Here is a 128,420-nt window from a genome sequence, read left to right on the forward strand (position 1 = left end):
AAGTTTCCTAAAAATATGACATAAAGTTGACGAGTCAGGTTATAACATAGGCTACTTTTAAATTTAAAGACTTAAAAATTAATTCATTTAGATTTTTTCAATTAATGCAAATCACAACAACGATCAGCTAAACTTTGCCAACAACCAAAGTTAACATTAAATGAAATCCTAGTTCGCCGGGAACTCACAGCCATAGAGGAGAACTAAAGAACAAATGAAAACTTTATGTACAAATAACCTGCAGTCTGCACCCATTGCATCTCAGACGTGTGAAAATTGCAAGACACTCCGACCCTCGTGTCGTTGTTCTTGTATCTTTGATCACAGTCTTTCTGTTTACGGAACGACCTTGCGCTATTAACACGAAATAATTGCGCTTAAAATTACGTTATAAACACGTTCAAACCAAACCAAAAAAATGAACTGACAAAAAGAATCTACAAAACGATGCTATACGAAAAGAACCGAATAAACCTTCTGTCAAAAATGTACTCGGTTGATCACTAATTAAAAACAATAATAAAATAGCGATATGTGCACTCACCGAAGTTTTGTCGGGCGGCTTTTATAGCCTATATAGGCTACTACTTTTAAAATAAATTCTCAACAGATCTGGTAAGCCTGCGCTTGTGTGGGCTCCTGTAGGCCTACCCAAGGAATGTTACATTAAAATTCGAAACTTGCCAGGAGCAGACATTATTTATGGTATGAAAAGAGAAATGTTTATAATGACAGCGTCATACACAAAGATCACAAGTCGTCTTCGCCGGCGTTCACACATGACAAAACAAGGGCTATTACGTAGCTGCTTCAGCATAAAAATATATTAATTAGTTGAGGTCAGGGAGTCGAACCGAACCCGAACCGGATTTTTGTAAACCGGTTTTGGTGCGATTTTGTCTGAACCTTAACCGGAACTGAACCGAAAATTTGAGTTAGCTTAAACCCTAACCGAACCCGAACCGGTTGAAAAAAGCGGTTCACTCCAGCATTACGTCATTGTTCGCATTGTGGTAAGTGAAGTTGTACGTGGCATGTTGTTATCTTGGAGGCCACATTGTACGGATGAATTATAGCCTATTCCGTAACACACGATCCACTATCATCGATGCTTTGGAGAGGAATTTTTTGAGGTAAGCAACTTCTGTTCTGTGACATCATAGACAATATAGTTTGATTGTAACTTGTGCAACAAACAACAAAGGCAAGTTAATTGAGCAAAGCATAGTGTTGAGATCAGTGTTAATGTTATCAGACCCGAACCGGAACTTATTAAACCGGTGTTGAGACTATTTTTGTCGAAACCGAACCGTACCCGAACCACAAATCATTGTTGTTGAACCGGAGCTAGACCGGAACTTTTAAGTTTCTTCGAACCCAAACCGGAACTGAACCAAATTTTGAAACAACCTTTGAACCAGAACCGGACCCGAACCGGAAAAATCAAACGGTTCGACTCCCTGGTTGAGGTAGGTCGGCTAAAACTCTACTTATGGCACAAAAATTACACTGGTCAACAATTTGAAACCAATTTTCTGGTGCATAAACAAAAAGATTGTTTTTAGGGTAAATTTGGATTGCTGTGTTTGAAAATGAGGTCAAAATTTGAACATTTAAGTTCATTTTTTCATACATTCTGGAAATATTTTTAAATTGAAGGCGTACGCAGTATTACGCTGGGATAAGCTACACGACACTTTTGGCTTAGTCTGCCATGCAAAGTTTAATGACATACAGGATACTGCAGCGCAAAGAAAAAAGAAACACCAAAATAATTCGTATGATTCCACAGCAGCGCTGGATGGTATTGGTGTGTTGTATTTCAAAAACAAGCCTTGAAAACGTTTACGCGGAAAGGTATCACTGTTCCAAGCGTGCTGTGATGGTTTAGCATAGGGTGGTCCAAACCCTGGCACGCAGGCCGCATGCGGCCCGCGTAAAGCTTTTGTGCGGCCGCGAACACTTTGTGCATGCCGGAATTATCAGTGCTAAATCCAAGGTTTAAAAATACAACTACGTTTTATAAATACATGACATTCGACACAACCTTAAATAAGTCGCGCATAATCGGGTCAATAGGTAACTATGAGAGAACAATGTCGGTTTTTGACGACACAAACGTGCGTTGATATTTTGCTTTTGTTGCTAGTAGTGATGCAAGCCAGGCCGTGCCGCGTACGCGGCCGCTTTTGACTTTTTCGCCGCGTGCCTTGCCGCGCCGCGTGGAAGGTTGAAATGACAAAGCCGCGCCGCGTGCCGCGTAAACTTTCAAGAAATTAAACTTTCGTAAACGTAAACTTTCAACTTTTCAAGAAAATCAGTTATGAAGCTTCAAATTTAAATTGGAAACACGGATCAATTTTTTTCCTTTGGAAACCCTAAGCTGGAAAGCTGTGCAAATGCAAATTGCATTTGCACAGCTTTCCAATCAAATGCAAATGCAAATGACTTGCAGTTGACAGGGTTTTGGTGGTGGCTTGTCAGGGAAGCTGTACGAATGTTTTTGGTTAATAGCCTAGCTGATAAGCTCAGCTCCCAGTTACCAGGCTATGGGCCTAGCGCAACTATCGCATTAGTTAGGCTACTATAACAGTTAGCTATAAGTTTTACTCTTGTGTGTGTAGTTCATATAGCCACTGACATTAAAATTGCATTATTGCTTACAAAAAGTGTTCAAAAGTCCTGATACTGGATCCAGGAACATTCTATTTGTCTTAGTTTGTGTTATGTTTTAGAACTTAGATGCATTGCTGATAAGAGAATATGATCTGGTTAGCCTAGCCAATCAGTGCACAACTGTACTGGTAGGTTACCAGTTATATGCCATGGGTGCTTTTTGCTACAATTGACTTTTTAAAAAATAACGTGTTAAAATATTTTTTTTTAATTTTGTAATTTGCGGTGTGCGGTGCAGTGTCAAAGTTCCAGATAAATTGCGGTGTGCGGATAGCTGAGTCAGTTGTGGTGCGGTGTGCGGATAAAAATTTTGGGTTCGCTGCATCTCTAGCACAAATGCCAGGCCAAAATCTTGTTGACATTGTGCATGCTGCCAGTAGCAAAAAAGTAGTACTGTACAAAATTACGTCAAATATAATCAGTTTTTATTATTAAAAATTGTAGAGCGAAAATGCAGTTGTACAATTGAACTACAGTTGTAGGGCGAAATGCATTTGCCATAAATAGGGCTCTGCTGATTCTCCATGCATTTTTAATAATAAAATACTGAATTGGTAGCCTACTTGATGGAGAATCGCTGGCCTGCTGCTTCTTAGTCAGGAGATTTCCTATCCTTAATAGAACTCAATAAATACATAGTCAGACTGTATTTATCAACTACAACTCAGACAAGACAAGCAGCTTACGTTTGTAATTTAGCCTGTGATCAAACGCAAACAAGTCCGCTATTGATCAATTGCCATGATTCAAATATTCTAAAGAATGTCTTAATTTAAATATTTATCATATTCTAACACAACAATGACTTTGTCACAAGTTTTTTTTTTAACTTTCGTCTTATTTTTATTGAAGCTGCTGCAGCCATCAAACCTGGTAACCTTCGTTTGGTTACTTCTGGTGACTCTGGTCTGGCAGAGGGGCCCCACGAATTACCCATAAGCACCATAAGTACCCATAAGCACCATAAGTCGCGTCAAATTACCCATAAGCACCATAAGTCACATCGAATTACCCATAAGTAGCATCGAATTACCCATAAGCCTGTAGAGTGTAGTCTATAGCCGTCTAGTAGGCTAGTCGGCTGGATAGCCGAGTGGTGAGGAGCACTGGCTCGGCGTTCCAAAATATAGTTCGACACCGCTCAAGAGCAGGACACTTGAAGGCATGCCTAAAGGTGGACACGAAGATTGGCTTCGTTGCCTTCCCGTCCGCTTATGTGTAATCTGCAGTTTGCTGCAGCAGATGGAGTATTTTGTCCGATAAAACACTTTAACATAGGACAATTCCCTATGAACCAAGTGACTAGTGATGCAAGCCGCGCCGTGCCGCGTACGCGGCCGCTTTTGACTTTTTCGCCGCGCGCCGCGCCGCGTGGAAGGTTGAAATGACAAAGCCGCGCCTTTCAAGAAATTAAACTTTCGTAAACGTAAACTTTCAATTTTTCAAGAAAATCAATTATGAAACTTCAAATTTAAATTGGAAACACGGATCAATTTTTTTTTCCCTAAACCTAAAAGCTGGAAAGTTTATGCAAATGGAAATTATGGCTTGCAGTTGACAAGGTTTTCGGGATGGCATGTCAGGGAAGCTGTACGAATGTTTTTGGTTAATAGCCTAGCTGATAAGCTCAGCTCCCAGTTACCAGGCTATGGGCCTAGCGCAAGTACCGCATTAGTTACTATAACAGTTAGCCCAGTGAGTTCAGGCTATAAGTTTTACTCTTGTGTGTGTAGTTCACATAGCCACTGACATTAAAATTGTATCATTGCTTACAAAAAGTGTTCAAAAGTTCTGATCCTGGATCCAGGAACATTCTATTTGTCTTAGTTTGTATTATGTCTTAGAACTTAGATGCGTTGCTGATAAGAAAATATGATATGGTTACCTTAGTCAATTAGTGCACAACTGTACTGGTAGGTTACCAGTTATATGCCATGGGTGCTTTTTGCTACAATTGACTTTCTAAAAAATAACGCGTTAAAATATTTTTTAAAAATTTTGTAATTTGCGGTGTGCGGTGCAGTGTCAAAGTTCCAGATAAATTGCGGTGTGCGGTGCGGTGCGCGGCTAGATGAGTCAGTTGCGGTGCGGTGTGCTGATAAAAATTTTGGGTTTGCTGCATCTCTAGTTGCTAGCACTTTCTCCGTTATGAAGCGATTAAAAAGCGACACACGGAACAGAATGGCTGATGAAACCCTGGATGCCTGCTTACGTCTGTCGACCACTTAATTTAAACCAGAGATCGACACTATATGCAAAAGCAAAAAACAATAAATTGTTTTGGCTTGCTAATTTTTGACGTGTTATGCATCGTATCTTTTTTACAAGCTGAAAATCACTTTTGGAGTCGCAAGCAGAGATTAAAAAGTGAGTTAGGCGTGCAGCAAAACATTAGGTCGATCAGAACAGCAAACTCAGTCCTTTCATTGCAACTGTATTTTGTCAGCGACAAGATTTGTTAATGTTCATTGCCTGCGAACAGTAAGAATGTAGCTAAAACAGATCGAAATCTATAGAAAAAAAGTTCAAAATCGCAACCTAGTTAAGTTTTTATTTAACAACGTTTCTACTTTCAGCAACGCGTTATCATTTCTCACTATGCGGCCCGTGAAGTTTTTCTCACACCCTAATGTGGCTCTTCATGTTCGCAGTCTTAGACCACCCTGGCTTGGCATATATAAATCTTTTAACGAGGTCCACTGCACCAACATCGGTCTTTTCAGGGGCATAGAGCTCTTAAAATAAAGTATCTTCAACCTCCGCGATGACATTCATTGATTTTTCGCTTTCTCTCTCTGATCCCTCGTTCTCGATACTGCTCACGACATAAGTGATCACTATTTGGTGAACTTCCGCTTGTATTCCAGGTAACCATTCCAACTGAAGCGAAAGCCGGTAATTCGGATGAGTCGCGCTGGCCAGAATACATTGTGAAACGAGATTTTTCATGAAAAAAAAAAGACGCATAGCGCAAGACGCTTAAAATCAGCAAAATATTTGACGGCGCTATCACTTCCGTCAACTAAAAAATAAACTGACTGCGCTAGCCTCAGCGTCAACAAAAAGTTGACGGCGTCAACGTACAACACTGGAGTTTACTGACAACTTCAGCAAAAAACATCCATGCATGTCCATTACTCCGATAGTTCAGTTGGTTAGCGCAAGGCTTCATGAACGAAGAAGCTTGAAGATCAAGCGGCGCTGGTTTGACTCTTGGGTTGTGTGCTTGAGCAACGCATTCTACGGACTGCTTTCAATTCAGTAAGGGGATGACAAAGTCTTCTCAACAGAAGGTATGATCATTGTTTTATATTGATTTTGGCCTTGATAGTTGTTAGCCATTTGTTTTCCAGTAGATCGAGCATATTGTTCAATAGCGTAAAGTAAAGAATTTTTTTGCAGGGTTGGCTGATTTAAATCAAATGATTTAAATCATTGATTTAAATCATGATTTAAATCAAACAATAAAAATCAAAAAAATGAATTGAAAAAATCAAATGATTTTTTATTTGCTAAAATAAAAATAAATACATCAACAAACGTTTCACTGCTTCTCTGTAATACAAAAGTTATATTTAAATACTTAAGGCTGTAGGCTATGCATGTTTCGAAAGGCAACTTAGTTTACTTGGCAGTTCACAAACAGTGTTGTTCACTAAACATAGTTTTTGAGCAAGTTTTTTCCACTTTTGGTCTGGTTCAATCAGAAGTTCGAAATCGATTAAGCACTGCAAAAGCTGGCGAGCTTGTATTTATGTACAAACTTCTCAATGCAAAATAAACTGCAATTTTGTGTCATCTGAACTTTTATTGTCTTTTATTGAGCAACAAAGTAATGTGTGCTCAAACGTAAGGAAAGATTTTAGTGTAGTGAGATGACAGTCTGAGACGTACCTCAATCTCGATATGCACATTATGATTTAGTATAAAGCAACATATCACACCTACTTAAAAATAAGTGCAATAGCGTGACGCGACAATTTATTGAAAGACAATTTATCGAACGACAGTTCATAGAACGACAGTTTATCGAAAGACAGTTCATCGAACGACAATTCATCGAAACGACAGTTCATCGAACGACTGTTTATCCAAACGACTGTTTATCGAAACGACAGTTTATCGAACGACGAAGCACATATGCAATGGAATACTCAGGGGTTAGGGGCTAGAGGATAACGGTTAGGGATTAGGGGCTAGGGTTACTGGTTAGTGCTTAGGGGCTAGGTTTTCGATTAACTGTCGTTCGGTAAATTGTCGTTCGATAAACTGTTGTTCGATTAACTGTCGTTTCGATAAACTGTCGTTCAATTAATTGTCGTTCGATAAACTGTCGTTTCGATAAACTGTCGTTTCGATAAACTGTCGTTCGATAAACTGTTGTAGTACCGTGCAATAGACACTAGACAGGCTAGCCTACAATGTGGTAATAAAAATGATTAAACACTTGCAAAGCAAAGCCTTTCAATCAATCAAGGGGTTAAAAATAATTCTGCTATCTTACTAAAATGATCTCTTCTCCCAAGTAGACTCGACACTTTTTTATATAAAAAAAATCAAAAAAATCTGATTTAAATCAAAAAAATCCGATTTTTTTGATTTTTTTAAAAAAATCATGATTTTTTCCAACCCTGTTTTTTTGCAAGTTCTCTTTTCTCATTAGGATAAAAGGCTCACCTACAGTTACTAAGTAGGCTATAACAGGTCTTTCCCCGTGCCTTTCCTGCAACTAGTCTCATTTCACTCTTAAAATTAATAATTCGTCGTTTAGTGGCATTTTTATAATAGCAAGTTCAACAACTCTACAGCCTATTTACAGCAACATCTTTACTACAGTACCTTTGGACTAAGGTTTGTGATGAACTAAGTGACTGATCGCTATTGACCTTTTCTTGCTCAAGCTATACGCTTTTCGTCATAAATCACTTTCTACATTTTATTAGCTACACATCTGTCAACCGAGCTGCAACCAGCTTAGCAGACAGGAAGGGCTTAGACGAAAGGCTTCACGAGATAGATCGTCACCCTATGTTATTTATCGTGATGATAACTTATCAACTCTATGGCAGTTCTGGACCGTTTATTTTACTTTATAATTTCACTTTTTATGACGTACTACCAATGCGGCTGTTCTTCAGATTTTTTTCCTTCTTTTAAAAAAAAAATTGCTTTACTGTTTTTCCATCTCAAAACACGCTACTATGTAGGCTTAGAACGTAACGTAGACAAAACAAAAATTACCTTTGAAAGTCGCGACTTGTCATCATACCAACACTAAAATCAAAAGAACCCTGCAAGTCACTATAGTGATCGAAACGATAGCATATTTAATCCTAGATACCAATAATCAACAATGAAATTTCATGTTTTAACCATGTTGAGATTTTTGCAATCAAAACATAAATAAGAATGTTGTTATCAAATCAGAACCTAGTTGCTTCAGCACAATTAGAGCAGTCACTTTTCAACTTCAGCCGAGCTTTAGTGAAACCGTGAAACTATCTAAAATTTACTAGTGCTTTTTCTTTGATCTAGGTACAGCAATAAACTAGGTTTAAAACAAAAACGCTGATTTTATACATCAAAATCAACTCTGATGATAAATTATTATCCATTTCTACAACATTCTTCTACCAAATACATCGAAAAGGTATTTTAACTATAAAAATAAAATAAATTGCTGTTAATTGTATTATCAAATGAATGTTCCATTATTCTCCTCACTAAATAAGATAAAGAAGCCCTTTACGGTTCAACATACCCACTCTCCTCAAATCTCTCAACAAAACCCAAGTTATTCAATTTCTGCTATCTTAACTTCTCAGTCCCACACTATGTCGAGCCATGAAAACTCTATCCATGAAGACGACGCTCAAGACAACCCAGTATCATCTTCCGGGAACATAACCAGCAATGATCATGATCAGCAGCCAGGTCCAAGCTCGACATCACTTAGTGTGACAACACCCGAATCTAATCTGTTCAACACAGGTTCAAATTTTCATGCAGAAGCTATACTCTATAACAGCGGTAGGCCCATATCAACTCCTTCAGTCAGGTTTCAAACTGCAGAGTTAGGCCTATCTGACCAATCGAACCTCCAACCGCTTCTTTTCATGGATATCCTCAACCAATAGCACGTCACATGGACTCCACCTTAACCCAGGGAGAATCATATCGTACACCCCATACCAGCCAGAAGACAACGACTAGTCTTCCATCCTTTTGGGATCAGGATGTCCTTGTATGGCTTCAAGTCGTAGAAGCCATCTTCCATCAATATGGAATTTCAGAAGAACAAGAAAGGTACGATTTTATGATTTCCGGTATAGATGCTCAACATCTACGTAGGATTAGTCAGACAATTTTTCATCCCGACCCAGTCACTCCATACAAGGCTCTTAAGGCAGCTTTAATTAACGAATTTAGGCCATCACAATCAAGCCGATTGGACAGGCTCTTCAGGTTTGGTTCGTTAGGTGACATGGAGCCCAGTCTTTTGTTACGTCAAATGCGTGAATGTTTGGAGCCAGAAGAGAGAGGGCCTACAAATAAAACCACAGAGGACATTATGAAAAGTTATGGATGGAAAAGATGCCGGTAGAAGTAAGAAGGATCTTAGCCAGCAATTTATCTGATAGCTTAGATACGTTAGCGAAAACAGCTGACGCTGTACTACTCACAACCGGATGTACAAGTTCCGGCAGTTCTAGCAGCAGCTCAAATCAGCAAGCACTAATAAACCAACTGTTAGAACAGGACATACAGAAGTTGTCGAACAACGTAGATCGTGTGGTGTCTTCACTTGAACGTAACAAGGAACATCGCAATCAGAATAAGCCTACATACAACTGGGTATCATTCGGAAGTAGAGGCTTCAACGAAAGACGTCCACAAACGAATTGGCAAACGGAAGGAGACCCATTCACTTTCACCATGAAGCACATTGCACTCCAGTAAACCTATATGCACGCCACGGCAGGACACAGAATGACCGGTTCTGCTACTATCACAACACCTTTGGGACAAACGCAAGGAATTGCACTCAGCCATGCCAATGGCGAAACAACCCTCGACCAAAAAACTAGATGACCTAGTTAGAACGGTGGCACTAACTGGGGATTTGAATGGTAACCATATATTTACTATTTGTGACAAACTAAACAATAGTAGCTTTCTCATCGATACAGGTTCAACGTCTTCCTTTCTTACTGCTGATAAACACGCACTACTACCTTAGTCTACCTATAACGTCCAACTTTAGGGCGGCTAAAAAAATTCCTGTCCATGGCAAACAGGGGCAGATCTAGGAGTTTTTTTGGGGGGGGCCAGAAAATTAGAAAATGAATTAAAAAGTAATAAAAAGATAAAAACAGATATGAACAATCAGTGGCGTAGCCAGGAATTCGGCCGGTGGGCGAAGCCCGACGGCGTGTTCGCCAAAGGCGACATCCAGCGGCGGGGGGTCTGGGGGGCCTCCTCCAGAAAATTTTGAAAAATTGCTTTGAGTTTGGTGCATTTTGAGAGCATTTTCAACAAAAATATGGGTATAAATATTCCTGTAAAATGGTGCTGTCCGGTGGCATAGCAAAAGGATAAGATCATGTTTTCTTCGGCATTTTTTCGGTAATAAATCTTAGTCTCTGTGTTTTCTTTTTGCTAATTCCTGGCTGAGATGTTTGAATGTTTGGTATTGGCAAAACTCGCTTGTTTAATGCAGTTTCGCTTAAAATTATGCAAACTTTGTTTTAGAGACATAGAGACTGAAAGCATCATTCTCAATATCATGACGTCACACGCGTGCCAAAGGGGGGTTGTAAGTCCGCTGTGGGACTAATATCAGCTGTTTAGAAGCATATCAAACCATTCAACAATTTCTCACAAAATTTCGGGGGGAGAGGCGGGCGCGAAAAATTTTTTCCCATGAGATTTCTGTCTCATTTACATATGTTGGTAAAAGTTTGGATTAAAACCGTGTGAATGCAACAATTTGTCGTTGGCACGGTTGGTTCAGTGGTTTCATCCTCGCCTAGTGATCGTGAGAACGAGGGTTCGACGAAGTCAAACTTTTTTTCTTCTTTAAATTAATTTTTGCGGTGCACAAGAGCCTTTCAAAAAAAGTAGGGTTAGGGAAAGCTTATATTTTATTATCATTGCAGAATTTGATTGGTAAATAGTTATTTCGCAATCTAAATCAACCAATCTCTTAACACTTTCGGAAAATTTTACTTTTAGAGTGACTAGAATCAATGATACAGAAATCTCGTGGGAAAAAAAATTCGCGGGCCGGGCCCCTTGGGCCCCCCCCCCATAGATCCGCGCCTGATGGCAAACAACAGCTCACAGTATGTTTAGGACTTCCCTTCAAATTGCAATGGGAGTTTTATCTTGCTACCAATCTACCATGCTCTATTATAGGTAACGATCTGCTGTCTCACTACAACTTACTCGAAGATGCTAAACAAAAACGCCTCATTACTCAACACTCTTTTCAACCGGCGCCGGACTCCCGCAAAGCGCAACCTCAATGCTCTACGGTTGCGACTCTCCTTTGTGGGCAATCAAGAGGGAGTTACCTTTTCTCAACAATCGCACTGCGATTCTTCAAGGTGTTTGACATATCAACTTACTCGATGCACGTCATAGGTAGCCTACCTAACGTATTTCATTATATCTTGACCACAGGTCCACCAACACGAGGCAAGCTAATTACATTGTCACCTGACAAGATGACAGCTCTACGACTAGAGATCAATAAACTTCTAGATTTAGGAGTGGTTTATCAGCAGTTTTATTAATTGCCAAAAATGAGTAGATCAGTACAGACTGGTAGTAGATTACAGAGCCTTAAACAACCAAACTCAACCTGATCGTTACAGCTTGCCGTACTTGCATGATTTCGCAAACAACCTCCATGGGAAGCATGTCTTTTCTAAACTTGATAAAGGAATTCATCAAATTAAGGTGTCACCACAAGATGGCAGCGCTTATTTACAAACTGAGTTTTATAAAAATTACCACTCCGATAGAACATCCACTTTCAAAATAAATGATAGATTTTATACTTATCACAACTATACATTAGCAGGTACAGACTGCAAAGTTATTGCTCTTTCTCCCTCTCTCAAATATGTTAATGGTGAACTTCATTCATTTGACTACTCCGAACTTACTTCAGCCTTACCTACCGTAACTTATCCCTTTGGCTTAGAAGATATGAGAGAAGTTTATAATGTGTTAAGCAAAACCAGAGCTTTGCATGACCAAATTCAGAATCTATTCCCTCGCACTGATCAAACCACTATCTCCACCTCATCCTTGACCGGAGACGCAGATACAGCAATTAAACATTTGTCTCTACGTTTACTATCGTACATCACGTCACCCGTCGTCAATGCTTTATTGTCAAATTTATTAAATACAGCTTTAGTTTGGGGCGTGGTCTGGACAGTATGGCTGTTTAAAATCACTATCTCCACATTGGTTTCAGCCATACGCCACCGCTCTTCATTACGACAACGTTACTTTTCATCTACCGCTCCGGTTGGGCCAGCCGAATCGATGCTAGCCGCGCATCAGACCCCCAATAATACATGAGATTGAGATCTTGTATTTCCCTTTGTAATTGTATTAACCAACTTGTAATCAAATATGTACGGTGTATCATGATTATTGTAACCTAAAATCGCCTAGGCCTAGAGATATGTAGCCTATTACAGAAACAGCCTTTCCACGGTTTCATCGCAGCCGTCAAGGACCTTTTATAATCGACTGTTACAACACTGATGTTAGGCCTACCGATTTACGGACTTCTACAATCACTGCATATCCTCTGCAGTCAGCTTCAGCTAAAGACATTTTGTTTTCAATCAATATTACAAGAGGATGCAGTATATGACCAAATGATCAGCAACGCTTCAATCATTGCGGATCACAATCCCTCATGCAGTTCCACAAACTTTGCATATGTGCGGAATCATCGACCACTTATGGAATCACGAAACTTCTCATCCAGAAGATACTAACTCAAGTGTTACCTATGGCATTAATGATGATGATTTAAGAATCGAATTACCGCCGGCACTATCGCGGCAGGGTCTTGCAACCCTACCACTTTAGCGTCGACGTCGATTCTAGGTGAGATATAATGTAACAACCCCATATCATCAGCTACAGTACCCAGCCTACGTCACAGCTTGATAGAACTGGGTTTTGTAAAAACTATACGTGGCTCATTATTCATCTTAGTATTTCATAAACAAATGATGGTTTCCTAAAAATAAATAATGTTGATGCCTCGGAAATGCATGCGAAGAGTGGCCCATAGACTATATACAAACAGAGTGTTGTTATTTCCCCTGATCATTTATCGGAGATTTATGGTCAGCGATATCGTGTTTGAGTTGTTGAATCGTTTTATATAGCGGTATGTCGGAACTTCCGTAAACATATAGGACCCATTCAAGATTTACTCGGAGGATGTCACGACAACGTCGGATTAAATTACTTAATTACAAAGTGATAAATTGTATAAACTTTCGTAATTGAATTATTTGATTGGTCAATGAAGTGTCCACGTGGACCTATTCGTGGATTTCATTAGCTGGACCAGACATATAAGCAGGTGTTTGCTTGCCAAGGTTTAGGTAGGCTAAGTTGGGTTTGATTGGATTTAATTTGGGTTTTAGATTGGGTTTTCATCTAGACCAGCTCAGATGCGCGGCAAGCATCGGCACATGTTTAGGCTATATGGCTGGTCCTAACTCCTAATGTGTCAGACTATTTCAGTGCATTAAAATAATCAATGAATGATATAACTAGTGTTGTGGTCTTGTCCAAAAAAGTTAAGCCAGGGCAGTAATCAGGACTCACGAACAATTTAAATAAAGAACTCAAACCCCAAATAAGTTAATTTAAGTAATCACGCTAATCGGAACTATACAATAATTTATATGAGCACTCTAGGCGACATGTGGGTGTCATAAGTCCCTGGATAAAGATTCAAAACCAATCAACCAGTTTGCTCTTCAGTTTTCGTAGTTCATAAACGTTGAATCATGGCCACCTAAAGATACGGCCTGATTTGTCACATTTTGCAGAAATTTCCACGTTTTTCTAACTTTGGGCGAACGTTTAAATAAATTTTTCTAAAATTTAGATTTTTACGCTTTCTTTATTCTTTTCCCCAGATAACACAATAGGTTTTAACATCTTCACATGTTGAAAAACAAAGAAAATTTGATTTCGAAGATTTTAGTCAGACTGTTAATTTTCAATAACAGTCTGATTTTGTGTTTTTCAACTTACTTTTTCTCATTTGCTACTGCTTTCCCAAGGCAACAAAAAAGTTTTATGTCATTAGGAAAGCGCAAAAAGTAAAAACATCTCAAAAAATGTCAGTTAAGCACTAGCAGTAGCTGTCATCAAAATCTGCAAAATGTGACAAATCAGGCCACATCTCCAGGTGGCCATGGTTGAATCTTTCTGAGGACGTCAAATTGGAAGACTGTTAGAAGTGCTATTTTTTTACTCTTGCAATTTGACACGGATAGGAAGCGGCAATGTGCCTTCTAATACATTATTAATGCGCAAGCTAAAATGTTAAGATGACGTCATCATGACTTTTATGGCGTCATCTTGGCGTCATTGTTAAAAATAAATCTCAAGTTCCTTTGTGTTAGATTAAACCCATTGAGAAATTTTAAAGATGTATAGCCTATGTTGCCTGAAACAGGCAAAATGCCTTTTCACGACTAGTAGGGATAAGTGCTGCCCCTTAAACCCTTTCACATTTCCCAAAATCATTTCAAACATTTCAGAAATTGATTTTGCATGATGAAAATGTTTTCCGTTTAAATATAGAGTTTTACTGTCAGGATCATGGGTTAGGCCTAATGGGTGGTCACAGCGGAAAACCATAATATCTCCGTGGGAAAGTTGTAACATAAAATTCCCGAATCCTTTCGTCTGTAGCCTATGCGATAACAACCAGCGAAACACTTCTGAAAGCCTCTTCACGAATTGTATTTCAAGAAAAACTCAGCAACACGGGCTGTTAAAAATTAGTGCAACTAGTAGGCTATGCACTAGGCTACGCAGTAGAAAACTTGTCACCACAATACAGATTTCTGGGATAAAAGACGAAAATTTCATCTAGTTGGTAAGCACAAGCAAAACAGTTTTAATATTTGACCAACCTTTACAGCGACAATTCTAAAATGACAAAATTGACTTGGGATATTTCAAACCACATAACTTGTGTCTGTGACGTAACAGTAGATATATGCATTGTTAAGCAATTCCACAAGTGTTAAAAAGAATGATGCAATGTTTTACAAGGTGTTACAAAGAATGATGAAATCTCTGCTCTTTTTTTAGCAATATTTCATGACGTAAGACGCCAGGTTAAGCGGACTTTAACGTTTTTATCTGACGTTTGATTTGGAGAGCAATTGTTCGTAACAACGGGTAACCCATGATCTGTGAGAAAAATGGTTGTCATTTTTAGATTTCTCATAGTCAAAACATGGGAATCAACGATAGGCAAAAATTTGTGAAAATATTTAATTTTAAGCAGGTCCAATCTGTGGTATCCTACATATGTGTGCCACTTCTGGTTCTCAAAGAGTTAACGTGTAATGGCTGCAGCGAAAAAAAAAAAGATACTGGAAAACTGACTTCATTTTTGAAATCCCCCAAAAACTCTCTTATCTTTGTTGCACCAAAATGTGTTGACCAGTGTTATCAACACAGAGAGAGTGAAAACTTTTTTTCTGTCTGTCGCGACAGTAGTAAGCGTATGGTAGCCTATAATTTATAATAATTATAAACAATACAAATAAAAAAGCATCATAATAATGTAGATTCTACAACACTATCATTGTCAACACTATCGAGGATAATCAATGGGAAGGTGTTGTTTTAAAACACTACATTTGAGAAAAAAAAAAGACCTCTAGTTGCCAAACTTTTGCATGAACTATGTGACAACCTAACTTGCCAGATTATTTTATTAAGCAAAATGGCACAGGGTAGCTATGTTTGAATGTGGAGCTATGCCGAAATAAACTTGATTGATTGTAGGATAATATTATTCTTCTGAGACTAAGGTCAATCCCTAGGTAAATCACAATGGAAAAATGCTGCCACAAATTTAAATTTTAGAAATAATTTTAAATCGGCATAAGTTTTCTTTCAGGTTAGAAAAAAATGATACAAATAAAAAATATTATTTTTATTATTTGTTGTATAAATTAAAAATATATAATGCTCAACCCTGGTGTATTGTTGTGTCTTGCCTGTCTTTGGTACAAGAAGCAAACTCTCTCCCGAAACAAAATTAAAAAAATAATTTGCAAAATTTGTTTGGCATCTGGCAGCTTTGTTTGCAAATGGGTGATCGCGCTGATCAAGATGAGCAAGCAAAAAGGAAAATAACTGTGTATTGCTGGACCCCTGAAACTAGGTATCTAGACTGAATCAAGTTTGAAGCTGTTGTTGGAAAGATGTGTCCTTTTTATATCAGGCAGCGCTGGGTTAAAAAAACTACAGTATATTTCTGGGATAGCATGCTTGCCTCCAAGTTTGGAGGGTGTTTAAGGATGCAGCACATCTGCTGATACATATACGATAGCTCAATTGGTTGGCGCGTCACTTCTGGAACGAAGAAGCTTCAAGATCAAGTGGCGCTGGTTTGACTCTCAGGGCGTGTGTTTGAGCAATGCACGTTAAGGACTGCTCTCCATTCAGCGGCATCTAATGAATGGAATTATTCCCCAGCAACAAGACTTCAACAATCGGAAACTTCACTCATGTCAATCTCGGTGACCGGGCCTGCGTCAGTGATTCAAAGCCTCTACAAGTAGGCTATGCGAAACTGCCAGGATTAAGCTCTGCAAGAAGCTTTCCCAGTCCGATGATAAAGATTCGATCAATCAATCAAGGAAGTGGCTGCGTTTACGGCGCCGTAAATACAGACGTTCCATGCCTTTTTTCTAGTCTTTACGTCGCTTTTAGTGCGCATGTGCGTTGTTGCTGAAAAAAGCTGGATGTATAACTAAATTCAACTGTTTTCACCAAGTGATTCAGTGGCGCATGCGGTCTGCGTCAGATTCATACTCCCAAGGATATGAGTTCGATACTTCCAAGAGGTGTGCTTTGTTTTAAGCTAAATTCTCACCTGAAGTGACTCAATCGTTAGGCTGCGCATCACAACGAAAAAACAGTATATGACAAACATAGCAGAGATCTAGAAAAAGGTAGAAGCGACAAAACGCGGACGTTATACCGTGCATGATACCAGATAGCCGAGTGGTGAGAACGTCTGCGCGGCGTTTGAAAGGACGCGGCTGTGTCTCGGTAACGACACTTAATGGCAAGCCAAAATAAGGGGAACAGCTGACTCGAAGACTAAATGTCACTTTGCTGCTTCCTGTTGCCTGTTGTATCGCATCTGTGATCGCAGTGTAGGCTACTGTGTGTTATCGCAATGGGCGCAAATGAAAACACGATTATTATTATAAAGCAGGACAATCAGTTTAAAATATGGTGTCGTCGTCGTGTGAGCCTCTGGGGCCGAGGGTCTATCCTTTTACCACCCCAGATTCACGATGTTCCCGGACTACACTGGAAGGCTACTAGAGAGCAGCCAGTCTTTGGTTTCGTCATCCATGACACGCAGACCTTAGTTCAACTCTCCGTTAGGTGGCTTGAAGATGGAACAGTCATTGATGATGTGGTCTGCGGTTTGTTCCTCGGCACCACATTCACAGAAGGAGGAAGAGGCCATTCCCCATTGGTGCATGGTTGAGCGGAAAAGCCCGACGTCCTGTCCTGGTATAGTGTTAGGCCGATTGGGCGTGTGTCGGCGTCGGGGATGAACGAATAGTTTGGCGGCGCTTGACTTCCATTCAGAACTCCATTTATGGTCCGCCCAAGCAGCCGCAGAGACGTCTTGTTCTCAAACCTTTAGTTAGGCTACGTTACGATTCAATCGTTAGGCTACCGGTACCGTACCCATTTTTATGGCCGTTTAGTTTGTTTTTAGTTCTGACCATCACAACGAAAAATCAGTTTAAAATATGGCACGGTCGTAAACACCTAAAAATTTTATGAATAAGTTATAGAATTTTAAAGAAAAAAAAACTCACTAGCCTTTTTTTTCTTTCTAAATTTATAAAAAAAATTATTAAGGTGTTCGACCGTGCCGTATTTTAAACTGATTTTTCGTTGTGATGGTCAGAACTAAAAACAAACTAAACTGTTTCTGTTTTTGTTTTATTTTTTTGCTATTTGTTTTTTGGGTTTTGTGGCCGTGCTAACTACTGATATAGCCTACTAGCCTACATAATTTTTCATTCAGGCACGTTTTAAACCTTTCAAGGTTTTGCCACCTTTTCCCGTTCGTTAACGTGCTGGTAGGTTTATATTGATTTTTGTAGTTAGTATCTTTTTCGTCCCGGACGCGTTAATGACGAAAAATAAAATGATTGATTGATTGAACGGCCACAAAAATGCGTAGCCTAACGATTGAATCGTAAAGTAGCCTAACTAAAGGTTTGAGAACAAGACGTCTCTGCGGCTGCTTGGGCGGACCATAAATGGAGTTCTGAATGGAAGTCAAGCGCCACCAAACTCTATTCGTTCATCCCCGACGCCGACACATGCCCAATCGGCCTAACACTACCAAGACAGGACGCCGGGCTTTTCCGCTCAACCATGCACCAATGGGGAATGGCCTCTTCCTCCTTCTGTGAATGTGGTGCCGAGGAACAGACCGCAGACCACATCATCAATGACTGTTCCATCTTCAAGCCACCTAACGGAGTGGAAGGTCTGTGTGTCATGGATGACGAAACCAAAGACTGGCTGCTCTCTAGTAGCCTTCCAGTGTAGTCCGGGAACATCGTGAATCTGGGGTGGTAAAAGGATAGACACTCGGCCCCAGAGGCTCACACGACGACGACACCATATTTTAAACTGATTGTCCTGCTTTATAATAATAATCGTGTTTTTATTTGCGCCCATTGCGATAACACACAGTAGCCTACACTGCGATCACAGATGCGATACAACAGACAACAGGAAGCAGCGAAGTGACATTTAGTCTTCGAGTCAGCTGTTCCCCTTATTTTGGCTTGCCATTAAGTGTCGTTACCGAGACACAGCCGCATTCTTTCGAACGCCGCGCAGACGTTCTCGGCTATCTGGTATCATGCACGGTATAACGTCCGCGTTTTGTCTCTTCTACCTTTCTCTAGATCTCTGCTATGTTTGTCATATACTGTTTTTTCGTTGTGATGTTCAGAATTAAAAACAAACTAAACGGCCACAAAAATGCGCAGCCTAACGATTGAGTCACTTCAGGTGAGAATTTAGCTTAAAACAAAGCACACCTCTTGGAAGTATCGAACTCATATCCTTGTGAGTAAGAATCAGACGCAGACCGCATGCGCCACTGAATCACTTGGTGAAAACAGTTGAATTTAGTTATATATCCAGCTTTTTTCAGCAACAGCGCGCATGCGCACTAAAAGCGACGTAAAGACTAGAAAAAAGGCATGGAACGGCTGTATTTACGGCGCCGTAAACGCAGCCACTTCCATCAATCAACCTAGCATCACAATAAAAGTAGAAGTTTGTGAGAAATAGCACCAAATTTTCTGAATTTAATAGCCCAGTTTATCTTACATTGATATATCTGTGCTACCCCATTGGAACAGAGAAAAAGTGTGTGCGGATTAGAGATGCAGCAAACCCAAAATTTGTATCCGCACACCGCACCGCAACTGACTCAGCTATCCGCACACTGCAATTTATCTAGAACTTTGACACTGCACCGCACACCGCAAATTACAAAATTTTTAAAAAATATTTTAATGCGTTATTTCTTAATAAGTCAATTGTAGCAAAAAGCACCCATGGCATATATATAACCGGTAACCTACCAACACAGTTGTGCACTAATTGACTAGGCTAACCAGATCATATTCTCTTATCAGCAATGCATCTAAGTTCTAATACAAACTAAGACAAATAGAATGTTCCTGGATCCAGTATCAGGACTTTTGAACACTTTGTAAGCAATAATGCAATTTTAATGTCAGTGGCTATATGAACTACACACACAAGAGTACCGTTAAACTTATACCCTGGACTAACTGTTATAGTAACTAATGCGGTAGTTGCGCTAGGCCTATAGCCTGGGAGCTGAGCTTATCAGCTAGGCCATTAACCAAAAACGTTTGTACAGCTTCCCTGACAAACCAGCCCCAAAACCTTGTCAACTGCAAGCCTACTGTTGCCACTTTCTTGTACTGGAAAAGTACTAGATTTGACTGAAAAAAAAACACTAGTATCATAATTACACGATCATTTACATGCACAATATACAAAAATTACAGCCAATGGCGTTAGTGAGTGTTACAAGTCCTTAAAATTTTAAAATAAAACTGAATTTCCTTGAAAGTGAGACCCCTGAAGTCATAGCCATAGGAGAGTAAAACATTTTGGGGGAGCAAACAAAATTTTTTCCAAATTTGGCCTTTGCAAATATATTGTCAAAAACGCAATATTACTCACAATCATCTCTTAGGTAGTGTAGTCTAAGAACTCCACACTCATTTAATGTAAGCCGACGAAATGTAAGCCTCCGATACCATATGGTAGGCTATGCTACGCTACCTACTTTAGTCTACTTTGAACACTTTTCACAGTCATTTACGTGTATTTTTTAAAGTATTTATGCTAAATATCTCAAATTTGGTCATCGTTGGGTGTAACTAAACAAAAAACTCATGTCCAAAAGCACTACAAACACATTGATGCAGCCAAACAAAAATAGGTGGGGCTACTTTGAACACTGTCCAAACTTATGCAAACCAATCTAAAAAAACACAAAAATCTAAAAAAAACACTACATAGCAAATAAAAACACTAAAACACTAGATGCAACCAAAAAACACTAGATCTAGTGAAAAAAAACACTAGGAGTGGCACCACTGTGCAAGCCATTTGCAATTTGCATAGCTTTCCAGCTTAGGGTTTCCGAAGGAAAAAAAAACTAATCCGTGTTTCCAATTTAAATTTGAAGGTTCATAACTGATTTTCTTGAGAAGTTGAAAGTTTACGTTTACGAAAGTTTAATTTCTTGAAAGTTTACGCGGCGCGGCTTTGTCATTTCAACTTTCCACGCGGCGAGGCACGTGGCGAAAAAGTCAAAAGCGGCCGCGTACGCGGCGCAGCTTGCATCACTAGTGCGGATGCTTTGCAGGCACCCACTACCCAGTGGATGGAATAATTCCCTGGCAGCAACATTTCAATAATGGGAAGTTCACTGTGCCAATCTGGGCAACCTGCCCTGTGTCAAAAGCCTCTAACTACAGTAGTCTACAACTTTCAAAAATACCTACAGTCACTGGCGCCGACTTACGGGGTTATGGGGTGGCCACGCCACCCCGTAACCGCTGTGGCGGGGTGGCAGCCACCCCGTTTAGGTTACATTACATACTGCAAATAAATGTAATTTGAACGGACGTTTAAATCTTTTTTTGATCATTGGTTTTCGCTTCAAGCAAGAGGTGAACCAATACAGTATCGCGAAGAAAATGATTGTTTTTGTCACAAGCATGATGCTCGCGTAACATCAAGCAAACTACGTGAAGATTAAGCAACACATGGCTACGAGTTTTTACCTTGTTGTTGCGATCGTTTTATTTGTTACTTGTCATAAGTCATTGTTACATTTGTTAGGTTTACAATGGAATTTATTAATCAATAAAATACGATCTTTCCATTGCCTCCCTCAAAAATCTTTTTTGAAAAAGTTTAAACTGCTCATAATATCGCTATAAATTATGGCAGCTATAAAATACTTGGAAATAAAATTATCTCGATGATTGATAGCTCCACCCCCTAAATGAATATCTATTTTCAAATTCATTAAAAAAATGCAATTTTCGAAACTTTTTGAGTTTTATTTAAAAAGTGCACTTAGTAAAGTAGCAGTTTTAACGTTCTGCAAATTTACACGTTTACATGATTTTATTCGAGGAAAGCTATACTTTTAAAAAGAAAGTTTTGAAAACATACTTATTGTTGCCTTCCACCACCTGCGAGGCGGAGCGATCATTTAGTGCACTCAGGCGCATAAAAACCTACTTGCGATCTACCATGACGCAACAGCGATTGAACCAATTCCTAATTTTAAATGTTTATCAAGCTGAAGCTTCACGGTTACAACTTGACCAGTTGATTAACAGCCCAGCTAGCAAATGAGTCCTTTTTCACATTGATTCAACGTCTGTAGACGTTGAATCATTGTAAAAAGGGACTGATTTGCTGGTTGGTAGTTGGATTGACAGAGCTGTTGTTCGCAAAAATACTTTTGCCAAATGTTAAGTGTCAGAGCAGCAACGTAACAATAAAATTCACGACATACCTCCTGTGCTTTGTTTTAAAGTTGCGTTGTAAAATATCGAGCTACAAATCAGGTGTGAAAAGACAATTGCCTCTACGAAACACGCTTAGTAAAAATCAAACAAAAACATGCAGTTTGAAAGTTTTTAGATTGCCATATTGTGCTATCCGCCACCCCGTGCAAAAATAAAAGTCGGCGCCTATGCCTACAGTAGTCTACAACTTTCAAAAAATACCAGGAATTTATCAGAGGTTTTGTCAGTCCAAGGATAAAGATTCAAAACCAGTTTTAGTAAAGGAAAAAAATCAAATTGTCCAGTTGCAGAAAACTTAACTTGACATTTCTTTGATGCATATTTTAATAGCAGTGGCTATTTGACTGGCTCTGATCTTTTAATCTTAAACACTGTTTGACCAGTCATGACGTCATTACATAGGCACTTTTTTTCTTTTCTATTTCAAAGAAAAAGACGAGAAGAGAAGAAAAAAAGTGCCTATATTAGTTCTAAATTCAATAGCTTTATTCAACTGATTCCGCGGCGCGTACAATGTTTTTCGGGCTGGCATTGGAGGGTATGAGTTCGATACTACCCGGAAGCATTTTATTTCAAACTAAATTGCCTGCTAAAAACCACTGCCTAAAAGTAAACTTGACATTGATGAAAACATTTTTTTTTAAAGAAGTATTGGATATAACTTTTAGCATTTTTTTTAACTGAATCAGTAGTGCATGTGATATTCGTCTGGCTGGTATTCCCAAGGATGTGAGCTCACTACTACATAGAAGCGTTTTCCTTTAAACTAAATTGTCTGCTAAAAAACACTGCCTAAAAGTGAAACCATCTTTTTTAAAGAAGTATTGTAACTTTTTACAGCCACCAAACTAACTTGTTGAGAGCAAAAATGTAATGCGTCATTCGGCAAACACGGTCACATCCTCTTATGACGAACGGAAAATTACCCAGAGAAATTCTCAAATTTCAGCAAATTCAAAAAACTCCAACTTTCTTACTCATGTTTGAAAAGACATAAAAAATTGGGCTGTAGGCTACTCAAATTAAAAATTGACCACAAAAATGCAGCAGCCTAACGATTGAATCATTTCGGGTCAAAATTTAGTTAAAAAAGAAAGAACGTTTCCAGGTAGTATCAAACTCATTCCCTCTGGAACAAAAACTCGAAAAGTAGGGTCAAATGGAACGCGGGGGCAAACGGGCCATTCTGTTACTCTGTTTACTTCTCACGTATTTTTTCAAACTTATTCTTTTCCAAAATCGGAAGTTAATAGCTCATTTTAAAGCTGTTTTCTCATAGATTTGCATCATGTAAAACAAACACAGATCTACATTTGGAAAATATACCTCACATGATTCAAAAAGTGGCCAAAAAATGTAAAAATATTAAAATTTGAAAATTTACCAAAAAAACTTCGGTACCGGTACACCTCAAAAACTAATTAAGCTGGAACAAAATTTTACTGAACAGCATATACACCAGAATGCTGAATTAGTATGCTGAAAATATTAATTGTCTCACTTTTTTACTTTTTGTATTTTTTCTGTTTAAATAAAATGGGGTCAAATGGGCCACATTGGCTTTTTGACAAGTTTTAGCTCACTTGCATAACTTTTTTAATTCTATGTATGTAGTTAATTTACATATATGGTATTTTTTAGGTAAACAGGCCTATTATTACTATTAGACATAGCTGTTGGTTGCATGATTAGCTCCAGACATGCCTAGAAAGAGAACTGATATGTCCCCTTTCTCTTTGAGCAAAAAGCCCCGATAGCTCAGTGGTTACGCGCCGGGCTCAAGATCACACGGCGCTGGTTCGACTCTCGGGGTGTGCGTTTGAGCAACGCATTTCAGGACTGCTCTCCATTCAGTGGCACCTAGTGAATGGAATAATTTCTCGGCAACAAGACTTCAACAATCGGAAAACTTCACTCTGCCAATCTCGGTAACCGGCCCTGCGTCAAATGCCTCTACAAGTATGCGAACAAGTACCAGGAATAACCTATCAAGGCTTTGTCAGTCCGAGGATAAAGATTCAAAACCAAACCAAAATAAAAGGATTAAACTGAAAGTGGCAAAGGCTTTGAAAAATCCAGGATTTGAGAACCCTTCTAAACGTGCCATTGTGGACTTGATGAAGCTGTCAATGGGAAAAAATGGAGGTCTTCATCACAGCAAACACCACACGCTTTTTAAAAATTACTTGACTGCATTTTGACTTTTTGAGTCAAGACCCACCTCTTTAGGAACCCAATGACCCCTACACTACTACAAAATCAACTCTACTTGGCATGAGAGTTGTGAATGACACAACTGAATGTGGTGTGGCAAATAAAAATTTGAGTGTGATGAGCGAATACAATTTGCTGCACACCAATGATGAAGAGCAAAAGCAGTTTCTTCTCAGGACAGTCTAAAACTTCAGACAGCTGTATCCACATAGGAATAAGTCTACATTGATGCAATAACTAGACATTCTGAACATCTGTCAACACTGAACTATTTAATTTTGAGTAATTTTGTCATTATGTTCCTATCATGTAATCCCATGTTGCTATTAGTGTATTCCATGAAGCTTTTAAAGTCGGCAGCAACCTTAAAAAATTTTCAGTTGCCCCAAAAATTTGACAGGTTTATCTTTTTAGATATTGACACGATACGAGAGGGTGCCCCACTTGAATTTCAAAATTTAAATTTTTTCCCCAATTTATGAATCACCGTATTGTATAGTATCCTATTTCAATTGTCAACTATAGACCCTGCTGTTTGACTTTGAACCTTTTACTCTGTTTATGACTACCAGTTTAAAATTGAACATTAGTAAAATGCTTCCTCATTCATATCGTTCAATTTTAGTTGTAAAAAGGCCTTTATGGCTAAAGTTGTTGAGCCTCACTTTAACAAAATATATGCCACCCAACAGGTCTATGATAGAACAAAAATGAAGTTCTTTCCTTACCATTTCAACGTATAGAAGTTGTGGCCCAGTTTAGCACTTTTTTTTATGTTTTTGCAAGTTTTTAATTTCTTTGAAAAATGTCTTATTTCATTGCTGAAAGGTGCTCATGCTCTGTGGTAAAAGTTTTTTTTTTTAATTTTATCATAAGTTTTATGTGGCATTCACAATTTTAACTGAAAAAGTGTCCCGTTTGACCTCGCATGACCCTATCGTACACGCCACTGATTCGGTTGAATAAAATTGTTGAATTTAGAACTTATATAGGCACTTTTTTCTTCTCTTTTTGTCGTTTGCTTTGAAAGAGAAAATGAAAAGTGCCTATGTAGTGACATCATGACCGGTCAAATAGTGTTTCAGATTAAAAGACCGGAGCCGGTCAAATAGCCACTGCCTATTTTTATCAATAAGTGCACTATCGTACCCCATGATCCTTGTTTAACAGCCTGTCCTAAGCATAGGAAAATCTGTTTTTTATTTAACCAACACTTTGCTTATTAATTTAAGTTCAACCTTCAACTATTCCCTTATATAATATACTCGAATATAGGTTGATAGCCTACTTTTTGCTGAAAGTCAATGCCATTTTAATTCTTTCATGTTAGACTAGCTTGATTACATGATTTGAGTTTTTGAATTACATGATATTTTTGGCATAAAAGTCAATGAAGCAAATGTTGAGAATGTCAAAGCCACAATATTTATGTTTGTGACCAAGACTATTAAATGCCTTTTCTTATCATTTTTTGACTTAATTTTCACTCATTTCAAGTATGTCACAGGAGTTTTAATCGCAGATTTTGCTGGTTCAGTTTTTGTTTGGTGTCAATGGTTTCAAAACCATTGACATCAAATGATATTTTCTTCAAAACAGCGTGCAGTTTTGAATGATAATCATTGACTAATCACGTCAATGGTTACGGTTTCACTTTGCACTACTGGAGTGCTGGACATGCTTAATTGGCATCGTCTCAGTTGAACAATTGCTGGCAGACATCAGCTATTTTTCACATTGATTAAACGTCTGCAAACTTTGAATCAGTGTAAAAAATGATTGATTTGCTGACTGGGTTTCTGTAAAAACACATTTTCAAAATATGTGTTGTCACTTTTTTATCTGACTCAATTCATTTTTGTACGATTACTTCAATATTTACCTCAGCAATTGCTGATGCCAAATTCAAAGAGTGTAGTTTGAATCAAAGTAAGTAAACATGTTCAAAATTAGCATCCCCGACACAATTTCACGATCCATAATTTTATGTTGGCAATGATTTTCCTGCAGTAAAAATATGTTCATTTCAAAGGTTGTTGAGTTGCAGGCAAAATCTTGTCCTGTATGTAGGTCGACATCTAGTTTTTGAAGTGAAAATCACTTGCGAAAATTTTGACCTATACTCGAGCATGTACGGTGTGTCATACTTGTTAGAATATACTTTAACCTTGTATGAACAGTTTCTACTATTGCAGCATCAAACTTAACCTTTTTATTGTGAATTGATATAGAATAATGGAATTTACCATTGGATTTCATGGCCGGGATTTTGTCTTAGTTGCAGCTGACACTGCAGCAGCTAGAAGCATTGTCATGTTTAAACAGGGTAAGTGCTAAAGCCGTGTTATTGTTTCATCTTTAAAGTTGAGTTGAATTAGCAAACAGCATAATGTTGGTTAGAAACACACCTTGCGTTTTAGCCAATCTTTTCAAATAAAACCATAGGGATAATTTTGGTGTGGTAAAGGCTGATATATATAACTTGGGTCTGCTACTATTCGGTGAGTCCGATTCGGTGAGTTCCTAACCTCTAACCCCTAATCCTAAAACGGCAATGATAATTAGGTTACGATACCCAATAATTTAAAAAAATTGAAAAAATCCCCCGTTAAGGGATCGGACTCACCAAAACGGGCCATTTCGATATAACTTACATGAAGAGTTATTATTTGAAGCAAGAACAAAATGATAAACAAGTAGTGAAGTGATTAATTCAAGTTTGTCTGTGACAGATCAAGACAAAATTATCTCGCTTGGTCGTCAAACAGTCATGGCAGTGTGTGGGGATCCTGGAGACAGTGTACAATTCTCAGAATATATTCAGAAGAACATGCAGTTGTACAAGATGAGAAATGGATATGAAATGTCAACTAATGGAATGACACACTACACAAGGAAAGCATTAGCGGAAGCTCTCCGAAGCAATGTAAGTTTTGACAAAATCTAAATAAAAGATTTTATTCCTTTGAAATTACAGAAGATTTGCTTTTTGAATATGACAATCTTTTAACATAGTGCTTCAGTGCTTGTACATTACATAACATTGCAGTGAGATGCACTAAGTGAGTTGTAATCTTGTAGTTGGTGATCTTTGAAACTGTAAACATGTTCACTTTCCTAATTGTTATACTGTATAATCCTGATTTGAAAAGAACAAAAAGATTTTAACATCCAATAGACTCCCAATCAAACTGAAAGCAAAATTTTCAACACCTACGTTTTACCAGTCGTGCTGTACGGTCTAGAATGCGTAAATTGGACATCATCAACAATGAAAAAACTCACTACCTTCCAAAATCACATCAGGGTCATTCCATGCCAAATGAGCAAATTTTTTGGAAAAATTACACCACATGTCATAGATTTTATTGAAATTTGGCATACTTGTAGATGTCGAAGAAATATAAAGAATGCAAAAAAAATTTTTGAAAAATTTCAAACATTGGTGGAGTTATGGGCATTGGAAAAATCACCATTTTTGCCTGTTCCACTTCAGTGATATTGTCCAATTTCTTGTCATATTTCTAATTTCTTATCCTACGATCATACAATATGGCTGAAAATTGCTAAACAGACATTTTAAGATCCAAGGAATCCAAAAATATAAACTAAAAAGTTGACAGAGAACTTCTTGATATGATTATAAAGGTTTCAACTTGCTACCTGCATTTTTCGGAGGCCAAACTTTGGGGGCCTATAAAAAAAATGGGTATAAAAATTAAGAACTGAAATTCACATGTTTTATACTTATACCAATACACTTTCATGTCAAATAAAAAAATTGAATTAATTTTGATAACTACTATGATAAAAGTTAGATTTTCTGACTTGCAAATTTTGACCTTTTTTACACTCATTGTTTAAGATTTTTGTCTATGACATCACAATTTACATTATTGCTTGTTGATGACATCACAATTTACATATTGTTTGTCATGACAATTGTTATGTAGCTCATTAATGAATTGAATACTGGTAATACACTAAGGTTTAGTGCAGTAGGCCATGCACCATAGTAGTGGTAACTTGTAGAGTTATTGAGTTAATTACTCTTTTAACTGTGATTTCAATTTTAGGTTGTCCTATTAGCAATGTATTATTCCTAACATGCTCCACAGATCTTGCAACCAGAAAAGATACTTTTCCCACTGTTCAAGTGTTCAAAGCCCGTCTACCTGCTTGAAGCAGAGAAATGTCAAGGTTCATAATAAACATGTTCATCTGTTTCTGCAAGTCCACCAATGTCCAAAAACCCAATGCTTCTAGCAAAGTGAATTTTTATGGTACAATACCTTATTTTTTTCCAATGTCATAATGCTGTGATGAATCCATAACAATTGTGTTATTGTAAAACTAATGTAGTACTAATAATATAATAACTGCTATAGTGCATGGCCTACAACGTTAAACCTTAGTGTATTACCAGTATTCAATTCATTCATGAGCTGCATTATGACAAACAATATGTACATTGTGATGTCATCAACAAGCAATAATGTCAATTGTGATGTCATAGACAAAAATCTTGAACAATGAGTGTAAAAAAGGTCAAAATTTGCAAGTCAGAAAATCTAGCTTTTATCATAGTAGTTATCAAAATTAATTCAATTTTTTTATTTTGACATGAAAGAGTATTGGTATAAGTCCAATACATGTGAATTTCAGTTCTTAATTTTTATACCCATTTTTTTTATAGGCCCTCAAAGTTTGGCCTCCGAAAAATGCATGTAGCAAGTTGAAACCTTTATAATCATATCAAGAAGTTCTCTGTCAACTTTTTAATTTACATTTTTGGTTTCCTTGGATCTTAAAATGTCTGTCTAGCAATTTTCAGCCATTTTGTTTGATCATAGGTTAAGAAATTAGAAATACTATAGGAAATTGGACAACATCACTGAAGCGGAACAGGCAAAAATGGTGATTTTACTAATGACCATAACTTTGCTAATATTTAAACTTTTTCAAAATTTTTTTTTGTATTCTTCATATTTCTTTGACATCTACAAGTATGCCAAATTTCAAAGAAATCTATGACATGTGGTGTAACCCATTTGCTCATTTGGCATGGAATGACCCATCATGAGAAGCATGACCAACAAAAGGTTACTTGAAGATCATAGAGCTAAGATAGCACAAAAAAAGGTCGGCGAGTCCAATTCGGCTAGTCCGATTCGGCGAGTGCCCTATTCGGCAAGAGCCCTATTCGGCAAGAGCCCTTTTCGGCGAGTGCCCTATTCGGCGAGTTTTTGAATTTTTTTTTTGAAAATTATCGGGTGCCGTAACCTAATTATCATTGCCGTTTTTACATCGTTTGAACGTCGCTAAACGTTGAAATCGTGCAGAAAAAAATAGAAATAAAATGTTTGAACAATTAAATGAAAATTCGTCATGTCAGTTCAGTTGAGTTGTTTTTATTTGTGACCATCATATCAAAAACAATACAAGTCAACATAGCAAAGGTAGAAGCGACAAAACGCGAACGTTAAAACGTGCTTGTGACCGAAGTAAGTGATTGAGTTGAAAGAAATTTGGCACGGTCGCAACACCTTCAGAAATTTAAGATATGAAGGGAAAATAAAAAAAAGAAGATGTTACAAAAAAAAATCATGTTTATGTCTATAAGTTAGTACTTTTGAATAGTTAAAATGTTTACCGGTAGTTTGGATCAACAAATGTGTGGCCTACAGCTTGGATTGAAAGGAAGTTATCGGGTACCGTAGCCTAGTTATCTCGACCAGTAAAAATTTGTTCCAAGAACCCAGTTAGCCGAACAGTTCATTTTTACATTGTAGTAACAGACAACCAAATGTGTGGCCTATCGTTTTAACGTCGCTAAACGTTGAAATACCGTAGCCTAGTTACCCCGACCAGCAGAAATTGCCGTTTCTACATCGTTTTAATGTCGCTAAAAGGTGAAAACAAATGAAATCAACACAAAATTTTGCATTTTAAAACCTTGACGACACCGATTGTGATGAAAATCACATCATTAGTAAAAATGTATGAAAAAATCATTTTCCCAAAATTTTGTTTTTCTACGTCGAGTACTTTTCGAGATAGAGTAATTTGAAATTTTAGTCATTTTCACCACTTGATGGCGCCATTTTACCCATATCGCGGCCAATTTTCATTGTAGAGACATGGTTGATAACTCATTTGAAAGGTAATTTTAAGCTCTATCAATCTATCTAAAAATAATGAAACTTTATTTAATAATGAAAGAGGAATGTTGTGTTCTTGGTTGTAAACTTCTGACGAGCATAGCAAAAATATATATTTTCAAAATCAAAATTTTTTTTAATTTTTTTTAAATATGATTCTTCTTCTACAATCATGCAAAATATTGTATTGTGTTTTGACCATTTTGTGTGTTTTTTAATAATTTTATTTTCCTTAGTCAAAAATTTTTTTTTTTCTGTTGATCCTAACTAAATTTTTTGTACGTATCTGCAGGATAGCTTACATGGGAATTAGTAACAAGCTAAATGCTGAGATAACTTAATTTTAAATAAGTACAGCTTCGATGAAGAGGAGGTCTTCATACAGTGTGTCTTTAATATAATTAAGCAAGAAGAGACCGGGAGTTATACAGAGGCAGATGATTTAAATTATTTCTATATTTTTGCAATGCTGCAACATTTTGAAAAATACAAATTCAGCTTGAGGAATGAAGTTGGCTACTGTAGCAGTTTGTATTGCGTGTGTCAGGAAATCTTTAGACAATATTGTACAACATAGCTTTTTGTAGGTTCTAAAGATGAAATCCAGTAGCCAAGATATAATGATAAAAATTTATGATTAAGCAATGACATTGTCAACCGTTACCTTCAGAGGTTAACTATAAGCAAATATAAATAATTTTAGTGGACATAACTCGCTACTAGACTACTAATAAAATATATATACAAACAGTAAAAGCTGGTCACTTTATTTGAACAAGTCAAAATTATACAATATACATACATTACATCAGTGTTCCCTCCAAGGTTTTAATAATATTAATTTCTGTTACAGGGGAAATCCACTCAAAGCTAACTGTAATTTATAAAATACCAAAAAATCCACACTTTACAAACATGCCAATGAAAATTATGCAACTTTATTTGATTGGAAGCAATCATCAAATCAATTTTGGTGATTTGATTAGGAGGTGTGCTTACGTCATTGGGTGGGCATAGCTCTATACTTTGCATGCAAAATTACAACATTATCGAGAAAGTTCTGGCACAAATTCCAAGCAGCAGCTATTTCATAGCAATGCATTAACTTTCATTTTAAACCACAAAAATCGAGTACCAGTATGCCAAAAGTATGAACACTGAATCTTTGTTATTGTGATCGTACTGTTAATTTGCATGCAAAGTAGAAAGTACCGGTACTGTATAGGGCTATGCCCACCAAATGACGTAGACACACCTCCTAATCAACAGAATTGATATGCTGTTTGATTTCAAATGAAAGTTCTAAGTTGCACAAAACCTTAAAAACTTTTAGATGTAGTCCTAGAAAATTGCTTAAAATACATATTTTACATAAATAACTGACTTTGGTGGGAACACTGCATTACACGTTTGTTCACTGTTCAAGTTGCAATTGAAGTTTTAAAGCTAGCATCTGTTCGGCATGCAACAACTCGTTGTCGGTGAGGGAATATGTCCTTCCAGAGCTTGAAGTAGTTTGAGGATCCACTGATGAAAGTAGAGAATTGCGTGGCACTATCAGAACATCATCTTTTCTTGGCAATGAATATGATGATACAGGACCATGTGGATGCAGAAACTTTAGTTCAAGCTCGTCATTACTCATGAACTTCTTCTAAACATACGCTAGCCACCAATTCTTCTCATACACACATGTAACATATGAGGTAATTTCTTCCCATTGTAAAATTTTTGAACTGTGTTTGTTGTTGATTGTGACGGTGGAAAAGTTGGATGACGATGAATATTCTTTGACTATCAGCTTCTCAGTAGATTTCGTCAGTGGTTCAAAGAAATGTAATTTTTGTGTACCTGGAATCGGGTTTGCATAGGAAAACCTTTCTTTAAAATCCGATGCATGTCGTTTAATTTCTTCATCCTCAACATACAAACATTTCACTTATTGTTAAGCTCTTTTCTGCCCAAACAAAAATTGCGTTGGTGTTTGAATGTGGTCATCAGACACTCTTTGTAGGCTGGCTTTGGCAGCCAAGTGTTTTATGGTACCTCCTACTCCATCACAGCGGCCTTTTCTATGTGATGGTAAAATAGATTGCCTTTTTTACAAGAAACTTAAGATTGCAAATATTTGAATAGATGACGTTGAAAGGTGTGAACAGTTACAGTATTGTGTTGAAGAGTATCAGAAATTATGGCCAAACAAATGTGTTTCAGAGAAGTTTGATGGATCTTCAGCAGTAGGGAAATTGTGGTAAATTACAATGGGTGAATACTGAATAGTAGCCTGCATATTTGTCCATGTCCAATGATAACTTTGAGCAGCATCTTGCACAAAAAAAGAGTAATTTTCAGCAAAAACACCCAAAATTATAACAGAGCCATCAATTTGTTGTTTCATTTGATTCAAACTTGCAGATTGTTGCTTAGCTATAAAATCATGTCTTTGAAGGATCAATAGTTTTTCCAACAGGCTCTCTACAAATTTGTCTAGGGGTCTATTAAGGTTTCCAAATGTGTGCGGTCAATAGTTCAGTTGTTTTTATTTATTTATTTCAACAGACACCCATGCTTTGTATGTGATTGAATCAACGAGCAGGTTTTCTTCAAATATTTCCGTGATCATACGTTTTAGGTCATTGATATGACTACATTTATCGCATAGGCTAGTCCAAGAAAACATTTTGGTTGAGCACTGAGCAGGGTTGCAAGCTAGGCGGGCAAGTAGGTGTTTGTAGCTAACTATTGTAAAGAAATGGTTCAAATTAACTTTTGAAGCATTGTTTGCACGATGGAAAGAACACAACCGAATTTAATGTGCTACCAAACATCATGGCTATCGATTTTATGCTGGCTTAACTAGCGCAAACTATGCAATAGCCAATAGGTAATATATTTTTACATCTGACTGATAGTTTTGTAGTAGAAAGCAAACATTGTTTCAGTAGACCAAGATTCTAGAAGGCACACTGCATTGTATATGACAACCTGAAATCCACATACCATGCATGCACTTTGCCTAGTGTCCTTTCAAGATAGCTACAGTACAGACAAGATAGGCTATACAATGCATCCTAATAGGCTACAATGTCATGCAGAGCAGACTATGGTGAATTGTTGAAGCAAGGAAAATGAATTGATTAAAAAACACACAGAATGGTCAAAACACAACACAATATTTTGCATGGCTGTAGAAGAAGCATCAAATTTAAAAAAAAATAAAAAAAATTTTGATTTTGAAAATATATATTTCTGCTGTGCTCGTCGGAAGTTTACAACCAAGAACACAACATTCCTCTTTCATTATTAAAAAAAGTTTCATTATTTTTAGATAGATTGATAGAGCTTAAAATTATCTTTCAAATGAGCTATCAACCGTGTGTCTACGATGAAAATTGGCCGAGATATGGGTAAAAATGTGAAAAATGGCGCCATAAAGTGGTGAAAATGACTAAAATTTCAAATCACTCTATCTCGAAAAGTACTCGACGTAGAAAAACGAAATTTTGGGAAAATGATTTTTTGTTACAGGGCTTCAAATCATGTAATTTTTATTAAAATCTGAGAGATTCGGGTTTCGGTGCTGTGTTGATTTCATTTGTTTTTACCCTAAACGTTGAAATCGCGTAGAAAAGAGAACTTTTGCTGACTAGGATATTTCACAATATCGTTTCTTTTATAGTTGAAATTATCGAAGCTTCAGATGAGTGGGGTTAAGACCTAACCATTGAGATCTTAAAACTAAAAAGCGAATTAAATTTATTTTTGAACTATTAATGTTTGCTTAGATAAAATTGACATGTATCCTGCGTAGCCTTCTGCATGCAAACTTAGAATATATTAGAATCCTCAACTATTACAAAATTCTAAATCCAACGACGCCTTCTGTTTATTTACAGTAGAGAATTTTGTATTTTGATCTCGAAGCTTTAGATGAGTGGGGTTTAGACCTAACCACTGAGATCATAAATCATATTTATGACACCGGCATAGGCGCCGACTTTTAATTTTGCACGGGGTGGCGGATAGCACAATATGGCAACCTAAAAACTTTCAAACTGCATGTTTTTGTTTTTTACTAAGCGTGTTTCGTAGATGCAATTATCTTTTCACACCTGATTTGTAGCTCGATTATTTACAAAACAACTTTACAACAAACCACAGGAAGTATGTCGTGAATTTTATTGTTACGTTGTCGCTCCGACATTTAACATTTGGCAAAAGTATTTTTGCGAACGGCAGCTCTGTCAATCCAACTGTTAATCAACTGGTCAAGTTGTAACCGTTAAGCTTCAGCTTGATAAACATTTAAAATTAGGATGTGGTTCTATCGCTGTTGCGTCATGGTAGATCACAAGTAGGTTTTTATGCGCCTGAGTGCACTACTAAACGATCGCTCCGCCTCGCAGGTGGAAGGCAACGATAAGTATATTTTCACAATGCAGACCACGTTTGGAAGCATTAATGATCTTGTTTCATTGCTTGCAAATAGATCAAACAGTTGCGACAGTTGAACGCTTTTTCGGTGGCATCTTTAAGCTGAATAAAACTGGAATGTCGGGGAAAACTTTTACTGGACGACTTTTTGTAATTTTTTCTATGATGTAACAAGCAACTCCTAACTTATGTCAGACCAATAAATTCCCTCCTCAAACTTTTACAGGACAACTTTTCGTAATTTTTTCTATGATGTAACAAGCAACTCCTATGTAAGACCAATAAATTCCCGCCTCACAATTTGTCACGCATTGACACGCAATATTACATTATTACTGCATGAAGTAGATAACAAAGTAGAAATTAAAGCAAGAAGGAGATGACAGTACACTCCAATTGAAATCGGAAAATACTGTAATTCAAAATGCAAAATCTTGACTAATTGAAAAAGGTTGCTTTCATTATTGGAAATTGGCAGGGGGTGTAGCTTTCCTCGAATAGAATCATGTAAACGTGTAAATTTGCAGAACGTTAAAACTGCTACTTTACTAGGTGCACTTTTTAAATAAAAACTCAAAAAGTTTCGAAAATTGCTTTTTTTTAATAAAATTTGAAAATAGATATTCATTTAGGAGGTGGAGCTATAAATCATCGAGATAATTTTATTTCCAAGTATTTTATAGCTGTCATAATTTATAGCGATATTATGAGCAGTTTAAAATTTTTCAAAAAAGATTTTTGAGGGAGGCAATGGAAAGATCGCATTTTATTGATTAATAAATCCCATTGTAAACCTAACAAATGTAACAATGACTTATGAAAAGTAACAAATAAAACGATCGCAACAACAACAAGGAAAAAACTCGTAGCCACGTGTTGCGTAATCTTCACGTAGCTTGCTTGATGTTACGCGAGTATCATGCTTGTGACAAAAACAATCATTTTCTTCGCAATACTGTATTGGTTCACCTCTTGCTTGAAGCGAAAACCAATGATCAAAAAAAGATTTAAACGTCCGTTCAAATTACATTTATTTGCAGTAAGTAATGTAACCTAAACGGGGTGGCTGCCATCATGCCATAGAGGTTATGGGGTGGCGTGGCTGGCCACCCCGTAAGTCGACGCCAGTGGATGCATTAGACCAGTGTTTCTCAAACTTTTTTAGTCCATCGCCCCCTTTTCGTTATTGAAATAAAATTTCGCCCCCTTAATTCTGTCAAGCAAAATAAACATTGATACAAGAGTGATAGACAAATTTAGTTTTGGGAATTTAATCAACGATATTGACAGTAACAGGATAATGTTCACTGGGATGGATGAGCTTGGCGACTTTTACAAAGTTTTGAGATGTTTGGCGACATCTTCGTAAGATATAGAGTCGAAGATCATCTCGTTTATGAACTAGCAAGCGATTTCTTTGCTTTGAAAGCATCAATGTTACATCCGAAAACCCCTTTTCAACCATATACAAAGCAGGAAACGACAAAATCCACATTCTAGCTTCTTTCCAGAGCAGCTCATATTTGCCAGCAACCTGGCACCAAAACAAATCGTATCGATCATTTCTGAATTTCACTCTTGACTTATCATCTGTTAGCATATCAATGAACTGCTCTTGAAGTTTCACTTCTACAGTAGGCTATCTGTGGATTTGGTAGAAAATGATTGTAGGCCTACCACCCAGTTTGAACATGGAGGTCCACGAGATCTGCAAAGCGAGGTTTTATGTCTTTATGAAGCATGTCTAAATGTGAGCAGTATTTTTGCCGTTGTTCTTCTGTAATAGGCTAACATTCTCGCTCAAATTGGGAAACTGAGTTAAGACATATTGACCCAAATTTGTTTGAATAGAGATAGCTTTGAAATGAATGATGTAGGCCTAATACTAATCACGCTTTTGCACTCGATGAGAGTTATCATTTCTACCTGAAGTTTTTTGTTTACTTCGTTTATGACATTGAAAATGTCCGCCAAATATGCGATGTCATTGTTTAAGGGTGTCATATCTTCAGCTAATGTCGCATCAGTGCTTGATAGGAATTTGGTAACTAAAACAAAAAGGGCATAAAGGCGGCTCAAACAAGCACGTTTTGAAAGCCATCTTACAGCGGTATGCAATAAAATACGTTCAAATTGTTCATCATTTTGGCAACAAAGTGAACGAAATAATCTGTCGTTAAGAGCATGCGCTTTTATCTTGTTGACACATTTTATCACAATATTCAGTGATTCATGCAGTTCAGGACTGAGATTAAGGGCAACCAAATGCTGACGGTGAATTACACAATGTATTGCAATAAGTTCAGGAATTGCTCACGCTTGATGCCCGAATATCTGTAGGAAGACTGAGCGCAAAAATCATTTCTTCTTGAGTTTTCATATTATGAACATAACGCACATATCCAAGCAGCAGCGATACATTGTCAGTCAAGATGGCTTCATCTATTTGCAGGGAATGGTTCGCGCGTTGGACTGTTATTAGCGCGTTGGACTGTTATTGGTGGTTTGATAAATTCGCCCCCCGATCGCCCCCTTTGATTTTTTCGCCCCCCTGGCGCTTGAAATCGCCCCCAGGGGGGCGATTTCGCCCACTTTGAGAAACGCTGCATTAGACATTTGCATTTTTGTAATGATTTTCAAGCGAAACAGAAGTGTTTTGTTAGTTGTTCGAGTGTGTTATTGTTCAAAATACATGTAAAAACTTACATACGAGTTATTAATTAGAGATTAGCATAAATTTGATGCTTTAAAACAAAGTCATATATTATCATATATTTCAAAAAATAAAGTCATATTTTTCAATTTTTTAGGTAAAAAAATGGCCCTAGTAATAAGTAATAGCACAACGTCACTATCAAAGCAGTTGTAATTATTAGGGTAGGCCAGTCCGTGGTGCATTCCCAGGTCCAACGTCAATGCAGGTGAACAATGGTTGCGATTATTACAATTCAAGTACTTGACATTTCTTGGCACATTTTCTCAAATGATCAAAATATAGTCATCATAACACACATTATTACCTGATTTGTTGCCACACAAGTGTGGATGCGAGCCTTGCATTTCTCATCACGTCGGGAACAACGCCAGTATTTCTTAAGCCCGTCTGGACTATATTGAGCTAGTTGAAACATGTAGCCATCATGTAGAAAAACCTCACCTTTGCGCTGCGTACTAATCGATTCCTCTGCCATGATCAAGTAACATCAACTGAGAGTCTAACGAAGGAACTAACCAAAGGAATTTCAGGTCATGTAACGCCGAAACCCAGGTTTACTCTATACTGCCACTTAGGTTTTAACTTCATCTTTTATGGCAAACGCTATTCGGCAATCTGTCTTTTTTTCGTTGACACGTTTTGGCTGAGACTTCATCTCATTAACCCCTATTGGTAATCATGAAAACTGTTATTTTCATGTAAAACACGCATTTTGAACGAACCCAGACATCAAAACTCGTCATTTTTACATTGATTCAACGTCTGCAGACGTTGAATGAATGTAAAAATGACGGATTTTGCCGTCTGGGAAAGCACTCAAAGGTAAACACTGGATAAAATGCAAGAATGCAAAAGATACCATATTGTCGAAATAAAATACAAAATCCTCTAAATAAACAGAAGACCCGGACATACATTTCTCTGTCATCATTTTTAATGTAAAAATTCCTTTTGTGGTCCCTTTGTCTGAAACAAATAAAAACTGTGCTGTTGAAATTTCCGATTGTAGTTTTGGTCTCAATCTCATCAACATGATTCGGAGTGAGCTGTTTGTTACGTAATTCACAAGGCTAATTGTTCTGTGGAGTGACCATTCTGTTGCTCCGTTTTTTTTTTGGTAAAGTTATGAATATGGAACGTACCATATCACTGGGGACGTAACCGGTGTCATTATATGATTTATGATCTCAGTGGTTAGGTCTTGACTCCACTCATCTAAAGCTTCGAGATCAACTATTGTGGAATAAAATACAAAATTCTCTACTGCAAATAAACAGAAGGCGTCGTTGGATTTAGAATTTTGTAATAGTTGAGGATTCTAATATATTCTAAGTTTGCATGCAGACGGCGATGCATGATACACGTCAATTTTATCTGAGCAAACATTGATAGTTCAAAAATAAATTTAATTCGTTTTTTAGTTTTAAGATCTCAATGGTTAGGTCTAAACCCCACACATCTAAAGCTTCGATGATTTCAACTATAAAAGAAGCGATATTACAACATTCTCTAAATAAACAGAAGACGTCGTTGTCCATTTTATGTGAGCAAACAGTTAAATTTAATAGTTCAAACATTTTTCGCTAAATTTCATTTCAATTTGTTTTTCTTTGTCGGAATGCAAAAGAAACGATGTTGGATTACAGAAGGATTATCGTTGGATTTTCAAAAAAATTGCCGAATAGGGAACTAACCGCTAAAGACTGTAGCCCAATAGGGAACTAGCCGAATCGGATCAGCCAAATCGGACTAGCCGAATCGGGCTGTAGCCGAAAAGGGTAATAGCCGAATCGGACTAGCCGAATCGGATCAGCCCAATCGGACTAGCCGAATAGTAGCAGACCCGATTTTGAGAGACATCGAACATATGAATGGAGTAAAGGTTGGGGGACAAAATGTAACAAACTTGAGATACGCTGATGAATGATGATACAGTCTTGATAGCAGAATCTGCAAACGATCTACAGGACTTATTAAATTGTGCTGTCAATAACAGTACACCAACGAGTTTAGAGTTAAATTCAAAAACAGAATGTATGACCGTATCCAAAAAGAAAACTTATCCAAATTGCAACCTTACACTCAATGGTGTTGCAGTGAACAAGTTGATAAATTGAAATATCTTGGGTACACTATAACTTGCGATGGCAAAAGTGACCCTGAAATTAAAAAGATAATTGCTATAGCAAAGGATAGCCTACTTTTAGTAAAATGAGCACTGTCTTCAGGAATCGCAACATGACAACAAAGACCAAAATTAAACTTTTAAAAGCATACGTAGAATCAATTCTAACCTACGGATGTGAATGCTGGACAATAAGTAACGATATGATAATAAGAACAGTTAGAAGGCGCCAGATGCAATTTGTAGGTGATATGCACAGACATGGAGATTTGGAAAAATAGGGGATGGGAAAAAGAAGCAAAGGTCGACAAAGATTAACTTATTTAAACAGATTGAATCAATGGGCCACAAACACAACAGTCAAAACGAACGATTTTACACGAATGGCAAATAAGATTGGAAGACCATGTTCGCCAACGTCTGTATCAGATCAGGCACATAATCATCATCAATCGTTTCTTTTGCATTCCGACAAAGAAAAATAAATTGAATTGAAATTTAGCGAAAAATAAAAGGCGAATTAAATTTATTTTTAGACTAATAAATTAAAATGTTTGCTCACATAAAATTGACATGTATCCTGCGTCGCAGTCTGTAGGCTATGCAGACTTAGAATATATTCGAATCCTCAACTATTAGGAAATTCCAATCCCTAGTTTAACAAGTCAATACAATCAATACATAACAAATAGGGTGGGTCGAAATTTAGACTTTTTCTCCGATTTCATTGCTACAAACTTTCTTTCTTGCGAATAGTCATAAAACGACATTCCTGAAAGTTTGAGCTTGATCGGACATCGTCTTCATTTCTAAAAATCGCAATTTATAAAGGTACTTAAAGCGATTTTTTTCGAGGCTTGAAAATGCATTGTTTTTATAGGAAGTTGTTTTCACGAGATTTGAAAACGTTATAACTTACTTAATTCTTATTGTAAAAAGATGATTTATGCGTCAACAGATCCAACACAATTAGGAGAATCCAATTCATTGTGTACTGACTCCGAAAAATGATTGTTGAAAATAATTGTTGCGCATAATATAGTCATTCAATATGCCCCATGTTGGTTCGATATAAAATTTGAACCATTGTACAAAGACGGAGCAAAGCATATCCTTTTAAAGCATACCCATTATCCATATCATATAGACCAAACCATATCCTGTTCACTTTTGCCTGATAAAGTTGGAGACATTGCGTTGAAATATGTTAAAAAGAATGCCTATTTTGCACATCCGAAAAGGCAGTGTAGAACAAATCTTTAAAGAGCAATATTGTTATTTAAAATCAAGCGAATCATAGCTAATTGTTAACGATCCATTATCTATCACAAACACGCAATATTTTCCAGAAGCCATCATACTGAAATATAATTTAATAATGTGGGTGACGTCATCAATTACGTCATCAAGTACCAGCATGATGTTTATGCTTGGAAAGTACATCAATTCATTATCAAATAACTTAGAGCTGAAGCATGTAGAATTATCAGTTTTATCGTTATTTGCAAATTACTTTTTAATGACGTCATTGATGACGTCATCATTTTTCGGAATCAGTACACAATGAATTGGATTATCCTAATTATATTGAATCTGTTGACGCATATATCATCTTTTCACAATAAGAATTAAGTAAGTTATGACGTTTTCAAATCTCATGAAAACAACTTCCTATTAAAAAGAATGCATTTTCAAGCCTTGAAAAAATCGCTTTAAGTACCTTTAAAAATCGCGATTTTTAGAAATGAAGACGATGTCCGATCAATTTCAAACTTTCAGGAATGTCGTTTTATGACTATTTGCAAGAAAGAAAGTTTGTAGCAATAAAATCGGAGACAAAGTCCAAATTTTCGACCCATCCTAATAACAAGTCAATACAATCAATGTGAAATAACAAAGCAAACAAATAACTGTTTATGCGTCCATTTGGAAATTATGGCTGATACCTGGGACTTCCTGTGTGGTAACTGTTAGGCTGACTGGGTTCTTGGAACAAATTTTTGCTGGTCGAGATAACTAGGCTACGGTACCCGATAATTTTCTTTCAATCCAAGCTGTAGGCCACACATTTGTTGATCCAAACTAATCATTTTAACTATTTAAAAGTACTAACTTATAGACATAAACATGATTTATTTTTTTTGTTTGTAACATCTTTTTTTTTTTTTCCCTTCATATCTTCAATTTTTCTGAAGGTGTTGCGACCATGCCAAATTTCTTTCAACTCAATAACTTACTTCGGTCACAAGCACGTTTTAACGTTCGCGTTTTGTCGCTTCTACCTTTGCTATGTTGACGTGTAATGTTTTTGATATGATGGCCACAAATAAAAACAACTGAACTGACATGACGAACTTTAATTTAATAGTTTAAACATTTTATTTTTATTCCTTTCTGCACGATTTCAACGTAAAATCGGCAATTATAATTGGGCTACGGTACCCGATAACTTCCTTTCAAAAATTTCAAAAACTCGCCGAATAGGGCACTCGCCGAAAAAGGCTCTCGCCGAATAGGGAACTCGCCGAATCGGACTCACCGAAACGAGCCATTCCGCTGCTGAAAGGTGTTGTAGGTTAGCAATATCACAGCATGCCAATAGCACACGAATAGAGATCTTGTTATTATTGTGAACTTATTCTTAGTTTATTGATTTTAAATTGCTCCAGTAACAACACAAACGTTTTTGGTCAAAGGTATTTGATTGTTTTTAGCCTTATAATGTGAACCTCCTCATCGGTGGTTACGATGCGGACACGGGATGCACTCTTCATTATATGGACTATCTCGCCTCAAGCATGAAAGTCCCTTTTGCTGCTCATGGTTACGGATCATTCTTTGCACTTTCACTACTCGACCGCTGGCACAAAGATGATTTATCGGAAGATGAAGCTGTTGTTTTGCTCAAACGATGCATGGCGGAGGTATGAAATTGAAAACTTTGAAGTGTTGCAGTATAATATTTACAGTATAATGATTGTAGGTGTGAGACTTGTTCCTATGGGGCGGCGTGGATGCTGAATCATTATGGACAGATAAAACCAAGCAACCACACGGCATTTAACATAAACTATAAACTACTATGTACAAACGTTTTCGGCCACACACAATACATATGTTAGCCCTTTTCAAGTAAAGAAAAATTACTGATTTTACATCTACATTGAAAATAAATAACTGATCTACCACAATGAATTGAAAAATGAAATGCATAAGAATGAAACGGCAAAGCAGGGGAGAAAGGCACATTACATGGTGGTTAATCCCGCGAGGCAAAAACGCATCATATGATGAATTTAAGACGTTAAGTAACTGCGTATTGAGGCGAAGATTGCTAATTTTTATGAGCAAAGCCTCGTGGATTTTAGTGGCAAATTTGGTGAAACATTTACGCACAACTTTAAAAGATTCCATGGATGGTTTGTTGTTATTTATTTTCAATGGAGATGTAAAATCAGTTAGTTTTCGTTACTTGAAAAGGACTAACAGCCTAACACAGGCATGGCCAAATGGCGGATCACGATCCGGTTCCGGATCTTTTCAACTTTTTTTGTGGATCTGAAAAAAATTTCAAAGTATTTATTTTAAAATTTGCTTATTTTTTTTTTGTTTTAATCTATAAGGCCTATATATATTTTTAAGGCTTTTATCAGGGATTCATAGTATAGGGATCGCCAACAATTTTATGCAATCAGTTCAGTCATAGACCTTGTGTCACATCCACTGTCCACTGATGTTAATGGCAGTTGGAAAACCCAACTTACAGCTGAGTAGGCTATACATTATAATAATAATCATTCGCTATCTCCGCTTGCAGCAGATTGCGCATCAACATGGGTTACTTGACAGGGTTCCATGTGATTTTATGAGCCGTAGGCTACTGCTTCCATGCTGGCTCAAGGCAGATTGGAAGAGGGTGATATGCAGTGTTGTACGCGTCAATGAAATAAATTGACGGCGTCAGCGCGAATTGCCTAAGAACTTTACAGCGTAAAGTAGGCTACTGCGTAAGCTCGTAAAGAAATTGACGGCGTCAGCGCTAATTTATAGCGCTATTTTAGCCAGGGTCTCACGAAACGGAATTATTTCAACCAAGTTTAGGCTAACAATAGCTATAAATAAAGAGCAGGTTTTATGTTTTGAGACTGTATTGTAACTAGCTGCTTTAGCTTATTAGTTATTTCCTTGTAGAAACACAAGCATTTCAAAACGTTTGTCTGACAATCTGCTGCGTTTGGGACGCATAATGTCCTTTCCAAGTGAAAACATGCGTTCCTCAGCAGCGCTATGTGGTAGGCTACTGGTGTGTTGTATTTCAAAAACAAGTCTTGAAAACCTTTACTCGGAAAGGTATCACTGTTCCAAGCGTGCTGTGATGGCTTAGCATATATAAATCTTCGAAGTCCACTGCACCAACATCGCTCTTTTCAAGGGCATAGAGCTCTTGAAATAAAGTATCTTCAACCACCGCGATGACATTCATTGATTTTTCGCTTTCTCTCTCTGATCCCTCGTTCTCGATACTGATCACGATATGAGTGATCACCATTTGGCGAACTTCTTCCGCTTGCATTCCAGGTAGCTATTCCAACCAACGCGAAATTGGGTAATTCGGATGAATCACGCTGGCCAGAATACATTGTGAAACTCTTATTGTGAAACGAGATTTTCCATGAAAACAAAAAATGACGCATAGCGCTTGACGCTTAAAATCGGCAAAATAACTGATGGCGCTATCACTTCCGTCAACTAAAAAATAAACTGATGGCGCTAGCCTCAGTGTCAACAAAAAGTTGACGCCGTCAAATTGAGGGCGTCAACGTACCACACTGGTGATATGTCACCAGATTATTACCCGATTTATCCTCACTGCGTTATGCAAGAAAGAACACAATCGGTCTCCTTTTTAAAGTCTTTGGTATGACCCGACCTGGAATCGAACCCAGGGTTACCAGCACCAGAGCCGAAGGCGATAACCGCTGATGAGCCACTGAGAAAGTTGAGTGTGCATGACTGGTGCCTCAAATACAGATAGAGGTGTGCAGTCTCAAAGGAAATGAGATTTCTATTTCAGACTCAAATGTGTTTTGGTCATCACCTGTAAGCTTGGAAAGGTACCCAATTACTGCTAGGCTAGCTAGAAGACTACTTACTTGCTTGCTTTGGCTCCACTTACCTGTGTGAATCGTTGTTTTCAGCAATGAATTTTGTAAAAAACAACCATAGAACACGACTTACAAATACTCATCTTCATGAACTCGTAAGAATCGCTGTAAGTAGCAGGAAACCACGTTTCGACAGTATTGTGAAATCAAAGCCCACTCATCATTTATCTCACTAATACCAGATCTGTTTATTACAGCACACGCCTTGTTTTAGATGTACACAAATAATTGCATGTTTTTTGTATGATACAAAAGGAAAAATGCACATCTTCAGCTCATTGTGGATCTCTAAGTTGTCAGATTTAGCAGTAGTGGATCATGGAAACAATTATTTGGCCATCCCTGGCCTAACATGTGTATGGCCGAAAACGTTCGTAGTTTATAGTTTATGTTCAGTTTAATGTATTACGGAATGGCCCGTTTCGGCGAGTCCGATTCGGCTATTCCGATTCGGCGAGAGCCTTTTTTAGCGAGTGCCCTATTCGGCGAGTTTTTATAATTTTATTTTTGAAAGGGAATTATCAGGTACCGCAGCCTAACTGTTTTCACATCGTTTTAACGTCGCTGAACGTGCAGAAAGGAATAAAAATAAAATGTTTGAACTATTAAATTAAAATTCGTCATGTCAGTTCAGTTGTTTTTATTTCTGATCATTATATCAAAAACAATACACGTCAACATAGCAAAGGTAGAAGCGACAAAACGCGAACGCTAAAACGTGCTTGAATTCGTCATGTCAGTTCAGTTGTTTTTAAAATAGAAGCGACAAAACGCGAACGTTAAAACGTGCTTGTGACCGAAGTAAATTATTGAGTTGAAAGAAATTTGGCACGGTCGCAACACCTTCGGAAAAATTTAAGATGTGAAGGAAAAATAAAAAAAAGAAAATGTTACAAAAAAAAATCATGTTTATATCCATAAGTTAGTACTTTTGATTTTTGAATAGTTAAAATGATTAGTTTGGATCAACAAATGTGTGGCCTACAGCTTGGATTGAAAGGAAATTATCGGGTATCGTAGCCTAGTTATCCCTACCAGCAAAAAATTGTTTCAAGAACCCAGTTAGCCTAACAGTTCATTTTTACATTGTAGTAACAGAATGAAAAGGCTATCCAAATGTGTGGCCTATCGTTTTAACGTCGCTAAACGTTGAAATCGTATAGAAAAGAGAACTTTGATGACTAGGATACGTTGCAAGCCTTAAAGCAGCCGGCGGCCATCGCGGCCATGGCCGCTAAGTAGTGCTTGAATGACCGCCTGTGCTACCTCCTCCGTCGGCTAAGTTTGGCCGCCGGTTTCTTCTAGCCAATTATTTAATTTCGCAATAGAATGATCGTGGATTAAATGTCGAAAATATGTAGTATCAAAGAGTGACGCAGAATTAGGTCAGCGCATCTTAGTCACTACTGTTGTATTGAATATATCCAGCTGCGATCACCAGCGCTGTAAGTCTTGTTTGCAATTCCCGATGTTTATTTTAACAAAGTGTTAATCCGAAGTGCTAATTTACATCGGCTGGCAATATTGTCGTTTTTATATCGATTCAATGTTGTTGGACATTGAATCCTTGTTAAAAAGGAGAACTAGGTTAGTTGACATCCGTGGGTAAAACACGTGTCTTCATAGTTGAGAACGCTGTGGGTTAGTGACTTCACACCCTCAATGGTGACATCATAACGGAATAAATGGTCAGGTTTTACGAAAGGCGGTATGCAGTTAAAACAATTTACTGAGCTGCGAGCAGTTAAAACAATTTAGGGTCGTTAGATGGTCCCGCAATACCGGATTACAATCCCGATAAAGCGTTTAATGCGTGGTACAACGATTCTATTGCAGGACGTCGCCCAGACTTCAACAACGCTAAGTGATCATTTTAACATTGTTGCAAGTTTAATGCTATTTACTTGTGCCTCCAAGCGCGCAGATTTGGCCGCCGAGAAGGAGCTCTCGGTAGGCCACGATGGCTGCCGGAAAAAAACATCAGTTTTAAGGCCTGCGTTGAAACTAAGAAACATTCACAGAAGCCCTTCGATACGTTGCATTTTTAAGATCATGCATTTTTAAGATAATGTATTCAGACGTTGAATCAATGTACAAATGAACTGTTAGGCTAAATGGGTTCTTGGAACAAATCGAAGGGCTTCTGTGAATGTTTCCCAGTTTCAACGTATCCTAGTCAGCAAAGTTCTCTTTTCTACACGATTTCAACGTTTAGCAACGTTAAAACGATGTAAAAACGGCAATTTCTGCTGGTCGGGATAACTAGGCTACGTTACCCAATAATTTCCTTTCAATCCGAGGTGTAGGCCACACATTTGTTGATCCAAACTAATCATTTTAACTATTCAAAAGTACTAACTTATAGACATTAAACATGATTTTTTTTTTGTAACATTTTCTTTTGTTTATTTTTCCTTTATTTCTTAAATTTTTCTGAAGGTGTTGCGACCGTGCCAAATTTCTTTCAAGTCAATAATAGGGTGGAGTGAAAAAATTTTTTTTTTTTTCAAATCAAAAAATCAGATTAACCAAAAGTGGCGTATGGACCTAAAACCAACTTCTGAGAAGGTTTTGGGTTTGTGCCACCTACACCCAGGTGGCCCATAATTTTTAAAGGTCATCCGAGGGTCAAATTTCATGAAAATCCCATAACTTGGAAACCGGTTAAGCTAGAATGTTGGTTTTTGGCTTAAAATTTCCAGAAGGTCCATGTTTATATATGTTCTAATGCAACTTTTGTCTCTATTTTAACCACATAAGCTGATAATAATAAAAAACGACATTTTAGTTTGAAAGCTATATAACGTTAAGAAGTGAAAATGCTATATTTGAACTATTTGCACCAATAGTTATGTGTTAAGGCATAATAGGTATAAACTGACTAAGTAGCCTACTGCTTAAAATACTTTTTAAGCAGTTAGTACAAAGGATATTATGCAAGCAACAATCATGGATATGTGACAAAAAAACTCAATCCCAAAAATAAGTAGCAAAGTCTCATTATGCAATAATGTTACTATGCTATTTGATATTCAGTTTCAAAATTTACATCTTTACTTTCCATGAAATTTATAAGAAACTACTTACAATCAGGGTCGCATTATAAAAATCATCATGTGGTCAAAAATTATTGAAAACCTTCAACCTGAAAACATCAGGACTATCAAAATCAGAAAAAATATATTTCGACTCTGATCCATTGCAAATTTGGGCAAGGCTGACTGGGCTTTGGTAAAGACCCTTGCCAACTTTAATCCACCACTGTTTGCAATGAGTGTTACAGAAACCATGACATCAACTCATTTATAATTACACATATCCAATAGCAATGCCAATACACACCCAGGGGCTACGAGAGGGGGGGGAAGTCGGGCAACTTTCCCTCCTAGCATAACATTGTAAAGGAAAAATGAGTAGTTTTTCGTTTTTTTCACATTTGAAGGGGGCCCATTTTTGCCACTAAAATGATAGTGTACCAACTTAAAAAAACAAATTTTTGAATGAAATAGGCAGTTCCAAGTATTTTTCGATCATAGTATATGTAACTTCAAATGTATCGCATCAAGAACGAATCATTCTCGTATTAAGGACTAAGGTAGGCAATGTTAAACTGCTTCAAGACGTAAAATTTGATGCTGTTAAGCCTACTGATTTCTGCATCATCAATTTTCTATTGTTTTAACTTGAAAACTGGTGCTGCTGCGTTTGGCTTTGAAGCGTGTGGCCTACTATTTTTGCTTGACCAACATAACCTTGACTTCAAAAACTGCGTTGGCCAGGCGTAAGTCCGCTCTGTTAGCTCAGTGGTTACGCGCCCAGCTCAAGATCACGCAGCGCTGGTTTGACTCTCGGGGTCATATCATTTTTGGAGTAATTGATCTACTGAAGCTTGTAATGTAGAATTGTAATCCACAAAATGCAGAAAAGCATGGATTTGAAACTGCTCTAGTAGGCTTCTTGATTGAGGCAGCTTTATTTTGAATTTCCTATCTGGCCTGGTTACACTTGAAAATGACACAAGCTACAGTAGATCACTTACTCCAAAAATGATATGACCCCGAGAGTCAAAGCAGTGCTGTGTGATCTTGAGCCAGGCGCGTAACCACTGAGCTAACAGGGCGGACTTACCTCTGGCCAATGCAGTTTTTGAAATCAAGGTTATGTTGGTCAAGCAAAAATAGTAGGCCACACGCTTAGCCAAACGCAGCAGCACCAGTTTTCAAGTTAAAACAATAGAAAATTGATGATGCAGAAATCAGTAGGCTTAACAGCATCAAATTTTACGGTTTGAAGCAGTTTAACATCGCTTACCTTAATACGAGAATGATTCGTTCTTGATGAGATACATTTGAAGTTACATATACTATGATCGAAAAATACTTGGAACTGCCTATTTCATTCAAAAATTTATTTTTTTTAAGTTGGTACACTATCATTTTAGTGGCAAAAATGGGCCCCCCTCAAACGTGGAAAAAACAAAAAACTACTCATTTTTCCTTTACAATGTTATGCTAGGGGGAAAAGTTGCCCGACTTTTCCCCTTTCGGAGCCCCTGGCTGTGTATTGCTATTGGATATGTGTAATTATAAATGAGTTGATGTCATAGTTTCTGTAACACTCATTGCAAACAGTGGTGGATTAAGGTTGGCAAGGGTCTTTACCAAAGCCCAGTCAGCCTTGCCCAAATTTGCAATGGATCAGAGTCGAAATATAATTTTTCTGACTTTGATAGTCCTGATGTTTTCAGGTTGAAGGTTTTCAATATTTTTTCACCACATGATAATTTTTATAATGCGACCCTGATTGTAAGTAGTTTCTTATAAATTTCATGGAAACCAAAGATGTAAATTTTGAAACTTAATGTCATATAACATTGTAACATTATTGCATATGAGTCTTTGCTACTTATTTTTGGGATTGAGTTTTTTTGTCACATATCCATGATTGTTGCTTGCATATCCTTTGTACTAACTAGTTAGAAAGTATTTTAAGCAGTACTTAGTCAGTTTGTACCTATTATGTCTTAACACATAACTGTTGGTGCAAATAGTTCAAATATAGCATTTTCACTTCTTCACGTTATATAGCTTTCAAACTAAAATGTCGTTTTTTATTATTATCAGCTTATGTGGTTAAAATAGAGACAAAAGTTGCATTAGAACATATATAAACATGGACCTTCTGGAAATTTTAAGCCAAAAACCAACATTCTAGCTTAACCAGTTTCCAAGTTATGGGATTTTCATGAAATTTGACCCTCGGATGACCTTTAAAAATTATGGGCCACCTGGGTGTAGGTGGCACAAACCCAAAACCTTCTCAGAAGTTGGTTTTAGGTCCATACGCCACTTTTGGTTAATCTGATTTTTTGATTTGAAAAAAAAAATTTTTTTACTCCACCCTACTCAATAACTTACTTCGGTCACAAGCACGTTTTAACGTTCGCGTTGTGTCGCTTCTACCTTTTTCTACACCTTTGCTATGTTGACATGAATTGTTTTTGATATCATGATCAAAAATAAAAACAACTGAACTGACATGACGAATTCAAGCACGTTTTAACGTTCGCGTTTTGTCGCTTCTATCTTTGCTATGTTGACGTGTATTGTTTTTGATATGATGGCCAGAAATAAAAACAACGATGACAACGTTTAACGATGTAAAAACAGCAATTATAATTAGGCTACGTTACCTGATAATTCCCTTTTAAAAATAAAATTTTAAAAACTCGCCGAATAGGGAACTCGCCGAATCGGACTCGCCGAATAGTAGCAGACCCAATGTATTATGTTAAATGCCGTGTGGTTGCTTGGTTTTATCTGTCTATGGTTGAAGAGTCACCTATTCACCAAAATTGAATCATTATGGTATGTACATTGTACAGTACAACATGGCGGAAGAAGCTGTGACATATTCACCGGCTTTAAGTCCACATTCTAGAATCTAGATGATTATCACTAATTCAATAATTTTATAAAGGAACGTAAGAACTAATTGGTGATACTAACAAAGAAGACTTAGAACCACTGTTTTACATAGGTGTTCCTCGATTAAGTGCAAGTTTGTTTTTTAAATTGTGTGCACAGTGCACACTTCATATGAACAATGCAACTTTTTACTACCAATACAGTTTCTAACATCGTGCTACATTGTAAGCAAATAAGGGGTTGTTGCAATTGAAATTTAACAACTACAAGTTTAAAAGTGATTTGAGTTAGGCGTCAAGATTGTGGAAGTTTTATGATATTTGCATAGTCTGATTCTGTAATGGTCGTGTTAGGTTTGGTTGGTTTTGAATCTTTATCCTCGGACTGACAAAGCCTTGATTGGTTATTCCTGGTAGTTTCGCTTACTTGAAGAGGCTCTTTACGCAGGGCCGGTTACCGAGATTGGCAGTGTGAAGTTTCGGATTGTTGAAGTGTTGTTGCGGTAATTATTCCATCCATTAGATGCCGCTGAATGGAAAGCAGTGCTAACGTGTGTTGCTCAAGCGCACACCCCGAGAGTCGAACCAGCGCCACTTGATCTTGAAGCTTCTTCGTTCATAAAGTCACGTGCTAACCAACTGAGCTATCGGGGCGGACAATGTTAAAGTTTGGTTAGTTAATTTTAACAGTCTGTCTAAACACGGCCATATTTGTTTCAGTTAAAAAAGCGTTTCATCGTATCCTTGCCTGCGATGAATATTCGAGTCATTGATAAAGATGGAATCCACTCGCTCCCGACACTCACAGAGGAGGACTACACTAATGAATGAGCAACCTCATTCGGACAAAATACGAACAATTTAGAAAATTGTGTTTAGACAACAAATAGGGAGCTATTTTCTTCATATTCACGATCTCGGCTGCTCTTTTTTTTATTGTAAATCGACAAATCGGGTCATGACGAATAAGAATATGCAGGAATATGAGACCTTTGCTATTGCAATCGCGTACACCATGGTCAGAGAACCCATTTCGCTGATCAATATTTTCACCCACCGCTGTTTCCACTTCAGGATTGAGGATGTTTTCCTCGCTGCGTCACTTCCTTTGCCGGCCTCTTTTTTCTTTTTTACCTGAAAAATCAAAAATGTTTTTTTCTTACGTGGTTCCTTGAATACCGAAATCGTTGCATGTTGCTACTTATAGCGTTGCGCGCATGCGCTGAGACGCAATTGGCTAAAAGTTTGTTGAGAAGAGGCATGTTTGACTTGTATCAGTCACATAATTAGTGGAAAGGCGGCTGGGTTTTATGTAACGTCAGGTATGATAAGTATCTATTGATAGGTCACAATGTTTTCGAATCGTTCAATCAAATGCGATGGTAATAAAATAAATCAATAAATCGACGCATCAATGGTTTAAATGGCTGTAGACTGAGCAGCACTGCAATAAGGATAGAGGTTGCTCCAAAGCTTCATTAAATGTAGCTAGAAAAGTAAACAGCTGATTGGACCCACTACCATTCTCATGTTTCATTTCATCTTTTTTGCTTCTGTTTCGTCCCTTTTTTTCTTTACCTCCTTTTCGTTTCTTTCCCTTATTTTTCTTTGTTTTCTTCTTATACGGACCAAGCCCCTTCCGCACCATTGTGCCTTTCCAATGCGCCTGGATCTGACAAGTTGCGCATGTTTTAAGATATAGAGAAACTTCTACATTAGAATTTGTCACTTCAACCGGTAAGAAAAAAGTGACGAATCATACCAACAGGTCAAAACTATAGAAATTGTGCTGGGATAGACAAATAAGGCAAACTGGCCTCCACTGTACTTACACCAAAATTTAAAAAAATATTTTTGAACTTTCTTTGATAATACTGAGAGCTGTCTCAACAAATGCGTTTACCAATTCAAAACTAGTTAAGGATATGAACTAGCAGGATAAATTATATTGAAGTAATTGGAACTAATGAAATTATCTACTGAGAAAAACGAACCATCTTCAGGGAAAAGATCATTAAAATATTGGCCACACAGTCTGACAATAGGCACCAGCAGATGTAAAACATTGATAGCCTATATTACTAAGAGTGTTCATTGGGCAACTCTAGTTGCAAATGGGAACATGAGCAAACGATGCAACATCTGATCGAATGTCCTGGTCAAAAAGCTCTGTATGAGACTTGGAGAGTTCAACCATAGAGCAAGAGCTTGCATTAGGCTACCACAGTGTGATTCACAAACAAGACGATTATTACTGTGGTTGCTGCCAGTCGCAATCTTCTTTGTAAGGCGAAGTGTTGTAAAAGGAAAGGCAATCCTTGGTCATAGATGTGTAGGTATGACGGTTTTAGGGAGTTCCCCTCAAGTGATAGTTCTTTAAGATTTTCCATCTTGTCGATGTCTTCTGGGATGGCGGTCAAGTAGTTGCTTTGCAGACGGAGGTATTCCAACTCTGTCAAGGAAAAAATAATAATCTCACTTTTTAGGATTAACCCTATCGTCATTCATCGCTCGGCTGCGCTGAGAACAACGCATATTTGTGATGGATTAGGCTACAGCGTTGTAGGCTAACTTATAATACATTATCATTCACAGACAATTTGCTGCTGAAAGAAAACAATTTAGCAAATCAAATTATTTATCAATTCAAAAGTATCAAAGGTATTTATCCAACTGTAGCGGACGTAGTAACAACCCGCTCATACATAGCTGTAATCAAGACAGCGACAGCCTGAGCACAATAGTGGTGGAGATGACCTGAAAACGAGCTCTATATTTCTTGTAGCCTATATCAGTTTAATGCAGTAGAAAAAATAGAATCGTCACCATCAGAATGTAAAAGAGCTGACCGGTCTGACACCAAAATAAAGCCATGAACAGAACAAAACTACAAAACAAACACGTCCACCAGGCCCGTAACTAGGGGGGCGCAGGGGGGGCGAAGCCCCTCTGCAAAAATGTTGGCACCCCCTGGAAAAAATTATGTTAATTAACTCTGTTCGCTGACTTTTCAGTTTTATACTCAATTTTCTTGTGTTATTTAATTGTAAACATTGTGTGTTTAAGGGTGTGGTAGAATGTTGTCTCTAAAACAAAGTTTGCCTAATTTTAAACGAAACTGCATTAAAAGAGCGAGTTTTGCCAATACCAAACATTCAAATATCTCAGCCAGGAATTAGCAACAAGAAAACATAGAGACTTAGCTTTATTACCGAAAAATGCCCTAGAAAACATGATCTTATCCTTTTGCTATGTCACCGGACAGCACCATTTTACAGGAATATTTATACCCACATGTTTGTTGAAAATGTTTTCAGAATGCACCAAATTCAAAGTAATTTTTCAAAATTTTCTGGGGGAGGCCCCCCAGACCCCCCGCTGCTGGGTGTCGCCTTTGGCAAAGACGCCGTCGGTCTTTGCCCGTCAACCCCCACCCCTTTTCAAAATTCCTGGCTACGCCACTGACTAGTTCTATGATAAACTAGTCTAATGTAAACGTTGTATTAGGCCTACGATTAATGTTTTTGCGTAAATATACCCACATTGTGTACAAACGTCGTTTTCGTACATGATACGGAAAGTAAAAGTTGGGCCCCCTCTACAATACTTTTTGCCCCCCCTGCTGCTCCAAGCTAGTTACGGGCCTGACGTCCACACCAAGACATAGCCGATATACTGAACGCTGGTCGCTTCAACTTCAAGAAAAACCCGTCTTGATTAAAGATGTGTTGCTCAGAGCATGCACACGACCAATTGATTACAATCAATGCGGCATGTAACAAAGTAAAAACAGACGCAAAACTATGCATGTGTATCAATGTCTCAAAAGCAAGAATGCAGCCAAGCACCATGGCATTCCAATTCTAAAATGGCAGAAAACAAAGACGCCGTGAGGAAAACGTAGAAATGACCTATGGAGAGCCTGAAGGGGATAGAGTCTCCAGAAGCAATAATAAGTGATGCCAGAGAATGTAAAAAAGATATAGGCTACATAAAACTCGCAGAAGCTACACAAACATCTGTGAATTACTCGGCCAGCACAAACAGTATTCATACCACTGCCCTGATCGCGGTCAAAAACCAGAACAAAAAAAAGAACAGCAAGTCCGGCAACGGTGGTCTTGAGCTGTGCACCAGACAAACGAATTTCAAAAGCAATATTCTAATAAGCGGCACCTCGTGAATGGAATAATTTAATGATAACAAACTTTCAACAACTGGAAACTTCACACTGTCAATCTCGATAACTATAGTGCTGCGGATTTTAGTCCGACGACAAATACTTCCACATTCCACAATGTAAGATTGGGCAAATGTTAACCTATCACTGAAATTTTTATAGCTTTTAAAAATAAGCTCCAATTCTTTGTTTTTCTTACCTGACAAATCTGCAAAAGTTTTTGGCAACCCTGACAAGCTATTGTTTGAAACGTCGAGTGTTTTCAATTTAGATAAGTGCCGAATGGTGGGCGGAAGAGCCAAAAGAAAATTATGGTCCAAATGCAAATGCTCAAGGTTTTCCAAGTATTGAATCTGAAAGAAGAAGAAAGCAACATGTATCTGTTTCCTATGTAGCCTATCTGTATATATCAGTTAACTTTTAATCTTATTTCACTTGAAACAGAAGTTTCAAAGTCCAGGGTAGGTGATGAAAAGCGAGGCTAGCTTTGCTAATCCTGCTATTCAGTCCGTAGCATTTAGTTATATGCGGACAGGACATCAAGAGGGAGATAGCCAACAGTTTGTTTCCACGCGCCGCATTTGATGACCGGTGAGGAAGCCAAGCTTCACTTGCGCACATTGGGATGGATGCGGCCAACTCTTGTTCGAGTTTAATTTGATCCAAGTGGGTCAGTCCATCCATACAAGAAGGATGAAAGCTTCACGCGTCGAACAGTTTATGAAAATTGTCAGCTCCGACAAAGATGCTCTATACGAGACTACAAGCCTTTTGGGCCCGTTTAGGCTACACTTTAGTACCGGCATATTTCTTCTCTGAAGCAGTTTAAATCCTCTACTTACGGTGAAATTTTTTTGTAAGTTTTGTGGTCATATGTTCAAGGTGTAGCTCAGACATGATGCAAACGTTATGGGTGCAACTATAGATTAGATGACTCACCTGATCAGGAAGGTTTGCGAGTGGCTTGCCATTTTCTTGGCCAAGATAAAGTTGTTCTAAGTTTGTCAAAGCACACAAGGACATTGGGAAGCTTGGGAACTGCAAAGTCCAAAGAAAAACTGCTCAATGTTTATTCTGTTATTAGAAATTATAAAAGACGTATAGTAGTCATTAGCAGTAGCCATCTAAGCTTATAGGCTAGTGCCAAAACATTATTTGATAAACTAAACAACTAATGAAAAACATCTCATCAATGATCATCTGTAAGAAGAGGTTACTTGCATGATAATTGGCATAGGATTCGCTGCTATGAACGTTCTACCTGATTTCCGGAAACCCCCAGTATCTTAAGCGCCACCAAGTTACCAATATGAGCGGGCAGACCGGAGAGCTGGTTGTCGTCCACTGCAAGTACAACCAAGTCCTTCAAACCGCAAATGTTTATGGGAAGTTGAGTCATTCTGCAAAGTTGGCCGAAGTAATCAGGACAGAGCATTGCATAAATATAAACGAAGCCCTAACAGGGCATACGCTACAGACGTATTTTGCATCATAAATACATATTTTGAATTAAAAACATATAGGCCTAGCCATAGTAGATAAACTTTAATATTCCTTTCTGAGAACCTCATGCAAAATGAGAGGATTTTGAGTTAAATTTGTTTCGACTAAAAAATATGGGATTATTGTCTGTGGTCGTGCAATCTACAGACATACACCGCACTGTATGAACAACTATTCAGACACACTTCAAACCTTTCAAGGTTTTTCCATCTTTTCTCACTTCATTTACGTGTTTGTATTTCGATTATTGTAGCTAGTAAACCATTCACACAGGCTTATCCTTTGTAGGCTATTTTCAACCAAACCGGAAAAGGTTTGCTGCACTTTACCTGAGTTTATCACCGGGTTGGTAATATTTGATGTTACCAACAGCAAACTAATATTTGATGTTATCACAGTGAACTCGCAGCATCAGGCTAAAACAGGTCGTTTATATCTACATTGTGAAGTTGGTAGGCTTAATATTTATTTGAGTAGGAAAAATGGGCCCCTAAAAGCGATTTTTCTTTACAAGGTCGTGGGTTGTGATAAGGGGAAAAGTTGCCCGACCTGTTTCCACTCGCATCGAGATAGTTCAGCTTCTTCAGTCTGGATATCCGCTTCGGTAAGCTGCGCAGCTCGTTATTGCGCACATGCAGTGCTTCCAGATTGCACAGTCTATAAAACATGTGCGGTAGCGTCACTAAGTGGTTGTTGTTCACGTTCAGCTCCTTCAGCGCTTGCATCCATTCGATGGTGACTGGTAGTGACGTCACAATGTTGCTTCCGATATCGAGCACCTGGAGATTGGTCATCAGACACATCGCGTCCGATAGATGAGACAATCGATTCCGCGCGACGTATAGCCGCTCCAGTGACGTCAACGCAGCAACGTAAGGTGGAATTTCGCAAATTCTGTTCCCGTCCAAGTCTATAATCTGAGAACAGGAAAATATTAGGAAAAAAGCGATGGAATGGAATATTTTCCATGGAAATATGAAAAGTATCCAAAACAATAACTTGCGCTACTTTGGAGTCAAATATTCAATCAGACAACAGTTTAAAGACCGAATAACATGATGCGTTCTACTGGTGCAAATTCAGCTAAACTATCACAAGATGTATAAAGTGACAAACGTCGGAATAAAAGCAGATTGTCACTTTATACATCTTGTGATAGTTTAGCTTAATTTGCACCAGTAGAACGCATCATGTTATTTAATTAAATTCCTGGTGAGCAGCCTCAATCAATTTTCAGTTTAATTACCGATTTACCTTTAATTTTGGTAGATTAATAATGCACACTGGAAATTCTTTGATTTGGTTATTTTCCAAGTAAAGTTCTTCTAAGTCTTGTAATCTGTTGAATTCTTGTGGGATATCTTTGAGATAATTGTTTGAAATGCCGACGATTTTCAAATCTAACATCGTGCGGCAGAACTGAACAGGAAATTGTCGCAGGAAGGTGGCGTACAAGCGCAATTCTGTGAGGTAAACCAACTTGCTCAAGGCGTGGATCGGCAACAGAAGAGGATTTTTGCTTAAATCAAGCCGTGTTAGATTTTTTAATCGCCAAATGTCACTGCTGAGATGGGTAAGGTTGTTGGAGTTGAGATACAATGTTCTGAAAAATCAAATATTGTATTAAAAATGAGGAAAGTTACTTCGCGCGTCATAGAAAAATATTCAAATTGATGATAGAGAGTTGAGAGCTTAATAGGACGTCATCGGTAAGTCAATCCAATGCACAAACCACGTAAGACTTAACAGCGTTTTCAAGTAGCACACTAAATGAGTTAACTTATTATCCACGTAGTTTCATTTGTTTCACAATGTTATGCATAGAATTGTACAGCAACATCGTTACAGCGATTGAAAAAGCCTTCAAACATCAAAAGCTATCCACGAAAAATCTAAAGAGGAAACTAAACTTTGTTCTTTTAAACAACGATTTCAAAGTATCTTACTTTGTTAAACAATGCTAGTTAGCCTACGATATATGCAACTGCGCGTTTACATTGGCGCTGTGGAACTTAAAGTTCAAAACATTTAACAAAATCTTGTGTTCGTCTGGTGACTGCAAACCATGCTGCTATAAGATGTTATTAAGAATGGTTGTAGCCATCAGCAGGGGCGGATCTACCCGGTGGGCCTGATTGGTACAGGCCCTGATTGGTACAGGCCCACGCAGAGTGACAGTGGGCCCACCCAAAATCAGATTCCTGAAGAAAAATATAAATGTTTAACACTAGAACAACCAAGTGGTATACTGAATTGTCTGTGTCATCACTATTTTACACTAAAAGCAACATATGCAACTTTCCGCGAGGATTCGAAGGGCGACTTTGGTGACGTGCTCAAACTGACAGAAGAACTGATCATAAAGTATGAGATAACTAACTGGGACGTGGTTGCTTCTCGTAAACGCAAGCTGCCTTCGAAGTTTCACAAGTCTGTTGTCACCACAACGCTGGAAAAATGTCGGTTGTCATGAGCAATGAGGATTAAAGGGCGCTGTGGAACTGTATTCTTGACAGGCAGATAACGGAGTTAAACTGCCGCTTTATGAACGCCACGTATGGATTAGTGATTATATATGCCACGTTTGGATTAGTGAGAGCAGCGGCCTCTTTCGCACCTGGATCTGCCACTTTTGGCAAATAAAACATTCTAAATGGTCTATGTGCACTGTACGGCATTGAGATCGCAGATGTTGAACATGCTGTATTCATTCAAAACATCAGACGGAAAATGGATCGGGAAAACTTTCCTACATTAATGGAAGTACTGGACAGCTGCCCTGCTGATATTTTCCCAAACAAGAACAGTGTTTTAAGGACCATCATAACACTGCCTTCCTCGTTTTGCAGCGTTGAGAGACTTTTCTCCGCAACAAGCAGGATCCAAACGCGCTTGAGATCATCCATGCTGACTGGACCCCTTAACAACTTGACACTTTTGTCTTATGAAAGACAACTCACTCACAGTTCGGGTTATGATGACATCATCAACTTTTACTCGAAACCCAGGAAACTCCGCCTTGTGTAAAAACTCCGGTAACACAAAGTTTTTGTATGCTGGTCCACCGTGGCATTATTGGTGAAGGCCCACCAAGATATTTCTTAGGCCCACCCAAAAATTACGTTCTGAATCCGCCACTGGTCATCAGAAGAACGTATAAAGTGTTATTGTATAATTAAATGCCTGGTGAACAATCTTATTCTGTATGAAATAACCATTTTATCACAATAAAATAATTTATTCTAGAATCTAGAATGACTTCTGGAACTATGTTATTGTTGCCTCACAATGTTTCAACGCTACCTGAGGTTACTGAGCCGTGCTATGGATGATGTGACGTATTTGATTCTATTGTGTTCCATATGCAGCTCTTCAACTTCAGTAAACAGAAATAATTCTTCTGGAATATTCTCTATGTTCTTTCCGGCCAAGTCTATGAACCTGAGTTCAACAGATGACAAGTTTGCCCATAAAATCGCTCATTGTGGGAATCGAACTTAGACCCATTGAATTTCATCAATAATTTCCAGGAATATCCAAACTATTCGGTTGCATGGCTGAGTGGTAAAGATTTAGATTGGAAATTTTGTGAAAACGTCTGCGCGTCGGCTCGACACCATCCAAAGAATGCAGCTGTGGCAAGGCACTTAATGACATGTCAGTGATTGGGAGAAGATGTCTCGATGACCATATTCCTCTCCGCTGCTTCCTGTTGTGTTGCATTTATGGTTGCAGTGTTCTGTAGACACTTTTAAAAAGACAAAGATTAGTTTATAAGTGTCAAAAAAAAAAATTAATCTAATAACGGAAAGCCACCTTTCTAAAATTTCCAAAACGTTTAGCCTACCATCATTATGTCCCTTCCTTGTGTTGACGGTTGGAGCATAAAAACAAACTCTCACCTTTTTTTGGGCCTTCTTCGCCAATCTTTATTTTCCTTCGCCTCAACAGAATAATCAAGAACATCTTCCAAAATTTGAAACTTTTGTATTTCCGTTGATTTTGCACTTTCAACGTCATGAAAGTCTCGCTTGTCGCTGCTACCTTCGGATATAAGACGTTAATATCATTTGTTTTCTTATTCCGATGTCTACGTTGCACCTTTACCACATCATAGTCTTCTCTATCACAGGATAATCGGTTAGTGAAATTATTCTGAGTCAACTCAACCCAATGATCGTCAACCGGCGTTCTGAGGGAAACCGTCCTAACTTCTGCCGAAAAGAATTTTACTTTCACTGATGCACCACTGCCATCGCCACAAAGCTCTGTTGCGCAACAATGAGACCAACGAACTTGGCAACGAACATCTTTTCTGGTGCAAATGTAGGCTACTAATTTTGAGCAGCCCAACATTAAAACAAATTCACATAATAATAATAACAATACACTAAAAAAAAACAGATAAATAAAGGAACGGTAGCTAAGTTTAATGTTTTGCTACAACACAACTGCAAATTATCCTAATTTCATTAAATAAAATCTTACAAAACAAAAACTCAAAGTTTTAGGCTTTTACATTATTTTTTAAGGACAGAAAATGTTATGCACATTAGATCAACCTACTTTGATTAATTGCTTCAGACTTTTGATCTTTTTGATATTTTTCAGATTTGTGATGCCTTGATTTTGAGACATTCTTCTTGATCTTCCCTCCCACCGATGGATAAATCACGTGACTCATTACCTCGTGGTATGTGGCAGCCTTCATTTAATGTCTCTGCCTGTGGTGAGAAAATGCTTTGTTTTTGTAAAAAATAAAGTTAGTTTACAAGTTTCACAGTTTCCAGTGGAATTTGAGTAGTTTTATGTAGAACTTGTGAAAAAAATATACAGTCGTAGATGCATTTGGGTTGAAATATAATTGAAAACTTTTTTTTTTTAAATAACAAGTTTCCTGATCTTATTGCTTTAAGAGCCTTCAAAGGCATTTTTTAAATGAATTGTGATGTCACAGAAGACTCCGCAAGATAAAAATTACAGAAAACTGGCTCAGTGTGACCGCACAACTTTAGAAAAAAAAAATTATAAACTAATATAGGCTACAATTGAGCGCTATAACATATCAAGTGAACAGTAGCCCATCTGTAAATTGATGTGCTTTTTATTCAGACAAACTTTGATCATTTAATTTCAGATTAAAACAGTGGTATTAAAACAAATGAATTAGGTTACAATGCTACGCAATTAAAAATATGCAAAAGAAAAGAAAGTGTGGTCTGTTGCAGGTAGCCTAATTAAGACATCAATTACTGTAAAATGAGTGGGGTAAATTTTGCCTCAATTAATAAAAAATAGCCTAAGATGCGAAAAACAAACCTTTCTTTTCCAACATCACCCTTGCTTTTCGATCCAGCGTTTTATCAACTTTTGGGGCACTCTCAGTGCATCACATTAAATGGGGTAAAATTGAAAGCCCAAAATATACCTGTGTTGACCATCACTTGAGCATTTTTGCTGAAAAGAACATTTGTGACGCAACAATAAAGTTTTATTCGCAGGTGTTGCCAAAATAAAATGTACAGAAATGAGAGAGAGAGAGAGAAAACTTTTTTGTTGTCTGTTGCGAGAGTAGTAAGGTACAATAATAAACAATATGAGTAAAATAGCACCATAACAATCTAGTTTCTAGTTAGACAGAAGTTTCACATGATTCATTGTCTTAGTAATTGGTATTATTTTATTTCAGTTCAGTATTGTACAGTTAGACAAATAATGAGGCAATAGTAGCAGATAGTAGGCTACAGTTTTAATGCGATGACTAGGGCCATTTTTATATGACTTTAAAAAATCAATAATACCGGTATGACTTTATTTTTTGGAAAATATGACTTTATATGACTTTATGTGAAAATCGTTTATTTTTACATGCGAACAACGTCACTCACGGAACTAAAGAGTAAAACATACGCAACATAACAGTAATACACATCCATTTTTATTTTAAACCACTGTTGTAGTACAGTTTCATGTAGTGTGGAATGTTAGAGTCTTTGAAGTTACGATTTGGACGTGAAAATGACTTTAGTAAGGAAAATGAGCGCTCGCGCTCCACAGACGTTGATGTGGGTTGCCACTTCTGCAGTTTTGCATAAAGCGCTGGTGAAATGTCTTGTCTTTGTAGCTCCATAATTTGTTTCACATCGTTTTTGTTTAGCTCAAGCAGATCTTCGCTTAATTGCTTCACCGCTTAAATTGGTACTTTTTATTTAAAGTATACAACGGTATGACTTTATAACTCAAAAATATGACTATATAACTTAAAAAGCTGATTTATGACCTAACCAGGAAAATATGACTTTATATGACTTCATAACTTTCTTAATATACCTCATAGGGATGCGGTTTTTGCGTTAAAATTGATTTCACGACTTACTGATGTGTAGAAAAAAATATGACTTTAAATGGCCCTAGCGATGACGTCGCCGAGGGTCGCCGGATCTACCTCCACGTGCCGCAATCGCATCGGTCAGTCTATTAAAGCGTTTTCTCTTGTCAAGCCTACCTTGCTGATTTCTTCCTCAACTTGCCTTTTTCAAGTTTTTCCTTTTCCTACGACCATCCAGATCCATTTGCAACTCCAGCGCTCTCCTCAAAACATCATCTTTATTCTTCTTCAAAACGTGCCCACACTGCTTCACTCCATTCGTCATTTGAGCAAAACATGAAGTAACAAACAACTCCACAATCCATCGCATCCTAGTAGCGTTGACAGGGGGATCCATGGGGTACTTCTGGACCTGGAACGATTTCAGGCGCCCAGCTCGATAGCTCAGTGGTTACGCGCCTGGCTCAACATCACGCGGCGCTGGTTCGACTCTCGGGGTGTAGGCTACGCTTGAGCAACGCATTTTCAGGACTGCTCTCCATTCAGCGGCATCTAATGAATGGAATAATTCCCTGGCAATAACACTTCAACAATCGGAAAACTTCACTCTGCCAATCTCCGTAACCGGCCCTGCGTCAAGAGCCTCTACAAGAATGCGAAACTACCAGGAATATCCAATCAAGGCTTTGTCAGTCCGAGGATAAAGATTCAAAACTAACCAACTTGGAAAAACCACCACACATTTTTGGACATATTGCGAGTTTCCTAGAAGTGCTTTGCTTTGGGGTCCGAAGATTTCATTGGTACCGGGCCCAAATTATCTTAATAACCCTGATCGCTTCCCAAATGGAACGGGTCGTCTGAGTGAAATGGATGACAAAACTAACGAGGGCAGAAAGTTTTTTAGAAAACTTTTGAATTTATTTAGTTATCTTTTTATTTTACGTAAGATTATTGTTTTTGAATTATGCCATTCAATCCTAAGCTATCAAGTTGCTATCAATCTGTCTATGGTAAGTTATTCAAAAACTGATCTTTGTATTAAGTGTGGTCCCGATACAGTGAAATTTGCTTAATTCGTTACCTCAAAGGGGTTTGAAAAAATTGACGAATTATGCAAAAATGTCAAAACTAGCCTACTGTACACCATAACGGGACCGCTAAAAGTGTGACGAAGAAGGCAAACTGACGAATTAGACGAGTTCTACTATAACTAATTATTAGCAAACCAAAAATTCTTCGGCAGTTTAACTGACAAACAACGTTCCCACAAGATCAATAAAATTTGTTGCAAAAATTATGGTGTCAAGATTTTAAATCTAACTTTTCCGCTAGTCTAATGCCACATCATATCTTTGTAGGCTATCAAACTGCAGCAAAGTCTAAGAGGCTGAAAATACTGCTCAGGCAATTGGACGAAAAGAGAGACAACAATAAAGCATGGCTCAACCTTGTGTATTGAATCACAAATTCTTGGTATCATAAAGTAGCCTACAATGTCTTGGTAAAAAAGTGAGATATTAACTCATTTCATTTCTTTCAAAAAAGATAAAACAAAAATTACCAAAAATAGGTAAATGCCAGTTGCATCATGTGATTTCGCGGCTGAAAGTAGCGAAAATAATTGCAAATGGCGTATTGGCCTTTAGGGTTTTGCTGAATGAGATGATGCATCACTGCCAGTGGCGTAGCAAGGGGGGCGGACCGCCCCGGGCGGCACGTCTGGGGGGCGGCACTTTTAGACAGGACGTTTTTTTTTTTTTTGTTGATAATGCAAAAGTACACGGAAAATAAAAGCAAACAGAATGGCAACGTTCAAAACAGTGGCGTAGCCAAGGGGGAAGAGGGGTTTGGGGGTTACAACCTCCCCTTTGGCATGCATGTGACGTCACGATATTGACAGTGATACTTTCAGTCTCTATGTCTTTAAAACAAAGTTTGCCTAATTTTAAGCGAAACTGCATTAAAAGAGCGAGTTTTGCCAATACCAAACATTCAAACATCTCAGCCAGGAATTAGTAACAAGAAAACATAGAGACTTAGCTTTATTAAGTTACCGAAAAATTCCCAAGAAAGCATGATCTTATCCTTTTGCTATGCCACCGGACAGCACCATTTTACAGGAATATTTAATATTTATACTAGGCGATTTATACCCACATTTTTGTTGAAAATGCTCTCAGAATGCACCAAATCCAAAGTAATTTTTCAAAATTTTCTGGGGGAGGCCCCCCAGACCCCCGCCGCTGGGTGGCGTCTTTGGCGAGGACGCCGGCCCTTAAAACCCCCCCTTTCAAAATTACTGGCTACGCTACTGGTTCAAAACATACAATAATTCCACTTTAAGGCAATTAAAAAATTTTCATTTTCACATGCTTTTTCTTGAAGGGGCGGCAGAATCTGAATCCGCCCCGGGCGGCACATTCCCTAGCTACGCCACTGATCACTGCAATGTAAAATCCTTGTCTGCTATCTGATGTTATAAGCTTGCGGTGTAACTGACAACCATTGGTGCCGGATATTTCTAATTATTAAATTCCTCATAAACATTTGGAACATTTTTTAGACAAGAAACTTTAAAATATTCCACAATAAAACCCGATGTGGGCACACACGAGTGTTGAGGATTTGTTCACACATAGAATAACAATCTTTCAAAGAATAACTCACAGTAAACAAACAAGAGTTGAAACTTTTATAGACAGTTCAATTAAAACAAAACAAAAACGTTTGTGTTCCTTGACCTTTTAAGAAAATATAAAAATAAGAACAAAGCTTGGCTTGCTGATTTGGAAGAATCAACATTTACTTCAGCAACCACTCATGGCGTGCAGGAGTTGCAAACCAACAAATGAAAAGCTGAAAAATGAAAAGCAATACCCCACCAAATGGTAGAATAACAAAAATGTACAAGCCACCAGGCGACAGCCTTTCGCCCAAGTGACCGGAAAGAACAAACAGCAAGAATCGACGACAGGGGAGATGATCAATTCTTTATTTCCTACAATAAATACATCGGCTGCGATGGGTGATAGTCCCACGCGGGTCATAATGCAAACGCGAGCGCTCAAGCAAAAATTGGTTTACATGGGGTCAAGACCCCCGTGACGTTTCTTCTTTTTTCTTGTCCTGGGAGAGATGGGGCGCAAGGACTCAAGTTTGTGGGGGCGTCTTGAAAAGTCATCAAACCCTGCGTAGGATGTAGGGTACGGGAAACCAATAACCTGCGATGGAATTTTATCCCCATTGGCGACATGACCGTTGAAGGTGGGGGAGCCACTGGACCCATTGTGATGCCGACCTGCAAACAAACGATCGAATTATTGACGTGTTTCACACAAACTTATCTTCTTTGTTCAATTCAAACTACCAAATCATAAAGTGAAACTATTGTCGCCATCTGCTGCCACAGGAGTGTGCACATTACAGCAGCAGCCTAAAGGTTCCCCTGAGGTGGTAGCATTTGCAGGTAGCTCCATTAGCAAAAGCCTTTTAGTCGCCTCTATGATGTCAATTACTTCTATGATGATAATGATAATAATAATGCTTTATTTTGCGCCCATTGCGAAATCATACAGTAGGCAACACTGCGATCACAGATGCAACAACAGACAGGAAGCAGCGAAGGGACATTCATCGAGACAGCTGCTTCCATTATTATGCAAATACGTGTCTTGCTATGACATAGCCAGGTGCTCTGGAGCGGTGTCGAACCCACGTCGCGCAGACGCTCTCACCACTCGGCCACGCAACCGACATGATTGTCGTGACGTCATGAACAACAACCCACCGTGTCTGGGTGACTCGTTGTGGGAGGACGCGATGATTTGCTTCACGTGACGCTTCGGCGCGAAGTAATTGGAAGCGATGCTCTCGTTCTTTCCGCGGTTCAGCTTCGCCAGGTATCGATCCTCGTCGCTCCTCTGTTGCCATAGTAACAAAATCAAGTATTACGACACCGGTGATAGCTTCTAATGCTGTTGCAAACAACACGATCGAGTTTCGTCTTTTATCGAAGTGCGTTTCAAGAAAGAGGTGAAATAATATGCGTCAACAACTCAGTCGGCTAGCAGCTTCCCATGTAAGCAAACCAGATAGAGTAATATTGGTCCAACTCTCGTCCTGTGCAGTTGAAAAGCGCGTTTCAAAATAGATCAATTCAGTAACACATTGTGACTGAACAACTTGTTTTCAGCAACATCACTTTAGAAACAAACCAGAAGACGTGCTGGCAAGGTGTGTCAGTTGTTCATTGCCTTTTAGTGAAGTTACCTGAGTAGAACTTTGCACAATATAAACTAGGGTTCCCTGGCTCGAACCCCCCCTCAATACACTTCATAAATTCTCGTACCTGGGAATAACTTTCGGCTGAGCTGCTCGAAGGAGGGGAATACCCCGTTGAGGTACTACACTCCGGTACAAAGTTGGCTTTCGAACCATTCCTTGCTCCTGTGATGCAAGTGCACGAAATAATAAGTAATTTCATACCAGCATCATTAAGCTGCCAAACAGCGTCGACTAAGCGTCCAAATACTCGCATATCAGCCGCCATAAATAACATGTTATTGGCAAACACAAATTTTGAGGCAACTTAAAAATAGTGAACAAGTTAAATCAGTTCTTGTTTAAAAAGAGAAATCCAATCTTCTTTTCCACCTTCAGGCAAGTCATAAAGCGCTCGCCAAATCACAATCACATGCTTTCGATGGGGTTTTGTTTGTCAACTTCGTTAAGGCTTCAGTGTCATGGAGTGGACATCAATGCCAAAAGAACAAATGGAGGATCAAAGAGGAGAAATGGCGATTGTGAAAAAATGATTGTTACAATCTGACTAAGAACAGCGAATGATGCACTGGCATGGAAACATATGTGAGGCAGTCTGGCAGCACTGGGATGACCGGTTGAAGATATTAAAGATGGCATGTAATGGATGACACAAATACCATAGAAGGACGGCTGGTCTTCAAGCTCGCCTGAACTTGCTATGCTACGGGATACATTTAGCTATCTTGGTCACCTGGAGAAGGAAGCGATGTCTTTGAGATGGTGAGATCGGGAAGAATCCATCTTCCTTGATCCTCATCGTATCTGGACTCCGATCGGATGCGGTCAAGGTTGCTATAGTTACAATCCCGACGAACGGTAGGATGGATCTTTGCAATTAGACCCTGGGAATATTGATTGATAAAAAGACAGCATTTTCAGAACAACTCCACACTTAATGCACAGCATGACAGTACACCACTTGTTACTTTTTTCCACAGTCATGACAGATCACGCATCGTTTGTGGTGCAAGTCCTAAACAAAACCTCCAGTGACAAAACATACACACGACATATTAGTGCCGGTCTTTGGGGTGTGCAAACCGTGCGATCGCACAGGGCCCGCAAATTAGGGGGCCCGCAATTTACTCAGAAAATGCAGTAATTTTATCATTTCCAATGGAAAAATTCAACAAGTGAATACAACAAAGGAATTACCAACAAGAAAAAATAGAGACTCAACGGGTGCAACCTATTTTGTCCCCTGAACATTTCGTACCCTAAAAAGATCGAGAAAAAAAACAACATAGCCGAAGTCTCTGATCGGAGTTGTCGCAAACATTTCAAAATTTCTCTCGATATTTTCAGGGGACGAAATAGGTCGAAATTTGATTTTGTTACTCCGATTTCAGGGTACGAAATCGGGGTACGAATTTTTCAGGGCACGAAATAGGTTGCATGCAGACTCAACATAGAGACATAGCTTTATTTCCGAAAAATGCTGAAGAAAGCCTAATCTTATCCTTTTGCTATGCCACCGGAGAGCACCATTTTACAGCTATATTCATACCCAACTTTTTGTTGAACATGCTCTCAGAATGCCCCAAATTCAAAGTAATTTTTCAATTTTTTTGGGGGGAGGCTCCCCAGACCCCCGCCACTGGGTGTCGCCTTCGGCGATCACGTCGTCAAGCTTCGCCCGCCGACCGTCAAACCACCTCCCCCCCCTTTCAAAGTACCTAGCCACGCTACTGAATTGGATCATTGTCATTGGGGCCCGCAAAGCATATTCCGCACAGGGCCCGAAATACCCCAAGACTGGCATTGGACCTATAATCCCTTCGAAAGGCGTCACCTGCAAAAGTTCAATTTCTTGTTCTTGTCTTCGTATCGACGACAGATACTCGCTTCGGTCTCTTTCAAACTCGTAATTCAAATCTTCGATTTCCATTTTCAAACTTTCAACCTGTGATTGGCGGTAAATGTACATTATTAACTATTTAATGCATTGTCACTCGTATTCTGATTGCATTCAGGTAGGAATGCGCTGAATCGCTTCCGTAGCGATGAAATCGAAAAGTTATCAAACTTTTAAATTTTCCCGTCAACGGGTTTACATAAAAAAATATGAAGCACAAGGGGACTGGGTTCGATACCTGCTTCTTCTGTTTGTTAATCACTTTGTCCTTCGACTTCATGTCATTGTGAATGCTGTCGTAAACATCAAGCATTGTGTCGTCATCGTCACGCTTCGCCGCTTCAGCCAATCGCCGCTTTCGTTCGTCCACGTGCTTGGCACGTGACTGCCGCCTCTTTTTCGCTGCCTCATCACGTGACTTCTCTCCACCAACCATATTTTGTTGCAACATTTGAAGTCTAAGAATGAACCATCAGAGTGGATTAAGTTTGCTGCGGTGTAGCTTGGCAACACTGTAGGCAGTAGTGAAGCGAGATGCGTGAAATGCAAGTGGGGCACCAGCCGTCATTCTGATGCAAAGGCTGTATGTTTGCCGCAAAATACAAGCAATAGAAGAGCCCAGGTAATAACAATATTTATAGAGCGCCACATCCAAAGTCAAACTATGCTCCTGGGCGCTGTACATGACAATGGTGATAATTAATACGGTACTTTCAGTCATAATATTCAGTGAAATAGAACGTTTTCAAGCGAGGTTTGAATTCATTTAAAGTTTCAGCTTCTGTTACAGGTAGTAGTAGTCCAGTTTTAATCCGGTGATGTCCCCGTTACCGAGGGTGGCCGGATTCACCTCCAAGTGCCGCAATCATCTTCACACCCTGCCTCCACATCGATCTGTCTAGCGCGTCCTCTCTTGTCAAGCCCACCTTGCTGCTTTCTTCCTCAACTTGCTTTTTCCATGTTTTCTTTGGTCTTCCTTGTTTTCTACGACCCTCCACTCGCAACTCCAGCGCTCTTCTCAAAACATCATCTTCATCCCTTCTCAAAACATGCCCATACCACCTCACTCCATTCGCTTTTGCCAACTTATCAACACTCTCATTCAACCCAAGCAAGCTCATAAGTTCTTCGGTATTCCTTTTGTCCATCAGCTTTACACCACACATTGCTCTCACCATCGCTCTCTCAGTTCTTCTTAAAATCGCCAATTCGTTTTCCCGTAAGCACCATGTCTCACTTCCGTACAGCATTGCAGATCTCACACAACTAATATAAATTCTTCCTCTCATTTTCAACGGAAATCTTCTACCACATAACAACTCTCGACTAGGTTTTTAGCAGGTAGGTTTACAGGTCTTTACAGGTAGAGCCAACCTCCATGCTCAATTAGATCTCTGACTACAAAGTCAAAATTTGTTTCGAACGTTGCATGAGTTCGTGAGTTTAGGAAATTGAACTTTGACAACGCACAACTGTGGTAGGCACTTTAACATTACCCACTAGTCGAAAAGGTACGCAATCATGCGTGACATGTTCATTCGCGATTCAGCTGATTTCAGTCACGTGACTCGACACGTGATATTCTGATCGAAAATTTTTGATACAAAGAAATTCAACTGAATGCTTCACCACAACCACCGTTGCCTAATGGTTAGGGCAGAGGAGTAGTAATTTCGATTTCGTGGGTTCGATTCCCACCCTCTGCTAATACTATTTTTTCTTCTGCAACTGAACTGAGTGCAAGAAGGAGCTTAGTGACTGCAATCAATGGAGTTTATAAGGAAAATTGTGACTAAAACACAAAACAATTTCACATTGAAAAGCAGGCACTCTTCGACGAGTGGGTGATGTAAAAGTGCCTACCCACAACTGTACCTCTTCAGCGCCTCCTCGTGTTGGTTCATGACGTCATCCTTGTTATCTCTTTCGTCATCATCGAGTACAGCACTGAATCTCCTGCCCTGAGCTTGACTGCCGATATATTGCGCCACCTAACGTTAAACAAAGGTGCTTTAGTGTGACCATTAAGTGGCGGAAATGAGCAACAAAAGACAATCTCTCTCACACCAAGCTTCGGTTTAGCTCTGAGGAGGAAAAATTGCAAAACACTGAACAGAAACCGAAAGAAAGATCGGTGGAATACTAACCTGGCCAGCAGGCATTTCTTGTGAGGCTCGTAGCTCATTTTCTTTTCCCTGAAAAAAATTTCATTTTATAAATTTGGAACTACTGTATATCGAGTGTATAATTGCACCATTGCCTTAGTGCGAGATCAATGGTAAGTTGTTACAGTTGCATTAACTTAAAAAATAGTCACCTAAAATAAAAGCCTGATTGTGAAAACATCAACTGCAACAACGGAACAAAGCTTAAAATAAAAAGTTTATTTTAACTTTTGCAACGCGACAACACGAGTTTGATACGACAGTGACGTAATCACCTCGATAGAAGACTCATAGAAGCCTGCATCGGAGGTTGATGCGGTTGAGGACGCAAGCTATGAGAAACAGAAAGCAAAAAGAAATGAGCGTTACAATGTTGTCCGAAATGACTTGAAAAAATTCGGTCATTTTTTATTTATTTCGGTCATTTTTTCTGATGAAAATATTTCGACCATTTTCACAATATCATTAGAATTGTACGCATCTTTAATGCACTTTTTCGGACATTTTGACCGAATTGACTATATTTTTTTCAGACATTTTGCTAAAAAATCGGTCAATGACCGATAAATGACCGAAAAAAAAACCAGCTTCCACAGGCTATCAATGAGGTGTGTGACATTCCCAGACAGCAAAGTCCTTCATTTTTACATTGATTCAACGTTTGCAGACTTTGAATCAATGTAAAAATGAAAGATTTTGCTGTCTGGTTCACAAAGGTATGCTGTGTTATATATATTTTAGAAAAGAATTAGGCATGATGAAAAAAACATTAAAAGTCAATGCTTTCTGAGTGAAGTTATCTTGTCATGTCTATTTAATTTTCTTCGAAAAATTATGAACCATTACGACGTTCCGATAGATCATTAGAATCTTTTGCCTACTACTGGAAAGTTGATTGATTGATTGATTGAATCTTTATCCTCGGACTGGGAAAGCTCCTTGCAGAGCTTAATCCTGGCAGTTTCGCATACTTGTAGAGGCTTTGAATCACTGGCACAGGCCCGGTCACCGAGATTGACAGAGTGAAGTTTCCGATTGTTGAAGGCTTGTTGTCGGGGAATTATTCCATCCATTAGATGCCGCTGAATGGAGAGCAGCCCTTAACGTGCATTGCTCAAGCGCACACCCCGAGAGTCGAACCAGCGCCGCTATTGATCTTGAAGCTTCTTCGTTCCAGAAGTGACGCGCTAACCAATTGAGCCATCGGGGCGGACGAGTTCATAAAAAATTTATGAAAGTTGGACCGCTTGATCTCAATGTTACTAAACCTCAAAGACCACAATGAAGATGACACACAATAGTCACAATCAAGACATAGAAACAACGTCAAAACCTGTAACATTACGGTGTAGCCTTTCTGTAACGTTAATAAACCGTCACTGGACGTTTTTCGTACGAAAACGCTCCACATTGTTCACAATTGATGCTATTTCCGGCAGAAAAATTGGTCCTTGAATGTGAAAAGAACCAATCTTTCAAGATGGGATACGACCAACCAGCAAGCAACCACTGCATGCAACCACTGCAAGCAACCACTGCAAGCAACCATTGCATGCAACGACGGATGTTAAACGTTAACAAACCTTATTAACAAAAATATTCTTGACAAAACAAAACAATCATCCAACGTTTGATACAAAGGGATGCTTTTTAGAAAGACAGGCAAGATCTACAATGCCTTGCAAAACAATTTGTCACTTTGTGACTGATAAAGCACAATTCAGATCGGCTCTGGGTTAGTGGACATCCATTCCAGAGCTGTTGTTCCGCGCATAAAAAGTTATTGTGACGTCATCAAGAAAACACCATGAGCTGCACTTCCAAACATCGACCACGACCGAGCAACATCGCGACTGGGGAACGCCCCATTGTGACATGCAGGGCCATCACAACACGCAATGCGGCCTACTGCTATCTCCCTGGCCGCTCTCCTTAGCCCCGGCATCTCGTGGATGGACTTCTTGACCGAGACCTCCAGCGCATGGTTGTAGATCAACTCGGACAACTTGAGCATGAAGTTGGCCGACTGACGATAGACCATGACGTCACTTTCGCCCGATCCCGCCACACTCATTGCGTCACTCATCAGCGTGCTAACGTCACTGACGCGCGCCTTCGTCGTGCGTTCGCTTTCGGAATCGGCGTTGTCGTCATCCGAATCGGATTGGTCGTACGACGATGACGAGCTGGTGACGTCGCTGCTTTCGTCATCAAACTGAGAGAAGCGAGCGAGCTGGATGAAGAAAGACTTGAGGAGCAGTTCGAACCAAAGTGAGGTTTGTCATCGCAACTGTCTTCAATTTTGCGCGTTGCCTTCAAGTTATTTCAGTTTCCCAACAAATTGTGTCAGTCATACATCGCCCCACAACTATTAAGTGCAAAGCACAGTGGCGTCCGGTTATTTAAGTGCTATTCCCAGTAAAGTCTATTTCATTAGGTGCTAAATGGTAATACTGCAGACAGTGCAGACGCATGATTTTCTCAAGGGGGGGCATTTGAAATGCTTTTCGAATCGAGATGAATTAAACAAACGCTTATTTGCTAATTATAACCAGCAGATTATTGTATAAGATTAGCCTACCATAGTCAGCTTGCAATGACGATATTTTGTTAGTTTGCAACAGCTAAGTTACTCATTACAAGTATAATTTGGCACACCGAATAGCACCTAAATATCCTGACGCCAGTGTGCGCACCTATTCGGCAGGCACCTAACTGTCTGCACCTAAAAGACGTGGACCCCAAGAATCTGCCTATGAACAACTTCAAGTTCAAAGATGCTAAACTTTACAACACACATGGTTTAAAGTGACTGACTTCCACATCTGTTTCGACTAAATGTTCAGGTGGAATATTTTCAAAAGATAACAAAAGAAAAACATTTTGTGTCACCATCACTCCAACTTTATTCCCCACTAAATCAAGACACCATTCGTCTGGCTGACAACTACACAACTCACTTCTTTCTGTATTGTTTCCAAAGGCACGCTGGGTTGAAGTTGACTGGCTGCAGCTGCAAAGAACTGCTGTAGGTTAGCGTTTTATTTTTGTCGGTTTCAAACATGAGTAATTTGGTTTTCAACAACAAATAGTTTCTTGCAATATTACTACAATCACAGCACAGCAAAACAATGTAATCGATTAAAATCTATTCAAGGAATGAAGACATTCACCAATACTTTGCTTGTCATACCAAATAATGATAACAAAAAGGAAAAAAGTCTAAAGATACATATTTTATCACGACCAGAAATGACAATACTGTACCTGTTTGCGACAGATGCTGATCGTACTGGCTCCGGAGTTTGTTCATATCCTCTTGTAACTTTGCGTTGCTCATTTGTTCCGCTTCGTATTGCTGCTTCAGTTGCTGTATCTTGTCCTCATACTCCTTGACACGAAAGTAAACTTAGTTACAGTAGACTCCACTTCAATCGCATGTTGCTATGTGTGACACGCGACTGAAAATGCTCAACCAGCAACACAGAAACTGAAACGTTTTGTTATTCTCGACAATAAGCTGTGAAGTATCCTGTGGGCATGCAGTGTATGAAAACAACTTCGTTTTCATAGTGCCTTCTATTTCGTCATGTTTAGGATTATGTCATGTTGGATAAAAATCAGATGAAGAGAAAAAGTTAAGGAAGTCAATCTTCATGTCCATCTTCCAACATTGGATCAAGTGCCTCACCAAGACGCAGCCATAGTGAGGGTCGAACTGGAGACCTTTCGAACGCCAATAAGACGCTTCATCACTCAGTTATATAACCAACGAACCATGACCACGAGTTCATCTTGTAGTTTTTATAAAGAAAAGTTTCAATAAAATTTACCTGCTTCAAATTATCGGACTGCTCTGATGATTGGTTGGAGGAGTCAGACTTGGATGACATCTGGACATCGGATCTAGGGCGAGCAAGAGGAGACTGACCCTCCAACAAAGCTGGAAGATTTGAAACGTCATCAACAACCAACAAACTTTGACCGACGATGAAAATATCACGCAATTTAACACTGTGGCAGTTGGACAAGGAAATGCTTTGATCACATTCCAGATATTAACACGAAAGAAAACAGTTCAAAATCAAACAGTTCAAGTAAAGCTCACAAAGCTGACCATAAGCCTGCTGTGATGTAAATTGTAAATGATAACAATTTTATGAACATTAAGTAGAGTTGGTGAAATTGGTATCAAAAAGTTATTCTCGATCTAAAATCGAGAATAATTTTGAAGGGCAATGCACAGAGAGTAGGAATGTACATTTTGTTGATTGCGTTAGGTACTGTTCAAAGCAGATGCTGTTACCACTGTACACATTGACCATGTGCAACATGTAGACCTATATTGTGTATGCACTACAACTACTGCGCAGTGAAAACGTTTAGGTAAGGCCAGTCTGCACTAAAGCTAAAGCAAGTGGTACATACACAACAGAGTGATTTCTCGCTGTTCAAATGTGCTTACTGTTCCAATTTAAACAGCAACAAAGATCATCGAATATCAAAAAATATTCAACTTTTTTCACTGTGTAGATTCTAACGATCTTTTTAAGCCTGATGCTGCGAGTTAGTTGTGGCAATATCGAATTACACGAGCTTTCGGAACACAGTTCCCTAGTCATGTGCTATGACGAATGGTGTTGAATTCAGTGAGTGGTTCTTTCATGTGGCTTTCATGCTCTTTGGTTTAGCTTGAGGCTGCCGGCTGTTGAGTTTCTGTGCTGTTAGGCGCTATTGTAGTGAAATTTTGTTGAATCAGTTGTTAGTAGATTAGGTGACGTAGTTCTTCCCTTTCGGCAAGGTTGTTGATTTTTGGATTTTGCCTGCTGATGAATATGGCCTCTTTCAAACGTAATTGTACCGCGTAATTGTACCGCGCGACCAAATATTCAACTTTTGTTTCCATTTAGAATACTTCTTTGTAGTTGTGTAAAATCCACGTCACAAACTTTTTTCTGTCGAGTTGCTATCGCTTTACGATGGTCGATCAACATTGGGAAAATATGCGAACTTTGCCACCAACCACTAACCGAAACTTATTGCGCTAATGTTTATTACAAGTTTACAACATCCCGGATGTAGATGTTGCATCTAACAAAACGATTTAAAAACCTGCATCGTTTGACGTATCGTCGTCTTCCAGGGCTAGAAACATTAAAGTGATGGTACAAATATATGTTATCACAGTTCTCAAAATGCAATAGAAAAATACAATATAGTAGGGTCAAAATAGGAAATATATGGGCTGACCCGAAAAAAATTGCAAGAAAACGTTTTATTGATTTTTCCTTTGGCTTAACCTCAATAGAACAACATATGAAAAGTTTTCCAAGATTTGAGCATCACAAAGTCTGAAATATGACGTCACAAAAAGTGGCCTATTGCAGGTAAAAAATCTCTCTGGACTGTCAATTGTGAACCAACATAGCTGTTTATCCATAATTTGTTGACAATGAATTCATAAAATAAGTGTCTAGTGTTGCTATTTTTCCATTATAATAGAAAATAGATAGATTTTGCTTGTGTTACAATTAATATTATGACGTCATTATTATGTCATGATGCCTGTAAGAGATAGCCGCCTCTAAGCAAGCAGTTTTACTGAGCGATTATTACTAGGGTGGACTGAAAAAATTTTTTTTCTAAAAAAATCCCCCTCCAAAAACCTGGCAAATGGCCTAAAACTGGTTTGGGGGTGTTGCCCGCTAAACTGGTCGAGCCCGGGGCCGATAAAGGTCACAGAAAGGTCAAATTTCAAAAAATTGCCGTAACTTGTGAACCAATTATGATAGAAAGGTGAAACTGGTCTTAAAAGATGCAGAAGGGCAAAGTTTCTATCTGTTGCAAGAGTGAAGTCTTATCTATCTTCTTCAGAAATAGAAATATTTCCAAAAAACTTCTTTTTAGAGGTCTGAGACACTAAAATATGGAACAAAACTTGTAATTTAGTGAAGTTGAACAAGACAGGTAGCTACACTGTGCAAACGTGAAATTATATAATGCTATAGAAGATTAGCTATTAAGGAATGATCAACACAATGTACAATAGGCGTGAACATCCAGGTCAATCATCTGTTCTCTTCCTACCAATGATCGATATGTACCCCGGTGACAAAACATGTATTCTAGCCACACTTGACTTCACCTGTAAGTTCGCAACAAGGCACAATATTCCACCTGTTATAACTTTTGATCAGCCATTATTTTGGAAGGCTTCTGAAATTGTTAACGAAGTTGAAGACTCAAGTCCACTAAAAGAAATTGTCTTGTTACTTGGTAGTTTCCATACATTCATGAATCTGTTGGGTACCATCAGGACATTGATGGAGGGAAGTGCACTGAAGGAAGTCCTAGAAACAAGCTATGGCGAGAATGCTGTGGTACACATGATGAAGGGAAAGGCTGTGCAGCGTGCGCTTCGAGGACATCTCCTAGTAGACCATAGTGTCTCACCAACCAAATTGTCTCAGAGATCATTGAATGTGACCCAGAGTTTGAGATTTGCCATGTTGGGAATTGTCCGAGAACTTATCGAGGCCGATCGCACTGGATCATGGGAAATGCATCTCCATACCATATCCGACTCTCTGCCAGTATTTGCTGCCGCGGGTCACCCAAATTATCTGAAGTCAGCTTACCTATATCTCCAAACGATTACTGTCTTAGAGATTGAACACCTTGATGTGTTTCAGATGTTCATGCAAGGATACCATGTCATTCGGCGAAGTGACAAATTGTGGGCTGGACTAGGTTGCGACTTGGTGATCGAACAGACGCTAACGAGATCACTGAAAAGTACTGGGAGGCTTACACGAGGCAGTGGAATGACGGAACATCAGCGGACCATCTGGACGATGTCGTCTCCTGTATCATCTGCGTACTGTGCTATGCAAGAGTTTTGTGATATGAGATATACAAGCAGTGAACAGCCAAAGAGAAAACTTCAGCAAGAATTTCAAGGGACACAGTAGAACGGACTAAACTGGCTACTCCACTCGAACTCTATAGCCCATTTAAAGATGAGATCACACTGCGCAATATCATTACTGGGATGAAATCTGGCGCTGACGTGAATGTACACAACCTTTTTGCTGTTGGTATGGAAATTGTTGCCAAAATGGATGGCTAGTTGATATTTTCGTATTCACATAGACGGAACACAAAGGTGAAAACATTGGCATCAGCGAAGGCAATCAAGATTGCAGATGAGCGATTGATAGAACCATCACTCCTGTTTCAGAGGTTTATGGTTGCGTCGCAGTCTGGAGACCTAAGCTTGGATGAAGTGATGCAGTACGAACTCTGCCCATATTCACCATCTTTGTTTGAAGCTCAAAATCTATTACGCAAGCCAGGCAAACCTGCCCTTCTGGAAGCAATACGGAACTATGCCGCTTCTGTGGAAAGTGCTGTTCTTCGGACTGCATCAAAGACAGAGCACTACGTTCTAGATGGGGGTCCTCTCTTACATCGACTGAAATGGACAGAAGGATGCACATATAGTTCAATTGTGGATGATTACGTATCTTTCACAACTGGGTTGTATGGTAAAGCAACTGTCGTTTGCGATAGTTATGGAGGGCCCAGTACAAAGGATCATCATCAACAGTATCATAGCCGATGCGGCCTTTGATGAACTAGATGCTCAGTTCGTAAATTTTTCCAGTGTTCCCTTTGTCGCGCAGTGTCCCAAAGTGTTCTTGGTTGGCTGATTGATGTATTGAAATTGGATATAAATGTTGTTCTTTGTCTGCCACGAGCACGTTTCCCGAGAAGGCGGCCGCTTAGACAGAGATTTTCGAAATCTTCCTTTCTGATAATGTGACCGAGAAATTTGAGTTGCCTTTGAGTTATGTTGTTCAATAGTTCCTTATCTTGATGTACTTGGTTCAAAACTTCTGCATTTGTGATGTGATCAGTATATGAAATCCTGAGCATTCTTCTGTAAAACCACATTTCTGCTGCTTCAATGTTACGCCTAGTTTCTGTGTTGAAAGTCCATGTTTCACAACCATACTGGAGAACAGACCACACTAACACTTTGAGAAGTCGCACCTTCAGAAGAATAGAAAGCTTGCGATCCAATAGAATAGGTCGTAGTCTATTAAAAGCGTCTTTAGCTAGGCCTATTCTTCTTCGTATCTCTTTCTTACATCGTGCGTCCGCTGTTAAGAGAGAACCAAGATAGTTGAAAGAAGACACTTGTTCAATTGTGTTGCCTCCCTGGTGAAGTACAAAGTGGGGTTCAGGACTTTGTTTGGAGATAGTCATGCATTTTGTTTTTTTGTCATTAATTTCAATTCCATATTTTGCACTGATGTCTGAAGTTTTGTTAATTAGTGTTTGTAAACCATCCGGGGATGTCGCTATGAGCACAGTGTCATCAGCATAGCGAATATTGTTTAATGAGATGCCGTTCACTAAAACTCCCTCATCAATACCTTCTATTTCTCTGAGAATCATTTCACTATACAAGTTAAACAGATCTGGTGACATCACACAGCCTTGTCTGACCCCACGTTGAATTTCAAAATATCTAGACAGACCTTCAGGTAGGCGAACTGCAGCTTGTTGTTGGTAATACACATTCTTAATTATGCGCAGGTCCTTGTGATCAACGTTAATGTTGTTCAGCATCTCACAAAGCTGTTCGTGACGAACTTTATCGAAGGCTTTTTTAAAATCTACAAATGCTAGATATAGGTCTTGCTGGACTTCGATTGCTCTTTCACCAAGCATTCTCATCGTGAAGATTGCGTTGGTTGTTCCCCTGTCTTTCATGAAGCCAAATTGATTGCCCCCTATTTCTGGAAGCAATTGCCTTCTTAAGCGTTGGAGGATGATCTTTAGCAGCAATTTCACAGTGTGTGAGATCAGACTAATAGTGCGATGTTTGTCGCAATCAAGTGTTCCTGGAACTTTGGGTAGTGCAATGAATACTGATTTCAACATGTCCTCAGGAATCACACCACTTTCATATATTCTGTCTAAGAGCTTCCATATGATGTCTATTCCTTCTTCGTCTAGAGCTTTAAGCATTTCCACACAAATTTCATCTGGCCCAGCTGCTTTTCAGTACAAAGGATAACGCACACCAAAGACGGAAGACATCTGCTGCTAGAAAGTCAATGTGACCGAATCTACCAAATTTGTTGGGTGAAGCAAGACTTCCTGTCAAATGATACCAACAAGCAGTCACTCGTTGATATGATATCAACTTGACTAAAATAGTGTGACTGTTATGTTGTGAAAGCAGAAGGGGATGCAGATGTAGACATAGTACGAGCAACGGTGGATTCATCTAAACTGAGAAACACCACGCTCATTGGAGAGGATACAGATCTCCTTATTCTGCTTCTCTACTATGGTGATGTAGACTGTAAAGATCTGCACTTCCGATCAGACAATGGGAAGCCAACTATCTACAACATCAGAGTTCTGAAAGATTTACTTTGGAATTTGGTCTGCACTGACCTGTTGTTTGTTCATGCATTTACAGAATGTGATACATCTTCCAGAATCTTTGGTGTTGGAAAAAAATCAGTGTTTCAAAAAGTTATCAAGGGAGACTCTGTATTGCGATCATGCTCAAATGTTTTTTGTGCACTACACTCTGAACAAGGTGTAGAAAGTGCTGAATGTAAGGCTTTAGTATCACTATTTAATGGGACAACATCTGACTCGCTCGCATTATTACGTGATGGCTATCTTTGCAAAAAAGTTGTGACATCAGGCACATTTGTTACGCCTGAGCAGTTGCCGCCAACAGAATACGCATTGAAGTACCATTCATTACGCTGCCACTTGCAAGTGATGGCATGGATGGGCCTAAGTGCTCACATGGACGCTGAAAAATGGGGATGGAAAATTCAAGGGGATAAACTATTACCAGTGATGAAGGACAAAAACCCTGCTCCTGACGCTCTACTAAAAATGGTTAACTGTAATTGTTCAACTGGGTGCAGTACACTCAGGTGCGATTGTAAGAAGTATAAACTTGAGTGTACAAGGGCATGTGGTCCTTACCAGGACGACAACTGTGCAAATATTAACAATGCACCCATTCTAAAAGATACTGATGACTGATTTATAACTCACACCTGATAAAACAGTTTCGTGAATTCTGGTATATCAAAGTCTTTTTTGAACGTATTTAGTGATGGAAAAGTGTGAATAAACAACATATGAATGAAGACATTGGCATATTGATGTCATCAGAGATGAGGCAAACTGATTAAGTTTTCTGTAAGTCAATCTTTCGCACACGTATTTTTTTACTATATCTCCAAATACTTTAAACTTGTATATATTCGTGTAGCCTAAATAGGTGAAAACGTCATGATGATGTAATAGATGACGTCAAAAGTGAACGTTAGAGTACTGTGTTAACCAGGGGTTCCTAACCTGGAGGCCATGAGCCTATTTCAAGGGGGCCTTAGAAACATTTGAAAAATAATAATTTTTTTAATTTATTATCTCTAAGTCCACTCCAACACTACATAACAAAAAAAATAAATTAAAATTTAATAAAAATACTAGTACATTTTGCCCAAATCTGTGGGTTTTTCAACAAGGATATTCAATATGACATGCGGCCTGCTCTTTCCACCGCCAAACCAGAAATTAAGACAATGCCACAGCAAAAACAAGCTCAACCATCACATTAACTGCATATGTAATAACTAATTAATGTATTATCATGTTTATTGTGTGTTGTATTTATATCATTTTATCATTCTAAGTACCGGTTTCTGTATAAACAAGTTTTTTAATTAAAATGACGTTTCTTAATTTTTTCAAAAGGTTGATAAAATAGAGGGGCCATTGATTTTTCAAAATTTTCAAAAGGGGCCACGGTGTAAAAAAGGTTGGGAACCTCTGGTGTTAACTGTTAAGATTACTGGGGTAATGCAGTTTATAGTTAAATTTGCCATTTTTATTGGTTAAGAATCAGTGTTTTTTTGGATTTGGTACCTATATACGAGTATTTCGGTAAAATGGCGGCCATCTTGAATTACGTAATATTTAGACCCTTTGTGACGCTCGAATTTTGGAAAACTTTTGATATGTTGTTCTCTGAACCGAAAACTATTGGAAAACACCAAAAAACGTTTTCTTGCAATTTTTTTCGGGTTGGTCAGCATATTGACCCTACTAATACTGAAAATTAAACAATTCAATCTTCCCGTTTGTAGAAGGGACGTTCGGGATTAGATACGTATAAACTAACATTTCCTCGGACGCTGAAAAGTTTGAGTGTTCATCACTATTACTATCTTTTCCAGAAGCAATTATATCTGTGTATGCTTCTGCGTTTAGTTTCGTATTCATCAGATGAAAGTTGCAACTACTGCTGGAAAAGACATTTTCTCGATTAATCAAAGAGTTCGGTTTAATCCCTTACCTTTGATCCCATCCGGACCCAACTGTCCAGCTAGGAGTCCACGGAGCTTTTTAATTTCCTCCTGATACTCCCGGAGCAAAGCATCTTTGGGATCCTCGTTGATGTGAGGTTTGTTCTTGATGTTCTTGGCTCGGTTCGCATAGCTGTGAAGATGAAGATGATGATTTCATTCTAATGCAACGATGGAAAGCGGGAAGACACAGACACAAAATTACTGTAATCCAGTGGCCAACCCCAGTAGTGGGGGCAAAACCGAACTTGGATGGTGATGATGATGAGTAGCACTAACACAATGAAAATGAGCATAGGCGTGTGACAATAACAAGTACAGCCACTAGTTCTTGTTTCTTGATCGAATTTCCATATTTCCATCAACCACATCCACAATCCAGGGAGGTATAATATATCATTAGTATCACACCTCCTTGGATATAACTTGGCAAGATGCATCCGCATATCGCATTTACTGGTAACTGAAAAGCGTTTTCAACATCACCAACTAAAATGTTCGAAATCATTCAATACATTTGAAAGTCATTTTTATTTGAGGCTCGTTTCGTGCTCTGGCGTTCAGAAAGTTGCATTTAGTAATCTCAAAGTTCGAGGGGACTTAACCACATTGTACAACAAGCCTGGGGTCGAGCAGGCCAAAGTGATCAACTTTGATACAATCCCCTCCCACTCACCGCAATGTGCTTAGAGTTTCATCGTAGTTGTTGTCGGCAGGGGAGAGACAGGCCACCATCAATGTCTTTGTGTTTCCCCCAAGAGAGTCTTGTAGCAATCTGGTCAGCTTTGAGTCACGGTACGGTATGTGCTTCGACTTTCCATCAACTAACGCTGATATAACGTTACCTGGAATGTAGTTGATGTTAATGAAATGCATAAAATCGTACACAGTTTCCTAGCGGTCCCCTAAAATCGTGGGGACAAAGCATGTCCTGGTCGCATGCTCAGGAGTTAGTCAGGTCGCATGCTCAGATAATAATGATAGTTTGGAATTTTAAGCAGATTGTGGATCGATAGTTTCTTGAACTCGGCTACATTGCAAAGTGGTAAGGACATATCTGACGAGTTCTCGACTGTTCGCATGCCTATCTAAGAATCTTAAAGAGCATAACGGAGAGATCGAGATGGGGACTAGCGAAACCAAGCTTTGCAGACAGGGTCACATCAGCAGAACATCAATCTACTTTGGAAACTTGTTAAAAGATGACTACTCAAACGATTTTAAAATCTTCCTCAGCCAACTTGATAAACTTACCAAGAGCCGACAGAGACAAATTGATCTTGGTGGCTTCTTTCAGCCTCTCTCCAGTTGATCCGGTCTTTGATTGGCGTTCGCTCCCAGCAAGATCGACAAGATTGAGCTTGCCAGCCCTGATATGATCATCACCGTCTATGCCTGGAAGAAGCAGCATGGTAGCACAATGTAACAACTACGTGCAGAAGATAGTGTCTTTGATAAAACTAACAAAATTATTTAACACATTTCAATTTGTCACTAACCAGTAACCAGTAGTAATTTCATAGTAACTTACTCCTTGACACAGATCATAACCAAACTATATTTTCAATACCTCAATCAATACAAACCAGAGCTGATGTTAAGAAAATTTTCCGCGCTTATTGTATATAGATCATTACCAAGTTATCTTAAAAGGTCGAAAGCGATCTCAAACGTCTCTCATTTGCGACATGTCTTGGTTATTTCAACATGCACCAACATCATAGGCAGAAAGGACAAAAACAAGCAAAAACAACACCAACATTGCACCTTTCATAAAACACAGTTTTGAAGAGCATAAACACGCATTACCGATGTGGACTTCGTCGGTAATAAAAGAATCTTTAACAATCAATAAGGTATCATTTTTAACATCAGTAACCTAGTAGCCTATAGGCACCAGAAGAACGCAAGTTACTTTAATATGGACTTCCTTGCCTTTTCATCCTAATAGTTCAAGTACACAACCACAAGGCATAAGCCTGGAAATGCAAAAACTATCTTCTCTGAATTCTGGAGAAACATCTACACTCGAATCTTGTATTCCATTCGTGTATTATGGATAGCAGGGAGTAAAACTTCTCACAAAATTGACAAGTTTAAAGCACAAACATGAACCCACATCAGTTACAACCCATGCATGACAACAAATAATTTGAAATACCTGCTAGAATTTGAGCTAGGGAACAAAACGAAAAACTTTATCCAAGGTTGAAATCGTTTTGGGATTAATAAATTGATGAATTATTAAATTTGATTCATGAATAAAGCAGTGAATAGTTGCATACAAATAACTGGTTAGCTGAACCAGTAGGTTAGTGTTTGGACGAGAGACAAAGGTCCCTGGTTCGCCACTAACTGATGGCACATGCAAGATGTTCCTTTTGAAGTCAAGATGTTCATCTCCAATCAATCCAAATAATGATAAGTTGATGCGCAAGTGATACAATATGTCGCCAGGCCCGGATTTAAGGGGGGGACAGAGGGTACAGTTGCCCCGGGCGCCCTTTTAAAGGGCCCCCGACGTGAATAATAGGATTTTGTGATATTATTATTATCTTTTAGCCTTTGAAGTTTCTGCAAAACGCCTCCTTTTTTTTCAAGGTTAATTTTTAGTCACAAGGTGGCAACTGAGCTTGGCGTAAAGGCATTAGCAACATTGTGGGTGACTTCCAAGTTACGAGGTACAAAAAACTTTTTTGCACGGGGGCCCCCGATCTAAACGTTCCCCGGGGTCCTCCATCAGTTAAACTCGCCCCTATGTGTCGCAACGATGTATGTTATATTCCGCAGTCCGTTACTTTGTAACTCCATGTTTGCTACTCCACATAACTTTAAAAAACTTCATTGTACTAGTGATTGTATTTGTCTAGTTTTTGCTCAGTCTGTAGCCTCACACTATGACGTACCCGTGTCGCAGGCTTCCAAGTAGATTGTGAATATTGAATGGGATCTAGAGGAGTCAGCGTTCATCAATGTGGCTCCCACCGCTCTGTTCTTCCATCCTGCCTCCATGACTCTTTCACACTCCTCCACATTACTCACCCTCTGCATGGACAGGTCCCGCACGTAAACTCCCTTATCGGGATGCTCCTTTAACTAGGAAGCATAACACAAACATGACTTTATGTGACGTCATAGCAGAGAACATTGCAGGCGCTCGTAAGCGTATCTTTGTTGTAACCATGGCAACCACGTCCAAACCATTGTTGCTATATTTGTTTCTGAGGTTTAGTGTGGAAGAGCAAGTAACGATAAGTTGCCATAAGAATTTACAGTATATAATTAGTATGAATCACAGCAGCAGTTGGGATTTACGCATGAAAATTAACAATTTACACCAGGGGTTCTTAAACAGAAGTGCACTCATCACTACGGGGTGCGAGACTTGTTCCCAGGGGGTATAGAATTATTATTGTTAGTTATAAAATAACGTAAGAAGCTATGTTTGTTTACCATGTTTCAACCAATAAATAATCTGAATTGTATGCGGCTACCTATTACTTTTCAGCCATTCTAAGGGGGGTGCGAGAACGATTTCGAGATAATGCCAACAAGGAAAAGGTCAAGCACCACTGATTTACACAACAATCGTTTGAGTAGAACAGAAGGTAACTTTTGAATGCGTGGCACACCATTCATGAAGTGAACACATTCGGTACTTTTTGAAAACACAAACTTTTCATGACAATAAAGTATTGCGAAACTGGTAAGTCTAGTAAAGGAACCCAAAACTGAAAAAGTAAATTATTGTCGAGATTGCGCGAGTCGGGAGAAGGCCGTGTCATGACAAGTCAGTTAATGGAATTAAATCGCTTGAAGCGGCGTGCGCAGGAGAGGATTACGCTGTCATCCATTGTCTCGAAGCACTTCTAACGATCGGTAAGCACAGACAAGTGATGCTTGATATGATTGTATAACCAGCACGAGCCAGGTCGCAATCGGGAAACGTTCGGTGTTGACGCGATTTCTTAAACAGTCGTCAACTTTGTGAAAACCGCCCCATTGTTTCCTTGTTAGAAATGTGCATTGTTTTAAAACAATAAAAGCGACAAAACAATACTTGAAACCGTTGCATTGGGATATAAAATGTGACAGTAGGAATGATTTTTTACTTTAATTACCACTGTAATCGAAATTAAATGTTTTAAGTGTAATTTTGCAGTGATTGATTTATTAAAGTTCTTCTCCAACAAGCTGTAAGACACAACACCCATCGCGACAATTGTTGCACAGTACAAAGTATATTTGCACAAACTACAAACCTCTAGTTTTTCTTTTATATGTTTGCTGAGTAAATCTCTCACATCTTCGTTGTAGATCTCTAGGTAAGAAGCATGGACCAAGTATTTGGTGTTTTCTGCAACCTACACAAAGTGTTCAAGCTGCATAAGTATCCCAGACAACAATTCAGTCGTTTCTTTCCATTGATCCAACGTCTATAGACGTTGGATTAATGTAAAAAGCGACTGAATTGTTGTCTGGAATGGGATGCTAGGTGAGAGTTCACGACTGCATGGGAGATAGTTCTGTCAACAAGATTTGTCTGTCAGCAGATATTAGCTGAAAGATTTGGCCCTGAAAAACACTAACTTTTACCAAATTCAAAATATATTATATACTACACATTTCACTACCCCACAGAAATACGAGTTCTTTTTTCGGCTTTTTCATCTCAGTCGTCAAAGGTCTGCTTAACCCTGAGGTAGAGGCACAAATAGGTCTTCATACAGTAAGTAACCACACAAGTCTATTGGCAGTAACAACCACACTTCGGTAATTAAGAAAGTATTGAGAGTCGTACAATGGTGTTAAAAAGTTAAAGGATGTTTTAAAACACAAAACACAGTATATAGCTTCTACATTATTACCGCAATGCTTTCAAATATATGTTGAAATGCTCGGGGAATGACGCCCCTCTGGGTGGGGGGATTATCGACTCCCTGCATGCTAAAGGACTTCCCGCATCCAGTTTGACCGTATGCGAACACCGTTCCATTGTACCCCTCCACAACTCCCTGCGCAATAAACAAGTAACTTTGAGGCCGCAAGGATCAACCCCAGAGTCGAACAATGTGACATCTATAACCTGAGTTGAATTATTTATTTTTTAGATTTCTGGAAGAGAAATAACGTCCAGGCCAAGGCAAGGCAATAAATGTTGTAGCAATACTTGTTCCATCTGCAGGGTTGGTTTAAATGAGTTAGGATTAGATTTAACGTAATTTCTCGTGCTTTAGAAAATAGACCAAATGAATGGATAATGTTAACGTGCAAGTAAAGTATTAACAACGGCAATGAAAACATTTGTTACATTTTAAAATAACGGCAACGTTAAGCGAAAGAATATCAGCTTATTTGATGTTATTGCAAACATTCGCATGGTACGTAAACAAAAAGTTTAAATAATTAATAGTAGATCACAATGTTAACATGAGAGAGTCATACAATCGGAAAGACGCAAACAACCACACAAACATCTGTATAACCGCCACTGTTTATGAGGAGCAGTGAAACATGATCTTGTTTTGTGACTTCATAAATAATTAATTGTTATTACACCAAAGGAAGTAACAATGTGAACAGACAGAGCTTCCAAGTAATAATGAAGAGGTCATAAGTGACTTGTTAAGATTATTCTGTCGGTGGAGATATAACAAGAAAAAGTTGGCGCCACGGTAAACAACGCCCTGCAGACGAGGAGTTGGGCACAAAATATGATCATATCTTGCAATCATGTAAACTTGTGTAATAAGTATCAACATTAGTTGAGGTAAAAATTTGTAAAATCTCAACGGTTTTTAAGAGTGTCGTTTTCCCTCAAGGTTCGACTCTGTAGCATTGGCAATGACCACAATTCTTGGTTCGCAGGGGAAAGATGAAACACGTCTTTGTTTCCACGTTAAGTTGTTGTATGTACTTCAATGTGTTTGTATCTTTAATAAATAATTGAAAAGGCAAGAACAAAAGATGTATGTTTCCGGTGCTGTTCTAATTCCACACGCATAGGCCTACATCAAAAGTTATCGATGACTTTATGAAACGTTACAATAACTATTGGTATCTGTTGTACCACTACCACCAACCGTCAATCCAGCCGCAAGGATCAAGTGCGCCACAAGCAACCTACCCTGCAGGAGGTACTTCCATACGTTTACGAAATGCAACAAAACACACTCATCATTATGTAATTACATTTAAGAATACAGAGGCAACCTAAATAACCTAAGCTGAAATTTACATTTTTGAAATGCACAACTAGCTACGGTGCAAGTTAAGCCAGCCCTGGATTGTTTTGTCCAATAACAAATATGTTTGTTGTCAGCAAATAAGCAGAAATATGCCATAGACAAAATGTAGTTTTTAGGTTCACCTCTACTAAAGGATAGGCAATGTCATTATAGATTTGTTCAGTAGTAGAGTCAATATAATAAGCGCCATCAAAAGTAAATTGTTTAGGTGGTTGGTCGTGGTTCCCATCAGGCTTCCGTATTAAGCAAACCCCTCTGTCCTCTTGCATGTCCACGATCACCTGCGCGATAACAAAGCATCAGCTCATTCCAACATTCACAAGACCACAAACGATTCAATGGAATATTTGGAGACAATAGTTGTTTTGCAAATGAAGTAATAGAAAGCAAGGTACTAACCTTGCAATTGAGCTTGCGCTCGCGTTCGTTGACCGGACGGCAACGAACGATGACCTTGACCGCCTCAGCCATCTTGCCTGTAAACAGGTTCGTCGCTTTCTGTGAAATAAATCAATTGTGCAGTGAAAGCCAGGCTAGAAAATTGAGATGATCCTATACTGGTAAACTAGGTCGGTATTTCAGTCGCACAGAATTAGGTTACCCGCATAAAGCGTCTGTTTTACTGAGCTTTCTTCTGCAAAGAGCACCTTTTTTCAAGCACGACGGAAAATAGCAACTGAGCCGATTTGTTGTAACAGACAAAGATGTTTTTTGGCTTGGATGTGGGCACCAAAACGACATTATGATGTAACAATAGAAACGTTGCTGAACGAAGAAACTGGAAATGGCAATATAGCAGAACCACTGGGGTTAGACTGGGTTGAAAAAGTTAAATCCGTGTACAGAACACTTTGTTATAAAGTTCAATTGTTGTCAACAAATACACACTTTACGTGAACGATCTTCCCATCTCTACAAGTTGACATCTAAAAAACTACATTCCAATGAATTAAAATCAACCGATTTTCACCTATTCTACATTCTACCTTCAAAATAAAGTTTTTAGGAAAATCTAATCATTAAGTTCAAGATGAACATTTCGAAGGCGTTTAATAGACAGGCAGTTATCAACCAACACCTTGTCCAGTAGGTCTATTTGATGAACTGTAGGAAATAAAGGAAAAAAGAAAATGCATTAATTTTGAAAAAATATCACTAAAGGCTTATACGAATTTGTCAATGAGATACCTACAGAAAAAGCTACCAATAAACCTGCTGCAGTGCTGCATACATTTGTGATATGTTACCTGAGAGGGCTTTATCTTCAATGCCATGGCAGATTTTCATTTGCAACAAAAGAAAATAAATAAATATACAACTTAGCTAGCTTTAAGAGGAATGTCAAAATCTATGCTCAGGTTACATGCAACTATTGACCGAAATACACCGCATCTTGCAAATGTCTATCTAACTACATCCACTTAATAAATGAGCTTTTGCTTTGTTCTAACCATAATAATAACTATCTAAAGTGATGTTTGTAAAACCTAATTCACTTACTGGAAGGGAGCTAACAGCCTCATTTTCCTCAGCCGGCTCATACATATTTAAATCACCTTTTCAATGTGATGGAATGCTTTGTTTTGAATAAATCCCATCATGAGATTGGCACATCTGTATAATTATGCACATTACAAAAATATTGTTGGAAAAACTCAAAGTAAGTTACTGAGAAGCTGGTAACAAATGATTCTGTGAAGTCAAAATGGTACACTGCCATTGTTTCTCATAACAATACACCCCTCTATTATCTTCAAAATTGAAGTACTAATAAGCTGTTTTGAGATATGTAGCATATATCACTGCTGAAAGCTTACAACCAAGATGAGAAATAACTGCAATTCCTGTCTTTGAAGAAACTTTTGAATGACAGAACAAACATCTGTGTTTATTGAAATGTCTCATGACTTTACAAACTTATGTAAAATCTTTATTCTAACTCTTTCTGAGAATTCCCAATCTAACACTTAGGTTATTTATGCATGGACTCTAGAAAGCTTTAAGTTTTGAACAGTGGTGTGTGCAAACGTATCTTGTTTCATATCAATAATTTAAACTCACTGATAGAACTGAACCTGATCTGTTGAAATATTTAATTAAAAATTCCACACCTTTGCAACATAACATTGGTAACCTACAAATTTCAAAAAAAAAAAAAATCACTACAAATCATGCTATATTATACTCATACTAGTTGTAAATGCTGATAAAAATTGTATTCACTGATATGATATAAAATAATATTCTATTCATGGAAAAACGGTCATTGCCTTGACATAAGTGCTGCCAACTGATTTCAAGAGGATCATGCCGATGACACTTGAAATTCAATATAAATCAGCAATGATCATAAAAACACAATGAACAACATTTATTAAGTACAATATAATGATGGTACTTACATTTGTACAATCAGTTTTAACTCAGTTGATGAAGAACAGGTTGGTTGTTGAGGCGTTTTCTTAAAAAAGTTGAAGATTTTTTATGCAACGTCTATGACATGTTGCAGAGTTTTCTTTAAAAAGGGAATAATTATGATATACAAATATCTACAAAAGTTGCTGCCTGAAAAAGGTTTTGTTATTTTGTTAAAAAATATATATTTAAAATGCACCATAAGTAGTTGAATTACAAAAACAGACTTGCAAAGTTTATCAGTGTTTTTCAACTGTGTTTGTTTCACACTTTTTGTATTAAAATTGTCTTGCAGACCACTAAACAAAATTCAGAAAAGCTATATATTGGACTGTATTGGTTTTCTGTTTTTATTCCGTGTGATGTTTGGGCTTGTTTCATTATTGTTCGGAACTTCAGGATTATTAACTTACTTTCGTATTAAGCTTAGAATGCTTGTACTTAAACAAGGTCACATGCAGACTTCTGGGGATGTTACTAAACAATAGAGCCTCATTGCAATGGAAATAGTGCATCATGTGAGAACTGGGGGGGGTTTTTCGGTCATTGACAGATTTTAGCAAAATGTTCGAAAAAAATATAGTCAATTCGGTCAAAATGTCTGAAAAAGTATATATCATATTATGGTCAATTCGGTCAAAATGTCCAAAAAAAAAATATTAGGTCATTTTTACTTGTTTTTATTCCTTTCCGTTGTACTGCATTTTTGTTTTGCGTTATTTTTGAACGTGTGTTACCAGTAGTGTGCAATAAAATATGTCTGCGGCCGGTGTTGCAAGGTTGAGTTTCGCTGATGAACGTTGAAGAAACGTTTGTCTGTTCTAACTTTTCTCAGATAAAACACGACAACGTTTCTCAGCAAAACTTAATGTTGTAGCGAGTCAGGAAGTGCAAATTTTGGTTTGTATATATAAGCTACTTGAAAGAAAATATTTTAATCAAAAAAAATGACCGAAATAAACAAAAAATGACTGACTTTTTTCAAGTCATTTCGGACAAATGACCAAAAAGTCTCAGCGAAAAAAAAAACAGTGTGAGAATCAGAACTTTTTTGTAAAACACCAGTTAAAAACCTGTGGATGAGATGATCGGGGTTTCATACATCAATAGTGCTCAGAAGCAGACATGGTGTGGAGATATAAAAAGACATACAGACATTAAAAAAACACAATCCAAAACAGTCGAAAAACTTAACCCAAAGTTTGTCAGCTCACCTTAACTCTTTACCTCAACACCAACAATAACCTCTTAATTCTAAGCTGTTAGAGAAAAGTTAATTTCATATTCAAGAAACTAAAATACTATCACCTATGACCAACAATCCAACATAAAAATGTTCACAAACAAACTTAAGAATTTAATTAAAACAAACACTCAACCTAAATGCATGTATGTTTACTTGCTTTTAAAGTTTGCCATGCTTCAAATGCCAACATGCATATAGTTAAATAGACCTTTTTGAATGGGCTATGATCAGGGATATCTATAACTATCTATAACTATAACTACTGTAGTTATAGATATCCCTGGCTATGATAAGAAAACATTAAACTATTTTCAAAAACTGTTGTTTATAGCATAATGAGTTGTTATGGAACACACTAAACACCGGTTAAAATTGGTAAAAAAGTAACCAAGAATGAGACTAGAAATACATTCAATAAGAATAAAATTGGCTCTATTAAACTTCTGTATAAGAAAGTGATTAAAATATATTTAGGTAGTAAATTGACATGGTAAAAGTATGTGACAATGACATCTTAATTCTAATCGATCTGTATCAATTCATATTTATTTGCCAATGCAATACAATTGCAATACATTAGAACAAAAGCAAGTTTGGCATGCAATACCTTACTTCTCTATTGTGGAGTTGATAACAATCAATTCATCATAACAATCAATCAAAATCAATCAATTTCGACTGATCAATCAAATGAAAATCATTAAATCAAAGTAGGCCTATATAAGCAATCGCTCAAACGATCAAAATGATAGAACATGTCAATTATGTACAAAACATTTCAAATATACATATATAATATAAATACTTCATTATCATTTTAACAAACTGAGTGTTGAAAGAGTGTTTTTTTTTCTGTTCCAACTGTGAAAGCACTATTGTAATGAAACCTAAAAACTTACAAAACAACTTGATTCAATATAGTGGTTCCCAACCTTTTTTAATGCAATCTTGCATTTACTGATTTTAAAACTTTGCTACCCTAACACCTAGACAAAAATTGGACGCAAAGATTGCTTTTCCAACTATACAACTTAAGTTTTTTTGAAGCTGGTATATACACGTCTCCATCCTGGTCAAAAATACTATGACGTCACACATTGAAATTGACCAAAAATATAGGGCGAAGCTGCTTTACCTTTGCTTTACTGTTCACACACTTCACCCTATATGTCTTGGTAGATTCTAATCTTTGACGTGTAAGAATGTCATAGGGCGAAGACTTGTACACCAGCTCCAGTTTTTTAGCCATCTTCCATAAGCTCATATGGCTTAAGAAAATCCAAATCATCTCACAACTTTCATTCATAAAACCAAAGTTGTGGATGTGATTGTCCATGAAGTACAAATACAAAGTAGTAGAGCCTAATTAATTGTCAGTATAAGCCTAATTTTAATACTCTGAGCCAATGCCAACTCAAGAAGAAATGCTTTACTTTATAGTTACAACAAATAATTTAGCTGTAAAGTATTAAGTGAAAATTCTTTCCCTAGACTTTTCTCAGTTAGGAACCACTGGTTTAAGTCTTTGCAGTTGCTTAACATTTCCAAATTGTTATGCATCAGCTGCATTAAAAGCTATAGAAAATCATTACATTGTCACATAATCATCACTTTTTATCATAAACATATTGTTGACAACTTTTGCACAGGAAGAAACATGGTCAGAGCAGTAAAAGCAATAGTTTCAAATCCCACATCAGTTAATGTGAAGTATTAAGTTGTTGAATGTTAATTTTAACTGTAACAACATAATTATATATATAGATTGATTGAATCTTTATCCTCGGACTAGGAAAGGTTCTTGCAGAGCTTAATCCTGGCAGTTTTGCATACTTGTAGAGGCTCTTGACGCAGGCCCGGTCACCGAGATTGACAGAGTGAAGTTTCCGATTGTTGAAGTGTTGCTGCTGGAGAATTATCAGATCTATTAGGTGCCGCTGAATGGAGAGCAGTCCTTAACGTGCGTTGCTCAAGTGCACATCCCGAGATTTGACCTAGTGGCGCTTGATCTTGAAGCTTTTTTGTTCCAGAAGTCACGTGCTAACCAACTGAGCTATTGGGGCAGATCTAATAAATTTTTATTTTTTACTTTCAGTACTGGCTTGCATGATTGAACAATGTGGTCTAATAAACATAATTCTATCCTAAAACTTACTACATTGCTGGACAGGATATGTGATCGAGATGGGCCCCACAAACTTACTTTAAATGATGGCATACCATATCGCTTAATTCTGCCCAGTGTGCAATAAATTGGGTGAGGTTAGTTGCTGAAGAAAAGGGTGGTTGAAAAAAAAAACTGGCCACTCTTTTTTTGTTAGCGCAGTAGTGCTAAAAGCTTAGTACAGTAAAAATCTTATCTTTTCCGCCTCCAATGCTTTGTACCAAGCAAGAGAACCACTGAATTGCAGTGACTGCATAAAAAAGTTTTCATGTGACTGCATATAAAAGTTTTCATGAAAGACCAAAGCTGCTAATAAAAAGTTCACTCACCCAAGCCAACCCAAATCGAAATCTTGAGCAACAAGTGTTACTGGCAGAGTAGCTTAGAAAAGAAAACTTGGGATAGCTCAGTAACTTCTTGAATCACCCAGAAGCCAGTGGAGAAATAAAATGTTACTCATTACGATTTCTTTATCACAGGAGTGTCTTCAAATGTACATCTCCTACTGTTATCAGCATTGTCCTATTGGAAAACAGATTAAATATTTTGGCATGATCAAGACCTGCTGCTCACAACTAGGTTGTAAAAGAAAATTACCCAAGTACGGTAACTATTAAAAATGTAGCCCAGAAAAGACTTTTCCATAAAACAGAATACAACTGTTGAAAATACTTCATGAACTACAAAGTTGTATACCGTACCGGTATTGACTCATGATACACAAACTAAGTCAATCACCATTTCAAAAACTGGGGAACAGAAGGAAAAAAACTTAATATAATTGTCCTAGGCCTATTATACTAGGTCTCAGCAAAAATGAATAACTCAAGTGTTGAAAAATAAATTTAGAAACAAATAAAACAACCAAGTTAAAACATAATTTAACTGAATAGTGCGCCGATGTAAGGGCAATGGTTTCATTCAGTTAGGATTCCCATCTTTGCATTCGTCTGATCAACGCAGAAGGAATGAATAGGTCAACAAAGCATATCCTGTACCCACTTCCCAATCAACTAGCTTGGCTTGGTGCTCCCAGCAACAACAATCTGGCAAGACTTCGGAATGTGAAATCGTCAGTGACACCAAGTGTTAAAAGTTGTTTTTATCTTTTTTTTTAAAGAAGCTGAAGATATTTAAATTTCATTTTGATTTAAGTTCTAGGCCATTTGTAAAGTTTTGAAAATTGAGTTTATCAAAATAAAATAAAAATAGTCTACAATACCTACTAATAGTAGATATTTGTTCTTAAAATGCAAAACAGCAAACCCGTGTGAAACTCTTAAATTTCATTTTAATACTGTTCGAAGTCCACCAGGTTCATGACAACCTCAGTTATTATCTGAGATTGGAATCAATGTTAAGACCTTTAACTGCTATAGCAAGGGTCTTAACCGGGGGTAAATTTACCCCCTGGGGGTAAATTTCACCTACCGAAGGATACATTTACTGAATCATAAATTAAAGCAAACTTCATTTTTTCAATCATTAAAAAACTGGTATTGCACTCGATTTTAATACAAATTTATGCTAAATGTAAGTTTTCGTCTTTTTCTTTTACCTCCACGCTAGTAGACTGCCAGTTCATTTCAGCAGGGTATGTGTGCTACATTTTTGGAAAAAATGGACAATTTCTTTTAACAAAATATCCTGGAATCATGTGGGTTTACTTTGCACAGACGGCGCCCCTTTTATGCTCGGTGCTAAGCCTGGCTTTACAACACTGGTGAAAAAACGCGCACCGAACATCATTTCTACTCACAGTGCCCTTCATCGACATGCACTGGCAAGTAAAACCCTTCCAGAATATTTGAAAGCAGTATTGAAGCATGTGGTTGAATGCGTGAATTTTATCAGGGCACGTGCTCTTAATCATCGTCTTTTAAAAGTGGTTTCACTCTGTTCTCTTTCATCACACCGAAGTTCGGTGGCCACTAGCGTACGCATAAGGGGCCATTGGGCCATGCCCCTCCCCCCCCCTTAAAAATGTTTTAGTAGTTAACGACGTTGATTAAGGCATTTAATATTGTCACAATCAAGGTGCAATGCCTCGCGATGGCTTGCTTTGTATCTTCAACGAGCGTGTTGTTTTGGTTGTAGAATTCTGGTGCGATGTGTTATTATCGGTTATGACCTGAAGTAACCTCTGATTACGAAATCTGTATTATGTAAAATGTGTTTTCTGGAATCATTTTCCCTACGTGACATTCTAGAGACTTCTGTTGTTTACATTTCAATGCTGCTTGATAGAACAATGGTTCTTTATGATGTAACCTTACGTAATCTTCTCGAAGTTACTGGACTGAACAACCAACTATAAATAGTGGTGTAGTTTGTGTAATGTTTATTATTATTATTATGATGATTATTATTGAGTTGATTATGAGAGTTGTGTTATGAGTTGTGGATTGGTAGTTGATGCAGAAATTATTGTTGATTGAGAGTTGAAGTAATCGAATACAAGTAGCCTAGATGAGAATTGGTGCTGATATAAATTGTGTTTGAAATTAGAGTTATTTGAAACGCCGTTCGTTAAAGTCCTTCAAGAAGTTAGATTATCATTCCACTAGTAGAATTATTCGACATTCAATTGACTGCTTTTCGGTTTAACCCATTAAACTACGTCATTGAACCTTTCCAAGTCTTTTTCCTGGTAAGAGATAGAAAGAAATCGTGACAAATATGTTTTGGATTGCACTGTCAAAGCAATTAACAATGTTGTTCTATAGACTAAGCCAATACGAAATACATGGCCCAATCCATCTACCCCACCCCAGGTATGCCAATGTAGCATAGTGTTCTGTAAGCTTATTATAGTGAGAAAAAAATGGATAAAGTCTAAACTAAAACTATACTGAAATATCATGAAGACGTCTGGGATATCAATGGCCAGTGGCGTAGCCAGGGAAGGGGGGTTTGGGGGTTACAACCCCCCTTTGGCACGCGTGTGACGTCACGATATTGAGAATGATGCTTTGCAGTCTCTTTATGCTTGGGAATGATGCTTTCAGTCTTAAAAAACTTGCCTAATTTTAAACAAAACTACATTAAAAGAGCGAGTTTTGCCAATACCAAACATTCAAACATCTCAGCCAGGAAATAGCAACAACAAAAAAAACATAGAGACTTAGCTTTATTTCCGAAAAATGCCGAAGAAAACATGATCTTATCCTTTTGCTATGCCACCTGACAGCACCATTCTACAGGAATATATATGCTCACATTTTTGTTGAAAATGCTCTCAGAATGCACCAAATTGAAAGTAATTTTTCAAAATTTTTTGGGGGTGGCCCCCCAGACCCCGCCGATGGGTATCGTTGAAAGCGCCGTCGGGCTTCGCCCGCCGGTTGTCAACCCCCCCCCCCTTTTCAAATTTCCTGGCTACGCTACTGTCAATGGCCCCCCTCTTGAGAAAATCCTGCGTACGCCACTGTCGGTGGCTCTCTATAGGGGTCTTGTTTTGTCTCGAGTTTTCGAACTACATGGTGAATTCGAGATTTTTCTTCGAAAACGCAAATCCCCGTTGAGTAGGGGAAGGTCGGGACCCATGATTACGGTGGGAGCCATAATCCACCCCCCATTTTATTAATATAAAGTATTCTTTTTGCATTTTTCGACGTTATTATATTTTTATGCTTGGATAACTTTCCCACAATCCTTTGGTCAAAATTGTACTAAAAATAAAGGTGCAAAGAAGATTTATAGGTTTTTAAAAAAGTAAATTTTTCTGACTGAATGTGATTTAAAATAACTCATTTGTTATGCAAGAAATGCTCATGAACTTTTTTGTAATGGTAGGTGATGTATTTATGATGAGATTAAGCTGAAAATTTTTTAGATAGCAATGTTAGTTTTTTTCAGCTGTTGTTTCATTTCTGAAAAATTAGGTAGGGAGCCTTGAGTCACCTTGTGTTGGGACCTGCAAGCCATGACAAGTGCCTGTGATAGTAGATGTTAAAGTGTCATATGGCATCATTTTTTTGCTTTTCTACGCTTTTTTTCTACGCTAAGAGTTTCCTACGCTTTTTTTGCTCCCCGCTTGTGGGGTGCGATGAGACGCTTGGCGCGTGTTTATGTTTTTGAGCGTAAATTAAACATTCGCTGAAATAATAACTTGTGCTTTTGCTGTAGAGTAGGTAGTACTACAAGGCATTGCAAAACCAATTTTTAGAGAAAAATATTGAGAAACGTAGAAGATATGCATCTAAAAGAAAAAAGTGGCTCGCAGGTCCCGACCTTCCCCTATGGTAAGCACTTTGGCGACAACAAATTTATTGGTGCATTGGCTTACTTGACAGACATTTTTTTCAAGTTTGAACCAGCTCAATACGCAAATGCAAGGAAAAGTGTGTAGATGATAAAATTCAAGGCTTTCAGACAAAATTAGATCTGTAGAGTAGAACCGTTCAAAAAGAAAATTTTTACGATACTCACATTTATAGCCTACGCAAATTTTCCAACATTTGATGACTGGAAAGTCAGTAGGTCACAACGAGGTTTCTGACCTCGAAGTCGAAATATGCCAGCACCTTGCCTCCTTAAAAAAGAACTTTGACGGTTACTTCGAAGGTGAACAGTACCAGTACTGCTTTTTGGATAACTCCTTCCTTCGAAGCTAAGTTAGAAAGTATTGTTGACGATGATCTTTGCAAAGATGAATTGATTGATCTTCAATGTTCAACAACGCTTTGTTCCAAATTCTTATCGTGCAATGGTGACTTTTCTAAGTTATGGTGTGGATTAGTCGAAGAGTTTCCTACGCTGACTAAGCGTGCATTTGAAGTTATTATACCTTTTCCAACTACTTATCTGTGTGAAGCAGGGTTCTCTTCATTGTTGACTATTAAAACAAAACATCGATCTCGCTTAGTTCCCAAAGACGACATGCGAGTAGCTCTTTCAACGACCGTTCCAAGAATCTCCAAAATTGTTCGTGGAAAGCAAGCATAAAAGTCATTTGAGTAGCCTAAACATTATTTTTCACAGGACCCCGTCAAGAACAATCGTGTCTTCGGCAAATAAACAGCTTGTTTTTGATATGTTATAGATATTGTTTGTGCTATAGACTTGCGAATCAGCTAGACTTGCGAATCAGCTGATTTCAGTCATGCAACTCAGCAGGTGATATTCTGACCACTGACCAATCTACTCGAAAGATTTTTGATAGGCCTACAAAGAAAATTAAGTGAATGTATCGCCACAAGCAGCGTGGCCTAATGGGTTAAGGTTAGGGCAAGGGAATAGTCATTTTGATTGCGTGTGTTCGATTCCCACCCTCTGCAACTGTTCTTTTTTCTTCTGCAACTGAACTGAGTGCAAGAAGGATCTTAATGACTGTAATCAATTGAGTTTATAAGGAAAATTGTCCTACCTTTCTTAACCAATGCGCCGCGGCGCAATGATGGTAGCTGGTTCGCACGGAAAACTGTCCTATGTTAAAGTGACTAGTGACTACCTTTTTGACTTCAGCAGGTCTATTCCAACGGAAAAAAATCTCTCCACTGCAGCATTGGAAGGAATGATGCATATTTAACCCAATAAAGAGACGTTATAAATCGGCACTGGAAAAGCTCAAAGACAGGCTTGGTCTGAAAAAGGCCTGTACAATTGACTTGTCTTTCCGTACCGACGTTTTATGCAAATTAGCCACCAACGCATCAAACAATTCATCCTCGGAGTCGTGACGTGTTAGTGTCCCTCTCGTCGGTATCAACATGGCTTGAGTTTTTCTGCAGCAGTCGAATTATTTTTGCCTTGATTTTCTCACACATTGTTTCCGAAAAATTCCCCAAAACGAGTTATTTTTTTTCACTTTAAATTGCAAAGTAACGACTGAAAGAGAGGGAGTGTGACTGAAAGAAATGTAGCGCTATATCATTACATTGGAAAAAGTAGCGCTGTTGCTCCAACAACTATGTAGCGCCGCTACCACCTCTGCCAACAGCTAACGAGTCGAGGAAATCTGCCTTGTTTTAAACTTAATTAAATGTCATACGGTAATTTAAACTAAACCTTACATTTTATATAGCCTAGAATTTCATAAAACGTTGTCTGGAATGTGTCATAAGGCCTATGGCCTAGCTTACAACATCGTCCATTTAAGAAACTATTGCATAGCCTACGGTAGGCTATGGCATTATGAAGGCTACTCTGAGGAAAATGATATGCTTCAAACACTAAAGAAAAGAATTGAACCAAATTTTGTTCCTCCCAAAGTGTTTTGTTTTTCTCCGTGGATGGATGTATGTTCTGAAATTTGTATCTCACTGATTGCGAAATAACATGATATAAGTTACGTTCTTCTGGTGCAAACTAAGCCGAATTATCACAAGATGTATAAATTGATTGCTATTAACCTTCTTTGTATGTTTGATGATTTCAGAAGTCGGTTGGGCCTGTCACCTATGTCAGTCCACAAAATTGTCAACACTTTTCTGAGAAACCAGCACCTCCCAACAGCCTCTAGCCTTTTCTCGGTATAGGCCTATTGCTTATATTATATCGTATCGTTTGACATTCGCATCCGTAAATTTAAATTTGATTCCACGTATTGTACCTTTACTTTCATTGTCATATTTCAATTCTTAGAAAATTAGTTTCTTTTGCTGATAAGGTTCTTGGTTATGGCGGGCTGGTAGATGAAGAATCATAGGGGCCAAGTGCATTTTATTGAAAAAATTGCCATCACATGTTTGAAACGCCCACTCATGAAACTGCACAACATAACTTGTAGGTATCTCAGTAGTTGCTTATGTCAAACAAAACTTACATTTATTCTCGTAGATGTAAGAAAAACCAGGCCAGCCTAGTCCAAGAGCAGCAGCGCATTCAGGGCCGGATTTAGCTGATGGGGGGCCCGGGGCACTTTTAGATCACGGGGCCCCGTGCAAAAAAAATTTTTGCGCTTTCGGCGCGAAAAACCATCTCTACGTCTACAGTAGCATCAGTCCAGTATTGCACAGCATTTTGCAGAAACTTTAAAGGCCAAAAGGAAAAAAATAACACAAGATCACATTTTTTTCACATAGGGGGGCCCTTCAAAAGTCGGGGGGCCCGGGGCAACTGCCCCCTCTGCCCCCCCTAAATCCGGGCCTGAGCGCATTGACATACTTTTTTTGTTATCTTCCATTTATTTGTTGCTAATGAAAAGACTGCGCAACTACAAGTCGGACGACACGGCGTGACAGTTGTCTGGTTGGAATTTTAAAATAACACGTTTCATATTCTGAAAAAATGACTGAAATATAGTCAGCTACATTTCAGTGATGTATGATACGAGTCTCCACATGAGCTTATTACATTGTGGTTGTCTGTCTTATTCCTTTGAGTTCACATGAATACAAGCCAGCTGATTCAACATATTCGCAATTGCATTCTGGTTCTCTGACGATTGTCTTATGCATCGCTTTCTTGAGTAGAGTTTCATTTATTTCTCTCAGTTCGTGCTTATTTGTATTTTCATCGTTTCGTTCCTTTGCAGAAAGTTCGGTTCCGTTACTTTTGTCATTCATGACGTCACAGGCGATTTCGCGATGACAAACAATGGTTTGACGCAAACTTTGGTCGAGGTTGATGGTGACTTGCTTGAGGAGCTTTGTCTTTCTTTTGTTCATCGCGTGAAAGCTCTCGCTGAGCACGGCAAGGAAGTCGTAGAGAAGATCAGGATGAACATCCAAAGAAAAAAGCATCGTATCTTCAAGCTTGCTTCTTATGGCGTTTAATTCTGGAAGAACAAATTGTCTGCAAATGCAAGAATATTATCATGTGAAGGGATGAAGGCGCAACTGATGCCACTACACGAGAATTACTAAACGATGTTATCGAAGGTGAAAAGTAGGCTACTAAAGAACCAACGGTAAAACAATGAAAACTTTTAATTTCGTTATACAAGAATTGAAAATAAAGGTGAAGTCAAATAGAAATGTTTAGAATAAGAGGGATAGAAAAACTAAAAGATAAAAAACGAGGTAATTGACTGGACCAGCGATGCTTTTTTTTTTGTTCTATTGTGACATGCAATCTCAACAGAAACGAGAAAACAAACTATTTGTGGCAGTCAAGCACGTTCAAACAACCAAATCAACATAAACGATTCAGCCATCATTCCATGTAAAAAACCTGAATGAAGGTACTTACTTGACTACAATCATTACGCAACAATAGAATGGTGATAAAACCTGGCAACGCAACTGGTTTCAACTGTTTAGGCTACTGCAGGCTAACTCAAAATACTGTACTCTGCTTTAAGTTAAACGTAATTCGTAATGCGTCACGCATTTGAATCATCATTAGCCTACATGTCCTCTCTACGCTACAATGTAAATTTACCATGGCGCTAATGTAGCATTAAAAATAAAGACTACAATAAAAATGCATTCCTGAAAGAGTCTAAAAGAAAATAGAAAACCTACTTATAGATATCAAACAGCGAAGTGTCTTCATGTATGCATAGATGCTCGTTTCCCGAGTTTACTATGTGGTCAGAGTCTTCTATAACTTGAAGCAAGTAGCTCATCCGATATGGCCACTGGTCGGTCAATACGACCCACAGCACCAAATCGTGAGCAAAATGTTTCGTTTTGGGAACTGTGAAGTAAACACAGATGTAGATAAACAAACGAAAAGAGCATACTGCAGATGCACAGACTATCATTGCAAGACACGAAAAACCAAACAAAATACTTATTTTCAACGTCAGATGCCACAAAAGGCAAAGTGGTCAGCGTAGTTGAACTTTTTCCAGAGCAATACAAACCAATGCAGTTTAGACACATTTTGTTGCATGTTATTTCAAAAAATATGTTCAAGACGTCATTGATTTAAAATGAAAATATTGCAAAACAAATTTTTGTTTCGAAGAACAGTTTTCTACCATGCTACGAAATAAAATCTTCACTCCTTCACACTCTATGACATTCACCAAGAAATAAAAGTTACGTTATCACTGTGGCCTTGTATTGGGAAAACTTGGAAGAGATCAAATAGTGAAGTGAAAAACAGCTTAGAAGCAAATAGGATGGAACGCTTCGTTCTAATCAGAAAATAAAGAGCCCAAAATGTTCACGCTAAACTCATGTTCAGTAAACGTTTCGAAAACTATACTGTCTTCATCTTCATTGCTATAAATGTTTAACAGCTTGTTTAGCAGCACACTTATCCTCCATAATGCTCACCGTTTGTTACTTTCAAGTTCTGTTCTTTATGAGGGGAATCCCACGTTGTGTAACGACTGCAATTCAAAAAATTTCTTTCTTTGGAATTGTCTCGAAAAAAGTTGGTCCGCCGTTGCTGCGACGATAACGAATAGACGCTAAGGTTTGAGTTCATTAATTATTAGGAGATATTATTATTTAGTTCAATAAGCCATTAGAATTCCATTTCGGAATGCAAACCGATATAGAGTTTTGGTTACCAAGCCAGAGTCATTAGAACCACCGGAAGAAGTGATGGATCTAATTACAGCTTGCTCTTGTTAAAATATAAAACCTCTTCTATGTTGCGGTGCTTGCAAGTGGAAAGACTGATCTTATGCAATAGACTACATCTCATTGATTCTGCAAATTTTTATCCTCGACTTGAAAAAGCTTCTTTAGAAGCTTTAATCATCCTTGCAACTAGATTAGGGGCTTTGAACCACTAAAAACATTTTAGCTTGTTTTATCCAATATTGGGATCTTTAGTTGGTTCTTTTTCAATAAAATCCTATTACAAGTTTATATTTCAAAGTCTTATTCAAAAGTAGTTAAAGTGATAAAGTGAATGTCTTCTGAGACACCGAGACCTAACCCTGGCACGCCGTATTGTTTAATAATAATGATATATGAATATTAGGGTGGCTCTTATTTGGCAAAAAATGAAAAAAATTTGAATTTTGTGTGGGACACCCGTTTAAAAGGTGAGGTTGTCAAAAAAAATAACTCCTGCAAAAAATTTTTGAATTTGAAATTGATTTAGAGGTGGCCCTCCCCCCCTAAAGTTTTGCGCCCTTCTCCAAAATACCAAATCTGCATATCTCAAAAACTGCTTGAGCTAGAGATACGGTTTTTGTGTCAAAAGATGCAGAAAGCATGATTTCCTATCTGCTTTCTGAACACTGATTGCATCTATCTTGAGTAGAAAAGCAGTTATTTAGAAAAAACCTGTTTTCGGTATTCTAGCACAAAACAGTGCTAAACAAGTAGTGTGGCGCAAGCTATTCAATAAGCAAAGTTCATAAGCTAACCTGTAAAACTGGTAAAGCAATAAACGAAATAAGTATTCCTAAACTTTTATGCATTCATGCATAGCTAAAATGCCCGTTTTTTGTCATCTTCCTTGGAGAAACTCCTGAGCGTGAAATCCGCTTTCAAGCTTCTGAGGTGTTATGCATCGCACTTGTTGGATGGCGAAGGCGATTTATGCAAAAAGCTTGGTCTGCATTTATGGTATCTGTCCGAAGAAATGGTTGGACAAGCCTTGTTTGACTCTCGATTGTCTGTGGAAAGTAAAAAGCTAATGGTGGCAACCATGTTAGATGAAACAGGAGAACGTCCACCAAGGAGACTAAGCATCAAAGTAGATGCGTTTCTTAGCAATAAGGGTCTAGAACAGTATTGCACCTCTAATTCAAAATGGCTTGGGGTGAAAATGAAGCAATAATTATTATACTTTCAAAGGATCCTGCTCATTGGACTGAAGATGGTGCATTTATTCAAGCTTTTCACATGGCGAAGGGACTTTCAGTAGTCAATGACAGAGCAGAGAGAGGAGTTGCTCTAAGTCTAATCCAGGATTTTAACAAAATCTTAACTGAAGATGAGTACCAACTTCAGTTTCTTTTGCAAGTTGTTACTGAACACAGGAAACTGTTTCCAAATTCCAACAAGAACAATATTGTCGATTCTTCTTCGTTTAAACCTTCTTTGTTACTCCAGGGGTCAAGGGGCTCTGTCTTTTACCACCCTTGGGCAGTGGCGATGCAGTTTACATGCTTGAACAGATGTTGAGCAGCAATCCTTTGATTCGTCCATTGATCCATTGATTCGTCATCCAGTTCAAGCAGACCACGCACACCATTTGGCGCAGTTACAGATGGTGTGGTCTGTGGTTTGTTCCATCCCCCATTTGTGCATGTTGGAGCGGAATAGTCTTACTCCAGTAGCCCAGTACTCAGGCGGTTGAGCCGCACCAGGCCTTCCTTGGCGAATTATGCATTCCGGTTGGATGGGGGCTGGTGTCGGAGATACAACTTTAGAGTTTTGAGGAGTTCTTCCACTCTGAGCTCCATTTGTTGTCCTCCCAGGTAGCCGCGCTGATGGATTGGTCTTCAGCGGTTTTCATCAGGAGTTGTGCATCACATACAAATGGGTGTCTCGATTTCAGTTGCCGAGGATGCTCGATTGCTCGTTCACAGACTCGTAGAGACTTGAGTGGAGCAAGTGGTTGGGGTTCGTAGTGCGGCTAGAAAGAGACAGGATGGCTTCTTCGCGACGAAACTCAGCTGGTTGGTTGCCTGCAAGGACAGGGAAATTGTCCGATGGTGTAGGTCGCAGACATCCTGCCACGATACGCAAGGCAATATATAAAATATTGTCGATAATATCGCTTCTTGCAGTACACTACATACTGACCAGAATTACATTTTGACATGAATATTGTTACCAGTGTTCTCTCTAAGGTGCAAAAATTAAGACAAAAATACGAAATTTTGTAGACGGTTTCGTGGTCACAAAAAAGGTTGTAAAAATCAAGATTTGGTCAAATGCGTTTTTTCTAAATAACTGCTTTTCTGCTTAAGATAGATGCATTCAATGTTCAGAAAGCAGATAGAAAACCATGTTTTCTGCATTATTTAATTCTCTAGCTTCAAGTGGTTTTCGAGATACGCAGATTTGGTATTTCGAGGGAGGCACAGAACTTTAGGGGGAGAGGGCCACCTCTAAATCAACTTCACATTTAAAAAAAAATTGCAAGAGTTATTTTTTCTGACAACCTCACCATTTGAAAGGGTGTCCCAAGCAAAATTCAAAAACTCAATTTTAAGAGCCACCCTAATGAATATATACAGAAAATAAAATATAAAAAATAAATATTAAAATATTGAAGATTTGTTAAAGATGAATTTAATATATTTATTCCATTAACATTCAAAATTTTAGGTTTCAGAGAGGCAGGTTTGTTGGAGTCATTCTGTATTTTAGACTGGAATAAATCAAAACTAACTGTTACGGCTTAAAGTGTTAGAACACCTTTAAATTTCTAACCTGTTCGTCGTAACAGTACAAGATCCATGACGTCAGAGATATGACGTTGAATATCCTCTTGATGTTGCGGGGATTTCCCTCTAGATGCAGCTGTACCATTTCGCTTTTGTATAAAAAGGTCCTGAAATGCAAAAATAATATTTAAAAGAGTTTATCACTATGATTCTTCAATAAACAACCCAATCACAATATGACAGTTAACCAACTTCAAAAGCATGCTTTCATTTCTTAAGGTCGATTTTCCGGTATGAGCCAGCCATGAAAGACAAGTTGAATTGAATTCAACTTTTAAAAATAGATTTGAGAAAATTAGCTAAATGACGTCACTAGTTAATAACGTCACCCACTGTTGCTATTATTTCACATGATTCCTGAAAATCTTAGCCCCCAGCATAGAGACCGTAACTATCGCCTATTATGACGAAACAGCAAAGTTATGACGACACCGTATGCTAATGAAACAAGACCACGGGTGGCAATTGTGGCTAAAATGAGCTACCATTGGCTGCATTTGTGATACTGTATAAACAAAGCAAATTATATAAACAAAAAGGGGCCAGTTTTCCGTGAGGTGTTGACCCACTTTGTCCCTCCTTTGTCAATTACAACAATCCTGATATTTGCCTACGTCACCGGTCTGCCTCGTTGATGGACGAGAGACTTGAGTTTACAACCAGATTTGTCAATTTCAAGTGTTGCGACCGTGTCACATTTTGAACTAAATATCCTGTTTTGATTTCAAGCATGCGATAACGTTTGTGTTATCTAACTTTGTCTAGAGTCTAGACCTTTTGCTATGTTTGGCATGTATTGTTTTCATTGTAATGGTCAGAGATAACAATAAACTGAACAAATCACCTGCATTTAAATAAGAAGTCCTTATTGGAGAGGATTTTATTCGGGGATTCATCAGTTCCAACGCTTTGTTTTTGAAATGTTCTTAAAATTTCTTCTACGTCATCAGTTGTTGCGGCAACTACCAAACAAAAAGTGCAAATCATAAAGGTATGATTGAAACTGGCCGTTGTTCCCATAATAACCAATATGGGAATAATAGTCGGTCTCTTTCTTGAATAAGACAAGTCCAACTTCTTTGTTAGTATTTGAGGCAACGGACTGTTAGAGTGTGGCTTCCAGACAACTCCATGTTTGTGATATTCATCTCTTTACACACATTTCTAAGCTAAATACAAATTTCAGGTTGAGGTTTGTAGGACTGACAGAAGACGTCCCCAAGAACCGATCGCACACAAAGAAACTGCAGTGGTATAATGCAGCAATAGTCAACGTCCGAAGTTACTATTTCCAACATCATTGAGATCATGTCTAAAATGACATTTTCAACTACGGACAGAGGCCAATGTTTCGATCTTAAGGATCTCCTTAACGTTGGTCTCTGTCCGTAGTTAAAAATGTCTTTTTAAACATTATCTTTTTAAAATAAAATAAAAAAGAGTCAATAAGTCATGCTATTTTCATTAAAAAAAAACCTAAAAATATCTCACATCTTAGCGTGTTTGGCACGCAATACATTTGGCACACTAGTGGCAGTATTTTGGCACATTTTGAAGAGTGACGTCAGTGACACATTTAAGTCACAGACTCACCTGGTTCGTTGCCTGGAGGAAGTTTTGGTTGCCTCTTCCTCTTCATACCCGGAGTTGGTTGATGGGCTTCCACAGGCAGCGGACGCTCTGGTTCTGATTGGATGGCAATCTTGGGACCATCCGGAACCGAACCATTCGCGGTTCTCCAGAGTGTCCCATCGATGTCGTCATCTGTAGCAACAGGTAGTGACGTACTTAGTAGTGTTCACAGGGGACATCCAGGGAGTACTCTTGGACCTGGGCCCGATATCATTTTAGGGGCCGTAACCTTTCAAAGGTGCCTGGGAACTTGAAGGTTCTATCGCGTACTCTTTAAATATTGAGCATTTTTCTTAAAAATTTCTTGAATTAGGGCCCGAGAATCTCGTTGGTGGCGGCCTAAATTATCTTCAACGGCCCTGGACGTATTAGTTTCTAAAGCAGCTGGTCACAAAGTAAAACATAAAACTTTTAACAATCATACGGTTGGCCTCAAATTTTGGTTTAACAACCAGTTGTTGATGCAAGATTTCACAATATGATTGTTCGACAACAATACCTAGAGAACGCTTGGTTTGTTTATGCAATTTTTGCAGCTCTTTCTCAGCATCTGACGGAGAAATATTATTCGATCGAGTTGAGGTCTTTGCGTATCCGCTATGTTCGGAGTCTGATGCATCTGAACTTCCAGGATTGTCTGAATTATGGAAAGCAGATCGGGTTTCTGAAAACACTGGAAAAACATCATGTACATCAGTGATGTTCAAGCATGCCACTGAGCGTTTTGCAAAAGACATAGACACTTGAACACAACTTGAGCTGAACTGCACCCAGTCCGGCCATTTTCAGGTTGTTATATTTTTATATTTTTTTCATTTCTTTTCATGATTACAAGCAAACTACGACAATACACAAATATATGCAAAAAGTGCAGCTACTTTTGTTTAACCAAGAAGCAGAACAAATCGTCTTATCAGTCTACAGCAGCAAAAAAAATGAAACACATCTAACCTGGAGTAGTTGATTGAGCTGCTTTGTTGTTTCCAGACATCTTCCTATGCGCTGTTTCATCAGACAAATCCACCAAACCTCCGATGTAATGTCTTTTCTTGGCGTCATCAATCTGGATTTGAAGTTGAGGAATTAATTTTAAATTGAGGCATCAGGCTATTTGATACAAAGTCTTGACCACTGATTCTTCTAAAGCAGAGGTGGGAAAACTACGGCCGCGGGCCGCATGCGGCCCGAGACAATTTTCTGTGCGGCGCGCGAAAGCTTGAAGCAATTATATAAAAAAAAAATGATAAAATTGCTTGAAAAGCTTAATTACTACAAGGACTTAATTTAAACTTTTTCTGCATATATTTCATCTTGATAACGATAAATTAGGCTATAGTCTTTCTATAAGTAGGTTAATGACCAACTGCACAAATCTCATTAATGCTTTTGATACAGGTGAGTTGTATTTAAATAAATAATTGAGACAAACGTTTTGTAAGTTATACCTTTTATGAAATATATAAAATCTCCATTACTTTGGTCATTTTAAAATTAACTAAAAGTTTAAATTTTAACTATTTTAGATTTTATGCTTTGGCTTACAATCTTGATTATACTGTAGTGTGGCCCTCGAACAAATTCAGACTCTTAATGCAGCCCTCGAGATAAAAAAGTTTGCCCACCCCTCTTCTAAAGAGTAAGTCAAGATTTGATTTCCAAACAATCTGTTGAAACCTTTTGGTATTTTGTCTTCAGTGACGTAGAGCTGATAAGTCGAACAAAAACTTGAGAAAGCTTCATTGTTCTGACTCAGTGATGACGTAATAAAAACAATTTTTGAAAGATTTTTTCATGCAGTTCAACAGAAAGTTCCCGTCACAACCGGCGATCAATAAAACAAAATTCGTGTACCTCCATAATTGTAAGCTGCTACGTTGATGTTTTGTTTTAAACAATGGTGAATATTACGTCTTCTGTTATGTCACAAATATGCAACGGTTCCACGCGTGACAAATAAGCGGCGTTAGACTAGTGGCTAAATTTGTGAAAACTATAACAAGTTCTCACCTCGGGAAGGCAAAATGGTAAGTTGATGATCTTCTTGAGATATTCATGGCCGTTCACTCTGCTCCTCAGTAAAGCGAGCCCCATTGTTTCTTCGATGCTCTTGACCGCGACACGCGAATCCACGGCGACCAAACAGACGAAGGGAGAGGAGTTGTCACTTAACAGAATGCTCACCGCTTCAAGTACCGATTTGATCTGTGACGCAACAGGCCATCGATTAGGTAGGACAGGTGTTAGACCATTGGCCCTTTTTATTTTTTATAATTGCTTTTTAAAATATCAATTTCAAGAAAAACATTTGGTTTTGAGCAAGCAAGTAGCTGGGTTTGTTGGCAACCTATTTGCCAATTTTTATAACTTTTGGAGTTGCTGCACGAAATTTATTCAAAATGTGAGAAGAGGATCATTGGTCACATATCTCCTTTATATGGCGACTAATGACGAGAATATTTCAGTTCATTTGTTTCTTCCGCTTATTACAACACATAGCCTACAATGAATGGACTACAACTACACAAGTCTGCAAAAAGGTAATTTGTTCATACAATAATTTCAACACAACCTTTTCTTCATAGTGGGCATCTTTGGATTCTAAGTATAAGACTTTCAAAGCTCATCCAAAACTAACAAGTATCTTCTGATCTAAAAGTAACGTTATTTTATAACTTACCTTTTCCAGCGCCACTCTATCAAGGTCATCGATGGAGATGATAATTTTATACTTTTTGTTATGAGAGAATTCAGCGCAATGTATCAGGTCTGTGATGTATTGAACCTGAAAATATTTGTTTGAAAATCAAGTCCTAATTCTAATGTGAAGTTGCTGTTAGAAAAATCTTTATTTTTATTACAAGGTTCTGAGTTTGAAACAAAACGGAAACCTTCAACTTTCAACAGAATGTCAAACCAGTAAATTGCGAGTTGTTCAGAAGACATAATTTCATCATTTCAAAATTGAAAATGCTACAAGAGCGTGGAACTAAACCCGCAGTACCCTGACAAACGACAAATGAAACAAGGCATCAACAGTATGCCGTTTTGCGTAACAAGTATCATGTCTGTCTCAAGTGTGGGAATTGAGCCTTTTTTATTATCTCTGATTGCTCTTAAGATACAAACCTCTAATTGTATCATTGGCCAAGAAATTTGCATTAAAACTTGGAAAAGCTGCTTGTGTTGTCAAAGCGTTTTTTGTTGTGGCTTCTTGTTGAATTTGTAAAAGCGTCAAGTTTATTCGTCTTTGACGTTTCCGCTGAACGATGTCGTAACAGTAGACACTTCAGGGCCCACTATTGTTGCATAGACTGTCAGACAATGGGCACCATGTGGGGAACTGCTGTGTTTCTTTCCGACCATGTTGACAAAAGATAAAAAGAGAAATGTTTTCATTTTCTACAAAACTATTCAAGCAAACACAATAGACGATGGATTAAGAATACAATCAGAAAATGAGCCTCTGGCAAGTCATGTCCAACATAAAGACCAAGTAACAACTAGCATTTTACGAAACACACATTTTAGAATTTTGGAACATTACAGCAACTAATGTATATTTTTTTCTTTTTTGTTTTGTTTGAGCAGCAATATGACAAAAAATTAAAGCTACCTATCTCTGAAACCTATAGCCTACATTTTGTAAAGTGTTTGGTGTTGTTTTCACTAGAGTCTTATACGAAGATACTGCATCCATTCAAAGATATTTAGAAATGAAATGGTAGGTTGCGGCATCGTTCAGTGTTTCCTGTGGCATTGCATGCAATCCTTGTTACTTTCACGGTTTTCACGGTAAAAATGATTGATTTTACTGTCTGGGTACAAACCCATTAGGCCTATTATGTTAGTTGAAGAATTTCTATAGTAAAATCGTCTCCTACTTGCGCAGAACGCAGAGAAAACACTAAAAACCTAACATTGTTCAAAGCGCTCTTGCATTATTTATATGGAGTAAGCAAACGTTAAGCGGGTTCCAGACTTTACACGATCCACAGATATCGATTGCAATAAATAATTCACAAACTAGCAGGTGGTATAAACTTGTGTTTGAATCCTCTGCATTGGTAAATGAGAATAGAAAGTATGAGATATTTTTACCGAGATAGTTGATTCAACAGAACATGGAATAGAAGCCGGTTTGGGAGTTTTAGTAAATCTTTTTTACTGAGGAGTTGCCTTCCTCAAAAATATTCAAGGTCAAAGTAATATTACACAGTTTCATGTTGTTGGCTGCAGGGTCGAGTGGTGAGAGCCTTGGTACGGTACTCGAAACGGTACGGGTCGACAGTCGACACCGCTCAAGAGCATGCCGCTGTGTTTTTGGCAAGTCACTTTAAGGCATGCCTGAAGGTGGACACGTGGATTGGCTTCCTTGCCTTCCCGTCCACTTAATCTAAATCTTTAACCACAGGGCTTAAACCTACAGTAGAAGCGACAAACAAAGCAAACATTGCTTCACTTAACAATACCGGTAACAAAACATGAAAATTATTGTTTCCATTTGGAGCGTTTTTGAACCTTTACCAACAAATCTAAATTCACGAAGTGGCAATTGAAAACTTCAGCTAAAGAACTACAGTACTACGTTACAAAATACAATGTTGACATAAAGCAGGTTAGAGTTTTTCAAAGTTACTAAATTTTTCATTTCTATGCAAACACCAGCGTGTGTTATAGCAAAATTAAGTCGGTTGGGTGGAGACTTGCATTGACCATCATACAGCATATTTTTGGTGATAACTCAATTTTTCACAAAATGTAACTTAAAGGCATACTAAATGAAATTTTCAAACGGGAATTAAGCATTAAAATGCGTAAACTGAACATTCAAGAATACATTTCAAAAAAATTATCGAAAAAAATTTGTTTTCAATGGCGCTGGCAAGGCCCAAAGTCCAATGTTTCATTTATTTTTATTTTTTTCAAAATAACCAAAAAGAGCAAACACTGCTCGAAAATACGTCACAAAAGACAGCAATACCAAAAGCCACGTTACCACATCTGATGTTTTAACATCAGATCTGAGGTTTTGAGCAAACTTTCTGATGTTTTGATGTTGAAATCTGATGTTTTGATGTACATACATACATAGCCTACAGTTAAGTCGCCGGCAGTAACAACTGTTGCGTGATCAGCTGATTGCTCGTCTTTTGTGACGTAGACTGTACAGTCGCACGCTTCGCTGCTCAGGCCCATTCTGGTTTTGAAACCGCAATGGGGCAAAATTTTATGGAAAATCGTTTTATGGTAGCAAGAACAGAAAGAACGTGGAAAATCGCCGAGTCAGGTTTCTCCTTTAGTATCCCTTTAATAGTTTTTAACTCAAGTCGAAAACCTTTTCCATGCAAACAAAGTAAAAGGTTAGCTATTTTGTAACAAATTACTCACTTCTGTTTTCACTTTATTCATAAATCCAAGTTGAGCTGTCATGTTGCCTTTAGTGCCTTCAAGTGCCGAGTAAATCCGGCTTCTTTGGGAGTGGAACATGGCCCAAACGAACTTGATCAGCACAAATGATGCGGCACCAGTGGCCGGCAACCAAGAGACTATCTGCACAGCCACAGGCACCGTCCGTCCAACCTGTGACGTCACAAATAGCTTCTGATGAGATTCTTGTATTTTTGGTCATCAACCAGTTCGCAACCCCAAACTCAAACTCAACTCCTAGCCCCTCAGCACATCTTTTCAGTTCATAACCTTAAATCAATAGTGCAGGTATGTTTAGCTTTTTTAAGCAAAAAATGTTGAAAAATATACATTTTAATTTACATCAAAATTAGTTACTAGTTCACTAAAAACTTATTGGCCTGTTTCACCTCAATAAGATCATTAGAAAGAACTTATTCAAATAGAATATATCTACAGTATAAATAAGTTCCTTCTGGTGATTCTATTAAGGTGAAACAGGCTGTTAAGGTTTTCAGTAAACTGGTAACTAATTTTGATGTAATTCGCTCTGCTTGGCTTTTCGCTTGGCATTGAGCACTTTTGTAGTATTAATAGCATTTATTGTTTTACATTTTAACTTAAAAATTTTAAGTATTGCATGCGCTTAGATCTTCAAGTTGTTTTCATCAATTATTGTTGTTGCTTTCGTTCAATATAAAAGTAACTCACCCTGAAGACATCAAGTTTAAAGCTCTCTGCGATGACGTACGTGATTACTGGCAGCGAGATCACGACTAAAACCAGGAGAATGCACCAGTACAGATTCGGGAAGTTACATGTTGTTTTCGGATGCTTCATAAAGTGCTGGGTGAAAGTGTGTGGGGGATAAGTGAGGTGTGGGGGATAAGTGAGGTGTGTGTGGGGGGATTCGCGGCTAGACCGATCATTGTTGTTGTCATTGTGGCCATTGCCTTCCAATGACTGTTCTTTATGTTTCGGAGTTAAATGTTCTAGCTCAATGTCTTTACATTTTTGTTCACAATTTCTTTTTGCTCTTTTGTTGACGCTTTTATTTGGAGAATTATGTTGATGTTCAACTTTAGAAAGTCGAGGGTCGTCAAAAGAAACTTCTAATCCCTTCAAATCAAGAGTCTGATACGAGTTGTGAGCTTCATTGGAGTTTGTATAGTCGATCACCCACCAGCTCTTGTAACCACTAGTTTCATTTTTTTTCTGTAACTTTGGATTTTTCCAGTCCTCGAGTCTTTTACAATTCCTGACGACGCCAAATTCCATCATGGAATCTTTAACGTTAGAAATATCATTTGAACAATTTGGAAACTTCACAAACACTGTTGTTTTTATAGAATTGACGTCATCACTAGTGACATCACGGGAAATTGGATCGATTTCTAGCATACGAAAGATGCGTGACGCAACACTTCCAAATTCTTGTTCAATCGCGTTCGACAAGTTGGTAACGATTCCAGCCCACAAGGTGTCGCTGCCAGCGTATTCCCAAGCGTTGAAATTGACAAAGATGTATCTGAAATAAAATCGCAGACTATTAACAACAAACAAGTAAAAGTTGGTTGTGATATTTATATTGGAGGGAAATCAGCTTATTATAATGTTTATGAGCTGCACTGAATCTTTTGAGATACTTTGTAAACGTAAAAAAGTTGAAATAAAATAATCTTGAACAAGTGATGGGCATAGTTGAAGATATTGGCTTTAGTACATCGAATTAACGTAATTCACGTGAGAATTTTATCTGTAACAGTTGTTCTTCGTTTGAGACACCAGGACAGAGTGGTTATTTTTTCACCAACCAAAATTTGTCAATGTCATCCATCTACAGGAAACTACACTTGACTGCATTAAGATCTTAGCCCACTGGAGAGCAGGTCTTGACATCATCCAAGGTATGTGGATCTTCTCCTTGATCTGATGAACGAAGAATGAGGCATTCGGTGGTGTGGGCAAGATACATATAATATTGTTCATTTCTTGTTCATTTCTCATGAACATATTCCTACCTTCTGTTAGATTCAACAATTTCCTCTTCATTCTTTTCAATGTCACGCGTCCATTTGTGGTCTCCATCGCTGGTGTCCTTCACAATTGAACTTTCCGGGATGTTGATTGGTAGTTTGGTGAATGCCACGTACGAAATCAGGCGAAAGTTTGCGAAGAATTGCGAAGACCACCAGTCATTGTTGCCGCATACAACGATGCAAACGAACACAAGACAAAAGAGTAAAACAGAGAGAGCAAAATATCTAGAAAAGTCCACCCATTTAAACGGTTCCACAGTGATAGGTGATATTGAGGTGGTGGCATTTTGAGGATTACTTGTAGCATTTGGTAGTAAACCTTGAAACGTGTCGTCATTTCCGTTTAAACCTGCAACGTCATTACCGCTACTTATCGGCGGCAAGAACATGGTCGGGTAAGCGGCCCACAGTGACGCAATAATTATCACAGTGACAAAAATAAATAAAAGAAAAGTTCTGACGTAACAGTTAAAGTTTGTTTGCTTCGCTTTCTCAGCCAAAACTTCTGTTGTGAGTTCATCTTGTTTCTGCCTTCGTTCAAGGAGATCTGTCAATGAATAACAAGAACCATTAAGAGAAGTATCTGCAGATGTGTAAGCCGCCCAGTTTCGCTAATATCCGTTTATCTGACTGATCAAAGGGACAACTTTCTAGCAAGAGGTAGCATTGTGTCCCTACATCATCATTATCACAATATGGCGGGCCCGTACGGCACCCTTAGCATATTCGTGCCAAACCTCCTTGCCCCAGATTAACGCAAGCTACAACTCCTCTCCCCACATCATAGCGTGACTCTTCATTGGAACAAGGCTGTTGTTTTTTACAACAACTTCAAGCATTTGATCACTCTTGCAAAAGAGACTCTTATAAGTTAGCAGTTGTGCACTGATCTAGCAACACTTCAACAAGTAGCTGAAGTTAGTAAATGATAAAACTGGGCAAACAATTGAGCAAGTGGAAACTTGGAACGTGAGAAGTCAGCAAAATGAGTTTGACAAGCGATGACCAAGCACGTCGGACTTGAGTACGTAAATCTCATTTGCTGACTTAACAGTAGCTGAAATGTACTTGCTGAGTTGAAGCACTTGCTGAGTTGCCGCATGCCGAGTGGTCCAACGACCTTGCAAAAGATGTCCAGGCCAGAATTGCCAAATTTAACAAAAAAATGACAAACATCTTAACCACCTAAACTGCTTATTTCAGCAAGGTTTGTTATCATAATGTAACCTATGATATTTTCAGAAACAAATCAAAACCACAATATATTATGTTCCTAATTCCTATATCGGTAAGTCTTTGCATTGTTGATGTATCCCTAATTGTTGAGTGCACAGGAATTGTTTATGACGACATATTAAATTATGACGCTTCACTTACTTCTGACGTGTTTAAGCAGGAAGGACTTCCCACTTCCCCACCTCGCGAACACCCCGATAGTGATGGGAGTGCTCACGTGATCGATCTTCTCAGACAAGGCTTCTGCGTAAACTGAGTATCCAAGATGGTCGACTCCGTTGTCATTGTCGTTTAAAATGTCACCTAAAAAGAACAATGGAGAATTTATGATCATATGCACTGTATTTAGAAATTGATAAAATTACTGTAACTTTTGTGAATTTTTGTGACATAACAAAGCAGCAGACCCTCATTGCAATCAGGGCACAGTTTTTTGTCATTGGAAATAATACAAAACAAAGTCCATAGACAGGGGGTATAAACAAAAAATAACGCGAAAATTATATATAAACAGCTCATAACCAGCGCTGGTATGAATCTCTCCGGAAAGAAACTTTTCAAACGCATAAAAGCCTGTTTACAGACGGCATAAAAACACTGTTTGACTGTTTTTGCAACAATTGGTTCCCAGTGGGCGGATGTTTTTGAGGCTAGAGACAAAACTAAGCAATTCACGGAAACTATGTTGATAAAATTTAGCCTGGAAAAATAAATATTTATACGAGCTATTTCAGGTTAAACTTTGTTTTGCATGAAAGCACGACACCTGCATCATCCAAACGCACTAAGGTTTTTACAATTGCGTTTTGTGAGCTCATAAAGCTCAGCTAGCTATATGCCCAATTTCGTGCACGAAAAAAACTCAATATCAAGCATAAACGTAAGAGCCAGAGGGGCAGGGGCAGGCCTGGATTAACCATTGTGCTAGGGTGTGCTAAAGCACAGGGGCCCCGCAGACAGAGGGCCCCACTTTTCCTAAAAATGAAATAAATAGAACATTAATCTAAAAATATTATACTTTTAAATTATTATCTTAAAAAGGCTTATGGAAATAAAGCAAGTTTTAGTCATGAAAACATGTACCAGATAATAAAGAATGACAAAGTTGAAGCTGCTTTCCCTAATGTAGAAACAATTCTTAGATTGTTTCTTTGTATGATGGTCACTAACTGTTCTGGAGAAAAATCATTCTCTAAGCTGAAAAGAATCAAAAACGTATTTCGGTCTACAATGACACAAGAGCGGTTGGCTAATCTGAGCCTTCTCAGCATAGAGTGTGATAAACTGCGACTTCTCAATTTGGATGCCATCCTTACAGACTTTGCAGCAAAGAAAGACAGAAAAAAGTCGTTCGGCTGAATTTCATGTTAGTTTTCTAAATCCTATTGGTAGTTAGTAGTGACCGAAAGAGCAGTTTAGAATAGAAATTCAGAATAACCTTTCATTGCAATTTGCAGTGTAGTGTGCAGTACCGTCCTAACAGTGGTCCCTTGCTACAATGTTTTCCCTTGCACGGTTTCGTTGATTTAATGTGTGTGATTTTGCATCCATTATAACGTAAACATTGTTGACTTAATTTGCACATGCTTATTTAATCATCGATCACAAGCTATTTCAAAGTTATCTAACTTACCCAAGCAAGGCTCGGTTTCCTCTGCTAGCGAAACCAGCTTACTTCCATTACGCTCCACGTAAGCTGATAAGGGCCCCATAAAATTCATTCGCACAGGGGCCCCATTTGACCTTAATCCGGGCCTGGGCAGGGGGTGCAACCGCAACTTTTCAATTAGTCGAAAGTTTGTACAAATTTGATAAAAAAAAAAATGGACAAGAACATTCAGCGTGTTTCAAAAATTTTATTAAGATTAAACATATTTTTGATTTTTTGCTCAAATAATTAAAATGATACTAGTAGACCACTGGGAGCAATCTAGTCTTTTTAATCAGGTGGTCTATGTTCTGTCGTAAAAAATATTTGGGTGCATTCGTTAATGTTTGGACAAGATTTTTTCGCACCCCCAAAAACTTACTTTACCCTACTCCTATGATATCAAGTAACGTAGGCTGAGCTGAAGATGTGTGTATGAGGGTATATGTGGCAGCACCTAGTAGATGAGAGTATTTGGGGCAGCACCTAGTGGATGAGTATATGGGGCAGCACCTAGTGGATGAGGGTATGTGGGGCAGCATCTAGTGAGAGAGAGAAGTTCTTTTATTTGCATCAACAGCACATGTGGAAAAAACAATACAAGATTACAATGTGAACTAGGTTGTTTTAATGTTTGCTGACGATGATGGGAGTGGCAGAAGGACCGAACTGGTCATCAAGTCTACCACACTCGTGTGGTGTCATAGCTTATTTGACATGGAACGGTGTCGGAGTTGAACGCAAATATATATTGTATACATTACAAAATAAAAAACAATACACACACGAAATTTAACAGTACAATATAAAACAGGAATACAAGAAGCGATGCAGAAATACAAATTGGCATAGGCTACACATACAACACAGCATAGGCTACTGGTAAGGAAAAAGCGAATATACAGTAATTAGCGAGATACGGTGAGAATAAGTAAAAACAGTTTGATGGCACTATATCAGTTACTTAATTTATACCCAGACATTAAGTGCAGTTTTAATTTTTTAGAAAACATACTAATTGTTTGAATTTTTCTTAGCTGTTCCGGTAATTTGTTCCAAGTGTTTGTTCCAAGAAATTTAATTGAGCGTTGACCAAGCTTTGTATGCATTCTTGGTTTAAAAAGTATATCTTTCTTAGCACCTCTGGTATTATAGTTATGAGTTTCATTACAAGGACTAGTGGATGAGGGTATATGGGGCAGCACCTAGTGGATGAGGGTATATGGGGCAGCACCTAGTGGATGAGAGTATATGGGGCAGCACCTAGTGGATGAGAGTATATGGAGCAGCACCTAGTGGATGAGGGTATATGGGGCAGCACCTAGTGTATGAGGGTATATGTGGCAGCACCTAGTGGATGAGGGTATATGGGGCAGAACCTAGTTAATGAGGGTATATGTGGCAGCACCTAGTGGATGAGGGTATATGGGGCAGAACCTAGTTAATGAGGGTATATGGGGCAGAACCTAGTGGATGAGGGTATATGGGGCAGAATCTAGTTAATGAGGGTATATGGGGCAGCACCTAGTGTATGAGGGTATATGTGGCAGCACCTAGTGGATGAGGGTATATGGGGCAGCACCTAGTAAATGAGGGTATATGGGGCAGAACCTAGTGGATGAGGGTATATGGGGCAGAACCTAGTGGATGATATCATTCACAAACAACTTTGACACATCAACAAGAGGAAACTTCAATCTGACAATTTTGATAACCGAGCCTGCGTCAGTGGTCCAAAGCCTCTATAAGTAGGCTATGAGAAACTGCCAGGATTTAACTGTCAAAAAGCTTTCTCAGTCTGAGGTTAAAGATTCACACAAACCACATAAGAAAACGCGTTAGGCGTAAAGTAAAACTGCGTTTGGCGTAGAGAAACTGTTTGAAATTGACGTAATAGTAAGTAGTCCAAAACCATATACGGTACCGGTACTTGAAATTCACCCAATAACTGTCTGTCTGCTGTGGAATCTAGATTGTTATGGTGCCTTTTTATTCGCATTGTTTATATTTGTACCGTAGGTAGGCTACACTATTCTCACAACAGACGAAATAAAAGGTCTCTCTCTCAATAAAGCTGTATTCCTGCTGTTCGATCGAAGCATTTCTTGTTTGAATTTTTAAGCCAGTTGTATCAAAAACTTGATCAATCATCTTTCTAACAACCTTTCTCACCATTAGAAGCACTTTCACGTGTGTACAAATAAATAGTTCGAAATTGATTTGCATGACGTTGCATCTTGGTCTTTCGCTGCTATCCTTGTTGTGCGAATTAGGCTATTTGTTTTTTGCATAGGCTACTTGTGTTCTCGCCAACAAAACAGACTGAACTGAACTTACAAAGCACGACCTCGGACACTGAGGTAAATCGTGTTAATATTGGAAGCTATTTGTTTGGCAACAGAAACTACTTGAAATGAGGCAAAGTTTTACCTTTGGGCATGACCAGCTTCTCGATGTTGATTTCTTTTGCTGCTTCTATATTGTTGCTTTGAGACATGTTTGGACATTATTAGCCAGAGTATAGCCTACAACAAACTACAAATAAGCTGTTAAAAAATAACCTGTAATGGAGTGTTTGCAATTTAGAATATAATTCTAAAATTATTGATTACTATGACAGACTGAAACTTCCAGTGATAGAAATGCAAAGCTTTTCTGTAGCGGTTAACCGTTCGAGAATAATTGTGGCACAGTAGCCATCTTTTCTTATAAGAAAACTTCTTTTGAAGTCATTGCTGTTTGCATGTTACAAGTGACACAGAGCAGGCACAAGCGTTAGGCAGGCTGCTCGCTTTTGCTGATTTTTCTTACCAAACCAGCAAAGTTGGCTTTGTTGACGTTTATTTAACTGCTGCAAACGTTGAATCAATGTAAAAAGAACCAATGTTGTGAGCTTGACAAGCAAGCAGGGGCGCGGCTGACAACTTGCAAGGGCTAAACTTTCATTTTTGACCAAATGAAAACTTCCGAAACATACTACAGTATCAAATACTTACTACCTACGAAACACCGACAGCAGCTATATAACCAGCTTTTAAAAATAAACCATTTTGAATTTTCAGCAAACGTTGGTGTTGTCATGTTCATAAAGCATTCTTTTGTCTCTTTACTTAGTCACTAAAGGTAGCTTTTTAACTTAGCCTGCTGTGGGTTCTGTGCTAGCCTAAAACCACTGTGCTTCCTCGCATTCAACCCTTGATCAACGAATGCAAACAGGCATTGAAAACAATACAAACCTGAAAGGATTGTGCAGTAACAAGTCCTTCAAGCATTGTCGACTGTTGATTCTGACAAGTTGGTGTACAGATTCTCGATAACGTCATAATTACTTCAATAGCAACAATTGAGAATACTCTTTTTTTTATCAAGAAAATGAAATACTGTATCTTCTTCTTGAATTAGCTTAACTGAAGATGATCCAGCTACCAGCTGATCGCAATCGATTTTTAGTTGTTCATGATTGAACTGACTCGTGTGGAAATAAATTCGTTTGTATAACTCTTTTCCAACAATACCTGCCTCAAGTTCTGTCAGTTGGTTCCTCAAGACGTTGATTGTTTGGGTGAGAAATCTTCTCAAACTAAAAGTGAGTTCGCGTTTTCGAAGCGGCACAAGCTCATTGCTGTTGTAACACAATGCCTTTAGAAATGAAATGTAAGAATCAGAGATCTGGTGTGGACTACCACAACGTTAAATATGCTGCGACAATGAAGGGAATTTGATACCACAGTGTATTGTCAGCATCACGTGGCTTACAATTGCCTCTACCACACTTCCACACCAACAAATTAAAGCAACACATATTAATTGATATAAAAATATCAGTAGGTGAGGGTGGCTGCTTGACAAGAAGACCTTCCAGGTCACTTCGCAGCCACCGTTGCAGTATCCACACATGTGATCGTTTGTATTATTTAACTTTGCTTAATGAATATGTGTATTTAAAATTGCAACAAAATACTGTAAATGCCAATCAAATCAGTAACTACCGGATATGTCACAGGAAAGACAATAAATTCCAAAACTCTTTAGCACTTTACTGCGTCATTGAATGTATAGATTGTATACTTCACTTAGTTTTGGTTTGCTCAAAAATTTTTCTAACCAGGTTTGTCGGCTGGAACAAAATAAACTGTTTTATTCTGAGCGTTTGCTTCCGAACAAGTTAACTCCTTATCTATTTAACGGATTTTTTCCATTTTTTTTTACGCTATATTTTTCTGTTACATTTTTTTTTGTATTTAAATGATAAAATCCCCATTTCTGTAGCGTGGCAATTGACTAGTAAGCCGTGTGATTATCTGGTCTCCCTATCAGTAGACTACGGGCACTTGTACAACTTTTGCGGTGTATATATTTTACTTGCATATTTCAAACATATGGCGTTCCTGCTTGTGACAAGTGAACCATTGATTGATTCCATTTGCTGCTAGGACACTTCCTATAATACCTTAGTGAGGCTGCACTGTCGACATTCCAATCACAAAAAGGAAATACTGATATAGCGTTGATATTTCCCGTGACATGAGGATAGCTTTATTAAAACGCAAATCGCGATTTATATATTTATTACATGTAGGCAACAACATTCTTTTTATTGAATTTGGCTTGCGTTTGTGCACCGGTAGTTGTTATTTTATTATATTGTGCCAGTACAATCGGTAGGCTACAGTGGGCTTAGGCTACTCAATGCTATATATATATACAATATATAAAGATTTGCATTTCTGATATTTTCTTGCATGTACGCTTTTATGTTTGAGTATTTTTTAACTAAATTTAATCACAACTTTGTACTTAACTGCTATCATTTACTGTACAGTATAAATTTAAATGTAATCTCACCAAATCATTGATCAGAAAACCCTTAAAAAGTTAGGGGTCGTCGGGTTTCATCATTGTTTCAAACTTGCCCGTGAAGTAACAACTTATTTATTCAGCTAAAACAGCAAAGAATTCCTGCCATTTCCGAATGTTACCAGTGGCAATAGAAAGTGTCATTTTTACATCGTTTCAACATATCCAAACATAGAAAGGATGAAGTTTGCTAGCTGTGATAGCCTCACAAAATGATAAGTAATAATAATAACTAATCGATGCTCGAAAGCTTCTACATTCTTATCTGCTAGAGTGCACTATGTTTCAATGCCATTTAATGTTAAAACAACGTCAGATTTATTTCTATTCTTTGGCTTAGAAACTACAACCATAAGGGCTCTTCTCCAGATTCTGGGAATTCTCAGGTGGCGCACGCAGCAGGAAAGGAAGTCTTTTAACCAGGACTTTAAGGAAGCAGCAGCATGGGGTATCAACTCCGGGAATTGGTGGTCAGGGCCTGGAGCTTTACCCTAACAGCCAGGAATTTGTTTTCTGGGACACTTGGATGAAATCAACAAGAAAGCAATGAAGCCAACCCTGGTGTCGTGTCCACTATCAAGCCATTCAGTGCCACAGGCCCACAGCCAGTGGCAAACACAGAGAGAGGGCAATTAGGCCATGACCCTCCTCTTCAAAATATTTCATACACGACTAACTTCAAACAAATTATTTGGCTGGTTTTTAAATAGAAGCAGTGGAAAAAACTCCAAAATCCCACCAAAATCATATCAAAAGCTCAAATTGTAGCCAGACACCCATTCTATCCCAGTTGGCATAGACCATTTTTTTACATTGATTCAACGTCTAGAGACGTTTTCTATGTGTAATCTCATCCATGCTAAGCTTGCAGCACTTCATCAAAAGAAAAAAAATGAAATGCGCTCCTTACGAAAACTCTGCATGGGCCACTGCTTACAGCCTCATGCTCTTGGCAAGCGTCGAACCGATGTCACTCGTTCATAACGTGTACTGTATTGTAAAACTACTGGCTAGTTACTGACGCTACACTTGACAATAATATACCTCTGATGTCCTCTGTATATGCTGGTTTTGGCTACAACTGCAAGATGGATTCACTTGTATCTCAACTTATCTTTGAGGCCATTAAAAAAAAATTTGAAGAGTTGTTTCAGTGAAACAAAATTTATACTTGGTTTTGAAAATCGTAACCAATAAGTTAAATTTCACCTTCAGCAAAGTTTGAGCGTTTTGCATCGATTTAAAGTCAATAAACGTTGTATCCATGTGAAAAAAGACGAATTTTGCTGATTGACTAACCACTTATAAAGCATGACAATTGATCATTATGCTGAATTTCAAAAAGATTAAATTCTTTAAAAACCAATTTCTGTGTTGAGTTTATTTTAGCCTCTTCAATGTCTCAGTCTTGATATAACTCAGAGGATGTCAATTGTTTAGTGCAGTATTTATTTTCTTTACTTCATCTGCCTGAACCATTGTTGTTTATAGTCTGATTTATTCTTGTGCGCCTTTCAAAAGCGTTATGGACAATGAAATGTTTCTTGACTCAAAAACTCTCAACCCAAACAAAAGCAATGCTACCTGCCCAGCAGAAACACTGATCGATTGTGCGCCTTCCAATACACCTGCGTGATAATCCAACAGCGTCGCAATGATCGATACCTGAATGGAACGCGCTTGGATATGCGATGCCTGACGCGTGTAGGCCTCGCGCACTGAGAGTGGTTGAACGTTTTTTTTTTCACAAAATAAACAATTTGTGCAACAAAAAGTATTCGATTTTACGAAAGAAGTGCAGTTTCATAAAAGCTAAAGGAAGGGCAGACATTTTGCATTTCAACGCGTTTTATGCGTTTTGAGATTCAAGTAGGCTACGATTTTAATTTATTTATAAATGTTTAATTATTCATAAGTAGAATTTGAATAAGTGCAATTCGTTGAAAGGTGCGGAAGAATGAGCAATTGAAAGGAAAATAGTGATCAAGTGGCATAACGAATGGGGCAAGCATATTGTCCTTCTGTGGCATAACCACTCAAGCTTGATTCAAGTCCACGCCATGGTCCACGTCAAGTCTTTTCTATCATCTCTGATTAAAAGTCAGTGTCTTTCCAAGATCATGTTGTTATCACGTATTATTATGCACGTTTTCATATTTACAATGTTAAAACAGCTGAATATTTTCTACAAACAAAACAACGGTCTTGGTTTCAAGCAGCACAATTTACTGCCTGAAGTATTTTTGGTCGGAGGGCAACGATTGATATGATCAATCAAATAACTTCGGTTGGAGTTACTGTCAGCACTTGGGTTCGGTTCTGCATTAAATCATGCCAAACATTTTGAAATCTGTTACAGCTTCGCTATTTCTAGCGTAGATACAGCCGTAAAACTCTACCTGGTCCATAATCTAGCATGGCCACCTGGAGATCTTTAGGTAGCCATGAATCTAGTAATAAATTTATTGCAATTTTTTGCAGTGTAAAGGGACAACAAATCAACCACACCATGGTTATTATTGGTTCTGGCAAGTTAGGGTTAAATTCCACTCTTGTCCAAATCTAACACCCTTAAGATGGTGCCTGTTCTTCTGTATTCGTGTGAATAACTTTCCAGAACAAACCAAACCTTGGCAGCCTACCAAGAAGAACCGGACGCCACGCCGGTGTAACGGTCCAGGAGTTACTGCGGTCCAAAAGTTACCGTGCTGCTGCAGCGTGGCAGTTTAGAAATGACGTCACACCACAAATGAACAGAGCTGCCCGGTCGTTTCTAAAAGCAATACAAAAACAAAAATTTTACAACTAAGGTTAATTGAGAAGTTACTCTCAAACTAATGCATACCTTTTAATTTAAGATTAATTAATGCCTAAAATAGTCAATGTAACTTTTTGAGCAGTTGAAATTTCAATTATTTTCATAAAAAAAATTAATTATATTTGGCAACCCTGGTAACTCTTGGACTACGGTCACTCCTGGACAGTTACACCGGCACGCGTAGAGCGGAGACTGGTCTCGATGACGTCATTTGTCTTTCTTTCTGTTCGTTGCATCAAAGTTAACTTGGCTGGGTAATGTGGTGGGTGTAGGCCTACCATATTTTCATCATCCAAAAAGAGGACATGTTTAGTAAGCAGTAAAATGCCTGTGGATTTTTACGTTTAAACAACTTTTACATCTTCTTAGATGATTATAGGCCTATGCAGCAAAAGTGACAAATAAAAAACTAACATATTTATTTGTCAGATTCAGTCAATGAACATTTTGCTGTTCATTTGATTTTCTCCACAGAAAACACGCGTTTGAAATTTGCATTTTGTGCCATAGCTTATTGTAGATGAAGAATTGCTCGGCTTTTAACAATTGATTAAAAAAAATCTATAGTTCTGCAATATTTGAACTATTCTGTCCATTTTCTAATGTGCCATCATTTAAACAAAGCTAATGCAAGCTAGCTATCAGGTTTAAGACGCCTTTGCACTAGCTTTGGCATAGATCGAACAGTTTAACATCATCAATGCCAACATTTTTCTCTGACAGATACTTCACACACCACTGAAAAGCGTTATCCTATTCTTTGGTGTAAGACACCATAAGCAATAAGCATCCAATCAAAGTATGTGACCTCGGAAAATGAAATTAGTAGTCTATTTATCCAAATAGGCAACACAAGAGTCGAACAATGGAAATACACCTGACATGGTCATCGAGTAGGCCTAACATTGACTTCGTTTGCCACAGAAATAAATGTATCCACCATATCCACAGCAAGCAATGTATTGTCAACCTCTACAGTCTAAGTCAATAAAAACTTTTCTTAAACAAGGATAGCCTACTTCTGCCACAGCTCACAGAAAACACACTTTTCCTTTTTGGTATCGTTGCTTGGCCTTATTTAGCTTTCGCCAAGGTCACATAAAAATAAAACCTTGTTGAAAATGATAGCAATGCAAAAAAGAGGACATTTAAGCATTTTCAAGTGTCCTCGGAGGAGAATTGATTTTTTATGAAAAAAGAGGATAGATCCTCCTAAAAGAGGACATATGGTAGCCCTGGGTGGGTGGCTCATGTATCCCTCCCCCGGAAATAGTGGGACACTGCACGACAACTGAAATGTTGGCAAAATGTACAAGCTCAGCATTTAGTTTATCAAAGACCGCATCGGCTGTAATAGGCTACAGTAGCCTACATATGTCGGCTAAAACAAACAATCTTACTAATGGAACGACAATCGGTAACTGAAGATAATAATAATAACAGCATTTAAGTGACGTCACACATGTAAGATGATGTGCTTTGCTGGTTGAACGTAACAGATTCTAGCGCATCATTCTGTTGAAGCCACCGACTTCAGTGCCGATACGATTTAGAATTACCATTCTTTTCATAGCATGAGTGAGCCAGTTGGTATTTTATTACCCGGTGTGACTTACGATTTGTCAAGTCGTTGGGATTTTTTCCAACAACTTATTTATGATGAAGTCAAAACTATCATTACGATCGCAACCGCTAGGTGGGAGAAAAAGCGTCTGGAATACATGCGTTGAGGCATTAGAATAAAAAGACAATTCCTCTCAACAGTGTTAGGTATAAATAACCCGGTGACGTTTTTGTGAAACATGATAAAGTTTAAATT

General features: G+C 38.2%; 4 protein-coding genes across 7 annotated transcripts; 1 reads left to right on the forward strand and 3 right to left on the reverse strand.

Moving 5' to 3' along the window:
- The first annotated feature begins 16,126 nt into the window (after positions 1 to 16,126).
- Positions 16,127 to 52,279, forward strand: LOC145777474 (proteasome subunit beta type-2-like). Of its 2 annotated transcripts, none has more exons than XM_082588853.1 (5): positions 16,127 to 16,141; positions 26,573 to 26,667; positions 27,074 to 27,267; positions 42,492 to 42,701; positions 51,589 to 52,279. In XM_082588853.1, the coding sequence occupies exons 2-5, from the start codon at positions 26,577 to 26,579 to the stop codon at positions 51,697 to 51,699; spliced, it is 606 nt and encodes a 201-aa protein (XP_082444979.1). In that variant the 5' UTR covers positions 16,127 to 16,141; positions 26,573 to 26,576; the 3' UTR covers positions 51,700 to 52,279. The 2 variants fall into 2 exon arrangements, with proteins under 2 accessions (XP_082444979.1, XP_082444978.1); XM_082588852.1 differs by lacking the exon at positions 16,127 to 16,141 and adding an exon at positions 25,704 to 25,837.
- Positions 51,875 to 61,986, reverse strand: LOC145777473 (uncharacterized). 3 transcript variants are annotated; one of them, XM_082588850.1, is made up of 12 exons: positions 61,871 to 61,986; positions 61,114 to 61,275; positions 60,454 to 60,591; positions 59,855 to 59,992; positions 57,806 to 58,154; positions 57,101 to 57,468; positions 56,310 to 56,448; positions 55,988 to 56,086; positions 55,248 to 55,401; positions 53,124 to 53,320; positions 52,390 to 52,540; positions 51,875 to 52,002 (listed from the first exon to the last, which is right to left on the reverse strand). In XM_082588850.1, exons 2-12 carry the CDS (start codon positions 61,260 to 61,262, stop codon positions 51,968 to 51,970), a joined length of 1,917 nt encoding a protein of 638 aa, XP_082444976.1. In that variant the 5' UTR covers positions 61,263 to 61,275; positions 61,871 to 61,986; the 3' UTR covers positions 51,875 to 51,967. The 3 variants fall into 3 exon arrangements, with proteins under 3 accessions (XP_082444976.1, XP_082444975.1, XP_082444977.1); XM_082588849.1 differs by having other exon boundaries at positions 51,968 to 52,002; positions 52,387 to 52,540; XM_082588851.1 differs by lacking the exon at positions 61,871 to 61,986 and having other exon boundaries at positions 51,968 to 52,002; positions 52,387 to 52,540; positions 61,118 to 61,205.
- A 2,332-nt stretch (positions 61,987 to 64,318) lies between these two features.
- LOC145777088 (kinesin-like protein KIF17) lies at positions 64,319 to 91,447 on the reverse strand. The gene is made up of 22 exons (XM_082588375.1): positions 91,290 to 91,447; positions 90,388 to 90,501; positions 89,287 to 89,385; positions 89,010 to 89,168; positions 87,508 to 87,654; positions 86,902 to 87,003; positions 85,546 to 85,735; positions 83,894 to 84,034; positions 83,316 to 83,484; positions 82,630 to 82,772; positions 75,059 to 75,168; positions 74,493 to 74,616; positions 74,186 to 74,238; positions 71,501 to 71,557; positions 71,208 to 71,255; positions 70,936 to 71,051; positions 69,299 to 69,518; positions 68,998 to 69,108; positions 67,897 to 68,047; positions 67,231 to 67,328; positions 66,670 to 66,802; positions 64,319 to 66,180 (listed from the first exon to the last, which is right to left on the reverse strand). The coding sequence occupies exons 2-22, from the start codon at positions 90,430 to 90,432 to the stop codon at positions 65,963 to 65,965; spliced, it is 2,634 nt and encodes an 877-aa protein (XP_082444501.1). The 5' UTR covers positions 90,433 to 90,501; positions 91,290 to 91,447; the 3' UTR covers positions 64,319 to 65,962.
- Positions 91,448 to 101,366: 9,919 nt separating this feature from the next.
- LOC145777143 (uncharacterized) lies at positions 101,367 to 121,489 on the reverse strand. Its single transcript, XM_082588444.1, has 15 exons — positions 121,357 to 121,489; positions 117,420 to 117,581; positions 116,025 to 116,589; positions 114,715 to 115,531; positions 113,986 to 114,177; positions 111,275 to 111,379; positions 110,605 to 110,799; positions 109,549 to 109,660; positions 109,097 to 109,270; positions 108,559 to 108,729; positions 107,810 to 107,927; positions 106,952 to 107,072; positions 103,883 to 103,997; positions 103,121 to 103,295; positions 101,367 to 102,449 (listed from the first exon to the last, which is right to left on the reverse strand). Exons 1-15 carry the CDS (start codon positions 121,421 to 121,423, stop codon positions 102,005 to 102,007), a joined length of 3,534 nt encoding a protein of 1,177 aa, XP_082444570.1. The 5' UTR covers positions 121,424 to 121,489; the 3' UTR covers positions 101,367 to 102,004.
- Positions 121,490 to 128,420: the final 6,931 nt, after the last annotated feature.

Source organism: Aplidium turbinatum, chromosome 9, assembly GCF_918807975.1.
Source record: "Aplidium turbinatum chromosome 9, kaAplTurb1.1, whole genome shotgun sequence".
Classification (NCBI taxonomy): Eukaryota; Metazoa; Chordata; class Ascidiacea; order Aplousobranchia; family Polyclinidae; genus Aplidium; species Aplidium turbinatum.

What these genes read in the sequence shown, in the direction of transcription:
- LOC145777474 (XM_082588852.1), top strand. Translation starts at nt 25,770, where the DNA reads ATGTTTGTGACCAAGACTATTAAATGCCTTTTCTTATCATTTTTTGAC. An exon ending in TTAATTTTCACTCATTTCAA is followed by an intron (nt 25,838 to 26,572) that starts GTATGTCACAGG and finishes GAATTGATATAG; the next exon opens with AATAATGGAATTTACCATTG. An exon ending in CGGAAGCTCTCCGAAGCAAT is followed by an intron (nt 27,268 to 42,491) that starts GTAAGTTTTGAC and finishes GATTGTTTTTAG; the next exon opens with CCTTATAATGTGAACCTCCT.
- LOC145777473 (XM_082588849.1), bottom strand. Translation starts at nt 61,262, where the DNA reads ATGAAGGCTGCCACATACCACGAGGTAATGAGTCACGTGATTTATCCA. An exon ending in GAAGCAATTAATCAAAGTAG is followed by an intron (nt 60,592 to 61,113) that starts GTTGATCTAATG and finishes ATCCGAAGGTAG; the next exon opens with CAGCGACAAGCGAGACTTTC. An exon ending in CGAAGAAGGCCCAAAAAAAG is followed by an intron (nt 59,993 to 60,453) that starts GTGAGAGTTTGT and finishes TGTTGAACTCAG; the next exon opens with GTTCATAGACTTGGCCGGAA.
- LOC145777088 (XM_082588375.1), bottom strand. Translation starts at nt 90,432, where the DNA reads ATGTATGAGCCGGCTGAGGAAAATGAGGCTGTTAGCTCCCTTCCA. An exon ending in TGGAAACAATACAGAAAGAA is followed by an intron (nt 71,558 to 74,185) that starts GTGAGTTGTGTA and finishes TGTTTCTCATAG; the next exon opens with CTTGCGTCCTCAACCGCATC. An exon ending in TTAACAAACAGAAGAAGCAG is followed by an intron (nt 69,109 to 69,298) that starts GTATCGAACCCA and finishes CGCCAATCACAG; the next exon opens with GTTGAAAGTTTGAAAATGGA.
- LOC145777143 (XM_082588444.1), bottom strand. Translation starts at nt 121,423, where the DNA reads ATGTCTCAAAGCAACAATATAGAAGCAGCAAAAGAAATCAACATCGAG. An exon ending in TTAAACTTGATGTCTTCAGG is followed by an intron (nt 114,178 to 114,714) that starts GTGAGTTACTTT and finishes GTGACGTCACAG; the next exon opens with GTTGGACGGACGGTGCCTGT. An exon ending in ATAGAGTGGCGCTGGAAAAG is followed by an intron (nt 110,800 to 111,274) that starts GTAAGTTATAAA and finishes GTTGCGTCACAG; the next exon opens with ATCAAATCGGTACTTGAAGC.